We start from the raw sequence: 144,179 nt of genomic DNA, 5'->3' as shown, positions 1-144,179 counted from the left end.
TTTTAATTAATACTTTGTATTTTTAGGGGATTTTATGGAACTAAATTATATTTATACAGTAGTTATATTCCATTTATTAAATGTTAACCACTTTGAGCATAGACCTGAAAATTTAATTTCCAACTTAAACTGTTATACATTTTGAATGATTATTGCTGAGGTGAAAAAAAAAGAAAAAAAAGTGGTTATAGAAGTTTAAGCACAAAACTATCAGTTTTTTTTAATGAAATATATATTTTCCAAAACTCTTTTACTTTAAAACTGTGAGAAAATTAAACCCACACATCTAGAAAGGTTGTGTTCCAAATTTTAGGCTATCGTCTCAAAAAAATTAGCTTTCGGTAAGATTTTGTATGGGTGAAGTACCAAACTTTGAAATTAGTTTCCCATTCTTTTCCAATGCCGTAATTTTGACCACAAGGAGTACAAGTGTGATTTTTTTTCGTTTTGTTTACATTTTCGAATCAAATCCATGATTTTTTTTTTTTTTTTTGCATTTACATAGCAAGTGCCAAAACATTTACCAAGTTTCGTAGCATTCCGATGAAGTAAAAAAAACCTCTAAAAAATAAAATGTACAAATTTTCAGTCAAAAATGAGCAAAGGAGAGGAGTGTATCGAACATTTTAGACTCTAGCATCTTCAATGTTAGCCTTTTCGCATTAATGCATCACATATTGAAGAATTAAGAGAGAAAATGAAGCTGTACAAAGACGAACAGATGTTGTGGAAAGCCAATATTGTTGGAGGCTTGCGCAGACCTCAGTTCACTCTCTTAATCTGGTTAGCTTATTTATTGGAAGTGCCGAGAGCTCAGAGCCACACAAAGCATCCATATGGGAGAAAATACATTTGTGTGTATGTGCATGTGTGTGAGCCAAATGCAAATTAGGAATTTTAGAGATTCATTATTTTCAACCCAATAAATATTTGTTACTGTAAGTTACTATAAAATTCATGTCACACTGAGGGACCATTTATGTGCACTGTAAAATGCTATTAGGTTATTCCAAATGGTGGAAACGTGGTGGCCATAGACTTTCCATTTTACATACAGTTTGGGATCAGTTTTAATTTATTTATTTTAACACATTTTTATTCAGCAAGGACGCATTCAATTGATCAAAAGTGACAGTAAAATACATTTATAATGTTACAAAATATTTTTTTTTAAATAAATGCTGTTCTTTAGAACTTTCTATTCATCAAAGAATTCTGAACAAATTTTTTTTTTTTTAAATCACTGTTTCCACAAATATATTGCGCAGCACATCTGTTCTTAACATTGATAAAAATAAATGTTTCTTGCTAGGCAAATCAGCATATCAGAATGATTTCTGAAGGATCATGTGACTGAAGAATGATGTAATGATGCTGAAAATTCAGCTTTGCATCACAGGAAATAAATGACATTTTAAAATATATTCAAATAGAAAACAGCTCTTTTAAACTGTAATAATATTTCAAAATTTTCTTTGGTATATTTTTGATTAAATAAATGCAGCCTTGATGAGTATAATAGACTTTTCAAAGACAATCTCAAAACTGTAGTGTACATAAATAATCTTACAAACTTTTATTAAAAATGACGACATAGTATTTGAGAAAGGAGGGGCAAAGTGACTCTTACTTTAGGAAGCCGGTATTTTTCTCGTAGACAAACTCTCAGAGTCGCCCTCTCTGCTTTCTTGTGTAAGAAATCTGCATCTCGTTCCATTCTGTGGAAATGTTTTAAAAACACATCATCACGTGCTAAGAACAAAACAGAATAATAATAAAAAAGAGATGATTACACTATGTAATACAGTGGATACTAATCTTGTGATTTTCATGTTAAAAAAAACATACCACCGGTAAACATGTATAATTCACTGGAAAACATGCATTGCACAAACAGTTTGTTTAAAAATCCGTGCGTGACGGAACAGTAGCGCTAGAATGAAATGACCCCTGGGGTTTAGCTCTACAGCTTAACTCTAGATAAAGAGCTTCAGGATGCTTATGGCATTGTTCAGGCAGTGCGACGACTACACTTGAAGCAAAGCTAGTTTACCAGCAACAACTAGATAATAAAATCCTTTGGATATTTGATCTGAAGCTACACAAATATCTTCAGATGTTTAGATGTAATCTCACACAAGACATGTATGTTTATTGTATAAATCATCTGTTTATAACCTGGTCATATTTCTACTTAAGTGAGCCGGCTGATGCTAGTTGTTATCTCATCTCACTTGAACATGAATAATATCAAATCTTAGGATTAAACTGGCAATAGCTTTTTTTTTTTTTTTGCTGTACAATTTGATCCGTATGATTTGAAAATCTCCTTATTGTCCCAATACGAAAGGCAACAGCCTTAATAAACTTAAAAATAAATATTTTAAACACAGAACCACAGACAGTGTATATAATGTAGTGTTAAATGAGTAAAAATAAGTTGTTTTCTTCGAAATGTATTTGGTTTGCATATATACTCATGTATAAAAATTCAATCATGATTGGTACCAAAAAGCAAATGTTTTTCATAACCAGAATGTGCAGCATTATTCCATGTATTAATTTGGTTATTTAACCACATTCCCATAAGAGCAGCACTGAATGATAAACACTGTGAATTTCAGTATCAAAGATTTTTTTTTAAGATAACTCCGACTTGTTACACTTCAACAGTGAAATGGCCATAAATAAATATCAGCTGTCTCTTTAACAAAAAGCAAAAAATTAAGTAAGGAAGATTTGAAATATGCAGAGGTTCATAATTCTCCAATACTTTCAATACTCCCTTGATACCATGATTGTTTCTAAAAATAGCATTATCCAGCTCAACAAGGCCAGGATAACCCACGCTAAGCTCTGCTCTCAGGACTGATTAGCAGCTAGCATCTGACGCTTACTCTCTGATACCATCATGGAGTCTGTTCGTCTTTAATCGTTGACGTTCTCATCTTCACACCCAGAGATAGTTCAGGTGCAGATCTTAGCATGATACATCACTATGGAGAATGACAGATTTATGAGCTTGCATCACTGCTCATGTTGCTCCATGCATGTTAAGCTGCACTTTGCAATAGAAATCACTGCAGTGTTTAATTTAAACAGCCTAAAAGTGTTTCTGTAATGCATCAACACCTTTAAGGATGGAAGAAGGATCCAAAACTGACTGGCTAAACAGTTGTCATTAGGATAAATAATACATTAATCTTACTAAGAACCAAACAATCTCCAAAAAAGATTTCAACCTTAAAGATGCCATATGCATGTTTTTCCCCCACTTACTTTGTCAAGGTCATTAAAGGATAAATAAGCACAAAACTTGACTTACTTTTCCTCCACTACTTGTTTCTGGTACTCCTCATATTCTTCTCTAGTCATGCCGGCGGCCGCTGCGGGGTCCTTGGGGGTCTCCTCCTCAGCCTTTGCCTCTCCTCCTCCAAGTCCCATTCCCTTCAGTGGGTTCCCAACCATACTTTTGATTAAAAACGCCATTATTTACCCCGTTGGAGTCTCTAGCTTGACGTCAAATTGTGATTCCTTGAACTCTTTTGGTTAAACTCCTTATAGTTTCCAGTAGAGACGTCCCTCAGATGGATTGTTGGTGGTCTAATTGGAGCTAGGCTAACCGACCTGCCTGTCTGTTATCAAGGACACACTGTTCACTAGAAATGGCGGCCAGGGGGACCAAAAAAAAAAAAAAAAAAACGTTTATGGTGCAGCCATAATCTGGATTAAGATACGGCCGTCTACTCTGAGAGGCAGATGGCTGTGTGCTTTCTCTTTTCCACACAATAAAAGTGAAAGAACCCAGTGCATTTATCAATCATAAGCTATAACTAGAGAAAAAAATATCAGTAGTAGTCATCGATCAGAGAGAAAACTATGAATTTTGTGTTTTAGAGATTAGGTTGGCGTCCGCCATTGACGTCACATTTGTTGTATCCACCCACTGACTGCTAATCACATTACTTAATGAGGGACGGACCAATGCAGCTAGTTCCCAGATTTTCCATTTATACCCCTTCTGAGCCCAAAGAAGCACAGCTACAGGATTACAAACCTGTTTATCTGTTTCACAGGATGTGGATGAAGACGAGGAGCTGCAAATTTACACACCATATTTACTAGCAAACATCCAGGAAGTGGTTAATCCGTTCTTCAATACTTGTCTGTTGAGATGTTTCAAGAAAAACAGATAATGGTTATTAAACATGACATAAAATACCATAAAAAAAAGAAGAAAAAAAAAAGACTTGCCATGGATTTCTGGTGGTTTAGTTTGTCTCCCAATGTGACCAAACTGGTCTTCAGTGTTCTAGCTGGTCTTGCAGACTGGCCAAGATGGTCTTCAGGTGGTCTAGTTCTTCGAAGATGGTGTTCAGCTAATTTAGCTGAGCTGATCTTCCAGACTGACTAGCGAACAAACTTTTTTTAAAATCCTTTAAACTTGCCCAACCTGGTGGCAGGTAAGATAAGCACACAACTTTAAACTGTTCAGCTGTTAAATTGTGCACGGTTTAAACAAAGAACAGCTACTTTCAGGCATTAAATTAGCCAAGTAGCAATTAGCATGTAGCATTCACACATGGAGCAGCATAAACTGAAAGGAACTAACGAAAGGTCTCGTTTAATTTGATCATTTGCAGTTGCAGTTTGACTATTGTCTTACAAAACAACTCTTGAATGTTGTGCTCTCATTTTGTGAGTTAAATATCTCTTAAAGCTCTGACACATTGATTGTCTTGTGTAAAAACAGCTTAACGGTCTAAGGTGGTGTACCTCAGACTGATTTAAGCCGTTTTTACCACAAGACAAGCATAACTTGTTAGATTTTGCATGGTTTAAACAAGAAATAGCTCAGTTATCAGCTATTGAGACAATACACAGTAAGCATCTTCGATTCTTTGAACTCCCATGACCTTTGTAAATTAACTCAGACGTTTTTTTAGGACGTTTTTTAATCTCACATCCAAGCTTTGACACAATGATTGTCCTGTGGTAAAGGTGGGATACCTACGAACTTATTTTATTATTCACAGTTGATAAAATTCAAAGAATCAGGTCAATTCATGTTGCATTTCGATTATTGTCCCTTTCGTGGAACAATAGTCAAACTGCAACATGAATTGACCTGATACACAAAACAACTCATGTTTTGTGAGGCGATTATCTCCTATTAAAGCTCTGACACAGTCACAACTGAAGCTGAGATTGCCTGTCCAAGGTGAAGACACTTAAAGCAATAAGGACACCATTGTGTCCCCACAGTCCAATAACTGTTCCATTATGAGTCTATTGGAAGCATAAACACGGTGAAAACAAATTATTCCTGAAGGAAAGGTCATTTAAAGAGTGGATTGTTGTGCACAAAGGTCTTAACATTTTCATTTCCATGAGGTGACAATACGGTTGCCTTGGAAGACAACTACTATTCATATAGGAAGTATGAAGGTAAAATGCAAATATAACCTGAACATCACTTAGCACTAATAATAAGTTAATCCAAAGTGTCCTAAACTAACTAGGTGAAGTTAAAACGTATTGGAGACCATTTGAATTTGTTGGCAACTGAGACCGCTTGTGCTCCTATAGGTCCAGTGAGCTTGTGCCGGATTGACTGCACAGCACGGTGGGATGGAGTGACAGATGTGCTAAACGTACACGCCATCTCTCCATGTAATCCCCTGAAAAGAGAGAGGTGGGGGTGGGGAAGAGAGCGAGAGTACGTGATCAAGCTGAAGCATAGAGCAGTGATTGAGAGCGAAGAGAGACAGAGGGAACGGCTGTTGGATTATCAGCACTAAGAATCATTGGCATATCCCCATGCAATACTCAAATGTCACAAAAGGACGCTAGTAAAGAGGACGCTGAAAGCCTGTATCATCCACACAGTGATTCCGTAACTTCCTGTGCATAATTATTTATTAATATTGCATAACATTTTAAAAAGCAATTACGCAAACACTAACTTTATGTATGCTGTATTTAACATCAGTGATTATCTGCTGGCTAGGCAGGATGCTAAAAAACAAAACAATGATTTGATAGCACCACAAAAAATAAATAAATTAAACTAAAAAAAAAATAAAATAATAATATAATATAAAAATAATTATAATAATATAATATAAATAAAATATAATAAAAGCAAACTATAATATAACAAACATAAAATAATATATAAAATATAAATAACATTATAAAAAATAAAAACAACAAGGAAAATATAATATACTATAAAATAAAATAATGTAATATGAAAAATTAAATATAATAATAAAAAAAGATATATATATATATATATATATAAAAAATATAATAATAATATAATATAATGTATAATATATATATATAATATAATAACATAATATAATAAAATATAGCCTAATAAACTAGTAAGCTACATTTCTAATATTTCCCATAACAAAATACTTATCTGCCTGTTTTTTCAAAACATTCTGGATTGTAATCGCTCCCGTTCCTTTTCCTCACTATTGATTGAAAGCCTTTAAACCAACATGCAATCAGTTTGTGATGATTGGAGCTGAATGAAGGTGGAGAAAGTGTGTTAAAGCCCTCTGTCTCTGATCTAATCCCTAACGATGGCCCGGGTCACAGAAGCTTCTATAGAGCAGCACTATGGCTCACGGCTGGGTTCCTTACATAATCCCCGGCATGAGGCCGTCCCTGTCAGGCAGAGTTACATCTGCATCCAGGAGCTCTAAGCTTCCGCACTTCTGTACTCATTTAGACACTATGAGCTGTAAATTATATTACAATATATTCTTGTAACAGGCATAAATTACCTATGAAAACTTTTAAGAACGTATAATCTTTGGCAAGACTAAATGCTTATGAATTTTATTAGCTTTTAAAGTAGCAAACATAATGTGTGTGCTATGTATGACTTACTACTGATAGAATTAACTTTGTTCTTATTATTTTATAGAAATAACTAGTGCTGTCAAATCAATTAATCGCAATTTAATAAATCTAACATAAAAGTTTCTATATATTTTTTTCTCTTTCCGATATGCATAAATATAATTTCTACAAAAAAACACAAAAAAAAAACACTCATGTATGTTAAGTTGACAAAATGTGACAACACCAAGGTCATTTGATTTGTTTTATGTAAATTGTTTGAGAAGAAAAACATTTTTTTTGTTTTTTAAAGATTCAAAGAACACATTCGCAACCTTTGGATTCTTGCTTTCGCCAGTACAATAAAGCTTTAACACTTGTGGAGGAAAAATATGCCTTATTGTAAAGGTAATGCCAAAGTGAATGTGTTAAAATACTCAATCTTATTATAATTACTTCAGTTACCACAGTTCAGAACGTTTCTGGGACAGCGATTGAGATCTTGAAATGATTCCTGGACCAGTATTGAATAGGAAATACAATGTCAGACCTCTAAAGAATATATTACATCATATTCAGGAATCTTTCATTGAAAACGCCACACACACTTGGAAAAGAGCAGTCATTCAAACCCTGTACAAATCTGATCAAATTAAAAGTTAAGAATTAAAAAAAAAATCTCAAACAAAATACTTCAGTTTTCAAGTACAATAATTTACAGTTTGCAAACTGGAAATTAACAAAAATGGACAATATACATGTTGTGTTGTGTTTACCAAGAGCTATGAATCATCAAAAAAACTTCTTCGCTGCTGCTTCCTGTTGACTCCTGGAAGTAGATGAGAGAAACAAAAACAGAGAGAAAAGCATTAAAGGCAGTGTAGGCGATTTGTTTCAGATTTTTTTTTTTTTTATGCTGGTTGAAAGTCTCTTTACATCCTGTTAGCAATCAATAAGTTAAGTGGTCTAAATGTATATATATATTTATATATTGTCTGTGGAAGACATAGGACCATAAAATGTTTGTCCAATCATTGCATTCGGTGTGCAATGGTAGGATGTCCTACCTGCCTGTCAACATATGTATTTTAATACCTCCGCACACCTTCTCGCGCAAACATCACACATCATCAGCGCATTTCATGCTATTGCAGAGTTAGACAGACGTCAGTCACTGAGCGGGACAAATTAAACAGCAGCCGCCTTTTACAGTTCCTCCTGAACCGAAACAACAAGCTTATGCCATAACTACTGTAATTTGGAAGAGATGGAAACCCGTGACTTTTACTTGGAGTGGGTTGTAACTCAAATGTATGCGTTTCAATGTCATACCCATCAACGCCAAAATGAATCTGCAGCAGTCAGGTAGTACACATCAGAGCTCTTCAAGTTTTATTGTAATGTTATGTGCTTTCAGACACGAGGTAGTTTAAAGGTACAATATGTAGGATTTTTGCAGTAAAATATCCAAAAACCACTAGGCCAATGTTATATATTTTGTTTAGTTGATTACTTACAATATCCCCAATGTTTCCAACTATTTGTAAATCGTGAGAAAATTGCGATTTTAACCAAGGAAACGGGACGTGTCAGCAGGGGTGAGGAGTCGCCAGTCAATGGTGTCATATCCGCGTTACCCTCGGTTTCCGCTCGTACTGCCATAGTAACCATGGCGACAGACGTGGACAACTGGGTTATGCTTAGCAGGACGCTCACGCTGTTGTTGTTTTGTTCAAACATTATGGACCATGGCAAGCAGACTTTGAGACAAAAAGAGGACTAGAACGAAGACGAGGACTTTCGAGACGCCGAGAGCTCCACGACCACGTCCGCGACTAACTTCGACTTGACAGAGACGCGATTGTTCCATGTACTTTATTAGACAGGTGAGCAAATGTACATAAAACGAATCAATGTTATTTAGTTCAATATGATGAAATGTTAGAATATGATTATTCTAATGTTGATCTAGCTCACTGCTAGTCTCATACAGCCAACAAACAACCTAAATAACAACATTCAACACACTCAAATGCCGTTTAGTGTGATAGTGTAACTGTTAGAGCAAGTGAAACAGCGCTGCGTTACCTCAAGTTTAATTCGTCTAATAATCTGACCTGTGCGAGTATTAATTCAGTACTCGCGTGTAGTTCGGTAGAATGAAATGTCCTTATTCCTTTATATCCGCGGGACTCACGTTGCGCCACGCTGGTATAAGTCTCTCATTAGCAATCGCGCCCTGCTTCATACCACAGTCATGTTAAAAACATCACTGTATTCACTCATCCATAAAAGATCCATCAGCTTGACGACAAGATCCATAATTCCGCTTAATGCTTTGCGTCATCGATATACGCCTTTGTTATTGTATTTGTTATTATTGGTGGCGAAAAATCCTACATATCGTTAGCCTCATAGCATAATTGTCTAATTATAAGTCATTTTGTGTTTTTTTCTTGTTTTCCAAAGACATTGAAATATGACTATGCTATGAGGCTAATGATATTGTACCTTTAACGCCGTCTCTCGTGACGCTTTGCAGAATCTGCTGTATGTGTTCATGTGTTTTGAAGAGAGCAGTGGCTTTGGAGACACTCTAAAAGAGCATATTGCAGGTAAAAAAAAAAAAAATCTAAATTAATATATAACCTTGTATGAAAATACCATATGAAAAGTTAATGCAGGATTTAAAATGTTTTAAAACGACATAAGGGCACTAATTTAGTAGATAAAGTGAGTGTTTCTTGGACTGCTCGTAATTTTTTTTTTTTCAAAATCGCGTCATTTTACGTCACACTAGGGAGCCTCAGCCTCGGCTCAGTGCAGAGTAGGCTGGCATTCAGTGAGAGCGGCCGTGAGTCAGTGTGTTTTCGGTAGTTTTTGTATTTTAATTTATCATCGTCATGGTAAATTATTGTTTGTGGAGGTTGCGAAAACTCCGGCCTGTCAGGACATCGAGTCCACAGGTTTCCATAACAAGAAAAGGGACGGTGTTGTTGTATATCTTTCGTGCCTGGTGCGGTTTGTGCAGGTGAAGAGACGGGATTTCTCTTCCGCATCGGCTTCGAGAAACACGGCCGTGTGAGCGTTCACTTCAGATCGGAGGATTATCATCCCGGCGATATGATTGAGTTCAACATGGGATGCCGAAGCAAAAATATTGATCGTCTAATACTGTACCAATGGCATGAAATAGTGTGATATAGGTAGTCACGCCCTAAATAGAGGCAACTTGTAAATGAAAAACAAAATTACTCAGGTTGTTTAAATATTCAAATCTTTAATTTTCTGTTTATGTTATAACCCAGGTGAAAAATATGTATTAAAAATGTACTTGGGTATGTTTTTAGTACAATAGAAATATACTCAAGTATAGTTTTTATACATTTAATAGTATAAATCTACCCTAAAAATACTAATGTCTGCTGGCCTGATATACGATGGTAATAATCTGTACAATATTGTGAGCACAGTGTATATCGTTAGCGAACGTGTATATCTATAAGCACGTCTCTCACCAAGACACCTGTCCTGTTCTCCACTGGTTCTCACACCACAACTCAATTTGTCTCTGACCATTCTGTCTGACATTAGTCCTGGCCTGTCCTGCTCTCTCGGCAGCATAGCAGGCTCATAATTGTATGGCTGTGGTCCGTCATACGAGTAAGTACTTCCTCAGCGTCCGAAATGTCATTGCGATCCATTGTTTTCCTGTTGTTTGAATCGACCGCTCTCCCGCCCGCTATGTCACGCCCGCCACGCCCATTTTCAGACGCGGAAGTAAAATTTTCTCACAAAAACGACTCCAGAAGCTTCTGTAGCGTATTTATAAGTATATTTTAAAGAAAATCTAGTTCCTACATTATTTTTCTATACATTGACTCGTTGGGTCCTCTAACCTGCAATATGCCCTTTAAGGGAGGATGGGATCTTACGCTTTCAAAGCTAACTTGCTATTGCTAGCCGCTCTGAAAATTACCTAGCCTACCTTTAAATGCACAAAATGGTCCAAATTTTTGTTCCTTGCATTCAAAATCTGTCTTTATTCATTTCTGTCTTGCTTTTTTATTATGTGAACAAGAGACCATTTAATTCGAAGACACTGAGAGAGATTTCAGAGATTGAACTACCAAAACATCCGAGGAAGCCATTGTAAGAAGCACCCAGATCGTAACAGAACTCTTTTACACACCTCTTGAAGAGCTTTGTATAGACACTGCAACATAAAGATTCACTCACTTGTACATAACGTAGCCGAAGAAGAGGAGGGACTGAATGACGATGAAGACCAGGAAGTGTGTGGTAGAGAGGCAGGAGGGTAAGGAAGGAAGTTCAGGACATTGTGCCTTTTCTGCAGGATTCTAAGGAATATGTCCAAAATTTTTTTTAATAAATTTGAATTTTAACTAAGCCAATTTAAGAGGAGACAAAAACCACATCACAACAGTTTTCATTTACATTTTAGTTAAAGTTAAAAAAATATGTATGTCTATGTAGTTTTCATTTTTTTCCAGTTGCAGTTATTTTAGTACAAGTTAAATCATCAGGTTATACTTAATAAAAATGAGAATGTTGCCTTGCAATTAGTTGAAATAAAATAAATAAGTTAACATTGTTTTTATTTTATATTTTATTTCAGGTAAACTTTTTTTATTCAAGTAACATACTTTATGGCTTAGTTGGTTTTTAACCCTGACGAGTATACCAATAAATCGTACCATGTCATCAAAAATGACAACTAGTTGGTCAAAACCTTTCCATTCAGCAGACATTTTTCTTTCAAACTCCTAAAAGAAATCCAACTGTGCGCTATTTGTCAGCTAAGCCACACATATGCCATGCTATAAGATATATTGTCCATATCAGAAATGCTGCTTTATTGGGAACTCACCACATTTTTCTGAATGATGTGTTCGATGTTCCTCTTGACGACATGCAAATGCTCCTTGATGTCATTGAAGTGCTGGATTGTCTCGTATGATCCGAGTCCGCCTGCGTTACCCTGCTGTTGACCCACTGCCAACTGCTTCAGTGAGCCTGACAACGAGTCCCTACAAACCACAACATTAGTGCAATGCTTCATTTGCCCTCATGTTTCGAAAAACATTCATGAATCTGATCAGGATCGAGTCAGACACAATATAAAATACTTAATTATTCAAAAAAAAAAAGAAAAAAAAGTTGGAACATTTTCAAAGATTTTTCATGCCAGATGGTTCAACATTAAGGCTTTAAAAGGAAGGCTAACTGATTTTCTGCCCGTTTACGTACAAGAAAACAGTATGTCATACAAGAGGATCGTATCAAACAATCAATTCCTCTGAGACACAGTGTCACAAGACTAAATCTGTTTTTTAAATGCATAAAACAGCTTTAAGCTTTGAATATCTGATCTGATTCTTAAGACAAAGCTCATGTTTTCTGGATTTCATGACATTATTGCTCTATTGTAGACATGAGGATGCAAAAAGATGATTTGCACTTCCTGTCTTCACTCAAAGTACTACAACAAATTTGCAGCATTTCACACACCAATCATTAAAGCTAATAGACTTAAATGGTTATACTTATTGGTATGTAAAAGACAAACAACATTCTGAGATTTGAATGCGTTTCAATAGAGGATTCTTTTTTCTGAGCGCACATGTAGAGAAACATTATATATTCAATTATTTCCATATGACTTTTAAGATTGATCACATTTCAATATCTTTTCCAGGCATAGAAAATACGATTTGAATACATTTTTCAAAGTTTTACATGACCATAGGACAAATATTCACCAACAAAATGGTTATAAAATAACCTTTGAAATAAAACAAAAATACAAATTATTTATATTTCCAAATTTAAAACTGTAGACATGCAAGAAAGGACAGTCAAATACGGATATCCTGAACTCCCTCATGTCTCAACGAGCAACAAATCAAACTCTTCAGCTCTGGCTGGTATAAAAGTGGAGCCGTTCTCTCACCTCTAGTGGTATCTTCAGAGCACTGCATGCAAAACACACTGGTGAAAAATCCCTGATTACACTGGCTAATGACTTCTGCGACCAAGGTCTTCGGCCAAGAAAATCTTAATATTACTGTGAATTGTCCCAATCTAATCTTTTAAGCCTCATCTTAACTCTCCCAAAAGGCCATTTATCCTTCAGCCTCATGGAAAAAATGAAATTACCATGCAGCGCAAGCAGGAATGATTGCTAAATTAATCTTCCTAAAAAACATGGCCCCTTTCTTAAACATATTTCAGATGATTAAGAAATACCCATTTGGGCCATGCCACAGCTTTCCTCAGGGGGACACTTTCATTTTAGCTATAAATAGTCATTAAAGATGTAGTACTATATATATAAAATGAATATATAAAAAAAGATGATACATTGGATGATAAACAAATAAACAATGTAAAAATACTTCAGTACTGTATGATTGAAGAGAAAACCCTAAGGAAATTAAAGAAATGTTTTGTTGCTTATAATGTTCTGGGGGAAAAAAGGGAATTAAATTACGTTTAAAATGATTTCTTTTAATATATAGTGAAATGTTTAATCAAAACAAGGTCAAACCTGAGGTCTGCACATATAAAAAAAAAAAAAAAAGAGCAGCGTACGGTTTAACCTTTTAATCAGGAACACATCTTCTAGTTTAACATAATTTCTCTGCTTAACTTGCATTTTTGACTGATCACGTATTATCCTGTGCCTGAACCCCATTTCTTCGGATATCGTCTTCAAAAATTCTAAGATGATTACTAGGATAAAATAAATAAATAAATATATGAGGGGATGGACAAAATGAAAACGTTTGGTAAGTCATAAGTACAGACTCCTTGGGGAATTACAAAGACAAGAAAGCAATCAGAAGCAGACCATGTATTCGCTGGTGTATGATGGACATATTTAAAGATTCGCATATAATCCATCAAACAGAGGCCCATAAGGAGCCTAAACAAAATCAAATTTGTTTCTTAAGGGGGGGGAAAGACATAAATCTCCCTTGAGGCAAAAGTGAACATTTAGAATCTCCCAGTAATCTTTATCCACTTCAAATGACCTATATGCCGGAGGAAGCCGGTTTTTTTTGAGTAATTTCGTTGGGCTAAGATGAGTAAAATGAAATTATGATATAAAAAAAAGAAAAGGTCAAGATCTTAATATGTGCATAATCTATAAAATGAATTCGATCAACTGAGCATTTGTTTGTTGCGGACCAAATGCTGTTTAAATGCGCGCCAATAGGATTAGCCTAAATGAACAATCGACACAGATTACTGATCTTTTCGACGTCTTTCCGACAACAGGATGACAATGTGACCTCAATGCTGCCCTTTTGATCAAGACTGCTATATTATGTCTTTGCTAATAGCAAAAATAAAAGAAGCAATATGTGCATATGCACTAAATAGCCTTGAAAATCGTTCAATCTTGTTGACAGAAAAGATGGTGTAAAATATTCACGATTGTGTAGATAAGGAAAAGATAATAAAGTAACTTTGCTGTAGTCAAATCCTGTTTGAATAAAAGTACATGATGTAATTGGGTTGTTAAGAAAATCTTAATCTAAGTGCATCTGTTACAAACAAATCTCTTGGTTAAATCCCAAACAACAAAACCATCGGTAAGTGTTGTGCTGAAAGTCGGTTTAACAATCATTATAGTTTGGTCACATCCGAGTTAAAGAGTTGTAAAAACAGTCTTTTGTGGGCTAATCCTCCACTTGCACGGCTAAAGAGTTTTAAATGCTGTATTTTGGCATCTAATCCTAAAGCCTTATTGTTCGATTTTGTCTTTGTGCTTTAATCCTTGTTCGTCCACACCTCGCTTAAAAAAAACACCTGGAAGAAAACAAACAACTGTCCGCTAACAAAACAAAAAAACAATGCTGACATTACAGAGACCAACACAGAATAACAAACAAATGTATTTAATCTGGATTAAACAACGAACATCTTTAGATCTTCACGTAAAGACACAACAAACAAATGTTAATAGATAAAACCTAATTTGTTGCGTTGTTCAGTTTTTTGCAAAGGCATGTAATGCGCTAAGGCCTCTAAGTAGTTGTTTTACTCAGAGATTGTACGCGATTTAACACTTTATTGGCTAGGGATTGTCTGGAGTGTACCGTATTTTCCAGACTATAAATCACATCTTTTTTTAAATCTGAAACGTGCTGCAACTTGTATTTCCAGAAGAGGTTTACCTCAATTAACATCAAGCAAACAAAACAAAACTTGCATTTGTGTTTGCAAGTTTCACTTTAAATCCATTCATTTAAGTTTATAATATTTGTAAATGTTTGATTTTATTACATTATTTCTGAAACCTATCTTTTTTTCTCTCTCTCTCTCAAAATGCAATTTCGACCCAGTGCAACTTATAGTCAAGTGTGACTTATTTTACCAAAAATACAGTCATATACCGACTGGAGAACAATATTTTTCTTGGCGACTTACCTTACTTCATTAAGGTTTCTCAAAACCTCTTGTTGTGTATTAATAATGGTGTCCATTTCATGAGTGGGAGCCTAAATAAAGCAAGTAAACTATTAGTCAGGCTCAAAGACAGGTTAGAGCATAAATTCGATTAATCAATGTAAGAATGTAAATCAACCATATAATTTTGGTGTTTACAAACTGAACAATTTAAAGTCATTACATCTCATGAAGGATTTTGACTGGATCCGAGATGACACCATGGCATTCAATATAAAAATCTGGTCAACGTAAGAGTGTCCAGTGCTGTTAAATGCCATATATCAAATGCATTTGTCATGTCCTACCTGTCCTGACTGTGCTTGTGGTGCGCGTTTGGAGATCTCCTCTGTGATGACTGACACATAACGGCGTTGTTCATCCAGAATCATGGCCAGCTGCCTGTTCAACTGCTTGATTTCCAGGTGGATTCGATTCTGCCCCTCAAACACCTGACGGATTTCCCGGTCGTTAACGCTTTCAAACAGGTCCTCAACTGCCAGAAGAGAAACACTGAACAGATGTTTTTCTACAAATATGGATTTTCATTTTTCAACAAGGCATTTCAAATGAATCAGAAACAGAATCTGTTGTAAATACATCTGTGAATAAACACAGAGACTGCATGGGTTAGGGAAAAATGTTCCGCCTAAAAATGCCCTTAAACACGGTTCAAATAAAATAAAAATCTATATATATATATATATAATTATAAAAAATAATTTTATATAAAATATATTTTTTAAATAAATGAGTTTAACAACCAAATCGGACTTGTCCAACTAGATCTATATGGAAGCTTGTTTCCGCAATGTAATAAAAATAAATAAGGTAATTGCGACTTCCTCAAAATTCTGACTTTTTTTCTCACCATTGCGGGTTTATACCTCACAATTGAGACTTTAGAATTCGCAATTGAGAGTACATATGTCAACATTCTGAAAAAAAGTCTGAATTTGCCAGATTAATTCGCAATTCTTGCTTTTTCCTCACAATTCTGACTTTTTTCCTCAGAATTGAATTATAAACTCGCAATAGCGAGTTAATAGTCAGAGAGAATTGACAATTGAGAATTTACATCTCAAAATTCTAGGGGTGTAACATATACCGTGTCACAATATATCGCAATATAAAAATGCAACAATATGTATCTTGGATAGTGACAATATGTATCGTGTATAGTTCACCCAAAATAAAAATTACTGTGTATGAAAAAATTTAAGTTTTCAGAGTTTTAGTGTCAGAACTACATTAAACTATTATATATGTATAATAATGCAATGTGGAAATATTTGTGGGTCCTGTTAATGCCAAATATCTTATGTTACCAGTAAAAAGTGGCCTACATTATTTTAAACACATCTAGTCAGTGAAAGAGTGCAAGCACATTCATCTAAAATAATTTTGTATTTTCAGCTTCAGAATCATGAATATGTTTATTCGGGTGTCACTACTGTCCTGTGCATTGGGTTACCAGCACCAATATATTCTGAATATTTTCTTAGAATTGAGAGATACAAACTCAAATTGTGATAAAAAAAAGCACAGATACATTTTATATTTTTTTTACTCCATGACGGAAACAAGCTTCCACAGATCTAAGATCAGAACAGGATTCATAAAAAGTAAATTGGGAATGGATCGATGCATTTTACCATTCAAGATTAGTGTTTTTATGCGAGTTTCTCTTAATGTTTCCAGGCCATTTCTATTGACTATAAACATGATGAAAACTCAAAGCTGAATGTGAATCGGAGGTCAAAACTTCAGACAGAATGAGAGCAACTCACTGGGCTGCCCCTGGACATCAGGGTGCTCTTTCTGAAACTCCTCTTTCCTTTTGTCCAGCGCTTGTTGGAAATTCTCAAATTCCTCCTGGTACTTGTCCTTCTCCTCTTTGGGAATCTCTTTTTCTGGGGGAGGCTTTATAGAAAGACAAAACACACATTCAAACACAATCACGCACATAGACACACTTACGCATACTCCAATTATAATGAACAAGAGGAATGGAGTAAGAGGTAGACACTTATGAAATAAGTATGGCCGATTCTTCGTACTTATTCATACTTAAATGCGTGTATGCGAATGTGTGGGGAGGAAAATGCGTACCAGATTCTGCCCAGGCTCTGTAAGTCTGAACAGCAAAAATGACAGCACATCATGGTCATCTGTTGAAAGAAATTTAGACATATTTTTAAAGCTAAAGAGTGTAATTTCAGTGCCACTAACAACACTAAACACGTTTTCGAGGTTTTAAACCTCTTCTTCCACAGAACCTGCAATAGAAATGGACATAAACCATATATTAGACTACTTTTAGATAACTTAATGTTTGAATGCCAACCATTTTTCTTTGTTGGTTCACTTTTGATCCAGTTGAAGGGTAACAAAGACAACATTAGACCTTCAACCGGAAGAGAGAAAACTTTACATATTTAAAAAATGTACATATTTGGATATGTAAAAATACCTGCAAGTCCTCCGGTGGCTGCAGAGATGCCAAAATAACCAGACTCGGGAATGACCATGTTTTCAACTTTCGTGCAGAACTCATAATCGTCTTTATCAGGAGTGAAGCCGTTATTGATGAAAACCTGAAACAATTGAGAATATATTCAGATGTTATTATAGCTGGAAAACTTAATATTTTTTATTTCAATTTAGGTAAGTTGCTCCTTTTTTTTAAACGAGATCATATTGAGATGAATAGGTTAAACAGTCAAACAATTTACCTGAACACATCCAACTAAATACTATAGTACTGCCAGTTGTATAATACATGGATATATTGTTTTGATGTACATTTGCAATGCAAGATTCACCGAAAGACACATTTAATCACAAAAGCTATTGTTAAATGATCAGGGTCAAAAGGTTTCATTATAGTCGGTTCTTTAGTATTAATCTTGAAACTTTTTATTGGTTATATGATGATATAAACTTGACCTACCGATAAAGTTTGCTTGTAGTAGATGATTTTGGCACGTACAGGGTAAGGTTTGTTTCTGAAGTCTCTAAGACATGTACCCAGAGCCTGCGTTGAGCCATCACTGGAGGAAAAATATTATTTATTAAATGCATACATACATAACCACAACAACAACAAGTTTCCTCTCCACGTCAACAAGTTTGGCCAAGGTTTCTCTTGAAAACTTTCATGAAATATTGAACTGATAATGTGAAGGCTTATGTGTTAGCACAGTCTAGCTAGTACATATGCTACTGACAACTCTCCCCCGCTGGCTCACAGATCTAATTTAATGCTTTCACTGTTACTGCACTCAGATTAAGACAGACAGAGGATTAGACTCTCTCTCTCTCTCTCTCTCATAAATAATCATATTTCCTAATCTCCTTTGAGTTGTAAAAATGAGAGCGCTGATGTCAGCAAGGAGGATATGTTTACTTACTTTTGATGGTCATAAACAAGTTTTCCATTGTTACCCACCACCAGGACAGCAGGGTTGTTTTTCTACAATAGCAAGGTCACAGAAGACAGGGAGACATAATCCTTATTTAGTTCAGAGGAGACACAAAACAAGTCTACTGAGGTGCTTTAGTGTTTGTTGCTGAGGCAAAAGCTAAGCACATTACCATAATCCTTTGATAATATATATATTTACCTCTACCTTAAGATGTTTTGACTGAAAAATGCACATCGGTAAAAAAAATCAAAAACATTGTTGGTGCATTTTACTGACACAAACAAGTGTTAAAATAGTCATTTTTCAATAAACTACTAATTATAATAAATTACAGTGCTTCCAAATAATTAAACAATGAAATTTATTACACAATATGCTGATTTAGCAAATATTAATATTTGCTAAGAAAAACCCTAATATTAAGATTTTAAAAGCTTTACACACACACACACACATATATATATATATATATATATATATACAGTAAATACATATACATATATATACACACATACATAATATATATATATATATATATACACATACACATATATATACACATACATAATATGTGTTACATAAAAATATATTTTAAATAACTTCACAAACACATTTAAAAATAAAATTAGAATTAAAATAAAATTATTTAAATTATACTCATGTGCAATCACCTTCCCATCATTATCAAAAGAGTCAAAGAATATTCCCACGCCGTTCCACTGATCAGCAGCCCCGTACACAGGACCATCCAGACCTTGACCAGCCGTGAACCATAAGGCCTACAGAGAACACACACACACACACACGGGTAATTTGGTAAGTGGTGCTTGAGATCAGTGTGGTCTGCTCCACTGGACTGTGGGACAATTCAATGAAAGCACATGTTACTCGTACAACACTACATTTTAATTACTCTCCATACTGCGAATGTTGAACAAAGTTCATGAATTATCAAGGATGACCTATGGATGCCTTTTCTGATAAAATGATTTATTCTGTGCAAAAAGAAGTACCTGCGATAAGACGAAAACACGGAACCTCATGACTGCTAACAAATAAAGTAAATTATATTTCGTTTAAGTCAAGTCTGTAGCACCAGTAATGCAGATGCACAAAATGAGCTCATATGACCAGGGTGAAGAGCAAGTGAAATGTGTGACATGAAAAAAACTAAACAAAAAGTGACTAAGTATAAAAAGCACAAAATACTGAACATAGTGAAACTTACAATTTTATGGTTTGTTAAAAGCAATAATAGTATCATAAAACTAGATTTTTACATTTTATGAAGAAAATGTGACTATTGTTTGCCCATGCAAACCTGCCACCACAATGCTAGGGTGTTCTGGGTGGTTGGCCGGGCGTGACTGTGTGCAGGTGTTTCTATACGGTTGCAGGGCCAAAGTAAAAAGATCCTGCCACCAAGTCTCTAAGATCTTCTGATCTCTAGATATGACTTCACAGGAAGTACCCACACTGCCCTTCTGTTTTAGTGACTCTGATGACGGTGCATACAGCGTCTTTTACACATCGTTAATAAAGTGTTATTTATGTAAACGCCTTTGTGTCCACTACAGTAATGTAGTCCACCACAAGTTTTAAATGACATTGTTTAAATGATCAAAAAGCAGGATTGATTTTAAAAAAGATTAGCAAGGGCAGTCAACATATAATTTGATAAGTTAACATCTCGCAATTCTGACTATTTCTCACAACTGCGAAAATTCTGAATTGCAAGACAAACTTGCAACTTTGAGAAAAAAGTCAGAATTACGTCTTTCTCAGAAATGCGATGTTATTTTTCCCAATTGCGAGAAATTGCAAGTTTATAAGTCTGAATTGTGAGAAATAAACGTACAATTCTCAGAAAGAAATTCCAAATTGCGAGACAAACTTGCAATTGCAAGAAAAGTCAGAATTACAACTATTTCTCACAACTGCGATTTTATTTGGCGATTTTTTTTCTCTCACAATTGCGACTATTTCACAATTTATTTTCTCACAATTACAACTATCTCACAACTGCGATTTTATTTCGCGATTTTTTTTCTCACAATTGCGACTATTTCACAATTTCTTTTCTCACAATTACAACCATTTCTCACAACTGCGATTTTATTTCGCAATTTCTTTTCTCTCACAATTACAACTATTTCGCACAACTGCAACTTTATTTCGCGATTTTTTTGTGACTGTTTCTCACAATTGTGACTTTCTTACAGTTGCGAGTCTAAATTGTGAGATATAAACTTATATCAATTCTCAGAAAAAAAATCTGAATTGCAAGACACTTGCAATTGCGAGAAAAAAGTCTGCAACTTAATTTCTCACAATTGTGAGAAATTGGACGTTTATAAGTCAGAACTGCGAGATATAAACTTGAGTCTTACTGACTCAACACTTTTGAATAGTAATGTACATCCAAAGCAATTTCTAGTACACTACACCACAAGGTTCACCCAGATCTGGAATTCAACCTGTGACACAAGCTCAAGGCTTTCATGTCCCTAAAATGGGTCAAAATGACCCTCCACAGTCAAAACGATAACAATGTGAGTTTGTGCTTCTGTACGTTTACAAATGCCCATAGCCAAAAATGTAGAAATGAGGCTCACATACACAACATAATAATGATTACCCCCCCCCCCCCCCCCCCCCCCCCCTTACCAATCCATCTGCTCCCATTCGCCCCCGTCCGGACACACGGAATGCCACCTCAGCTTCCCAATGTTCAAAACTTACAGGGGATTTTGTCCATACCCCACCCTTCTGGCTCCTCAGAGAGGGAGTGATTCGAATCTGATCCGCACCAGGAATGGCATCTGGAAAGAAGATGGACATTTGAAAATGAATGAACTTATAGTTAGTTCTACTAAGCAACTTTACTCTCATAGTAGACTGTTAGGTTAGAGTTAGGGTTCAGGTAAGTAGAATAAGCTGACATGTAGTTGCAAAGATACTTATACTCAGTAGAATGTCTGTGGGGAGCATCAAAATAAAGTGTTAACAGATATTAAGCAGACAGTCTACTAATACTCTACTAATAACGTTGACATGTAGGTTAGTAGTTAGTAGAATGTCTAAAGAGGACCATAGGAATAAAGTGTAACCATAAAACTATAATAATCATTGCGCAGTTAGCCCAAACCCATCATAATATCTTGTATAAGAGAATATCGAAAGTTTTATTAGGCAGTCTGAGACAACAAAAGATTTTTGTTACATAATTTCATCATTATCACACGCCCACGTGTAATATCGGGCACACTACCAAGTATACGAGTACGAACTTCCCTGACTGCATACTTCTCTGTTGACATAAATCTATTTAAACAGAATGACAAAATGACAGAAACATCAATATTAAATTTGAGGACCAAGTAAATAGCCCTGATTGCTCCTGCCGGCTAATATGTGGCGGTGTATTTGAAAGATTTGGGAAATGTTGTAACACAGAACTTTGCTCTTCCCACATGCCGAGACAGATTTGTTTAACCCTTTAGGAAAACTAGTGCCATGTCAGCTGTTAAACAGCACGCATATATTTATTAATCATAGTTTTTTTTTTTTTACAATGTCACCACGATTATGCATCAAAAATTATTAGGCTATGTGAATCTGATAACTAATTATAAATCACACTTTTATTAACACATGAAGTACCTGATTTAATCATAGGACAAAAGCAACTAACAATGCACCAAACATATCAGAACAGAAGTAGAGCATTGTCTTTAAAATGCAGCCATATTTTAACTTTAAGATGTGTTACAAATATCATAATATGCATTATTACAAGAAACCCCTCATGCACAAGCAGTGTAAACCAAAATCATTCATTCAAAAATGCAATACTTGCACCACTCAGGTTCAGTTCACTTTAATGCAACCTCGCATACACTTCTCGGGGCATTTAAACTACATGTCCGTACATGGACTAAACATGCTGACAGATGACAGACAGAGATACAGATGGATGAGAGAGATCACACAGACACCCATCTATAAACTTACTCCCAGTATGAATCCAGAATGGGATTCTTCCATCACTCTGTGTCAGATGTGGCCCTTTGAAACTGTATTTATACTCAAAACGCCGGTGCGGCAAGTCCCCGGCAGCGTTGTCGGCGAAAACGTGCGGAAATATTAAAGAAATTAGTAATAAATAGGCATAAGCTGCCAGGAACTTAGCTATGGGCACCGCCATGTTTGAGTCTGAATGCTGACGTAGCACAGAGAGGGGCGGGAGGACTGGAAATGCTGAAGGGCCAACAGGGCGCTCTCTCATTGGCTGAAGCGCCAGATTGACACACGGGGAATTAGGCGAACCGCCTTGAGCTTCGTTTTCAGGCACTGATGCACTGATGACTCCGTAGGGTACTAAACGTGTCATAGCATAGCATAGCATACAAAAACGTTACCACGGTAACAAAAATCTTCGCCAAAAAGATTTGAAGAGTTTATTTTGCCACTGTAAATTTATAATGAATTAACATGAGAGCTTTTTCAGACCTTTTATTAAATGATAACAGATTTACACACAGCCGTATGTGTGTAGGCTACTTATTGTAAAACATATAATAGCCTGTTGTATGCTGTATACTTACACATACACACACTGTAGAATTTTATATAAATGTATAGATATTGTATAATACTGCTTATATTTAATTAGTCAATAGTAGGCTACAGACATATACAAAGCTTTTTCTCACACGCATTATAATTTTACGTAGGCTATATAGATATATAGATTTAGTCACCAGTATAGTATATATTATATGCATGATATAGGCTACACATGATATACATAGGCCTATGAAAGCTTTTTCTCACAGACACAGACACAGACACAGACACAGACACAGACACAGACACACACAAACTTTATTGGCACCCCTGGTAAATATGATCAAAAATGGCTGTAAAAATAAATCGGCATTGTTTATCCTTTTGATTTTTCATTCAAAAAATGTGTTGAAGTAAAAAAATAATTTTTTGGCACCAAACCCACCAGATTGGTTTGGTGCCAACAGGAATAAAATGTACCCCATGCCCACCGTTAAATATACTGCTGGATCTTATATGCTAGGGGCCTATTTTTTTGCTGAAGGTCCTGGACTTCAGATACATGGTATCATGGATAGCGAATACCAAAACTTGACTGCCTCTGCTAAATCTCATAATGGGCCGTGGTTGGATCTTTCATCAGAACAACGATCCAAAACAAACATAAAAATCAGCACAAAAATGTGTCACTGAGCATAAAATGAAGCTTCTGCCATGACCGTCCCAGTCCCCTAACCTGAACCCTATATAGAAAACGAGTGGGGTGAATCAAAGAGAAGCAGCACAAGGACTGGTCTCTGATCTCCTGTCAGGTGTTCTCCAAACTTATCAGGCATTTTGGGAGAAGACTCAGAGCTGTTATCTTGGCAAAAGTATAGGTTGAAAAAGTATTTAATAAAATGGTGCAAATAATTAGAAAAACATTTATTTCAGAATGTGATTCAAAGCATTCAACAGGAACATGAAGTTATGTGTTCAAGCTTGTGATAAGAACATTCTCCCTCCCTCTCACACACACCTTGACTGACAGAGCAAACGTGTCTCAGCACAACCTCTTATCCTGCTAGTGAACCTGTAATTAGGGTCTTAATGAGTGCTATCTTTATGAGATTGTGAGGTTGGCATGCCCTTTCCCAGTGGGCGGCAGCAGGTAGATGGTCATTCTGACCAATGATCAACCCCCTGCTCTCAGGTCAGCGCTAATACAGCGCTAGCCCCGCGTGGAAGGGATCAGCGCCCAATGGAGAGCAGGGGCTCCTGAGGTGTCTTTTTCATGGGGGAGTCCCATTCCCTCAGCAGGGGATGGTCTGTTATAATCCCCTGCCATTCACTTTCTATGCTAATAGCTCAGGGCTAATGATGGGATGGATGACCTCACTATAAGGTTAACATCAGCTGACCCCGACACAGCTAAAAGAAACCGAGGGGTCTGCAATGGATGACATGCAATGTCATTTGTGATCTGTTATACAAGCGAGTACAAAAATAATTTTTATGGTGATCAAAAGTGGATATTTATTTGAAATAATGTCACCGCAATGAAAATATGATATACTAAACTTATTTTAAACTGCATTTTTTTTTAAATAATTTGTTGTACTTTTCTTCATTATTGTGCATACTTAAGGATTAGACATTTAAATAAATCCCAAAGTGTTCAACCATGTATGTAACTTGATGGAGTTCCTCAAATCGCTTTGGGCTATTGATTTTATATGAGATCTGATGTACAATTTTAACAGGCAGACAATTAAAAATAAAATAAACTCCTTACATTGAAAGAGGGAGATGACAGAATCAACGTGGATGAGAATAGAACATAGAATTGACCAAGCAACCTCATGTCAACATGCAAAAAAATTGCACAGTGTACGGTTTCAGTATACGTACATTGTATAGTATTCTTTTATCTCCAATATAATTTTTCTGTTTAATTTACATCCTCTTGAAAGTTTATTATATATATATATATATATATATATATATATATATATATATTATGTGTGTGAATGTCCTTAAATCCTTGCTGGTTCTGTTTGTTGTTGCACTACGTGGGAAAATGAACTATAAGGAAACATATTTTACATCATATTTAATATGTATGTGACAAATATAACCTTGAAATCAGAGTACCTTAGGAACCAGCAACTCCCAAGCACCCATCCACAACACCTCAACATCTTTATTATTTATTGAATATTTATTATTATAAATGCAGTTTTAATAACCCTACAATTGAGAAACATAATATTTGAATGGAATTTTTTTTTTAAATGGACACATTGCAGGACTAATAAATGAACTTCAAAAAAGCTAATAAAATGTAAAAATGTTATTATAATAATAACAACATACATTGCCCTTATATATTTATAGACATTTTAACCTTTAAATGCACTTTGCAGGACTATTAAATGAACATCAAAAAAGCTGATAGGTGATTAAAAATAGGGTAAAATATTTGTTTCTAACAATGTACATTTGGCTAATACATGATTAAAATAGTGTAAAATATTCTTATTATTGTTAATAATATCAAGGCTAAACAGCATATCCCTATATATTCACAGAAATTTGAACCTTCAAAGGCACTTTGCAGGACTATTAAATGAACACCAAAAAAGCTGATTAAAAATATTAAAATATTGAGAATCATAACGGTAAATAGCATCTCACAATATACATTTTCCCTTATACATTCAGCTAATAGGCGATTAAATATTGGTAAAATATTGGTAAATATTATCTAACAATGTACATTTGGCTAATACGTGATTAAAATAGTGTAAAATATTCGTATTATTGTTAATAATATCAATGCTAAACAGTATCTAATATGCATTCTCCTTATATATTCAAATAAATTGGAACTTTACAGGCCGACTATTAAATGAACAACAAAAAAGCTGATAGGTGATTAAAAATAAGGTACAAATATTTAAGAATAGAATCTAACAATATACATTTTCCCTTATACATTCATATAATTATTGATGGAAAAAAAAAGAGAGATCATGTTGTCAACTCCCGTAAACATGTCAAAATCCTGTTCTCTTGCCATGTCATGTCGCATTTCCCCAAAAAACTATCCTTAGACATCCCTAAATGTCATGCCTTGTTCCGCTCTGGCTGTTGGAACCCATCCCGAGTTGAATAGTGAGTAATCCATCAGCATCACTCGGGCTGATCTCTTCCTGTGGCCTATTCTCCGGCTCACGATACTCCCCTAATCATGACAAGTGTCTCTCTTGTTCGCATCATTAGTTTAGCCCGAGGAGAGAGCTTGTAATTGAGGTCCCTTCTCTTTTGTGTGAAGTTCATTAGGAAGTTAATTCTCACAGTTTGGAGGAAATGCACGATTTAAATAACAAAAGAAATGCAAATGTCTCATTTGGATTGGAGACAAAGAAGCCTGATGGGAGCTAATGGATTACGCATCAGGAGAATACCTCTACAAATTAGTCAGCGCAAATATTTGGCCAGCTAATTATGCAAGGCACGGAATTGTTATTTTTGGATAGGCCACGGTTTTAACATGTCAAATAAGGCGCCCACGGGGAAAACGGGTCACATGAACGGCTGATATAGAAGAAAAAGTGAATTATGGCAGAGAGTGTCTCCTAACAGGGCTCATTGTGTGTGTTCTTTGTGCAGTATAAAAAGGTCTTTTCAGGTCATAAGGGACACAGGGCAGCTGAGCATGGCTTCTCACCTCTCAGCTGGGGTCCCTTTTCTGCATTCAGTGTGTTTTCCCGCATTGAATTCACGAACGAATGCAAACACACAAAAAACAACACGTATTTCCACAACAAAACCCTAAGTAAATAACAGCGGCGTGGAAGAAAAGCAGCGTGTAGCATGTTATTATCTTTCACCTGCAGGGAGTTTACATCACTATGGTAAGCACTTCAGCCCTCGACGGCCTATTCATGACGTCACACACCCGACATTAAGATTTCACCTCTTTTGGACCACAAGCTTATGGTGAAGATCAAGCAATGAATGGATTGATAATGTCTGCCAGTGACTTATTTCAGTGTTAACCTGTTGAATGAACATAATAAACGAAATAGTTTTGTACAGTTTTTAATTTATACTATACTTATATAACAATTGTCATATATATTTGACAATAAGTAAATAGTATATTTTATGGTATAATATAATTTATGTTAAATGTATATGTATATAAATAATCAGACGATTATAAAATAAAAATAACAACCAAAGAATTTTAAAATAAGTGTGCAATTAAATGAATGAATATATATACAATTGTTATATATATATATATATATTTATATGTGTGTGTGTATGTATAACAATAATATTATATTTAATGTATATATATATATATATATTTATATGTGTGTGTGTATGTATAACAATAACATTATATTTAATGTATAATATAATTTTATTATAGTATATTTATATTTTATATTAAATATATATTACATTTAACACACACACACACACACACACACACACACACACACACACACATACAGGTTAGCATGACTTATAAGGACAGTTTCTTTGAACCAGAAAAAAAGGTGGTTTAGGGGGTCTATGACTTCCTTTTATGCTAGAGCTTTCAAATAAAAATGGAAATGCTTTTAAAAATCATGGCTTCTAAACTCAAACTCTATTATTAATTTACACCTTATAAAACAAGTTACATGACACCCTGATTTTTGGCTGACTTACAAGGACATGTGTCCTAGAGGACAAAAAACAGGATTATGAGGACAAATGGATTACAAGGACTATGTGATGTCACAATGACATCACAGTTCATTAACATACACAAAGAAACATGACTACACACTGCACTGCAAAGACAGATGGGTTTACTGGGACTATGACGTGTCTTTGACATGAAAGTTAACAATCACTACACAAACACAAAGCCAGAAAGGTTTGTTTGTAGCTTTAAGGTTATTTATATGATACATGTTAAAATTGTTTGGGTTTATATATATATATTCTGGGTTCAGTCCTTTTTGTTGGGTTGTTTTCACTATGCTGACTAGGTTTTGGGTCACGCACTGCCAGCTAGCAGCTGGGTTACTTTCACTGATAGTAGTAACAGAAGAAACACAAGTAAGATAATGCACCCATATCAATATCACCAAGTGTAGTGTCATAATGAATGCCTTTAATCAGCTGCCACTGCACTTGCTGTGTGGGAATCTTTGTTGATTACACTGGAATTGATGTAGTGATCATTCCATGTTTGACTGAAAGTGAAGCCATATAATGTCAGAATGAGGAGATGACCAGGTACAGCTTCTTTTTCTGACACTTTGCAAACACAAATATTATCACAGGCTTATTTTCTGTATTAGCAATTTACCTTTCGGCACATCCATTACTCATGACCTTCACCTTAATTTAAAGAGGTTCATTCCTGTGCATCAAGCAGGTACAGTTGAACTTTATTTATGTTCACTGATCAATGTTTGTACTCCATTCATATGGATTTGTTTTACCATTTCATAAATGTTTTGAAGCATCAAGAGTTTTGGTTGAACAGACTTTCATTGGAGGGACAGAAATCTCACAGATTTAAATAAAAATAGCTTCATTTGTGTTCTGAAGATGAATGAAAGTCTTACGGGTTTGGAATGACATAAGGGAGAGTAAATGACAATTTACATTTTTGAACTATTCCTTAACTATCCCTGTTGTAGTGCTACAGTATTAATTGGATTAGGGCTGGTGTCAGAAGCATGTGACTGCCTTCAGATCTTCTTTGCAGGTTTTCAATAACTTAGTACCGTAAGATTTCAATGAAACATCTTCGCTGGTAATAGAGAAACAATACCTGCCCTTCATTAAAGAGGCCTCTGAGGGGTGGCAACTAAGCAGTTGAGCAAGAAAAAAAAAAAAAAAAGTAACCATGTTAATATCTTGTATTTAATATTCTGAAGTGCATTAAAACAATGTGAACAGCAATACACTTATCTTGCCAACAATGCAGATACTACAATTGAAGGGATAGTTCACCCAAAAATGAAAATTCTGTCATAATTTACTCACTCTCAAGTTGTTCCAAACCTGTATGAGTTTCTTTCTTCTGCTGAACACAAAGGAAGATTGAAGAATGTTGGAAACTAGACAGTCGACGATAGCCATTAACTTCCATAGTAGGAAAACAAATATTAATCTGGAAGTTAATGGCTACCGTCGGCTGTTTGACTACCAACACTCTTCACTCTTCTTTTGTGTTCAGCAGAAGAAAGAAACTCATACAGGTTTGGAACACCTTGAGAGTGAGTAAATTATGACAGAATTTTCATTTTTGGGTGAACTATCCCTTTGAAACTAATAATAATAATAACAATTGATTGTCAACGAGATTACATCACAGCATCAATCGACAGTGCAAGAGATCAACAATACCATATTTTGTAAACAGGGCACAGCGATAAATAATAAACAAGAAAAAAAAAACCTATATGAGAGGAAAAGAATCATTAGTTACCAGGAAGAATTTGTATAAAGGTGTGTGCTGCAACGATGCAAAGTCCAGTTCACAGTTATTGCATTGGTGGAAAATGACAACAAACAACAAATTGGTGGTAAAAACAACAACAACAACAACAAATGAGAAATCAGCTACATTGATAACAGAAACTGGAACATCTCATTGGAAACCAGTCACATCAACAAAGAAGTTAAGGGTAAATAACCCAGAAGACAGCAAGGAGTTTCAAAGGGATAGTTCACCCAAAAATGAAAATTCTGTCATAATTTACTCACTCTCAAGTTGTTCCAAACCTGTATGAGTTTCTTTCTTCTGCTGAACACAAAGGAAGATTGAAGAATGTTGGAAACTAGACAGTCGACGATAGCCATTGACTTCCATAGTAGGAAAACAAATATTAATCTGGAAGTTAATGGCTACCGTCGGCTGTTTGACTACCAACACTCTTCACTCTTCTTTTGTGTTCAGCAGAAGAAAGAAACTCATACAGGTTTGGAACACCTTGAGAGTGAGTAAATTATGACAGAATTTTCATTTTTGGGTGAACTATCCCTTTGAAACTAATAATAATAATAACAATTGATTGTCAACGAGATTACATCACAGCATCGATCGACAGTGCAAGAGATCAACAATACCATATTTTGTAAACGGCACAGCGATAAATAATAAACAAGAAAAAAAAATGTATATGAGAGGAAAAGAATCATTAGTTAGCAGGAACAATTTGTGTAATGGTGTGTGCTGCAACGATGCAAAGTCCAGTTCACAGTTATTGCATTGGTGGAAAATGACAAAAAAACAAAAACAAATTGGTGGTAAAACCAACAACAAATGAGAAATCAGCTACATTGATAACAGAAACTGGAACATCTCATTGGAAACCAGTCACATCAACAAAGAAGTGAAGGGTAAATAACCCAGAAGACAGCAAGGAGACAACATTTAAAAATAATAAAATAAGCTAAAACAGTGTTACAAAATGTAAAAGCTTATGGCTGCATTTCATGAACAGCACTCATGCACTTTCATACTGACTTCTCCTTTTGGCTGTTATACCTCTGTTTCTCACAAAATCCCTAATGTTTTGTACTGACCGGTTTTGTAGCACATGCTCTTCAGCAGATTTGCATTGAAGACACTCAGATTTTGTCGCCAAATGACCTTTGGCTATGTGGATTTTAAAATGCCGCATCACAGCAGCAACTTCTGCTTTTGACCATATTCTTTTCTTCCCCCGATGTTCAACACTTTCAGTCACTAAAAACAAGAAAGATAAAAACAAGAAAACATTGCAATGTGAAATGTTTAATTTTAAAAAATCAGTTACAAGCTACAAACATTTACAATTTAGTTCACAAAATATTACAAAATGCATGTAATTTTGATAATACATGCATTTCTATGACATTTTATGAACAAAAATAGACTAGAATCAACATGAATTGTTTTTGCCTCAACAGAGCCAAGTCTGAAAGTTTAAAGATTGTTAATTGACATGATGCCATAGACAGTAAAAGAAATGGACACAGTGGATTCAACAGAGAAAAGTGAAGCCCATTAGAAGTACTCCTTTCCTGATCGCTGAGTGTACTGCACAGACTCAAACTGAGCTTGATGATGTAGATGTGACGTGAGCAACTTTTCGGTCTTTTAGTAGCTGTGCCAAGAGAAATCTGAATCATTCCCCTCCGAAACTTGCAGAGATGCAGAGCGTTAGTAGGAGGTGTCCATGAGCTAGCAGCAACTTTCGTGATTCGAACCGAATCATGGGTTTGGCGTAACAGCCAAAATGCCTCCACGTTGTGCATTAAAATGGTTAAATCCACAGCTAGCCGTGGATTATCCCTTGCTTATTTTAATTTATTGAAATATGCTGTTGCTTGTGGTTTGATTATTTTTTCTTATTTTCTTTGTTTTTACTTGACAGTAGTCCTTTTTCCCCCTGAACATATCAAACCATGCCGAAACCATGCCCCTAAAACTGACAAAGCCAAACCGTGAGTAATTTTAACTGTTACACCCCAATTTTACGGTAGCCCAGTAAGAAATCATAAAAAAATGAAACAAGTCACAACACATGCAAGTTACTTTACTTCCTAAATGAATACGGACCCAAGTCAAAGTTGCTTTCACATTCTATAGTACTACACAACTATAGTGATCATACTGCCAGCTCCTACAGGCAGTCTTGGGTACAGTACCTTGGCATACACTCACCTAAAGGATTATTAGGAACACCATACTAATACTGTGTTTGACCCCCTTTCGCCTTAATTCTACGTGGCATTGATTCAACAAGGTGCTGAAAGCATTCTTTAGAAATGTTGGCCCATATTGATAGGATAGCATCTTGCAGTTGATGGAGATTTGTGGGATGCACATCCAGGGCACGAAGCTCCCGTTCCGCCACATCCCAAAGATGCTCTATTGGGTTGAGATCTGGTGACTGTGGGGGCCATTTTAGTAAAGTGAACTCATTGTCATGTTCAAGAAACCAATTTGAAATGATTCGAGCTTTGTGACATGGTGCATTATCCTGCTGGAAGTAGCCATCAGAGGATGGGTACATGGTGGCCATAAAGGGATGGACATGGTCAGAAACAATGCTCAGGTAGGCCGTGGCATTTAAACGATGCCCAATTGGCACTAAGGGGCCTAAAGTGTGCCAAGAAAACATTCCCCACACCATTACACCACCACCACCACCCTGCACAGTGGTAACAAGGCATGATGGATCCATGTTCTCATTCTGTTTACGCCAAATTCTGACACTACCATCTGAATGTCTCTACAGAAATCGAGACTCATCAGACCAGGCAACATTTTTCCAGTCTTCAACTGTCCAACTTTGGTGAGCTCTTGCTAATTGTAGCCACTTTTTCCTATTTGTAGTGGAGATGAGTGGTACCCGGTGGGGTCTTCTGCTGTTGTAGCCCATCCACCTCAAGGTTGTGTGTGTTGTGGCTTCACAAATGCTTTGCTGCATACCTCGGTTGTAACGAGTGGTTATTTCAGTCAAAGTTGCTCTTCTATCAGCTTGAATCAGTCGGCCCATTCTCCTCTGACCTCTAGCATCAACAAGGCATTTTCGCCCACAGGACTGCCGCATACTGGATGTTTTTCCCTTTTCATACCATTCTTTGTAAACCCTAGAAATGGTTGTGCGTGAAAATCCCAGTAACTGAGCAGATTGTGAAATACTCAGACCGGCCCGTCTGGCACCAACAACCATGCCACGCTCAAAATTGCTTAAATCACCTTTCTTTCCCATTCTGACATTCAGTTTGGAGTTCAGGAGATTGTCTTGACCAGGACCACACTCCTAAATGCATTGAAGCAACTGCCATGTGATTGGTTGATTAGATAATTGCATTGAGAAATTGAACAGGTGTTCCTAATAATCCTTTAGGTGAGTGTACTTCTCAGTCCAAACACCACTACCTTATAATGTATCATTTTTCTTTATACCATTAAAATAATTACCTCCATTCTGGCAGGCTTCTTGTATTGATGACATTTCATTTTGTCTGCCAAATGAACTGGTGCCATCAGGTTCATCATCTGCATCATCTTCAGTATCGGTCAACTGGATCTGATCTGAAATCATAACGTTAATTAAGTGTAATACTCTTGTATGGAAATGTTGAGATTGGTATTGGAATAACACCTATGCAATAGATATATAAAATACCTTCAATTTGAATCTCATCGAGTGACTTTCCCTGGATGTTTCCAAGACAACCTTTGTCCATTGCTAAAAGTAGCTTCGAGATTTTCGCAAGCTGAATTGTTGCCTCAGGCAGTCTGTAGTGATCACGGTGGACACGTATATCATGCCCGAGAAAGTCAGCCACCTGATCCAACTCGTTGTCTTTGAGGTTTAAAATTTGCGAAAGGGTTGCAACATGTTTCCTAAGCTGGGTTGAGCGTAGATATTCAGGTTTTTTGGCTCCACACTTTTCTGCATGAAGTCTCAAGCTGTCTTGACCTCTGTAATAACTTGAACATTTTGGTCTAGCAAAGAGAAAGATATTGGCATCCTGTACACCACATTCCATTCTTCTGCTGACTAATAGATTCAGCGATTTCACCATTTGTGGTGTAAGGAGGACAGCCACCTTTCGTCCACGTTTGCCCCGGATTTCTACCCGAGTGAAGTGCTCACAAAGTTTCTTTTCAAACTTAGTTAATCCCAAGGACACATCAACATGGAGTACGCTTTTGTCTCTAGCAATGAAGTTCTTCAAGTGCATTTTTGACACCTCCCCTGCACGCCTTCGATTAAAAACTATAGTCTGAACAAGAGTGGCTTTTGCAAGGTCAGCGTAACTTTGGGGAGATGCTTCTTTCTTCAGTTTGTCAAAGGCAGCATTTGCAGACTGTTCGAGGTGAGTATGAAGAAGTTGCACATCCTGGGTAAAAGGCAAGGTCGATGGTTTGTTGAATTTCTTCTCACTAAGTGTGTTCAGGGCAGAGTGTGATACAAGCTCACACCATTTTGTGGAGTACAGTGACTTGAAAGCTTCAGTTGATTTGATCAAGCCCTCATTTTCTGTCATCAAAGCCCTACAGTGAATTATGTCAGCTATTTTCTGTAGAGAATGCCCTATTTTTAGAGCAAGACTTGGTGCTGTGTAAGAGTTGTTTTCTTCATCAAAACCAGACACTTTTTTCACAGCTTTGACAACTTTGTGAAAATTTCCAGGCTTAACAGCATCTTCAATGGTGTATAACGAATCACCACGCAAAACCAACAACACACGTGCAAGTTCCCTTAACTTCTGACGAATATACTCATATTTTGTAGTATCAGATCCATGCTTGTTGTACAGAGATTGTGCCAGCTGCAAAATGCTGAAGTCATTACGAACAACTGTTGTTATATCATCCAGTCTCATTGGGTCAAGAAGCTTCCAAACCCCTTGAGAAATACTTTCAGAGAACACAGACTGAGCAGTTGAGGCCAAGCCCAAGACTTTGGGCTTTGCAAACCCACCGGAAGCCTGTTCTGGCATGAAGTGGCATCTGCGAGAGTGCCGCCACAATTCTTTGCGGGAAAACATTCCTTTACAATAGACACAGTGAATAAATTTAGACTGCTTAGAAGTTCTTTTTAATTTGATTTGCCCGGTTCCTGTTTTGAGAACAACTACATTGTGTTGAAAGTTACCACGATTACGTAATTTCTCCAGAAGTCGTCGTCTTTTTACTGAACGTTTTGGAAAACTGAGAGCCTCCATCACTTCTGCTTCTGTCTTGTGTGTCTCTAGATGTCTGGCAAGTTTAGACTGAGGCTTTTGACAAACGTAACAGTAGTTTATACCTTTAACACCTGCTTTGTCATCTGTTGTTTCATCTGGGTTTTTTTTTCTAGTATCAAATGTTTCAATATTCCCTGAGAGGGGACCCTGGGACAGAGTAGAGACCTCCAGAGACCTTGCATCCGAATCAGATTCGGAACTATCAGAGTTGCTGTCTGGTAAATAATCCTTATCTTCATGCATGTCCTCATCTGATTCACTATCATCCTCTGAGCTGAAATCATGTTTATCCTAAAAATAGAATACATGTTAAACTAACAGTATTTTTTTTTAAATAACAAATGTAATGGTACCTACAAAAGTAAATCTGACATACCTCAGGAAATGCTTGCTTGAGACAACCCTTGTGCCACACACCAGAACAAACTGAAAGACAACAGTCAGTTAATATAAATTAATATATCTACACTAAAACACATTTAGCTATTTTTCAGTATTAGAATCATAAAAATGCATTTTTAAAATAAATCATTATTCACTAAATAATCTTCATTAAACAATTTCATTCATTTTAAAAAGTGAGACAAAATTAATTTAAAGGGAATGCACGTAAAGTTCCTGATTAATATTGAGCATGATTGGTATTCAAAATTCTAAGCAAAAGCTCCAGTCTCCTAGCCTGACTACGTCAGACTTCGTACTTCCGCTCAATTTCAGTTCGCTTCTGTACTCAGTCTGAGATAGCGACCTATCTCTCAGTTTTCCTCCCGACTGAATACAGTCGGCCAATCAACGAACAGAGGGCGGGCTGAGAGCCGTGATGTAGACGCTAAGCGCCGAGTTTAAGATAGGTTAGTGAAATTGAAAACGACCGTGGATATGGAGACACGGGATGCAATTCGCTCTGTTGTGGAGAATATTCCTGGCAGGGGCGTAGGAATGAGTTTAACATTGGGGGGGGACACATAACGGAAACCTGACAGATCCGTTAATGTTTTGAACAGAAATGTGTCATAAATTTACTACACTGCAAAACATTCACCAACATACTTTATTCTACTAAAAAGATACATTTGTAAAGATAAAGGAAAACACATTTTGAATGGCAGTAATTAGGCTAACTGATAAATATCAAATCAATTCTTTAATTGCAGGCCTAATCAGGGGTTAAATTGGGATTTAAAAAAATAAATAAACCATTAAATGGCACTTTCTGGAGACTTTTGTGCAAAGAAATATATATATATAAAAAAGGTAGGTCTAGCAAGTCTTATATTTCTGTAACTCACACAGATCAAATACAAATATGCTGACTGAATAGATTGCTAGTTTATTTTGAGTAGCCAGCTAGCAGTTCTATTGGCAGTTTGCAGTTTGCTGATAATCCGGTGTCTGAAGTAAAATGCTCAAAACATCTCCTGAGAAAAATCACATGGTCAAACTAGTCTTGGTTATTTAATTTTGATTTAGTCTTATTTTCCTTACCTTGTCATTCAAGGCCAGGGCACTTTTTGTACATTTCTGGAACTTTTGCGCGCTTCCACATCCCGCGCAACTACGGATCTCCCAGATCTATGATCTATATTCATTATATATTGCTGTGTACATTTATCCGTGTCACCTAGATGCGCGTGCGCGAGGGAAGCGCGATCATGGTCGACTGACAACGAGATGAAGCAGCTGAACAAGAATACGGCTTTCTGAACAATATTCTGAACAAGAATATTGTTCTCATCTCAGCTCAGCCGAGACAAAATAGACACCATTTCAAATAGCTTTCATTTATTGTCAGAAATATGTTTTCAAAGCATCACTTTCATCAAATTTTATGTGACATAATTTCCAGTAGGCAACTGACTGCAAACAGGCACATGACAAGCATGCGAGTTAAAGATTTCAAATCAAATATTTTTCTCCGCGGTATAATTTTTGGGTGGGACAAATGCGACTGTCTCCAATTTTGGGGGGGGGACACGTCCCCCCCGGTTCCTATGCCCATGATTCCTGGCATTTGCAAACTGAAGCCCGAACAAGAAGAGTGTTTGTTAAACATTTTGAATGGAGGTGATGTTGTGGCCCTGTCGAGCTCGAACTGGCACCCTTTTGACAGTTCAGTGTCTCCTTTCTTTTCCAGTTCTTAAATATTTCCATGTCATGCTGTAATCTTGCAATTAAGTTGCAGCATTTCCGACAGACTCAAGATGAACAAAGAGCTGTGTTTAACAGAACTAATCCTAACTTTGACAGTTGGCTGCAAATATTTTCTTATTTCTCTCTACTGTTAAATATTAGAGGCACTAATTGTACCGTGGATGCATAGATTTACTTTACAAAGTCTGAAAAAGTCGTTCACAGCCATGTTCACTCCGGTGTTTCGCTCGGTGGTTTCGTTTTCGCATTATATATGTGTTTACAGCAGAGCATGTGAGCGGAGCGGTAATACTTCCTCCTGAGCGGAGAGCGCCTTTCTGAAGATTCTGCTCCGCTCGCTCCGTCCGCTCAGCGCCGCTCGCTCAACCCAGAATGCCCTATTGTGATTTGCTAGTTCGAGAATCGGTGAATTAGCTAAAGCAATAATGGGTTGGTTATGGAGTTCAAACATTGTTTTAAGGAAGTTGCGAGCCTTATGCATAAATGCCCAGTAAAAATCACAGTTAAGAACGAGCAGGGAGAAGAAATTGAAAGGGAGTGTGGAGAGACTGTGAGAGTTAGCAAAGATTCATATTGGAATCTAAAGCGTCACATTGCCAGAAAGCACGAGGATGTGCTACGCAAACATGGTAGTGCAGCAAAAGGTGAGCTATAGCCTATACCATTCGAAAATAAATTAATAGATAAATGGGTAAGGTAGGCTGTTGTACTGAGCCCCTCTCATGACATGAAGACAAAAATATATTGTAATATACAAATTACCCATGTCCCATGAATTAAGAATTCGTTCTTTCATTTAGGGTGGCCACGAATTAAATTCGTTTCCACAAATTCTTAAATCGTTCCCTGGTTTAGTAAATCGTGGCCATGTTGAACTAATTCGTAGGCTACTCTCGTTTTATTAAAACAAGGAAACAAATTATTACAACGTGGTCACGATTTACTAAACCATGGATCGAAATATTATATTGTTAATTTTGTATGATTTAAATAAAATGAGGAAATTAATTATTAAAACATGCTGACGTCAGGTTGGAACGAATTGTTAATTTGTTATGCAATCATCATATCAGTGCAACTAAAAATAACCTATAGCCAACACACAATATGAATTAGCCTACATAATTGTAGTTGATGTAGCCTATTTTTAAGTTGAAATTAGACAGCAGTTATTGAACCTAGGGCTGCACGATTAATCTAATTTTAATCACGATAACGATTTTGGCTTCCCACGATCAAATTCGCGTGATCGAGCGATATTTAAAATGCGTCAATCCGTTCTCAGAACGCTCCGTATCAAAGTTTTTTTTTTTTTTTTTTTGCAAAGCCAATCTAGCGCTCCCTAAACCACTGTCTGATCACGTGCCTCCATGAGCCACAGTGCACGAGAGAGACGTGTGTCTGCGCGCGAGTGACAGAGCACGAGAGACCGTTGCTGTGTCTGAAATCTCCCACTACTCACTATATAGTGGACTATATAGTGAGCTCACCATTTTGTAGTGCTGTCTGAATGTAAAGTGATGATTATTATACCCTATATAGTCCACTCAATGTATCCCAGAATGCATTTTGAAAAGTAGTGTACAACTGATGGTCACTAACCCAAGCCCTACATACCATCATGCATTGCACCAGCTGACAGATGATAGCACGTTTAAATAGTGCGACAGTAATGACGTAATAAACGGCGCCGAGAGACGATCGAGTAGTGTCCGAAAGTGGTGTTTCTACTATGCTTGGTGAGCTCACTATATAGTGCTCTACTCCCTACCCCCTACATAGGGGTTAGGGAGTAGTGGTTTGAGTGGAGATTTCGGACACAGCCCGTGTGTCCAAGAGCGCACTCGACAGTGTGCGAGCGTGCGACAGCGCGCGAGAGATACCGAGTGTGTCTGCGCGCGGGAGAGACCGAGTATCTGCGTGCGGGAGAGACCGAGTGTGAGCATTAGTAAATTGGTACTACATAGTAATATATAATTACTATATAAGAGGCATGGAAGTTCGATTAATGGACTCCAATAATCAGTACTACAAACGTCTTGTTTTGAACTATAGTTTAATACATAGAAATAATTCGAGCACATAAACTTTCATGTGGAAGATTAAATAAGATTCAATTCATGCAGTATGATTTCACAACCAATCACTGACACTGTACCACAACCAGGTTTTCAGATTCTTAAGCGTCAAACAACAATGACTCTGAATTTTATCCATTAATTGAACTTCCATAGTTCTGCCTTGAAATGTTCTCATTTGGTTACATTCTGTTATGGAATATTTGTTTTTTTATTGATTGTATATTTTGAGTTTTATTCACACCCATTATGCAGGTACAATGCAAGTTTATATTTTGCTTCCTAAAATATATTTACACAATGTAAAATAGTGCCTTGTTGAAGTTTTGCTACATTTTCTTTATTGTTTTATTTATTTTTATTTATTCTTTAAGGAGATGCACTGAATTTTGGTGAATAAGAGGACCTGTTTTATTTTGATGCACATACTTGTACATTAGCAGGAATGTAGCACAATATGGATGTGAAAGCAGTTATAATTAGCCTATGTGACAATAACATTTGTTTTGGTTAAAATCAACAAATAATCGTGATAATTAATCGTGATCTCAATATTGTTAAAAATAATCGTGATTATCATTTTGGCCATAATCGTGCAGCCCTAATTGAACCACTTGTTAAATTTAAATAAAACAAAAAAAACTGACCCGAATAATTAGGTAGGCCTATAATTTAGATGTAGGCAACAGAAAATGTACTGAATGCTATTATAATGTACACAAATTAGTTTTTACAGAAAAAACTGCTACCAATCAAAGGGAGATAAAGAATTTTTTTCCTCTCCTGCGTCCCCAGACTCCCCAGTTCTCTGTGTCTAATGCACGGAAGAAAGAATTAGATGACGCATTTTTTAAGATAGTTTACGTGGATTATGAACCTCTCACAAAAGGTGAACGTGAGGGTATGCGCCATTTTGTCAGCGTTGCCCAGCCCGGCTATACCACACCGTGCTACAGTACAGTACGTGACACTCTGATGCCAAATGCTCTTAGCGAGATGGAAGGCAGACTTAGAGAGCTGTTGCAGTTAGGAGATGGCTTTGTGCTTACTTTAGACATTTGGACAAACAGAAGAGGACACAGCTTTCTGGGTGTTGTGGCAAGTTTCATTGATGAAATGTTTAACAGTCACACTGTGCTGCTGTCCTGTGAACATCTTAAAGGACACCACACCGCTGAGAATATTTTTCATAAATATGAAAGTATTTTGCAACACTGGAATTTACAACGGCGAGTTGTCAGGGTGGTGACTGACAGCGCAAGTAACATGGTAAAGGCTTTCGACCTCCCAGGGTTTGATGAAAGCTCAACTGAAGAGGAGGGTGAGGAAGAGGTCCTTGAGGAAGATGGCAGTGGCACAGAGGAAGGTCCACTTTCACCATTCCAGACAGATTTTGCGCAGATCATAGAAAACATGAGCGCCACATACATCACTGAATCTAATCTGCATATGCGATGCCCCATCCATTTACTGCAACTCGCCATAAAGGATGCAATAAACGGTCATGCTGATGTAGACAAAATGATCACACGAACGGCAAAACTTGTAAAGAGTATTAGAAAAAGCACCTTAAACACTGAGGAGGCTGATAAACTTAAAATTCCCGAGCACAGTAAGCTGACCATGAATGACGTACTTCATCTCCAAGCCCTGACTGAGGTGCTATTGCCTCTGGCAGAGCTTACAACTGCTATGCAAAAAGAGCTCGGAAACCTTGGCATGATTCTTCCAGCTGTAATGGAAATCAAACAGCTTTTGTCCAGTGTCCCTGACAACCGCTCCGTCAACATTCGTGCATTTGTGGAGACACTGTCAGATAATGTCTCTACTCGTTTTAACAGATTTTACTCTGACAAGCACCTTGTGTTGGCGGCTGTATTGGATCCACGTTTTAAAACTGAATGGATCATTAGAGATGGTACAGTGAGCAATCAACTCGTAGAGATTCGTGAAATGTTGGTAAAAGAGGCAGAATGCAGTGGTGTGGAGACTGCGGTGGACAGTGACTGAGGCTAGAAGCGCTCCCAAGAAGGCCCTCATTTTCGGCTCATATGAGAGCAACTCGAGTGTAGCTGACAGTGCCAGAGGTGAGATGGAGGAGTACCTGGGCTCAATGAGAAAAGGTCCACATGAAGATGTCCTAGGATTTTGGAAAACCAATGCTGGATCAATCCAGTGGTTCTTCCAGTGCTGAGCGCGTGTTTTCCGCCGCTGGATTACTGTCCCGGGCACACCGCATGAGCCTGAAACCTAATACTTTGTCCAAGCTAATGTTTCTAAAAGTAAATTCTAAAGTGATGTAAAGATTGAGACGTTTTTAAATAGACCGCAATTACCCGCAGTTTTGGTCTATTTAAACTTTAGAACGCGCGTTTCTTTTACTAATGCCAGTAAATCATCCAGGTGTGCTTTGATAAGATGTTGTTAAGTGCATTTCACCTGTGTGTGCTTTTATGAGCATGATAGTCCAGATGTGTTTTGTGAAGTTCTACATGCATTTCATCTTGTTTGTGTGTGTGTGTGTGTGTGTGTGTGTGTGTGTGCGTGCGTGCGCGTTTTAATATGCCTGTTTTGCAACTGCAGTTATGTTCACGGAAATAAAATAACGAAAATCAAATATACCTTTTCAGTTATTGCATTTAATAGGCAAGTTTGCCAAAGGGCTAGACATGTTTTTTAATTAAGTTAATTTAATGCATTTAAATGAATAAAAAGAACAGACTTTTATTCAGAATCACCAGTAAATAACTTCTATTTACAATCCTAGCTACTGTAATTTATACATTTATTTCAGATATTCATTACAAAGTACAAACAGAAGGCAAGTAACCTACAGAAACATTTATGTCTGAGCGGGATTTGTTTTACCGGTGAGTGTGAGCGATTCATCAGTGGAGCGTTCGCTTGGGACGCGAGCGACTGAGTGGAGCATACGCGCATAGAGCGGAATATTGAGCTGAGCGTTACACCGCTCTGCTTCGCTCACATGCTCTGGTTTACAGAGGAAGTTAGATGCGGCTGAGCTGGCGCGTCATAACCAAACGATATGTGATTGGCTTATGGGTAACCAATGATTTTATACTTTTTATTCATTGCGTTATGGAGTCTGTGATGTCTTTATATCTCATCGTTTTTATAGGTTTTAGTTTATATATTTTATAATGTAATAATTACACAGCTAATCTCCGAATTAATGTAGAGACAAAGTTGTATAGTTTACTGTACATTTTTAAATACTTGGTTCATTGGCATCTTTTTATGAATAAAGGTCAGTTTCACTGATACTAATACAGCTATTGATGTCTGGATAAAAAATTATAGATGCAAAGGGTTAACTCCATATTAAACCCTACGGATCAGGAATGGGATGTAATTTAAGTTTATGTACATGTATAGGCAAACGTCCCAAAACGTTTGGCAATATAGTGTATGCAAGTATGCATGTATTTACTCACCTTTACATTTGAAACCAATCCACTTAAGAGCAGACATCCCAGATCCCAGGCATACTGTGCATTTGTCCAGGCATGACACAGTTGCATGGACCAAGTCATGTTTGTGACACTATTTAGTAGGAAGGAAGAGGAGTGGGATAGACCGTAATTTAGCTTCTACTTTTTTTTTAAACAAAAGTATATACAAATAATTTATATACTTATTTACTATTATTTATTTTCTATTTTGCAGATTTAAAATTAACACACTTGAATTTTCACAAACCAAAAGCATAGTGCTTGCCAAACTGTGGGGCACAGAGGTATTGACAGCAATTGTAGCTGCTCCTGTGTTGACAGTTCTCTTACAAAACTACACAATACCTGTTCTGCACTTGCTTCTGCCAAACAGGGAGTTTTGTCTGCAACATCTGTATTCATCTGTAAAGGAGAGAATGAAAATAAATACCGTTGTAGACATTTGCTGGAGATAAAGAAGCTGCTACTGTGTCGTCAGTTTAACAATCTCATGCCTATTGTTTCCTACATAACTAACACTACAGTGTCCTAGTAAACCGTTCTGTCCTCACAATGCAGTGTGTTTTCAGTTTAACACAATCTCATGCCTATTGTTTCCTACATAACTAACACACTACAGTGTCCTAGTAAACCGTTCTGTCCTCACAATGCAGTGTTTTCAGTTTAACACAATCTCATGCCTATTGTTTCCTACATAACTAACACTACAGTGTCCTAGTAAACCGTTCTGTCCTCACAATGCAGTGTTTTCAGTTTAACACAATCTCATGCCTATTGTTTCCTACATAACTAACACTACAGTGTCCTAGTAAACCGTTCTGTCCTCACAATGCAGTGTTTTCAGTTTAACACAATCTCATGCCTATTGTTTCCTACATAACTAACACTACAGTGTCCTAGTAAACCGTTCCGTCCTCACAATGCAGTGTGTTTTCAGTTTAACACAATCTCATGCCTATTGTTTCCTACATAACTAACACTACAGTGTCCTAGTAAACCGTTCTGTCCTCACAATGCAGTGTTTTCAGTTTAACACAATCTCATGCCTATTGTTTCCTACATAACTAACACTACAGTGTCCTAGTAAACCGTTCTGTCCTCACAATGCAGTGTGTTTTCAGTTTAACACAATCTCATGCCTATTGTTTCCTACATAACTAACACTACAGTGTCCTAGTAAACCGTTCTGTCCTCACAATGCAGTGTTTTCAGTTTAACACAATCTCATGCCTATTGTTTCCTACATAACTAACACTACAGTGTCCTAGTAAACCGTTCTGTCCTCACAATGCAGTGTTTTCAGTTTAACACAATCTCATGCCTATTGTTTCCTACATAACTAACACTACAGTGTCCTAGTAAACCGTTCTGTCCTCACAATGCAGTGTTTTCAGTTTAACACAATCTCATGCCTATTGTTTCCTACATAACTAACACTACAGTGTCCTAGTAAACCGTTCTGTCCTCACAATGCAGTGTTTTCAGTTTAACACAATCTCATGCCTATTGTTTCCTACATAACTAACACTACAGTGTCCTAGTAAACCGTTCTGTCCTCACAATGTAGTGTGTTTTCAGTTTAACACAATCTCATGCCTATTGTTTCCTACATAACTAACACTACAGTGTCCTAGTAAACCGTTCCGTCCTCACAATGCAGTGTGTTTTCAGTTTAACACAATCTCATGCCTATTGTTTCCTACATAACTAACACACTACAGTGTCCTAGTAAACCGTTCTGTCCTCACAATGCAGTGTTTTCAGTTTAACACAATCTCATGCCTATTGTTTCCTACATAACTAACACTACAGTGTCCTAGTAAACCGTTCTGTCCTCACAATGCAGTGTGTTTTCAGTTTAACACAATCTCATGCCTATTGTTTCCTACATAACTAACACTACAGTGTCCTAGTAAACCGTTCCATCCTCACAATGCAGTGTGTTTTCAGTTTAACACAATCTCATGCCTATTGTTTCCTACATAACTAACACACTACAGTGTCCTAGTAAACCGTTCTGTCCTCACAATGTAGTGTGTTTTCAGTTTAACACAATCTCATGCCTATTGTTTCCTACATAACTAACACTACAGTGTCCTAGTAAACCGTTCTGTCCTCACAATGTAGTGTGTTTTCAGTTTAACACAATCTCATGCCTATTGTTTCCTACATAACTAACACTACAGTGTCCTAGTAAACCGTTCCGTCCTCACAATGCAGTGTGTTTTCAGTTTAACACAATCTCATGCCTATTGTTTCCTACATAACTAACACACTACAGTGTCCTAGTAAACCGTACCGTCCTCACAATGCAGTGTGTTTTCAGTTTAACACAATCTCATGCCTATTGTTTCCTACATAACTAACACACTACAGTGTCCTAGTAAACCGTTCCGTCCTCACAATGCAGTGTGTTTTCAGGTTCACACAGTGCTTGGCTCTACATCAAGTCTCTATATCAACTTTCCACTTTGTAGATGTATAATAAGCACACTTGACTATAATGAACATACATTAATCAAAAAAATACACCTAGAATAAATGTTAATGTCTCTTACAAAACTACACAATACCTGTTCTGCACTTGCTTCTGCCAAACAGGGAGTTTTGTCTGCAACATCTGTATTCATCTGTAAAGGAGAGAATGAAAATAAATACCGTTGTAGACATTTGCTGGAGATAAAGAAGCTGCTACTGTGTCGTCAGTTTAACAATCTCATGCCTATTGTTTCCTACATAACTAACACTACAGTGTCCTAGTAAACCGTTCTGTCCTCACAATGCAGTGTGTTTTCAGTTTAACACAATCTCATGCCTATTGTTTCCTACATAACTAACACTACAGTGTCCTAGTAAACCGTTCTGTCCTCACAATGCAGTGTGTTTTCAGTTTAACACAATCTCATGCCTATTGTTTCCTACATAACTAACACTACAGTGTCCTAGTAAACCGTTCCGTCCTCACAATGCAGTGTGTTTTCAGTTTAACACAATCTCATGCCTATTGTTTCCTACATAACTAACACTACAGTGTCCTAGTAAACCGTTCTGTCCTCACAATGCAGTGTTTTCAGTTTAACACAATCTCATGCCTATTGTTTCCTACATAACTAACACTACAGTGTCCTAGTAAACCGTTCCGTCCTCACAATGCAGTGTGTTTTCAGTTTAACACAATCTCATGCCTATTGTTTCCTACATAACTAACACTACAGTGTCCTAGTAAACCGTTCTGTCCTCACAATGCAGTGTGTTTTCAGTTTAACACAATCTCATGCCTATTGTTTCCTACATAACTAACACTACAGTGTCCTAGTAAACCGTTCTGTCCTCACAATGCAGTGTTTTCAGTTTAACACAATCTCATGCCTATTGTTTCCTACATAACTAACACTACAGTGTCCTAGTAAACCGTTCCTTCCTCACAATGCAGTGTTTTCAGTTTAACACAATCTCATGCCTATTGTTTCCTACATAACTAACACACTACAGTGTCCTAGTAAACCGTTCTGTCCTCACAATGCAGTGTTTTCAGTTTAACACAATCTCATGCCTATTGTTTCCTACATAACTAACACTACAGTGTCCTAGTAAACCGTTCCTTCCTCACAATGCAGTGTTTTCAGTTTAACACAATCTCATGCCTATTGTTTCCTACATAACTAACACTACAGTGTCCTAGTAAACCGTTCTGTCCTCACAATGCAGTGTTTTCAGTTTAACACAATCTCATGCCTATTGTTTCCTACATAACTAACACTACAGTGTCCTAGTAAACCTTTCCTTCCTCACAATGCAGTGTTTTCAGTTTAACACAATCTCATGCCTATTGTTTCCTACATAACTAACACTACAGTGTCCTAGTAAACCGTTCTGTCCTCACAATGCAGTGTGTTTTCAGTTTAACACAATCTCATGCCTATTGTTTCCTACATAACTAACACTACAGTGTCCTAGTAAACCGTTCTGTCCTCACAATGCAGTGTTTTCAGTTTAACACAATCTCATGCCTATTGTTTCCTACATAACTAACACTACAGTGTCCTAGTAAACCGTTCTGTCCTCACAATGCAGTGTTTTCAGTTTAACACAATCTCATGCCTATTGTTTCCTACATAACTAACACTACAGTGTCCTAGTAAACCGTACCGTCCTCACAATGTAGTGTGTTTTCAGTTTAACACAATCTCATGCCTATTGTTTCCTACATAACTAACACTACAGTGTCCTAGTAAACCGTTCTGTCCTCACAATGCAGTGTGTTTTCAGTTTAACACAATCTCATGCCTATTGTTTCCTACATAACTAACACTACAGTGTCCTAGTAAACCGTTCTGTCCTCACAATGCAGTGTTTTCAGTTTAACACAATCTCATGCCTATTGTTTCCTACATAACTAACACTACAGTGTCCTAGTAAACCGTTCCGTCCTCACAATGTAGTGTGTTTTCAGTTTAACACAATCTCATGCCTATTGTTTCCTACATAACTAACACTACAGTGTCCTAGTAAACCGTTCTGTCCTCACAATGCAGTGTGTTTTCAGTTTAACACAATCTCATGCCTATTGTTTCCTACATAACTAACACTACAGTGTCCTAGTAAACCGTTCCGTCCTCACAATGCAGTGTGTTTTCAGTTTAACACAATCTCATGCCTATTGTTTCCTACATAACTAACACTACAGTGTCCTAGTAAACCGTTCCGTCCTCACAATGCAGTGTGTTTTCAGTTTAACACAATCTCATGCCTATTGTTTCCTACATAACTAACACTACAGTGTCCTAGTAAACCGTTCCTTCCTCACAATGCAGTGTGTTTTCAGTTTAACACAATCTCATGCCTATTGTTTCCTACATAACTAACACTACAGTGTCCTAGTAAACCGTTCTGTCCTCACAATGCAGTGTGTTTTCAGTTTAACACAATCTCATGCCTATTGTTTCCTACATAACTAACACTACAGTGTCCTAGTAAACCGTTCTGTCCTCACAATGTAGTGTGTTTTCAGTTTAACACAATCTCATGCCTATTGTTTCCTACATAACTAACACTACAGTGTCCTAGTAAACCGTTCTGTCCTCACAATGCAGTGTTTTCAGTTTAACACAATCTCATGCCTATTGTTTCCTACATAACTAACACTACAGTGTCCTAGTAAACCGTTCTGTCCTCACAATGCAGTGTGTTTTCAGTTTAACACAATCTCATGCCTATTGTTTCCTACATAACTAACACTACAGTGTCCTAGTAAACCGTTCTGTCCTCACAATGCAGTGTTTTCAGTTTAACACAATCTCATGCCTATTGTTTCCTACATAACTAACACTACAGTGTCCTAGTAAACCGTTCTGTCCTCACAATGCAGTGTTTTCAGTTTAACACAATCTCATGCCTATTGTTTCCTACATAACTAACACTACAGTGTCCTAGTAAACCGTTCTGTCCTCACAATGCAGTGTGTTTTCAGTTTAACACAATCTCATGCCTATTGTTTCCTACATAACTAACACTACAGTGTCCTAGTAAACCGTTCCGTCCTCACAATGCAGTGTTTTCAGTTTAACACAATCTCATGCCTATTGTTTCCTACATAACTAACACTACAGTGTCCTAGTAAACCGTTCTGTCCTCACAATGCAGTGTGTTTTCAGTTTAACACAATCTCATGCCTATTGTTTCCTACATAACTAACACTACAGTGTCCTAGTAAACCGTTCCATCCTCACAATGTAGTGTGTTTTCAGTTTAACACAATCTCATGCCTATTGTTTCCTACATAACTAACACTACAGTGTCCTAGTAAACCGTTCCATCCTCACAATGTAGTGTGTTTTCAGTTTAACACAATCTCATGCCTATTGTTTCCTACATAACTAACACTACAGTGTCCTAGTAAACCGTTCTGTCCTCACAATGCAGTGTGTTTTCAGTTTAACACAATCTCATGCCTATTGTTTCCTACATAACTAACACTACAGTGTCCTAGTAAACCGTTCCATCCTCACAATGTAGTGTGTTTTCAGTTTAACACAATCTCATGCCTATTGTTTCCTACATAACTAACACTACAGTGTCCTAGTAAACCGTTCCATCCTCACAATGTAGTGTGTTTTCAGTTTAACACAATCTCATGCCTATTGTTTCCTACATAACTAACACTACAGTGTCCTAGTAAACCGTTCTGTCCTCACAATGCAGTGTGTTTTCAGTTTAACACAATCTCATGCCTATTGTTTCCTACATAACTAACACTACAGTGTCCTAGTAAACCGTTCCGTCCTCACAATGTAGTGTGTTTTCAGTTTAACACAATCTCATGCCTATTGTTTCCTACATAACTAACACTACAGTGTCCTAGTAAACCGTTCTGTCCTCACAATGCAGTGTGTTTTCAGTTTAACACAATCTCATGCCTATTGTTTCCTACATAACTAACACTACAGTGTCCTAGTAAACCGTTCCGTCCTCACAATGCAGTGTGTTTTCAGTTTAACACAATCTCATGCCTATTGTTTCCTACATAACTAACACTACAGTGTCCTAGTAAACCGTTCTGTCCTCACAATGCAGTGTGTTTTCAGTTTAACACAATCTCATGCCTATTGTTTCCTACATAACTAACACTACAGTGTCCTAGTAAACCGTTCTGTCCTCACAATGCAGTGTTTTCAGTTTAACACAATCTCATGCCTATTGTTTCCTACATAACTAACACTACAGTGTCCTAGTAAACCGTTCTGTCCTCACAATGCAGTGTGTTTTCAGTTTAACACAATCTCATGCCTATTGTTTCCTACATAACTAACACACTACAGTGTCCTAGTAAACCGTTCCGTCCTCACAATGCAGTGTTTTCAGTTTAACACAATCTCATGCCTATTGTTTCCTACATAACTAACACTACAGTGTCCTAGTAAACCGTTCTGTCCTCACAATGCAGTGTGTTTTCAGTTTAACACAATCTCATGCCTATTGTTTCCTACATAACTAACACTACAGTGTCCTAGTAAACCGTTCCGTCCTCACAATGCAGTGTGTTTTCAGTTTAACACAATCTCATGCCTATTGTTTCCTACATAACTAACACTACAGTGTCCTAGTAAACCGTTCTGTCCTCACAATGCAGTGTGTTTTCAGTTTAACACAATCTCATGCCTATTGTTTCCTACATAACTAACACTACAGTGTCCTAGTAAACCGTTCTGTCCTCACAATGCAGTGTTTTCAGTTTAACACAATCTCATGCCTATTGTTTCCTACATAACTAACACTACAGTGTCCTAGTAAACCGTTCTGTCCTCACAATGCAGTGTTTTCAGTTTAACACAATCTCATGCCTATTGTTTCCTACATAACTAACACTACAGTGTCCTAGTAAACCGTTCTGTCCTCACAATGCAGTGTGTTTTCAGTTTAACACAATCTCATGCCTATTGTTTCCTACATAACTAACACTACAGTGTCCTAGTAAACCGTTCTGTCCTCACAATGCAGTGTTTTCAGTTTAACACAATCTCATGCCTATTGTTTCCTACATAACTAACACTACAGTGTCCTAGTAAACCGTTCCGTCCTCACAATGCAGTGTGTTTTCAGTTTAACACAATCTCATGCCTATTGTTTCCTACATAACTAACACTACAGTGTCCTAGTAAACCGTTCCGTCCTCACAATGCAGTGTGTTTTCAGTTTAACACAATCTCATGCCTATTGTTTCCTACATAACTAACACTACAGTGTCCTAGTAAACCGTTCTGTCCTCACAATGTAGTGTGTTTTCAGTTTAACACAATCTCATGCCTATTGTTTCCTACATAACTAACACACTACAGTGTCCTAGTAAACCGTTCCGTCCTCACAATGCAGTGTTTTCAGTTTAACACAATCTCATGCCTATTGTTTCCTACATAACTAACACTACAGTGTCCTAGTAAACCGTTCCGTCCTCACAATGCAGTGTTTTCAGTTTAACACAATCTCATGCCTATTGTTTCCTACATAACTAACACTACAGTGTCCTAGTAAACCGTTCCTTCCTCACAATGCAGTGTGTTTTCAGTTTAACACAATCTCATGCCTATTGTTTCCTACATAACTAACACACTACAGTGTCCTAGTAAACCGTTCCTTCCTCACAATGCAGTGTGTTTTCAGTTTAACACAATCTCATGCCTATTGTTTCCTACATAACTAACACTACAGTGTCCTAGTAAACCGTTCTGTCCTCACAATGCAGTGTGTTTTCAGGTTCACACAATCTCATGCCTATTGTTTCCTACATAACTAACACTACAGTGTCCTAGTAAACCGTTCTGTCCTCACAATGCAGTGTGTTTTCAGTTTAACACAATCTCATGCCTATTGTTTCCTACATAACTAACACTACAGTGTCCTAGTAAACCGTTCCGTCCTCACAATGCAGTGTGTTTTCAGGTTCACACAGTGCTTGGCTCTACATCAAGTCTCTATATCAACTTTCCACTTTGTAGATGTATAATAAGCACACTTGACTATAATGAACATACATTAATCAAAAAAATACACCTAGAATAAATGTTAATGTCTCTTACAAAACTACACAATACCTGTTCTGCACTTGCTTCTGCCAAACAGGGAGTTTTGTCTGCAACATCTGTATTCATCTGTAAAGGAGAGAATGAAAATAAATACCGTTGTAGACATTTGCTGGAGATAAAGAAGCTGCAGGATAAAAACAATAACAAATGTAGATGTTGTAAGTCTGATTGTGGCAAAAAACTGAAACTACGTCTTGAACATCTTTGCCTACAATACAAAACTTTACTGTTTCTATTCTATTTTTTATATGGTCATAATGTAAAATGAACACCTGCATATAAAAATACTCACATAAGCACAAACACTACAGTTGAATAGTTTTGTAACCTCAATTTTGTACTGTTTACATTTATTGTTGAAGTTATTCATTTAAAACATGAATTAAATAAACCTTATTTTTATTTAACTGGGTTGAAGCAACCTTATTTAAAAAAATATGAACAATTCTTGTTTTAGGGATATAGCAAATAAGGAAAACTGAACAAGAACACTACAAGGTCCGCTAAAAATCAATATCAACAAATTTTCAGACCACTGAAGCAAAGTTTGATGTAAAGGAAATCTTTCTTCATGTAAATGTTATTCAGACATCCAAGCTGTGACAGTAATGTTACTCTGTAAAATAATTAATATAAAGACAAATGTGTACACAACAACAATCCTACATTGTCTAGATTCTTTGAAAATACTTCTAGAAAATGCTCTATTGCATATTGGGGGAGAACATTCTTTACCTGGGATCTCCACGGCCATTCTGATGGTCCGTAGTTGTAGGTGACTTCTTCCCCAGGAAAAATATCCAAAATAGCAAAAAGGCACAAGTGTGGGCTGTTATTGAATGTTACAACCTTCATTTTGCAGTTAGGTTTGTTACTGTCATTTACAAGCCTTCCCAGACTGCCATCCTCCTCCGATGCATCCATGCTGCATAAAAAAGGTCCATATCATTATAAATAAAATGACAAATAGTAGAACATGACAATGGTGTTTGAAAATTAACATGTACGAACTTCATCTACTGGATAAAGAAACAAAAAAATTAGAGATGCACCAATTACAATTTTCTAGGCCGATTCCGATTTCTCATTGAGTTTGACCTGCCGATACCGATTTTAGCCGATTCCCTTTTTGTTTTGTTTTTATAAAACAATATACTTTACACAAACCGAATAATAAAAAAAGGTCAAACACACTAGACATACAAATTCTGTTCATGTTTGAGCACTTTTTGTGTGAAATCATATTTATTTTGTCCATCAAAAGTGTGCTTTCACTTTAACTGAGCGTGAGAAGCGCAACACAAATAGACTCGGCGCCGAAACCCCACTTCAATGCTGCTCATGCGACACTCCTGCTTGACACTCACGCGCTGCTCCTGCTCCCGGTGTGAACATACTCATTGATTAACATGCATGCCGAAAATGTCAGACTGATAACGTGAAAATCGGCCAAATCCGGTCACCAACCGATCAATCGGTGCATCTCTAAAAAAATTTACTCTAAACATGTTGAACATTGGCCCTGTCCCAAATGGCACCCTAAACCCTTGCGGTCATCCTCAGAGTCCACACTTTCATGATGTAATTCCGCTTTGACTGTGGGGTAGAATTCTGCAGTGGAGCTCACAGCTTCAACAGAAGTGCAAATCGAGGACGCATAGCAGCCGCAAAGAGGGCACTCGCGAGCAAATGAAGAATGGGACACCCTACGGTCTTGTGGACTTAACGGACACGCGGCAGCCATTGTAAGCCCTCAAGATACATGTGAGCATGAAGTGTGCCATTTGGGACAGGGCCTATATTGCAAGTTTTTGCCATTATGTTATGCATATATTACAATGCATTATCAAAGTATTACTCAAGGATAAAAATTAATTACCAACACATTTGTCCTTTCCATGGAAAGTCAAAAAGAAACACTCCAGAGGATTCTTGTTCCTGTGTGAATAGGCCTTTATACTCAACCACAAAATCCCCTTTTAAAATGAATTGCTTGGTGAACACTCCTCGTCCTGAAAGATGAAAAAACATATTTAATATAAGAGCCTCATTGTCTTACCATATTAACACTTGCACTGTAACATGTTCTACAACTACCAACAAAATGAACACATTGTATATAGTGTGTACCTGAGCTGTTATATGTATATATATGTATATATATATAAATAGATAGATAGGATGAACAACCCAGTGATCTAATATACTGACACGTAACTGTTTGCATTCAATTAAGATAAAAACTATGGTGTTTATGGAAACCCTGTGTATTTGACACTTTAAGCGCATGTTAGATCAGTGTGTGAATAAAGTGTTTAACTGGCAAGGCTTTAAAACACATGCAAACAATAAGCTGGAGAACTGAGATAATTTGCACTTTAGCATAATATTATGATCTCTCTACAAATGCAGAATATTATAATAGTTCACAATCTTAAAGCGTGATATCGCACAGCCCTCCTTTGGCAGTTGATCATGTGACGCACTGAATGCTCTCATCACTCCAGTGTGACTGTACATGTCTTCAAATGTACTGTTGTACTGTACTCTGACATTACAAAACAGGACAGATACTTAGAGTATTTGGTGTACCTTTAAATCTGTTGATGTATCGCTGCTCAAGATTTGGCTTGTCAATTCTTGACTTAATGTGGTCTTCTGCATCTTGCATAGGCTTTAGCCTTTGTCGCCTCGAGCCACTCTCCATTTCTTGTATCTGCAGAGTTGAAGGTATAGTATTTTAAAAACAGAATGAAAAAACACTACATAAAAATATTTAATAATACATAAATCTAATAAGTTGCACATCCATACAGTCCCTTTCCATCTTATTTTACAATACCAGTTCCTATTTTTTTTTAATAATTTGCAAGACTTCTGATTCACCAATACCATTACAAGTAAAACAATACTATTTTATGTATTGCTGTTTTTTATAGTAAGGCAGCCATATACAATTCAACTAATATATTTATTTTTATTAAACACGTTTAAATGTATACTTCCCAAAGATTTTTTTGGGTGAATATATGCATTACAATAATTATACTATGTCAATTTCATCAAAAGATGTCAAATTAACATTTTCAGAAACTTTGAATACTTTCCCTGCTGAGATATAACGTTATTCCTGTCGAAACTTCTCGAAACTACTTATTTTAAATGCATTTGAATCGTGAAAAGGGCCTGTAAATCTAGTAGCAGCTAACGTTAGTCACCACAAAGTCGTCGAATGTACCTCATCGGATTAACTATTGTATGTTTGTTATGCTTTTTTTTTACAAAAAGGTAATACATTTTATGATAAAATGTCGATCTTTGACTTTTTATTTGACGCCATAGATTTCATTCCACCCGTCAACGAACGAGTTCAGACAGACACTTTAATTTAATCCTGTCACAACGCACATTTAAGGCAAATTGAGGCATTATAAAAAGCAGATTTCCTCAATGATGTGAACATTCTTCTGAAACTCGTAGTTGTTCATAATTATTCTTAATTAACTTTTCATTAACAATAAATGCATTATTCAGTTTCCAGGGTGCCATGACGAGCCTCGTGCTCGACTGCGTGAATATTTTTAAAGACTGCCAACAGAACACTAAGATATGTTTAATTTAAATATAAACATAGATATGAGTAATTTATATTAATCAATATATAAAATGTAATAATATTTAATGTACTTACCAATTAGGCTGCTGTCACATAGCCGCAGTGAGCACGCTTCCACCTTCAGCCAGCATATAAATCTCTCTACTGCGCGTGCGCGTCATTAACCAATAAGAGAATCGCCCGCCGTTTCCACTCGGCCACGCCCATTAGTGTGTAAATGTGTGTAAAGCGGGAGCGTCTGATCCGGCCGATAGGCGGCAGTCACGAGATACACACCCACACACCAGAACACTGGTATACCCACTTAAAGGGACATCCAATAAAAAAGCAGGAGGTTGTTCTTCAGACTCAGACTGATGATTTGACGGTTTTGAATTACAAGGACATGTCCTTTGTCCTTATAATCCCAAATGTCCTTATAATGCTGGTATGTAAACTGGTGGAAAGACCTTGTAATCCACCAAAACCAACACACACACACACACACACACACACACACACACACACACACACACACACACACACACACACACACACACACACACACACACACACACACACACACACACACACACACACACACACACACACACACACACACACACACACACACACACACACACATGTTGGTGCAACAGCATTATGAGGACTCTCCATAGGCGTAATGGTTTTTATACCGTAAAAACTATATATTCTATCCCCCTACACTGCCCCTATCCCTAAACCTACCCATCACAGGAGACATGCAGCATTTTTAATTTTTAAATAAAACATTGTTTTTTATGTTTTTTAAGCCATTTGATTTATGAGGACTTTTGAAATGTCCTCATAAACCACCCATAAGTTGTAATACCAGTGTAATACACATGTCATTATACAAATTTGTGTCCTCATAAATCACATAAACCAACTCACACACACACACATTTTTATATATGATATTTGTCATATATATATATATATATAACAATACATAGTTTAAATTAGTATATATCTATATTATATATATATATTAATTTAAACTATGTATTGTTGACATATATAAATATATGTGTATGTGTGTGTTAAATGTAATATTTATATACATTTAACTTTATACATAAATCAGATGAAATATAAAATAAAAAATATATAGGCCTATATGAATAAAAAATACAAAAGTATTTTAAAATAGGCCCTAAGTGAAAATTAAGTTTCAAAAAGTTACATCAATATATACATACAAATAATCAGGATAAAAATACATATACTGTATATATATAAACAATGAACATAAAATATATGTATTTTTCAAAAGTATTTTAAAATATGTGTCAATTTAATGAAGTGTTAGTACTTCTTCGATGTCTTATGGCACCTATTTTATCGCGAGTGTGTTTGAGAGTGTGTGTCTACATAAAGCAATAGTGCCCTTTGTGTGTGGTGTTTTGAGCACTCAAACATTACCTTAAAGTGGCTCAACATGGTCCTGTGTGTGTGTGTGTGTGTGTGTGTGTGTGTGGAGTGCTCTCTCATTATCTGTCCAAACTAAAGAGCATTCACCGGAGAGGCCGTGCCCTGCTCTTATTTACCGACACACGAAAAACGAAAGGTTCCAAACAATATGGAAAGGATTCCTTTATCCTCACAAGTGCTCGCCATCTCCTCCACCTCTGAATGTCCCCCCTTTTCAGATACCTGCACGGAAGAAGAAGAAGAAAAAAAGAAGAATAAGAAGAGAAATTCACGACAAAAGGATATCCTCAACTTTCCTCAGCGGCCCCCTCGCAGAGATGGAGGGCCTAGTTTAAGACCTTTATTTGTGTAAAACCTCTCATTAACTCCGCTCATGCTGTCTCCCTCGGCCTGCTGTGGTTTAAGTAGTGCGCTTTGCAAAAAAAAAAAAAAAAAGCTACCAATTAGTCACCCATCAGCTCCAATTAGAAGAGACAAAACCTGTATAAAGATAACTCAACGAGAGCGGCCCGACGCCGAGCTCTCCTTCCCCAGTGTACCCTCCTCTCCCTCTGTAAGAGCCCAGTGTTGTCGAGATGGGAAGCCAGGCCTCCCAGGAGTCTCAGAAGGAGGGCTATTCAGCCCCTATACCTGTTTACGGCTTCTAAAGCGTTCGGCTTGCACACAATCGGCCTTTGTCCTCCCGGTGCTTCCTTTAACTTAGGCCTCAACAAGAGCAAGCTTTCACTAGCACTCTCTTTCTTTTCCGTGGAGTGAAGAGAGAGAGGGGGAGAGAAAAAAAAAATGAGCTGAAGGAGTGGCTTTCGCCTCATTAAAATTGAATTTGCACTGTCCTGTAATTACATGGGAGGGCAACAATGTATTTCTTCCCCTCAATGAAGGTTTTTTGGGGCAGTTAATTTGGTGCTTGCGTTTAATCTCTTGAAGGCATTAATTAGCGCGGAGTGAAACCCTAATTTCCTCCGTCGTCGTCGGTGCTGTTCGCCTGCAAGTTTTCCCTCCCGTTCTTCCCCAAACCGAGGCCAGGCAAGCAAGCGCCGTTAATAAAATTACCTCATTAATGACTTTTATTCTAGCACAGTGACTCATTCAGGATCTGCCATTAAGCATTAGCTTGATGCTGTTTGAACGGGGCCCGGGATGGGGGGCCCCGGGGAGGGGCCGCATTCACTTTCACTTGTGTGTTTTCCTTCATAGTGGGCAGTTCTAAATAATGAGGAAGGCAGCCAGTGAGATATAATTAGGAACAAGGGGGCACTTCAGCAAATATTTGAAATCTTTTAAGACTGGCTCTTGTACACTGTCCATTAATTACTTCCAGATGGGATTTCGGGGAATATTTCTGGGCAGAATAATGTCCTGTTCACCTCCTCCCTTGCCCAGCCACTCTTTCTAGAATTTGAAGACATTGTTTGTTACACGCAGCTTTTCTTTTTTTGGTTAACAATGCTGGTGTGTTAAATGTGACTGCCCCAAAATGAACTTTTTGGGCAAGAGGAAAAATTTCATTAATAACTTTATTAACACAACATTTCCGATTCTTAAAGGGACAGTCCAACCAAAAATTACATTTCTGTCATCATTTTTTCAACTTCATGTCATTTCAAACCTGTATGACTTACTTCTGTAGAATTAAATAGTTTTTGTGTCTCTGTGTGTGTGTATAATGAAATTCATCAACACGTCGGTAATTAAAGGTTAATTCTTACGTGAACTATCCCTTTAAGTTGGGATTTATAGTTTAAAATGGAAAAAGATCCTTTGACATGTTTCAGTGATATTATTAATAAAATGGTATTTTAATATAAGAGGTTAGTTGTCACACAGGAAGCTGTCACAAAGGTTCAAAAGTTTTGGGTCAAATGTTTAGGTTTTATGTTTTTGAAAGAAGTCTCTTATGTTCATAGGCTGCATTTATTTGATAAAGATTACAGTAAAAATGGTAATATTGAGAAAAATGATTACAATTTAAAATAGCTGTTTTCTATTTTAACATATTTTAAATTGTAATTTTATTCTTATGATGTCAAAACTGAATTTTCAGCATCATTAGGCCTACTCCTTTTTATTTTGCTGGTCAAGAAACATTTCTTAATATTATGTTGAAAACAGTTGTGCTGCTTAACATTTTGGTGGAAATTGTGATTCCCCCCCCCAGGGGACTCTTTGATAAATAGAAAGTTTAAAATAACATAATTTATTTGAAATAGAAATAATTTCTATCAATGTAAAAGTCTTTACTGTCACATTGATTTAATGCATCCTTGCTGAATAAAATGATTAATTTCCTTAAATAAATAAATACAATTACTGAATTCAAACTTTTGAACAGTAGGCTATAGCATGACTCTGCTAAGTGAGCTAAACACAGTTGGACCAGTTTAAACCAGCTATATAGGACCAGCAAACCACCGTAGTCTGGATCAGCATTTTTAGCAGGTTAAACCTACATTACTGGGATAATTATTAGTATAAACATATCTAAATGGACTTTAAAAATATAACTTTAATGGGATGGACTTTAATTACAGTCTGGGGAACTGGGGCGCAAAACCTTTCAAAAGAGAGACATGGAAAGGGTGTTAGCCTAACACTGTTAGGCTTTTGAGAGGAGATAATTGGGACCAGATATGAACACGGATTGATTTTGGGAGATTGTGCCACCCGGAATACAAGCCAACGCAGTCCTGAATGAGCTTCGTTGTGCCAATAACAATCGCGAACAGGTTGAGATGGAAAGGGGGAGTTACGTCAGCTAGCCTACATCTCCATCCAAAGTAACCACAACCAGCTCTAAAATATCGAAATAAGAGCAGTTAAAAAAAAAAAAAAAAATAGTTCTTAAGCAATTGCTTCTTGTCTGTGGCTTATTTTGTATTTTTTTTTTTTTTTTTTTTTTGATCTATAGCATGTAACGCAAATTAAGGGAAAACAAACAGTTCTGAATGTGTTTGGAAAAGTGGCATGAAAGGCAATAAACACTCATTTAAGCTATTGTCTATTTACAATACATACATTTATTACAGGACATTTATTATTAGATTTAATTGCTTGAGTGAAGTGCTTGCAAGGCATTTTGTGAGCACGCGCTCCACCTGATTATCTCATTAGGACGCGGGAAATGAAGACACAAAGAATAATGGTATTCAAAAGAGCTGTTCAGTCTTACAATGAAGTGATAATTGTACTCAGTGTCAGTGTAACAAATTAGAATCATAACTTTTCACCAACTTTCATTTTAAGGTTTGTCATAATCATTTGCTGAACCCTAACAAATTCTGGAGATTGTGTGTTGTTGCTGCCATCTTGTGGAGAACAGCCACCTCACAGCATTCAGCGGTAGAGCATTGAAATACACCGCTGCTGCCATCTAGTGAAAATAAAATAAAATAAAATAAAATAAAATAAAATAAAATACATCCAGGCTGAGAATACATTGATGATTATATGAGAGTGGTTATAATTAAATGAAATTTAGGATTCAAATCTTGCAATCTTGTGGAGAACAGCCACCTCACAGCATTCAGCGGTAGAGCATTGAAATACACCGCTGCTGCCATCTAGTGAAAATAAAATAAAATAAAATACATCCAGGCTGAGAATACATTGATGATTATATGAGAGTGGTTATAATTAAATGAAATTTAGGATTCAAATTTCAAAAACAGAAACAAAGTCAGAGTGCAGTTTAAACTTATTTCTCTTCTTCTGTTTAGGTTAAATCCAGTCTGACTTATTCACTTTCTAACGGCTATTTCAGCAAAATTCTTGGCTGTCCTTTCTCTTTGAACCTTTTGTATTATATTATCATTTTTCCTCATATAATGTATAATTGATTAACGTTATATATATTGAAAATATTCCAAATAAATGTGTGTAAAATGTCTCAAAGGAAATAAAAGGCCCTTGTTACATCCATACATGCATCATAAATTATGAAAACTGTAAATATATGGTAAAATAAAATGGCATACAACTCTCAGTGTTAAATTTACACAGTGTTTGCCAGAGTGTATATAATCTGGTGTGGATTATATAAACATTGACAGTGTTCATTTAACACATGGGGTTTTCACAATTAAACTGTGTAATGTGGATTTATTTTTCATTCACAATTTGCAAAAGAGATCAAGTACCATAAAAACACACATCTAATTCTTGTGATACGTCATTCTTTAATAAAAGGTAATGTTAACTTAAACTGGCCAACTCCAAACTTTCATATTAATCTTTTAACTTGGTCAAATCAAAATATTGTCTTTGTCCTTCACATAGTACTCACAGCAAGTTATTCTTTTCTCATTGGAAACGATGTTTTGATGAAGTTTGTATAACTGGCCTACAGGGTGAACTGGCCGCAGTTGTTGGCTGGTTCCTTCAGACAGCTTCCCTTCACGGGCCATTACTGAGCAGCTCTCACAGGGATCAGTACAATTTAACCATGAAATGTGGAGAGGAAAAAAAAGTGTTAGAATCAGACGAGTGCCCGACTGTGGGAATGTGGGTAAGAGGTCAGTCAAGCATGTTTGGAGCCGATTTACAAGCTTCAACTGGCAGAATTGACCACTGAATTAGTACCGCTACCTTAACTAGGAAACAGATTTTCTTTAAGAGACAGGTTATCTTTGTGGCATGTATGCTGTACATTTTGATTGGATGATATTTCAGATCACACTGCATTGAATACTGTATCCCACAATGCAATGCGCTTGACTTGACCTTCCATTTCCAGTGTGATGGATGGCTTAACAGCATTATTTTCAACACCAATAATAATAATAAATGTTTTTTGAGCAGCAAATCAACTGATTTAAAATGATTTCTGAAGAAAGGGATTGTGTGACTCTGAAGACTGGAGTATATATGGCATTTTAAAACATTAAAACAGAAAAGTTATTTTATATTGTAATATTTCACAATACAATTTTTAATCAAATAAATGCAACATTGGTGAGCATAAGATACTTTTTATGGGACCCAAACTTTAGAGTGGTAATGTATATTGTTATACCGGTATTTATTTAATTATATTAAGTGTAATTAATTATATAATATCATTTACAATATCATTTAATCTAGTATAAAAGAAGTGGCAGATATTACCTCCGATTCATTTGTCACACTGGAAACGGAAGGCCAAGGTGACAGGCACCAACTACTCACTGGTATTCCACAGGGATCGGTATTCGGACCACTTTTATTTTACCTCGTGTTCCAGTTTTACAAGGCCCTCAGAGTGTTTACAGACAGCCTGTCCCAGGGTTCCTCAGTCATGTCAACACCTATGGAAAATAGAACCTACAGAAGATGCAGAAGCAGTTATGCGTGATCTTGTTTTCCTCAGAGATAAATGAGTGTACAGGAAGGTCAAATGCCAATGGCGTTCCATAGCTGTGATCCGCTTCATGAACTGTGAGGGGGAATACAAAGAGAGAGTTCAAAGACGTCAGAGTGTTTTTATATGCGAGGATGACAGAGAAAAACAGCTGTTGGTCCCACTGCAAAATCTCAAAATGAAAACTCACACTAAATGGCCTCCATTACTGCTGAATAATGGGTGTGAACTAAGCGTCTGTTTTCATAATGCTGATATGTTGGCCTGGATTTGAAGTGTGACTAATAAAGAGTAAACTCGAAGAAACATCTAAATTGGACTCAGTTTTGTGTGTAGACAGAGTTTGTTTTCATCGTCTATTTTCATAAAAGCTAAACAAATTTCCACAATGTGTGTGGTACTGCTATTATCATGATATCAAGGGTTAATGATGCAAATTTAGTCAAGTAAGCTAAATTATATAAGTAAAATATTATAGTTATATGCATTGTATACACATACCATCCAAAGTTTGGGCTCAGTAAGAATTTTTTTTATGTTTTTGAAAGAATGCTCACCAAGACTGGATTTATTTGATGAAAAATACATGAAAAACAGTATTGTGGGGAATATTACAGCAATTTATAACTATTTTCAATTTTCCTGTGATGGCAAAGCTGAATTTTCAGCATCATTACTCCAGTCTTCAGTGTCACATAATCCTTCAGAAATCATTCTAATAGGCTGATTATTATTATGATTATCATCAATGTTGAAAACAGTTGTGCTGTTTTTGTTAAAACAGTAATATATATTTTTTCACGATTCTTTAATGAATATGTTCTTTAATGAATATGTTGAATGTGTTCTTGCTGAATAAAAGTTTTTTTTTTTCAAACAATACTGGCCCAAAACATACTTGCCCCAAACTTTTGAACAGTTGTGCACTGCATGTTTTATAGTTTTAAAATGCGTAATATTTGAAACAATCCAATAAATTAAACTTCATACCTTTTTGGACTTAAGTTGGAAATGATCCTAACTTCAACTTACAATGATTAATGTATAAATATATCTTCATAAAAACTATAATAATTTTTTTTTAGAGAAATATTTTTTGACCTACAAAGAAATTAGCGGTTAAGAAGAACACCTATTAGTTATTTTGGTAGACAAATGACACATTCAAAATGCCCAAATTACAAAAATGTACATCCTTTATGTTATAAAAATAGAGATTTCATACAATGAAATACATTCAGCCTTTTTTCAGCGAGTATACAGTTAAATAGCAGTCATTCTGTGATATTTACAATACTCATTCTCTCTTTAATCAGTTCTTTCTTTCAGTTCTGACTCTGAGGACAGTCTCAAATTGGCCAACCAGGATTGTTTAAGGTCCGGGGCAATTTCCTCTTTCTGGTGCTCTTGGGGGGGCTCTGGGGTTTGTAGTCTTCTCCGGAGCCGAAGTCCAGACTTTCCTGGGTATCCCTCCAGTTGTCTGGGGCAGACGGGAAGTCCTCTCCCGAGGAGTGCAACGGTCTGCTGAACACTTTGTTCTGCAACTCTGCGATGTCGTTACGAATGTCAGCCATCATGAGTAACAGGAAGTCAAAGGATCCTGGCGGGCCCTGAAAACGCAAACACATCATCATCACATGAACGTCGCTGGAGTAAGAATTGTCCCAAATCCTCAGGATTAATAGAAATGGGCATAAAGCACTCATGTAAAAATACAGATGAGTCACATTTTCAACACACTGGCTCTCTTTCTGTATGTCTAAATTACTGAGTTGTTCCTCTCTTACTGTGGAGCTTGGGCAGATATAATGACAGAACAAATGGTTGATAGATAGAAATACAGAACAAACGACAGACAGATAGAATGATAGAACAAACGATAGATAGAACGACAGAACAAACAATAGATTGATATAACATCAGAACAAACGATTGATAGACATAACAATTGAACAAATGATTGATGGATAGAAATACAGAGCAAACTATAGATAGATATAATGACAGAACAAACGGTTGATAGATAGAAATACAGAACAAACGACAGATAGATAGAACGACAAACGATAGATAGAACGGCAAACGAAAAATAGATCGAACAACATAAACGGTAGAACGATATAATGACAGAACAAACGGTTGATAGAATGACAAACGATTGATAGATAAATCGGGAGAACAAACGATAGATAGAAATACAGAACAAACGTTAGTTAGAACGACAGAACAAACGATAGATAGAAATACAGAACAAACGTTAGTTAGAACGACAGAACAAACGATAGTTAGAACGACAGAACAAACGATAGATAGAAATACAGAACAAACGTTAGTTAGAACGACAGAACAAACGATAGATAGAAATACAGAACAAACGTTAGTTAGAACGACAGAACAAACGATAGATAGAACGACAGAACAAACGATAGATAGAACGACAGAACAAACGATAGATAGAAATACAGAACAAACGTTAGTTAGAACGACAGAACAAACGATAGTTAGAACGACAGAACAAACGATAGATAGAAATACAGAACAAACGTTAGTTAGAACGACAGAACAAACGATAGATAGAACGACAGAACAAACGATAGATAGAACGACAGAACAAACGATAGATAGAAATACAGAACAAACGATAGTTAGAACGACAGAACAAACGATAGTTAGAACGACAGAACAAACGATAGATAGAAATACAGAACAAACGTTAGTTAGAACGACAGAACAAACAACAGATAGAAATACAGAACAAACGATAGTTAGAACGACAGAACAAACGATAGATAGAACGACAGAACAAACGATAGATAGAACGACAGAACAAACGATAGATAGAAATACAGAACAAACGATAGTTAGAACGACAGAACAAACGATAGTTAGAACGACAGAACAAACGATAGATAGAAATACAGAACAAACGTTAGTTAGAACGACAGAACAAACAACAGATAGAAATACAGAACAAACGATAGTTAGAACGACAGAACAAACAATAGATAGAAATACAGAACAAACGATAGTTAGAACGACAGAACAAACAATAGATAGAAATACAGAACAAACGATAGTTAGAACGACAGAACAAACAATAGATAGAAATACAGAACAAACGATAGTTAGAACGACAGAACAAACGATAGATAGAAATACAGAACAAACGTTAGTTAGAACGACAGAACAAACAACAGATAGAAATACAGAACAAACGATAGTTAGAACGACAGAACAAACAATAGATAGAAATACAGAACAAACGTTAGTTAGAACGACAGAACAAACAATAGATAGAAATACAGAACAAACGTTAGTTAGAACGACAGAACAAACGTTAGTTAGAACGACAGAACAAACGATAGATAGAACGACAGAACAAACGATAGATAGAAATACAGAACAAACGATAGTTAGAACGACAGAACAAACAATAGATAGAAATACAGAACAAACGTTAGTTAGAACGACAGAACAAACGATAGATAGAAATACAGAACAAACGATAGTTAGAACGACAGAACAAACAATAGATAGAAATACAGAACAAACGTTAGTTAGAACGACAGAACAAACGATAGATAGAAATACAGAACAAACGTTAGTTAGAACGACAGAACAAACAATAGATAGAAATACAGAACAAACGATAGTTAGAACGACAGAACAAACGATAGATAGAAATACAGAACAAACGATAGTTAGAACGACAGAACAAACAATAGATAGAAATACAGAACAAACGTTAGTTAGAACGACAGAACAAACGATAGATAGAAATACAGAACAAACGATAGATAGAATGACAGAACAAACGATAGAAATACAAAACAAACGATAGATATAACAACAGAACAAACGATTGATAGATATATATATAACAACGGAACAAATGATAGATAGATAGAATAACAGAACAAACGACAGATAGAATGAGAAACAAAAGATAAATAGAACAACATAAACAATAAATAGATAGATAGATCTATTTTCAGTGATTTTGCAGGCATTATTTTAGAATAGCAAAATATTTACGTACAGAATTAATTTTAAACGTAACAATATTAAACAAATAAATATTGTTAGGAAAAAAAAGATTATTTAAATGACAAGGGTAGAGACCAAAAACACGAGTTGGCTTTGATATAAATGCCACAGATAATTTAAATATATAATCAAAAATATAATACTTTTTTAATACATTTATAATAATAATTGTTTTGCTATTACTGATGCTAAGCTGCATGGCACAGTTTGCAAGGGTTAGAGATTTTGGGTCTTTTTCAAGAAAAACAAATCTTCTAGACTTGATTTTGTGAATAATCACACTAAGATGTCCGCTTTAGTCCTTTGAGAGAGAGACATGCAGATGAAAGCTGATCAAAGGTGAGAGTGAGAGAGGCTAACACAGACAAATATATTCCAGACATAAGAACCATGAGAGAAAGTGCCATGATAAGAAGTTCTTACTGGAGGTCCGGAAGGGCCGGGAACCCCTTTCTCTCCCTGGAGAAACCAAACAAATATTTGGGTTAGCAGGATTACAGTAAAGAAGCCATGAGAAGTCCAACAGGACAGTTATTGCCCGCTATCTCTCAGTAACATGATCGCACGTGAGAAAACAAGCCATCGCTAGTCAAAATCAAACGTCTCTACTCCATCGTTCAGCATCTCAAACGCCAGCGAATGAATCACTACACAATACAGTTTAACTGGTACATAAAACCAAAAGACAGCGATGGGTTTATTCAGCATCACGAATGCTATCTGAGCACTCTTTCTGCGCCCCATTTGACGCTGGTCTATAGCTCATTTGGGGTGAGGTATGGCAGTGGGTACCACAAAGACAGACGTTGTGAGATTTTGACCCCTCTGTGGGGATTATGTAGGGTCAGAGTTCACGTAGAGGTAGTAAGCGGCCCAGATGTTTTTAATTTGTAGATACAAAACCAGAAAAACACACTATACACACATACTACACGCGGATCAACCTTGAACCTCTCCGTGCACATACATGTTGAAAAACAAACACAATGGAAAAGCATGCTTGTATAGCAGTTCACCTAAGGCCTGAGACATACTTGACACACTAGCGGTCAAAAGTTTGGAATAATTATGATTTTTAAAAAATGTTTTTGAAAGAAGTCCCTTATGCTCACCAATTAAGGCAAAAACTTCAATATGGTGAAATATTATTATTATTATAGGTTTATATTATATGCTAATTTGCTGCTCAAGAAACATTTTTTATTATGATCAGTGTTGGAACAGCTGCTTAAAATTTTGTGGAAACCTTGATAAATATTTTAGTATGCTTTGATAAATTGATTTAGGTGAACATTTATTTAAAATAATAGAAATCTTTTGTAACATCATAAATGTCTTTACTGTCACTTTTGATCAACTTAATGCATCCTTGCTGAATAAAATGATTAATTTCTTTCTTTTTTTTTATATTACTTACCCGAAACTTTTGAATGATGGTGTTTTACAGTTTCAATAAACATTTAAATTGTAATAATATTAAACAATATTACTTTTTTTTTTTAAAGTAGATTTTTACTATAAATGCAGCCTTAAATAATATTCTTCTTTCAAAAACATAAGCTCCCCCTTCCCCCCTTCGCAACTTTAAAGGCTGCAACAGTGAAGTGTTTACTTCTGAAATCAGTTTTCTCTTTTAGATCAATTACAGTCACGGTGGGACAATCAATCTGGTTAAAGTTACTTAAACTGACGACATATTTATAGCTAGCTACCTGAATAATAGCATCCGGTTTAATGGCACAGGATTTGAAGGCCACCTTTTACATCCACAGTAATGCAAAAATAAACTTTGTGTACTTGCAATGTTTTGAACAAGCATTTGCTCATGTATTTGTTTGCCTGTAGATAATTAAACCATTTCTGATTTAATTTCTCAGTTATTTTTAGTGGATTTTAATGTCTGTGAACCAGTCTCCAAGTCTAGCATTGATGGCTTTAAGTGATACAATTACTCAATTATAATGTAACATGAACAACCTTGTAATTTAGTTCCATAATTTGATATAATAGTTGGCAAAACAGACAATTTTTACCATTGTGCTTGTTTTTAATATTGTTTGTAGACTGAGCTAGCAGATCACATGTAACGGCAGTATACTTGATTTACATGTGATGACATAGACCTTTAATATATCTGTAGTTCACAAACTTTGACAGTTATATAATAGTATACAATATGATAAATACGATAATATAAATATGATATCAAAGCTTTTATATACCATGATTATCTGTGGTGTATTGTGAAATCCCTCAGTGTAATTACTCAATAAAAACTCAATATTTTGACTAATCATATTTGCCATTTCAAGACCGTAATAATCGTGTTTTGACATTCTGAAATATCTGTAATTCGTCACGCCATCTATGATGTCATACTTGAACATTTTGGCCTTTGGTCATCGACACAAGAGTTTATTTCATTAGTGATTGGTCACCACTGATCTTAAACATCTTTATCCTGTTTTTCCAAATATTTGCATTCTGCACATGGAAAATAGCCCTTGGCCATGGCTTTGAAAAGTGGTGGATAGAGATAAAGATAGATAGAAAACATACCGTACCTTCATGCCATCTCTCCCTGGAGCCCCGGGAGGACCCTAAACACACAACACATTTTGATTAAACACAAAACCACACATATCTATAAATTTTTTTTTTCCATAAATAGCATATAGTTTACATTTTTTTCTTTAAATGTATATGGGCATATAGCAGAGCAAGTCTGCCAAGACCAAATACATTAACATTCAATAACACGCTACAACTATTCAGAGAGTTGTCATGATTGAAATATCTAGTTCAGTCTGATGGGCTGATAGGTCCTTTACATGGAATCTGCAAGCAATCACACCATTTCCACATGGCACAAGCTGATTGGCCTCTGCTGATCCAGCAGCCAATGAGATTGCTTGCTCAACATTTAAATAATCTGGTTCATTGTTTGCTGTAAACTTGTAATTTTTAGAGTTCCTCTGAAACCCTCCACCTCCCTTATTGTTTCTAATGTAATTACAAACATTATTATAACGTTTCAAATCAAATAAATAAATGTTTTTGTTTAATGCTTGATTAGTTTGATTCTCATCTGTGTTATCCAGGATGTTTCAGGCATTTTGTGCCGGTGAGTTTGTGCAGTTGCAGTTGTGTGTTAGAAAATAACCCGTCCATTAGCCCGCAGGTTAACGGCGACACTTTTTAAATCCAAGCCCAGGAGTCTCCGGCTCATTCTGTAACAGGTCAGCCGTTTTGTTTTTGAAAATCAGTTATTTTGTATATGGATGGGTTGTAGTTATTCTGTGCTGTTTTTTGTCAATGTTGTATTATTTAAAGCTGCAGTCTGCAGTTTTTCCTCTTTGTCGCCATCTCAGTTCGAAATCTGCAATTGCAGTCATTCATGGAATTATCAACTTTACGTGGGTTGTACCTCGGCACGGCACAGCGTGGATGAATCCAATGTTTTGAGGAGAATGTGCGGCTGTCAGTCACCGAGCCGGTGTGGAAACTGTCATTCGGAATCACAGATTCTACTTTTTGGAAGTATGGCCAAGATAAGATTTTTCACTGGAAAATGTCATCTGAACAAGTAAGTAACATCCACTTTTGTTCTTCTGACCAACTAACAAAAAAAAAGCATTGCAGTAAATGGCGCTGATTAAATCTAACGATCGCGTATCATATCACGTCAAACCGTGAAAATTATACTTTGTTCTCAAATTGTTAATGTTAACAACATCAGCATTGCGTGACTACATTTAAAGCCCTTCAGATATTTATCCTTGTTTTCGCATGGGCCGGTTGCAGTCTCTTTTTCCAAACTCTCAGTCAAAAGTCTTTTGCATTTTACAACGGGTGAATCTCCAGTTGTCACGGTGATTGTCGTTTGAACCTTTCTGGATCCGCCATCAAATTAATAAGTTTAAGTATATCAAGTGCTGTGAGAAAAGGCTATAAATCTCCACCTCCAGCATCCTCACAGGCAATATAGCCTACTAGCCGAGACTTCTTCTTTGTGTACAGATGTGACGTAATGACGCAAAGACATGCTTAAATTTCTCGCAGAAATCCACCAGTACCACTGGAATTAAAAACATTATTACAAGCTTACCGCTTTGAATCGAGCTAAGGCAAGATAGTTTTGAACACTGGCTGGTTATGTACTTGCTCAAAAATTTATTTTGGATATTTTTTTAACCCAAAAAAGTTACGGACTGGAGCTTTAAAGGGGATGTCTAATGCTATTTCATGCATTATGACTTATTTACACTGTTACAAAGTTGGATTATCATGCTAAACATGGCCAAAGTAAAAAAAAAAAAAAAAAAAAACCTGTTGGACGTATGACGGAGTCTTTCTGTTCCAAATACACTCCCTCAAGGTTCGTATAAGTTTTGGAAAGTTTTTTCCGAGTATGGCCCTGTATGACGCCATGAAGGGTGGAATTCCTTGAATGGGCACTTCTCCAGGAAGAGAACGCGCACACATCTACCAGAGCGAGAGCGAGAGCTCCCACATCAACATGCTTCGTTCGGGTTACGGAAGTCATCCACAGCGCTGCACGGGCTCGACTGTTTTCGGAAAGAAGCGGTAAAGCTGTATCTGTCTTTTATAAATCTGATAAAACTAAAAGATTCTTCGGAGATATGAAGGAAGCAATACTACTCTAAAGGTACTCAAGATTAACATGAGATTGGTGTTACGCCCCTTTAATTCACAATTGATAAATGTTCACGTCTTTGTTTTGTATTCGTAATTGAAACATTGCCATAATTCAATAACATGCTAAAACTATTCCAAGATTTGTCATCATTGAAATTCATAATTTTTTTTTTTTTAAATTCATTAAAAATGGACGCACGCAAGAATAGTTGTCCGGAGGATTCTTTTAGGATTTGTGAAATTTGTCTCAGACGGCCAAATCATGGCAAAATCGCACAGTGTGCACCCGGCTTAAATTAGGTTCCAGAAATGTAGAAATATAATAATGTTATTGTTAATAAAAAGTCTTTATCATGCTGTAAAAAAACTACTATTAGAATTGTCCTTTAAATAAAAACCAACAAACAAACAATCAAGAGTTCATGTTTAAAAGTTCATCAGTCTTCATAAAATAGCTTTTGATCCGAACAAACCCATTTGAAAGCTAAAGGCCAAAGTAAGGACTTTCAGCAATCCAGGAAATACTAGATTCATCAAATTATAGATTTGATGGTCCTGTTCCAAAACTTCCAAATATTTTCACACATCAAATCATGCTTGTCCAGATCTCTAGGGCAGATCTGAGACGCATTTGTACCAGAATGGAAAACATGATTCATTGATCTAAAAATACTGCATTGAATTCTGTTTTTATGCGGGTGATTAGAGAGAGCTGTTTCTGGGCCAGCGGCAACGTTAACAGTCCTTTAGTAAAGACACAGAATACGTGTGTTCATGGATTGAGCGCTTGTGACAGACAGGGGAGTCTCATGACTACACACGTAGGGTCTCGGACTTGTATTCATGCACATGCAACACACAACACGATCCCACAGACGCAACTGGCGGCAGCTCCTTAAACAGCCTTTTCCAAGTATACTGTTCCAAACGGCATTGCTCCTCATTTATCAAATTTAAAAAAAGAAACTTTGAACACTCTCAAAATAAATTTATATTATGAGCTACGACTCCAGAGCATTGAAGGGCTCATGTTTCTACATCCAGGATTCATAAATTATTACACAACTTCAGAAGTATTTTTCTTCATTGACGACTCACGCTTTAGTGATGTGGTCCAATGCATTAAAAGCAAAAGGTCGACTCTATCAGACGGGGTAACAGTCGGCCTTGAGAAGCACACGGGCCAAAGAAAGCAACCCATGTGCAGTAACGCAGTCAGCCTTTTCTCTGTTATTGCCATTATCATTTGTCAACATCCAGAGGTAGGATGTATGTTGTGTTTTGGCATATTGAAAAATGTACTACAAAAGGCTTGGCACACAACCAGCTTTTTTGGTCAGAAATATAGCCTATCAATCGTCGGCTGAAAGGATGGGTGATCAAATATGAAAAAGGAGGACAGACAAGAACAAAAAAGGAATAAAAAAAAAGGATGAAAGTGATTCCTGTTACCCGTCCTAGTTTCCACCCCACCTGCAAAGACGCCCCCCTTCAGAGAGTCAGAGGTCATCCAGCTGAAGGTCAGGGGGTTTAGGGGACACGTGTTCAAACGCTAGCTCAGGCGGAGGTGACCCAGCTAGGCATGATCTGGAGAGCTGAAAATCTGTTGTTTTATTGGAGCTAGAAATTTGCAAACTTAAAGCTATATCCCTATTTTATTTCAATTAAAAATTAAATATAGTTTTTTTAAATAAATATATTAATATTTAATTTAAATAATATACATTATACATTATATATAACAGTAATATTATACATTATATAACAAATATATTAATTAAAATTAATATTAATTAGTTGAATAAAAATGCATGTATTATTATTAAATTATTTTAATATTAATTTTAATTATATTAATGTTATAAATTACTGTCAAAGCGACGCTTTGAAAAAAGTATGAATGTGGTTTTAATTTATTTAAATTATGTTAAATTACAATTAATATAAACAATATAAATGATCTATTAAAATATAGTTATTATATTTTATTATATATATTAAAATATTTATTAATAACATATTACTTAATTAAATTACTTCAAGAAATATTAAAATAATTAAATAAGAATAAATGTATCATTTAAGAATATATTTATACTGTCAATAAATTCAGTTTATTTTCCTTTTGATATCTGGGACAGATATTGTTGCATACATGTGAAAAACAAAAACAAACTGCATATTAAACATCAAATATGCACAACGCAGAATCTGCATAGCAACACCCTGGCAACCACTCACACTACCACAGCATCATGGGGGCAACTGTATGCATGAGCAATAATATTTTTAAAGAATATACAATGTCTTTGATTTGTACTAATATTTGACTGAAGGCAATGTTTTGAAATTGGGACTGTGTGTATATAATATTTTGTTGTGGGTTGTGGGTTTGATATGACACAGTGATTAACAAGAAAAAAAATGAAATGGTACTTCATGTCAAAGAAAAGTATGTCTTGGCGCAGTATTAAATGTAAACACAGTCGATAATGCCTTAAATGAATGTAAACAGTCGGGACATAAAAACTGGTAAGTGTCAAAATACTGGATCTGGCCATTAGGACTTGCAGTGTAATAGTGTGATAAAGTCACACACAATCTCTTCCATGTAAATTTAAATTAGTCTCAAGCAGGTTCAACAGTGAGAAGCAGGATATTCTGTTGCAATCTAAATGGTCCAAAATCCAACACCGCATACGCTGGTAGCCCAAAGCCTTTTTAAATGATTTTAGTGCAAACAAAACAGATCCTGCACCTGCTGATCCAGTTTCAGTCTTACAAGGCTGTTGAAACTATTAAGAGCCTCCCGTAAAAGCAAACACGAAATGGAACTGCATCCAAAAAACAAAGAATTCCATGGCTACAAGAGCTCAAAACTGATTATGTCCCAAATGAGAGCAGACATTACAGATTTACTCAGTGTTCATGACCTTAGAGTACAAATATTTCAACTACAAATGCATCTTAAGTGTATAAAGAAAACATTCAGTGATATTTCCATGTCAACAACATACCTAATTTCTCAGTAGATCTACAAATATTCGCGGTCATGAACTTAAGACATTGTCTCCAGAGGCTAGATACACACATGCCGCAAAGTGATGATTTTGCTGAAAAGGTTAACATTAGAAAGTCTGCTGTGATTCACAGCACTTGTAATTTAAGTGTGAAAAAGTGTGTGTGTGTCTGTGTGAGACCGTCAGTCTGGGGAAGAATGTGTGAAAGAGTAATGAGGGTTAACAGTCTGTAACAGGAAGTGTAAAGCGTGTCACCGTCGATGGCAATCGCAGGTCAGCGAGCTATATCACTATCATGCTGTGTCTAAAATGAAGCTTGGCTCAATAAATCTGCAAATGCTAAAAGTGTAAAATGAAGAGTTTAAGATCAAGTACAACTAACAATTGTAAGTGTATAATGATGTTTCAAATCTTTCCACCAGGGGTGTTCAATCCTACTCCTGGAGGCCTAACTTCCAGCAGAGGTTATGTTTAAATGCCTGATCGCACCAAGTCCAGAGTTCAAATTTTGAATGTTGACCGCCTTGGCAACTAACAATTACTAAAAGTACTAAAATTGCTTAAACTAACACTGAAATATAAAAATAAACAAATACTATAATAGTTTATAAATAATTCGGTCACACTTTAGATTAGGGTCCAATTCTCACTATTAATTAACTATTAACTTTGACTTTTGCCTCAATCTCCTAATTGCTGCTTATTAATAGTTAGTAAGGTAGGTAAGTTTAGGTATTGGGTAGGATTAAGGGATGTAGAATATGATCATGCAGAATAAGGCATTAATATGTGCTTTATAAGTACTAATAAATAGTAATAAGCATGCTAATAAGGTTAGCATGCACTAGTTAATAGTGAGAATTGGACCCTAAACTAAAGTGTAACAAATAATTCTAAAATAACACTGACTGATTATATTATATTTCTATATAATATTAATTAATATAACACAGAAATTACAAATACTACTATTACTACGAATACTACTACTAGTACTAGTACTACTATTATTATTATTATATTGTAGATTATTTCACAAATTTAGAAAAAATAAACTATTTATTTAATGTTATAGTAGGGCTAGAACTAAACCTCAGTGGGAAAATATATGTCCAAGAGAAGGATCGAGCACCACTGATTAAAAAACCTTGAACCTGCTTAAGTACATCCTTTAGCTAGTCATAATAAATGTGGACACCCAACTAGACTTATGTTCAAGAATGTAACCCACAGGCCACCCGGATGTCACAAAATGGATGCTGAGCCAAAGCGAGTTATCTTCACAGAGCTTAATGGTGAGGAACAGACAAATGGCAATGGAAAACAGCACCACTGCCCTGTGTCCGAAGCATTAACATACATCAGGATTAAATGGAGCAGTGCAAGACTAGGCTAATTACAATGATTAATATAGATGCAGTAAAATGAACTAGTGCACATTAGTCCTCAAATCAGACACTTTAGGATACTGATTATAGCTGATAGTACATGGTTTGTGAGCTCTCTAGGGCTACGTTCAGACCGTATAGGCAAAAGTGGCCCGAATGTTTTTGCAGAACACCGTGTGAACAGAACAAACCACATGGAATCTGATCTTTTCGATTCTGATTTGAGCCACTTCCATACGTGGTCCTAAACCAGATACAAGTCTGATGTTTTGAGTGCGACCTCAGTCTGAACAGTCACATCTGAATTCATGCAACTTTTACGTCACTCTAGATCAACATTTGTCACAATTCTGCACTGCTGATTTTTCATACCGGTGGTTGTTTATAATAATAATAATAATTCGTTACATTTATATAGCGCTTTTCTAGGTAGTCAAAGTGCTTTACATGTGGACGGGGAAATCTCCTCAACCACCACCAATGTGCAGCATCCACCTGGATGATGCGACAGCAGCCATATTGCGCCAGAACGCCCACCACACACCAGCTTATTGGTGGAGAGGACACTCCACCAATAAGCCAATGAGACTTAGTCAGTGGAAGGACAAAGAGCTGTTATACTCTTGTATTACGGTGACAGCTCTATACAATCAAAACATGAGGAAAAACTGTACGAGAAAAACTTTGTTTTCTTTCTTCTCATCCTTCTTCAGCGGCACATCACTTTATAAATGCAGTGTGAACATAGCCAGGTTACTTAGGAGGATTGATACGTACCATTGGGCCACGTCGTCCCTGTTTAATATGAGACAGGTCCGGTGAGGGCCCAATGGGCCCCATGTCTCCTCTGGGACCAGGCAAACCTGGTGGCCCCATCTGTCCTGGGGGGCCAGGGAAACCTTTGGGTCCTGGGCTCCCTGAGAGAAACATAAGAAGTGACAGGTTTAAAGAAGAAAGGCATTATGCAAAAAAAAGAAAAAAAGAAGAAAAAAAAGGATGACATGAATGGAGAAAATAAACACTAAAGCCCTGTCCCAAATGGCACACTCCGGACTTGTGGACTTCCTCAGAGTCCACACTTCGGTGACGTCATGTAGTGCAGACCTATAGGGCCCTTAGGTATTTTTGGGACAGACTTGATCGTCACGCCGGAAACAGGAAGACGGTCTGATTGTTGTTATGGACAGGAGCTACAGGTGTTTACATATGACTCAGTAAAGCCCTGACATTCTGTACTATTTATTTAATGAATCATAATGCGATCGTATTATTCAGCTTGCTATTATTAGCCTATGTTTGAGACATCAACCACTGGTCGATGATCATAATGTTTGTATAAACTTGTCATAAAAACCGTAATGATAATTACACTTAAATATTTTCTTCTCAGCCATGTTAACAATTGTCCGTGAGCGAAATCTCCTCCCATCCGTTGTCTGATTGGCCTTTCGCAAGGATTCCTGGTAGTTAAAGTGCGTGGAGCCTGCATCTATGCGGGCTTCGCGGAAGACCGCTTCAAGGGTACAAAGGGGGCGCTGCTGAGCACACTTCAGAGCGTTAAAATGCTAAATGGGACGGCCTACGGACTCGTAGACTCGGCGAGCACGCGCAATTTAAGTCCACGAGACCGAAAGTCCGCATGAAGTGCGCCATTTGGGACAGGGCCTATATAACTGTCACCCTCCTTTTTGAGCATAGACACAGAAATGCCATTTCTAAACTTAAATGTTTGTAATAAGTGAATGCTTTGGAATAAAGACCTGAGGTTGGTCTATTTTTAAAAAAAGACACGCAGCAGATTATTAAAAAATTAAAGAGCAAAAATGTTATAGAAGTTAAAATTTATTGTAAAGCAAATGTACTGTAATAAACATTTTTATTTTATACAAAATATTTGTTACAGGACAAGTTTTACTCTAAAACTGCTATAAAATCAAAGCCATATGTCTAACTAAGTTGTGTTCCAAATTTGAAGTAGATTCCACAAAAATTTGATTTTGTTTATACCAAAACTAGCCACCAGGTGACACCTATATGCCACTGAATTTTTTTTATGCATTCTCCTGTAACATATTAATACATTTCTGTCACAATATCACTTCTATCACAAAACAGTCACCAAATATGGAACATTTAGTCTCAGACCTTTCCAATGATATGTGTTTAGTCAAGATTAGAAAAGGTTGATGATAAAATAGTTAAAATACATTTTGTAATATGAAACATGACACCGCCTAGAGGGAGGAGCCCGCTAAAAGAGTGTAAAGTACCGTTTTCATGCTAACGCAATGTCCAATTTAAAAATGGTTTTCACAGGATGCATTCTGAGTGTATACGCTTTCGTTTTATGACTAAAATATGTTATAGGAAAAAAGGCGATAAAATAGAGCGGCAAGCGTCCCGCAAGCAAGACGGTTACAGTTAAGGACAGTTAACAAAGCTCACCTGAAGGCCCAGGTGTCCCAGGAGGTCCAGGTAAAAACGAGTGTGTCATCATCATCTTTTCATTGGTCATCTGCTTATTGACCTCTGTGTTGCTTGGCAACAAGGAAATCTGAGGAAAGGAGAGTTAAACAAAACGTTAAAGGGTTAGTTCGCCCATTTAAGACATGAAGTTGTATGCAATCCTTACCAGCACTATAGTGCATACACACTGACCCACTCTGTTGTCACCTCCCTGGTCAGAGTTCTGGCCGCTGGAAGTTTTTCAATGAAGTACTCCCGGTTATTTTCCGGGGTCACAAAACTGTGCGTTTTTACGTGAAAAAATTATTTGCGTTTCAAAGCTTGATTAATTTACCACACAAAAAACACGCCGGTCAAAATTCATACCTCAGTTTTAATCGGCACTATTTTCTATCCATTTCTATCAATCCGCGCTGCTGTCAACGTCAACAGTGCGCACGTTCCGATCAGCTGTTCCATAGTGTTTACACAATCGATTGACAACGACGTAAAAAGTATTAAATTAACAATGGTGCGAACTTGTAAATTCCTAGGCTGTGACCACAACGATGTGCCGGGATCAAAGTTCAGATTCCATCGTTTTCCTGTTTCGAATATAACTATGAGACAGCTTACCGAGCATAATCCATCTGCTGTTAGTCGTCCTCACCAGCAGGGGGTGCAAGCGCGTGTTGTTGATTTGGCTGGTTGCCATCGGCTACCCTGCGGGAGCTAAAATATCCAGAATAAAGGATTTTCGTGTGTGTAGTGTTCACTTCAGCGAAGACGATTACATCCCCAACCAAGGAGGAAAAGGAAAATTAAAGAGTTTTGCTGTACCAGTACCACGGGTAAGCTCTATTTACTAACTTTATGATCCTATGTCTAAACTGTACGGTAAACAAGCTGATGTTTAGACTCCATTATAAAACACGTGAAAAGATGTCTAATATAAAAACAGTATAGCCCAGTGGCGGCTCCTGCTAAATCTCTCAGGGGGGGCAAATGTTTGGATTATTGATAAGGATAAGGTCCACCCATGCAATGGATGAATTAACAGCTTAAGCATGTAAAGGCAACTTCTCTACTTTAAGATTGTGTTGCAGACCTGACAAAATAAATAAATTTATTTTAGTTATAAAATAAATTATTTATTATAATATAAATATAGAGATACAAGGTTTCCATCCCGACAGCAACAATGTATCAGGCAGAATCCATATTGTATATTTCCCTATTTTTTCAAAAATTAATGCTATTGGTCACCCTTTACATCTGTCAATGTGTTTTACAAATATTTTACGAATGGAAAGAATTAAAAGAGCTTGGGAATTATTTTGGGGGAAAAACAGGTTTTCTTTCGTTTCCTGAAAAGTAACAGTTTTGGACAAGGCTTCCGTCCGACAGCGCTGATGATGTGTGTGTGTATGTGTGTGTTATTACGTTAATTAACATTTTACCAAAATTCAAGCTCAAATGGAGTTTGACAAGGGTTTTTGACCAGTAAATGTATTTTCAATCCACTCAGATAGTTTAAGTTATTTTATTAAAGATTCCACTAGGTGGCGACAAATAATATTGTTGACTGAATCGTTGACATGTAGGATAAAGATTGTGTTGGTGTTCGAATGGAAATGTACAAATTTCAAAGTACAATGCTAGGAGTAAAAAAGACTGCTACCATCCTTTCCTAAACTGATTGTAAAAACAAAGTGAGATTTTCCAACACTCGAGTATTAAAATGTTCAGCAATAAATACCTCTTTAGACAGCCTCTGCTTGTCTTCTTCTCCCAAGGCCCTCCTAGATCTTGTTGTTCCTGTTGCTACTTGCTCCTGCTCAATGTATGCTGATTACTACGACGGGCTGAATGGTATTTATTTTAATGACACGATAAATGACTGTGTTATGACTGCGTTCGCCATGACGTTGTTCAAGTTCAACTGGTCCCAACAGTCTCTCTCGCTCTCGTTCTTTTTTATTTTTATTTTTTTAATCACATTTGATAAAGATATTATAGTAGTGTTTCATTTTTTCTTGTTATTCAAATTCAAAATTGTTTTCAAATATTATTTGTCACTTAATCTTAAAGATTTTTAATAGTGTGTGTTTGTTCCCACCAATCGCTGCACAAGTTAAGGATACGTATGATGACGTAAGCACGTTAGTGCGAGCCCTCCCGGAACCCATAGAGAATGCATTGCAGTGCCTGCAGTTAGAAAAAAAAACATCTTTGAATGCAAGTCTATGGGAACACTCTGGGCGATTCTCAGCCATAGTGAAATCGCCCAAAAAGAGGCGGTACTCTACAGAACGTGACATGACGCTGATTGGACTATAGTGACGGCTAGCGTAACTCTGTGGTTGAATGAGATTGTGAATGTGATTGAAAAAGTCACTTTTACACTTTGGTGGTGCGTCGCCCAATCGCCCTAATGAAGAAACCGCCCCTGGTATAGCCTATAGGGATATTGGTACAATTTGCTGAGAAAACTATTTGATTGAACACACACAATTGAGGTTTGGTGTTGCAATCAATAACATTGTTGTTCTGCTAAAATTACTTTCATCATCTGATTCGTCTGACATTGTGCTAAAATTGGTTTCATCATCAGAAGTTTCGCAGTCAGACATGTTGTCAGCGAGTCGCGCTATCAACAGCTGATCGGAACGTGCGCACTGTTGACGTTGACAGCAGCGCGGATTGATAGAAATGGATAGAAAATAGTGCCGATTAAAACTGAGGTATGAATTTTGACCGGCGTGTTTTTTGTGTGGTAAATTAATCAAGCTTTGAAACGCAAATCATTTTTTCACGTAAAAACGCACAGTTTTGTGACCCCGGAAAATAACCGGGAGTACTTCATTGAAAAACTTCCAGCGGCCAGAACTCTGACCAGGGAGGTGACAACAGAGTGGGTCAGTGTGTATGCACTATAGTGCTGGTAAGGATTGCATACAACTTCATGTCTTAAATAGGGGAACTAACCCGATTATTCAACAATATGACGTTGAGTAAATTTGTTAGAACTATTTCTTCCAGCATATGTTTAAGGATGTTACGGTCACCTGATAGCAATTACAGTACAACAATTTGGAAACTACAATTTTTCATGTTTTTGAAAGTAGTCTCTTATGCTCACCAAGGCTGCATTTATTTGATAAAAAAATTAAGTAAAAACAGTAATATTGTGAAATATTATTACAATTTAAAAGAATTGTTTTCTATTTGAATATTTTAAATGTAATTTATTCCTTTTATGCAAATCTGAATATTCAGCATCATTAGTCTTCAGTGTCACATGATCCTTCAGAAATCATTCTAATGTACTGATTTACTGCTCAAGAAACATTTCTTATTATTATAATCTGCTTAAATTTTTGCGGAAACAATGATACCATTCAAACATTTGTGGTAAGATAAAAAAAAAGAGAGAGAAATTAATACTTTTAATCAAAATTTTATTCATTCAAGGATGCAGTAAATTGACCAAAAGTGTCAGTGAAGACAATTATTATGTTACAAAAGGTTTTTATTTGATAAAAGCTTTAATAAATTGAATAAATGCAATTAAATGCTGTTCATTGAAATTTCTATTCATAAAAGTATCACCATTTCCACAAAAATGTTTATTACAATATTACTGTTTTTACAGTATTTTGAATGAAATAAATGCAGCCTCGGTGAGCATAAGAGACTTCTTTCAAAAACTGTAACGTTTCCAAGCCTTTGACAGGTACTGTACATCATCTGACAGGAGGGAGTGGCTAAAATATGCGATATTACAAGGAAGATATGAGAATTATAATTGAAACCAAAGTAACATGAGCATGTAATCTGATCTATAAACTGTAACATATGCCATTTACAAAAACAGGAAATCCCTGAATTATTCAGGTTGGTGCATGGACTGAGATCAGTGCCTGTCTTTTACAAGCGTTCTTTGTGAAGTATTTCACTTCAAAGAACTGGAAGTATCCATTACCTGCTAACCTCTGAGCTCTGGACATCAGTACATTCACACACACGCACAGACCTTTGAGGTCTCGCCACACACAGCAGATACAGCCCTAGGCCAAGCGCATAAATCTGCGCAAGTGTCTATGTCCAGCCCTTTGCAAGCAATTTAAATCTCATTTGTCATTGTTTCTGGTTTTGATTTGTGTCGGGTTCCTCGGACTGCACATATTTAAATTCTGAGTGCCAATGTCAACCACTTATGTGCCGTGAAGAACAGTCAATTTTGCAAAAAAAGATCTGTAGTTGAACTAAAACACTACTATTCTGATTCAAAACCTAGTGAATATTGCAGACTGCTGCCTAAATAGTAAGCTATACCTTCTAAGGCACCATCCTAATCCTAACCGTCATGTAACCTCATAAATTTGGTAATCACAAAATATTCTGAACATTTTGAATTTGACTTCAAATATATTTTAATGAAACTGTTCAGTATTGAATTACACATACAGAATGGTAGTGTAAGATTTTTCTAATGTTTAATCTTGAAAGAAGTCTTTTTTGCTCACCAAGGCTGCATTTATTTAATCAAAAATACAATATTAGCAGTAATATTCTGAAATATTTTTCAATTTCAAATAACTGTTTTCTTTTTTTATATACTTTAAAATATAATTTATTACTGTGATGCAAAGCCGAGTTTTCAGCATTACTGAAAGTCTTCAGTGTCACATGATCCTTCAGAAATCATACTTATATGCTGATTTGCTGCTCAAGAGACATTTCTTATAATTATCAATGTTGATAACAGTTATTTTTAAAAAAAAAAAGTAGTTTTTATATCACCTTCTCATAGAACCAAACCTTTTGCCTCACTCTTACAAGTTCACCAAGTTTTTTACTCTCTCAGTCTTTTCCCTCACAGTCTGTTGGACCACACACACAAGAGCTATATATCAAGCCGTGACCATGAGGGTGCTGAGTAGATTTGTTGACAGTCTCGCTCTGACTGCAGAACACTGACTCTGCGCCCTCAGCCCGTCTAAACCGCATCACTGCGTTCAACATGATTTACTAGCCTGCAGCAAGGACAGACATAAGTCACACTACCAGATCGCTCAGCCATTTGGGCCATGTTTTAGCGCTTTTTATTTCGCCTATAAAGTCGCCAACACATCCCTGAAGACCTGTATAACCTGACTCTGACTTGCTTGTGAAATGTTGGCAGGTAGGCTCTCGTTGGGTCGGCTTAAGTCTACGGATTAGGACATGCATATAAAAAGAAATCTGCTGCTTGTTTTAATGAATAAGCCCTGCAGGTGAAACTGGAATAGTGTACCTTCTGTTTGAGTTGGAGAACAGTCATCTTCATCTGATGGAAGTCTTCACATGTGGCCGAACATGTTCCCTCTTTCATGACGTTGTCTGACTTCTCAAACAGCGAAGCTGTAAAGAGACAACATGCATGTGGAATTTAAGGAAGGTTGTTGGACAAAAGAAATTGCAACAAGCTCAGTGAAAAGATTCCATCCATGATGGCAGACGAGTTGAGGGAACTGTTGATTATCAATACACATATTTCATGAAATAAAAAAGTTCTCAATGAAAGCAATTCAAACTCGTAAAAAAATTACTATTTTACCCATTTTTATGCTTAGAGCATTGCACCATTAGCTTAGCAACTTGCTAACATCAAATTTGAACGAAATCAACTGTCAAGCCTTGTGAAAAAGAAGTAGACTTAAGCATCCTTTTGAAAAAAAGAGTACTTATGTAAATAATCTACTTTAAAAGAATATACTAGTGCAAACTGAATGTAACTGTTTTTTAAATGTTAAAAATTAAGCTAAAATGTATTATAGTTTACATTTACTGTATATTAAATGCAATTAGTTATCTTAAGAGTGCTTTTTTGATCCACTTAAGCAGGCCTTTATATGTAAATTCATAATTACTTCTATTGTCTGTGGAATATGGTAAAAGTGTACTGCCGATTGTGCTGAAAAGCTTGTATGGTAAACTAAAATATACTTTAATGTAATTTCTAATGAAACTTGTCTATTTGCAATTATTATATTTGTATAGTATTATTATATTTGTATATTATATTTATATAAGTTACAATTTAAATTTAAAATGTATGTATAGTATAATGAAGTACTTTACATGTGCTTTTGTATGTTAGTCAACACATTAAAATAAATGCACTTTAAAGCATGGCAACAGATTATTAAAGCAATGATTTAAAATGTACTTTAAAGTAAAACTATTAATTTTACATTATAAAAGTGCTTACTGTAAGTGTGTTGTGAAACAGTCAGGAAACACTACTCTAAGTAAGTATACTTAAGTGGCCTTTTATTTTTTTCTATTATATATATATATATATATATATTTTTTGTTTTTACAGTTACAGCGCGTACAGCTGTTGTCTATGTAGAGTGTTCTAAATCAATAACTTATGAGATTCCATTTCAATCAGTAAGATCTTATGAAGGCAGTAGACAACAAGGTAGCTCACTCGCTTTTGGGACACATCTAATGTTGCCATCAAACTGTGCCATAAACAACAGAGATCCTAAAGTCCCCCTGTGGTGAAAATCAAGCTTTTAATGTTGTTTTATGTCTATGTGGTGTTTTTAATATGCTTTAAGACAAACCATGTGCAAATTCATCCGTCAACACCATTGCTGAGTATTTTCTCCTTAAAACTGCAGTGAACCAAAGGAAGCCTCAAAAACGCGGTTCGAAATCGCTGACGTCACAAACTACCTTGTAACCAATCCCGTCAGCGAGTGGATCTCTGAGCAGGTGTGAGTGAGTGGAGGCGGAGCTAATTTGTATATTCTTAGAACCACGTATACTAAATGAGGCAAGGGTGTCGAGGTACAATCAAGCTATTTTAAGGCATGAAGAATTTTTTTCAAGGACAAAACATTTAAATATGTCAGTTTGGTGATCAAAGATGAGTTTTAAGGGATACAAATATTGACTACAGGGGAACTTTAAGTCTTATTCAAGGTCATAATTGGGGCTCACTCTGTACAGGCATCATCAGAATTGTACTAGCTCAGGCCATTCCTGCCAAAAGTCCTCTGAGTTATATCACAATCTCCAACAGCTTAGTTTGACTCAACTGATAACCTCATCTGATCCACACACTGTAATCTCAGAGTTCTGGAATTCTCAGAATTCTTTTTTGTACATCTGGGTTGTTGCATCCCTGAATGCCCCAAAAGGTCATCCCGTTTGGCACTCAAACTGACCCAAAAGAGAGGAAACAGCACACAGGAAACTCTGACAGACTGACACGCTCCACAAGAAAGCCAAAAAGATAGATGGACAGAGGAGAGGAGAAGAGGAAGTGATTGATGCTAATGCTAACCGCTAGCTGGTGTCCAAAGTCATTAACCGCAATGGGTCAGTGGACTTCCTGCAGGGAGGCAGGAAGCAATGTCTTATAAACATGTCAAACCAGAAGAGGCTTCAGAATGGATTTTATGTAAATAGTGAGGTGATTAAGAGTTAAGCCATATCTGACATGAACTTATGATGTTCTTGGTATGCAACCAAAGCCAGGAACAAGGAACATGTTGCACACATGCAAAGCTCCAAGTTAAACATGTCCCTGTGCCATTATTCAGATACAAAGGAAACATAAAAATTTAGCATCCACCCTTTCCACTTGGCTTATTTTCTTCAAACCTCTGCTTGCATTTGCATTGCAACAATCAGACCTTAAAGTTTAATGATGCATCAATGACCAGTCGGAGCATTTTACAGACCGCACTCTCTCCTTTCCACACCTGTCTGATAGAGAGATCTGTGCATGGATAGTCAGGCACAGACAGGAAAACGAATATCTCTGGTTCTTCGTGTTCTATATAAAACCTCATACAGCAGCGATTCGCCTTTTCCGTGCTCCATTAGTTTTGTTTGTTGGAAATGCATTGGCGAATCAGAGCAGAACTGTGAGGTTTGCAAAAGCAGCTTCCAACGGGAAAGTGGCTCTCAAACTGAACAAAAATCTCACAGAAAAACTTTGGAAATGAACTACAATCCCACAAAGCATGGCAAATCCGGCAATCAAATTAACCAAGATGATTCAACATAAAACTACTGACAATACAAATAACTTAAAAAATAAGCATACAAATATGCTAAATTCAAAGGTTATTAGAAAATTATTTGACTGCCAAGTTGATTTATCTATACAAGCGAACAACAACTTCTCTGGACCTTGCTTCAGGATTACAGGTCGTAAGGTACTTAATTTGGGCAATTAATCATTTTTATTAAGGCCGACAGGAGGGGGTCAGTGAACAGTGTGGGGCCATTAATGAATTTAACAAATGGGTCCGAAAAAAGTGTGACAAACACTAAAGTACAGAAGAAAAGTAGAAAAACAAATTCCAAAAGAAAGAGCAAGGAAACTAATAGAATAAAGATCTTTGCTGAGAAAGGGATCCAGAGCATACACTCACCTCTCTCGCCCTTGGTGCATGTTTTCCCATCATCCTCTAAGTAGAAGCCTCTCTCGCACTCACACTGGTAGCTGCCGGGGGTGTTCACACAGATCTGTGAGCACACCGTCTCGTTATTGTTGGCACATTCATCAATGTCTGACGCAAGAACAAAGAGTGAAAGTGTGAGGGACGGAAAGTTGGCAAAGCGCAAAAGACGTGATATTCGCTCCTCAGGCACTATACGGAGCGCTTCTGTGATATCAGCCGGAGAAACAAAATCTGACTCCCATTAAATTAACACTTCAGCAGTCTTGGAGGTCAGACCCTTTAAGAAACACTCACGCTGATATTAAAGAAACATAGAGAAATCAAGCCCCATGAACTAAAAACAACCTATAGAGGTTGCTAACATCTTCATACGGTTAAATATACTCCAGATCAAACAAGTCAAATTTCAAAACATCTTAATCAAATTACAAGTTTAAAGTCTTCTTTTGAAAAACAAATTGCAGCACAGAAAAGGTTCTATATAAAACTTGAAATGGATCATTCATATCATAGGATCACAAGTTTGTTATAAAATGTTATGAATGAAACAGCAAGTAAACATACTTTATCAAGAAAAAAATTAAATAACCCTAGGTTTCTATCTATATCTTTTTTTTCTAAGAGAGTGATATTAGAGTTCATGGGTGTCAAAATAAATTAAAATGACAAACCTTTTGAATAAAAAAAAAAAGATGCCCTATTATTATTATTTATTTATTACAATTTTACAGTTTAAGAATATATAAAAATAAAATAAAAATGAAATGGGCACATGTACATTAGAGTCTCAAAAACATATAAAATGATGTTAATGCAAAGTTTAATGAGAAATGTTAATGGTAGAAATGGTAAAAATATAATAAAAATAAAACTAAGGGCCAGATTTATAAACAGCTTGCGGCAGCGCAAACCATCTTTTGGCGTTAAAAAACTACTGTCAGGATTAGCTAAAGACACGCAGTGAAAAATCTGCGCTGAAAAGGTGTGAACAGGGTTATTTTTGCATCTGACGTTATTGCATATGCATTTGTAGGAGTTTCCCTTTCAGATGCAAAATTTATGGGAGGAGAATATTTAAATGAATCATGCAAGGTGATTTACAAGGCTTGCTCTACTCAATAAACTGGTATTTGCGCCATTATTTACAGCCCCCCAAAAAAGCATATCTTAAACCAGACTTTAATTCGCGTTGCTCTTGGTAGATTGCGTTGGTCAAATGGAAATGCTCCGGCTGCATTTGTGTTCTTTAATTTGCTCGTCGTCAGTAGATCACGCGCTGAACTTTCCACTAACATCGGCACTTTTTTGGAATTGCGCTCTCACGCTAATTTGCCCTGTTTAGTATATCTGGCCCTAAAATGGGTATATGTAAAAAAATTTCTTGCTTATGATTGATGCATTCACAACTTTGCAGCATTTGCAGTGTAAAAACTGTGAATTCTGGAACATTTCAGTTATTGCCCAACTCTACCACTCTCTGCATTTGAATATACTCCAAGTATACACTTTTATCAATATATTCATATAAATATGAGCAAAATCTTACCCAGGCAGTACGGTTTCTCACGGTTTCTATGTCGTTCCCGGTCATAGCGGTACCCAGAGTAACAGGTGCACACCACACGGCCAAAATGATCGGTACACTGCTGTTCACATGGAGCGCCGGCACACACATCATAGTCTGCAAATACAAACACACCCACAAACAAACAGATATAAACACAACAAGAGAGGATTACAAACATAAATCCTAGCTATAAAACAAAAACCACAATATCGTTGTAATTTCCGGAAATCGTATGCAAATGTGCTACTTCAAATCTTTTCCCTTCAGAATTTTAATTTAATAGTACAAACAAAACACTGTGGTCTAGGAAGCCAGTACTGCAAGTCCGAGTCCAAGAATTCTCGCATCTTTTCCTTATTCCACGATTTATCCTGGAAGAGCCAAATCCATCTCAGTCACAGCATGAAGTGCCGTGTGAGTCAGGGAAATGTGTGTCCATTCTCGACTGGTACTTTATGTGTTTCTCATCAGTGGAGAGGGGGCAGGTGAGGACACCCAAGAACATAAACAGCATAAAAAAAGCAAAAAGACAAAAACAAGCTCTAGACTGTCTCAAAGGGCTGTTTCAGAGACCAATATACACCCTCTCAATGTGGCAGGGCGAACCGCAGAACGCAGACAATTTAATTGCATGCTTTTATTTGACAGTTACGAGTAAAAACTTGTTAGTGGTTTGAACCCCTCAACCAAAGATCGAGAAGTATATTACTGTATTCATAAGCTAATATACAGACCTGTTCCCACTATAAAAATACACACGAGGTAATCAAGATATCGTTACTGGTTGGGAAACTCTGCCAAGCTCTTTAAGGTGTGCTGGAAATGTTAAAACAACATTAAAAGCACCCGCTGAGTTATTTCCAAAAGGAATGATTTTGTTTAGAACCCTAATGGGAGACGAGGGAAAACCCGTCCAGAAATATCAGAGCAAATTCAACCCAGAGGAGTCTAGTGTGGGTAGAGAGAGAGAGAGAGAGAGAGAGAGAGAGAGAGAGAGAGAGAGAGAGAGAGAGAGAGAGAGAGAGAGAGAGAGAGAGAGAGAGAGAGAGAGAGAGAGAGAGAGAGAGAGAGAGAGAGAGAGAGAGGTCTTACCTTCTGGAATACACTGTCCCAGTACAAACTTAAAACCTTCACAGCACTTCTTTCTGAAAGAGAGAAGAAATGACTTTAAAAGTATGATTATGGCTTACCCTTGACGCTAGGGTAAGGATGTTGCTACACTACTGTTCAAAAGTTTGGGGTTAGTAAGATTGATTTTTCGCAATTCCAAAAAAGCACCGATGTTAGTGGAAAGTTCAGCGCGCGATCTACTGACGACATGTAAATTAAAGAACACAAATGCAGCCGGAGCATTTCCATTTGACAAACGCAATCTACCAAGAGCAGCGCAAATTCGTGTCTGGTTTAAGACATGCTTTTTTTGGGCAGTAAATAATGGTGCAAATACCAGTAAATTGACAAGTGCAAACCTTAGTAAATCACCATGCATGATTCATTTAAATACTGTGTCTGAAAGGCAAACTCCTACAAATGCATATGCAATAAGGTCAGCCGCAACAATAACCCTGTCCACGCTACTGTATCGCCAAAATCAAGCTGGAGCAAGCTGTTAGTAAATCTGGCCCCAAGAATGTTACAAAAGATTTCTATTTCTGAAAAAGTACTGTTTCCACAACAACATTAAAGGATTAGTTCACTTTAAAAAAAACTTTTGCTGATAATTTACTCACCCCCATGTCATCCAAGATGTCCATGTCTTTCTTTCTTCAGTCGAAAAGAAATTAAGGTTTTTGATGAAAACATTCCAGGATTTTTCTCCATATAATGCACTTTGCTGGGCAGCAAACGGTTCAAGGTCCAAAAGACAGTTTCAGTGCAAACTGCAAACTGTTCAAAGGGCTTTAATCGATTCCAGACGATGAATAATGGTCTTATCAAGCGAAACGATCGCTCATTTAAAAAATAAATAACAAAGTTTAAGTTTAATAATGTCAAATGCTCGCCTTTCTCTGTTCTGTGATGCACGTTCGTGACTCTCCTGTTCGAACTCGTTCATCAAAATGAACAAATCTTTTTTCGAGTCATTTGGTTCATTTAACGAACGAAATGAACGAATTGACTCGGAAAAAGATTCGTTCATTTTGATGAACGAGTTCGAACAGGAGAGTCACACAGAACAGAGCAAGGCGAGGATTTCAGCTTATAAAACCTATACTTTGTTATTTCTTTTTTAAATGAGCGATCGTTTCGCTTGATAAGACCCTTATTCATCGTCTGGTATCGTTTAAAGCCATTTGAACAGTTTGCAGTTTGCACTGAAACTGTCTTTTGGACCTTGAACCGTTTGGTGCCCAGCAAAGTGCATTATATGGAGAAAAATCCTGGAATGTTTTCATCAAAAACCTTAATTTCTTTTCGACTGAAGAAAGAAAGACATGGACATCTTGGATGACATGGGGGTGAGTAAATTATCAGCAAAAGTTTTTTTAAAAGTGAACTAATCCTTTAAGCAGCAGAACTGTTTTCAACATTGATAAGGCCCTGTTTACACCTGGTATTGAGAATGTTTTGGTCGATGGGATCACAATTAGACGAGGCGGACAAATACCCGTTTACACCTGGTGTTTTAATCTCTTTTGTTCACTCTCAACCTTTCCTGAATTCTCACACATTTTGTTTCTAAATGCTCAAATTATGACAAAAAAAATAAAAAATTTCAGGCTGGACCATCCAATGCGCATGTGCAGTCATAAGTGCGCATCTCTGAACACTGACTGTTTCTGTAGAAAACGGAGCTTCTAACAGCAGCTGACGTAATGACTTTGCCAATTAACGATTGGCTATTTTATTTAGAAGGCGGGACTTATTCCTCCATATTTTTGAGTAGCACTTTCTCTTATTCATAATAATACTAGTGCACCGTCTTTGTAAATCCAAAGTTTGGCTGGGACGGGTCAAACACATAAGTTTAATACTCAGGGTTATGGTTTTATTCAAACCCCAAACTTAACAGATGAGGAATAACAATAACTTCAAGCCAGAACAGAGGTTCCAGTCTGAAACAAAAGTTTGCAAAAGTGACTGTTTTTATGATTTTCCCAATCTGATTTAATGTGATATCCATGCCCACAATACGAGACAGACAAACAGAAGATCCAAAGGAAAAATTGTGCTTTTTCTGGACAGTGATGGAAAACTCAAGACGATAAAATTCCCCCCAACCTTTTCCCTCTCTAAGTGGTTATTGTGGAGAAGTTCCATTTTCGGAATGACAAGGGAACAACTCATAAGCACTAACAGAAATGATTCAGTTTCAGACTATGCTGCAATAATTCCCAAACGTTTCAATGCTCAAAAAATGAAAAACAAAAAAAAATACAACAGGGGGAAATGGAATTTGGATATTAAGTAATGGCAATATCCTTACAGTATTACTCACAAATATTGTGGAACTGTTAAGTCTAGTCTGTAAGCTCTGTTGGTCTACGCTGGAAGCAAACTGATCAACAATGTTTAACATAAACAGCTAATATATTTCCACACAATCACTTTTACAGACACATACAGAGCACGAGGTCTGAGCTGGGCTACAAGCTAGTATGGTTTGAATCATGGGAGCTGTTCAGGTGGTCTGATTCACACAGAAAAAAACTTTATTGGTTTGTTTGATGTTCGAGATGAAAATATTGGGACCCCAATCTCTCTCTCACACACAAACCCAAACCCAGTGAACCCTCCCAATATTAAGGGGCACCATCTGCATCTTGATGTCCTGAAAAAATAAAAATACACATAATAACATACTTTAGCTACATGAAACTATATGATATTCCTTTACGGAAATGACATAACAAAATGTAATTATTTTATATTTTAAATGAGAAGTGGAGAAATAACAGATCATTATTAAACAATCATGACCCACAACTTGGCATTGAACTTAATAGACTTGAAACACTGACTACATTAGCTTGTTTTCAGACAAAACTTGCAGTCTTTTTCCACATCACACCATTTTTTCTCCAGCATGTTGCCCAGAACTAATGTGTGTCTTTGGAGTCCCCTCCAAGATAAAGAATTTTCCCACGCTAACAAGAAACTTTAGCATTCAGGCTGCGGATACGTTGACTGGAGTTTGTTCCCTTCTAGACTCTAAATGAAGGTTTCAAAAGTGATTTTAAAGTAAAAATCATGATGTCATAGGAGAACCTTTTAAAATCATGATGCGATAACCTTTAAAAGAACTTTGATGACATAATATAATCTTTTAATGTTCTTATGTCATAGAAGACCTTTTAAGGTATCATGATGCAATATGAGAACCTTTAACCTTTTAATGGATGTTTATCTAGCCTATGTGCAATTAAAAGAACTAAAAAAAAAAAAATTACATGGACCCTGCAAAAAAAAAAACCCCATTATGTCTTTCTTTGTAGTATATGTATTAAGGCGGCCCACACTAAAACGCAGAACTGTAAAATCAACTGTGCAGTGCCACACAAGTGCCATAACTCACATTTATGGTGAAAAACAGCAGAAATGGAGACGGTTCATGGGGAGGAAGCACTGAGAAGTGGAAGAGGAGGACAGAGCAGGCAAGTATCTCCTGCTTTGGGAGGTGATGAATGGTATGAGAGCTGAAAGAGGTGGAGGTGATTTTCACACTTCGACACACATGCATATGCACACCGCTGTAGAAACATAAACAACAAGGCATGCAAATGCGATATGTTTCATATATATACTGTTTATAGACACCAGCTTGAATGAAGTGCAATTGGAGATTTTAAGAAAAAAAGGTAAAAATCTCTACTAATATCATCTTACATGTATATCAGAAGATATCTCAACAATGTGATCAGATTTATAAGTATACTAAAGTATGTAATTGAAATTCCACGACCTTCCACAAGTACATACAGTAGAGTATAGTAAGGATGTAGGTTTAGGTACATAGAGATCCAAAAGAGAAAATCGTCTGGTATGCTGACACCAAAACCACCCTGATCCTCCACAAATACACAAACTCTAATATGTCCCCATCTTAACAAACACGCAACACTCAGAGAGGAGAACGCACAGAGAGAACAGCCAGAACTGACCCTGGACCTGTCTGCTAGGGTATAAGATTTCCAAAAATATTTTTTAAAGCTTTGTTTATTGACTCTCTGAGCTGTTTACTCTCAGGTTTCCATCCATCTGGTGTTCACAAATATTCATATTCACAACTTTAGGCTTTTTTAATCTCTTTATAAAAACTCATATAAAACACAAACTTTGAAACCCATCACGAGCAAAACATTTTTTGTAATTATGTATTTAGGTTATCATAATCATAGTATCATGATATCTTTAATTTACCCTTTATTTTAGTTATAAAATGTATTGGATGTTATAAGATATGAGGCATGCAAATATAGGATTTTTAGAAACAAAATCTGGACTGCATGAAAGTATTTATTAGTGCATGCGTCATTAATATGAATAATTATGCAGGCTTAATGGACAGGAGAGCATGAAATCCAGCTGGACCAAATCCCATAATGATCTAAACAGAGCCAGAAATGGTCAAACACAAAACCAAGCTATACTGTATACATCACACAATACAAAACCATGTAAATATACGAAACTTCACAAGGACTATAATATTTTGCCTTGAGCGAGCCCAGATGTTCTGTTCTGACGTCCTATGGCTACTTACACCGATTCATAATCTGTGTGACACAGTGCTGGTTTATTAATCTCGGAAGTTTGAAAAACACAAAACCAATCATGAGTCTGTGCAGTCTAAGTGTTCAGGGCTGTTTCTGAATAGCATCCACTGTATAGATGAACAGCAAATTACAAAATCATCGGGGGAAAAAACTAGACTTTTTTCCTAAAGATCAGGTCAATAGCACTAGCATTTAAAAACATGACACATATTAATGTAAATCCTTTGAATCACTCCCCATATTAGTGGTGTATCTGCCAGAGTGGTTAAAGCCTGACAGCCTGATGCAGGCCAGAATCTCTAGAATGACCATTTCTCATGACAGGACCTTTGAGAGACACTCCAGCCTACTGGAGTCTTCATGTACATTAAAGAAATACTACAAAAAAACTATGAAAAAATACTATAAATCTATAAAAGTCTGATTATATAATATGACGTTAAGGGAATTATTCGTCTTAACATTGGAATCCTTTCAAAAGGATACTCAGAATGGGAGGTGCTACACAAAGCAAAAAATTACACGATTTGAAAAGATTTATATTTCTAAACACAGCAGCACTGATGAAGCATTTTTCTGCCACGGAATAAAAATGTAAAATAAAGTAAATGCGACACTTCTCTCGCAATTCTGAATTTTCTTTCCCCCTCGCAATTGCTATTCGGACTTTTTTCCTTGCAATTGCGATGTTATATAATTCGCGAATCTGACTTTTTTCCCCTTGCAATTGTGCATTTATATCTTGCAATACGACTTCATAACTCGCAATTGCGAGTTTATATGAGAAAAAAGTCAGAATTGTGGGATATAAACTTGCAATTGCAACAACAAAAAAAGTTCCATAGATTTGAGATCCGTAGCTTTCATAGCTGTGAGATCTGTCCAATGTCAGAAAGTTGTGAAGGTTCAGAACAATTTTTACAGTTTAGTTTAGAAAAAAACCCCAGATTTTTTTGGACTGGAGAGGAAGTTTTGAGCTCTGAAAGTTACAATATGTTTTAATATTACATCAAACTATTATCTCAAAAGATCAAAGACAATTGAATTTGATATGACTCTTAACTCTCTTAACTCTTTCCATGCCAGCTTTTTTGAATTTTTCAAATTTTCACAAAAGCTTTGTGGCCCCCAGAGTATTTTGTTGTATGCATATCTGAACATGCAATATATCAAAAGAAAGAACAGACTCTCTGCTTATAGAAAACAACAGCCCTGTTTTATTCTAGCTTCATACATTCCTTTTTATCAACACTTGAATGTGGGTACGTTTAATAAAAAAGCAACATTTTGAGCAAAAAGCTGATAAAATAATTATTTTGTCAAAGACTATTCGGAACGGATTCAGAACGATAACCAAAACAGATGAAGTAGATCGAGTCCATCAACACCCCCAACTTTTTAAAGTCCTATAGTTTGTTCTGAGTCGACATTTCTTTTGGTAACATTGGGCTGTTTTGATTTATATGCGGTTTAATGTTGATGATCGCATTACTTTACATTTGCATCAGCTTACATATGATACCGCTTGTTTCTGCTTCTTCATCGCCTGTGTTTTGATCAGGATATTCAGTACTCTTTCAGAACATGTGTCACAGCGCCCCCTACCGTTTAACAGTGAAAACATGGAAATCCAGGGAAAGAGTTAAAGGAGAACTCCGGCGCAAAATGAACCTTTGGTGTAATTACACATTGTTACCTAGTCAACCGTTCTCTGAGATTTGTTTTCATGATTATCGAATGTAAACAGTTTTATCTCTAAAAACAGTTTAGCCTATAACGCTAGTATAACGCTAGTATATTGGGCATAGAGTAATGACAAATAAAAATCGCTTGTTAATACCACTAACAAGGCTCAAAATAGCCCCACACTAACACGGTAGCATAATGAGGGTCCCTACCTTCAAACCGAAGCATTGAGAACTTTGTCAGTGTCCAGAAGGTTTAATAAGAAGATTTTATACATACAGTCAACTTCACGTATACAGGCAGAAGCCATCTTTGAAAAACAGTCTCTACCAGTCGATCTACGAACGCCGATCCAAGTGAGATGTGAACGAGCTATAAGTTGTGATAAGGTGAGCGCGAACAGTAGGCTTGGATCGGCGTTTGTAGATCGACTGGTAGAGACTGTTTTTCAAAGATGGCTTCTGCCTGTATACGCGAAGTTGACTGTATGTATAAAATATCTTCTTATTAAACTGTCTGGACACTGACAAAGTTCTCAATGCTTCGGTTTGAAGGTAGGGACCCTCATTATGCTACCGTGTTAGTGTGGGGCTATTTTGAGCCTTGTTAGTGGTATTAACAAGCGATTTTTATTTGTCATTACTCTATGCCCAATATACTAGCGTTATACTAGCGTTATAGGCTAAACTGTTTTTAGAGATAAAACTATTTACATTCGATAATCATGAAAACAAATCTCAGATAACGGTTGACTAGGTAACAATGTGTAATTAGACCAAAGGTTCATTTTGCGCCGGAGTTCTCCTTTAATAAACTTAGTACAATAAAACACAATATATTTAAACTATGCATTCCTCTTTTTAAAAAGCTAATCAAAGCAATCCAAAATTTTATTTCATTTTTTTTCTGCATTGAACCTGATAAACTGTGAGTGAATCTATATTTCTATGGATTAGGATAAGCAACTACAATTGCTCTGATTTTTTTGTGGGACCTTCTGTCACACAGATGTTTTCATGCAGTAGATTATTATTCCAGAATGCCATGCCACTGCAGGCTGTTACATAATTTACTATTTAACATCCTCTAGGGGCCAGATTGTAAAGATAAGATCAGATTGAAGAGCAGAGGAGGATGTGGGGCACTGCAGTGTGGTCCGATCGCTCCAATGGTGTGCACGTCTCAGGAGGGGAGGATCCAAATGTGAACCCAACCTCAGGAGGTTTTAATATGGATGAAATGGATTTGTTCAGGTTGAGTCACAACCAGACTTCTAACCAAATCAATGTTATGTAAGAGAAAAAGAGAAAGAAAAAGAATTAGCATGCAGCGACACAAGGTTCAATACAGATCTATGTAAGTGAATGGAAGAGAAGAAGTCTTGTCACATTTATTCAATATCGCCTATTGATTAACACAAACGCTACTCCATTTAGAACATTCACCTTGAGCCCTGTTCACTCACTTAAGCACCTGATCTCGACTCCTGAGAGCATTTTAGTCCTCACAGAGCAGGTGCATTTACTCAGATGAAAAGGAAAGTTTAGTTATTCTGGCACGTTAAAAGGGCTTACAACAAGTCAGACAGCAAAAAAAATGAGCTGGGAGGGTTTTGTTTAGATACATTAGTGTGGAAAAGGAAACGTTTTGTATTTTTTCAGCCTCTGCTAAATGATAGATGAAAATTATGGGGAATTCATGAATGAGTGGTGAGATTCCAAGACCATGTCCAAATAAAAACAGGTGCATTAACAGTGAGTCACATTCGCTTTTAAACAGAGATTTTACTTGACTGTCAGATGTTATTAGTGGGTACGGTAGCACCTGTGCTTTCCTAATGTTGTGTTTATTTAATTTCCCACGCGGATGGGGATCCGGTTACCAGGAGAATATCAGGTCTGGATTAGCGTGACCTCAGCCCCACTTGCTGGGCTCGGAGAGATCTCTAATTACCTTATAAACAAACAGAGTAGAGACCTGGAATAAACACACACACAGACAGTTCACATGGAGGAAATAACATTACATTCTGGCTATACTGAGAAATGTACCATGGTACATGGAGTCTATAGCATCCGTTTAGTTCAAATCAAATTTATTTAAATTTTAAATAAAGGTGCCTATGAAGTTCATATGATGCCCTATAAAAACCATTTTAAGGTCCTATAATGTCATGAGAGAACTTTTTAAAGATCCCAAATATTTTTTTTAGTTCTCTGATACAGTTCAATATATTATATTCAAATTCAAACACATCAACATGAAGCATATTCTGCTAATTTTGCAACATTTCTTTTTAAAAAAAAAAAAATTTTCTTTCTTTTTTATTTAACATTCAGACATACATACATACAAACCAACATAGTGCAGTAGTGAGCAATCTTGTAAATCCATAATCCCAGAAGTGACATAAAAGTGATTTAAGTGTTTGATCTAAGTGTGTATGTGAGCGGGTGTGAGTGTGAGTATGTGTATGTGTGTGTATGCCTAAACAAAGTAACCATTTATTATTTATTACCATTGTCATTACCATCACCACCCTACTCCCCACTACCACCACACTGCCAATATTGTGTTGGTCGATTTTTATTTGCATCCTTCCTCCTATGTAACAATTGCCATTGTCAACCCTGTATAAAATAAAAGATGATATAATAAGATAATATAAGATAACCTTCCCCCACATCTCATCAGTCCCTATCTTTTCCTAATTTTTTTTTTTTTGCAACATTTCTAAGTAAAACAATATTTTTAAAATGTTGGGTGAGACTTTATGACAAGTGACAAGTGATGTCTAGTGTGTGAAAGTGCTCAGATTTGAATATTGTATTCCAGCTTTAAAGGGGTCATATAATGGTACATGCACTTTTACAAGTTGATTGCACTGAAATGTGTGTTGGCAGTGCCTGTACACAACCATCATATAATGATAAAAATCCATCCAGTTTTTTTTAATCTCCTTATTATGTTTTCCCGTCTCAAATTGAGCCGTCTGACCATGTGACGACGTCACACGGTCGGACGCCCCTCCCACGATTGTTAATTGACAGCAGCGTTTCAACACAGACCCGCACTGAGCGAGCTGTCATCATAGTCCGCTATTGTTGATACGCTGGAGCAGAATGGCGTCTAAGCGATTGTGGTGTTCTGCTCTTGGGTGTAATAACGAACATAGCAGTCATTTTGATGTTCCTAAATCCGAACCGCTGAAGGCGCAGTGGCTGAGTGTCGTTTTCGAAGGGAATATTACACACGATCAACGTCAATGCTTTTTGTTTGCGCGAATCATTTCTCGACTGCTTTATAAACGAGGGTCAGTATAAAGCTGATTTTGCTAAGAAGCTGCTCCTGAAAAAAGAATCGGTACCAACTATTCATGTTCCTGCTGCACCTCCAGAAGAAGTGAGTGTAACGTTTTATTAACCTTTATATTAATGACCATTAGCTGTAACATCAATCTGTCAATGAACTAACGTATACATCAGTAAACACATAGCGTTCGTATCTCACTACTCTACCCTGCCAGTACACAAAGATGGATCAAAGTGACATTACGTTAACCAACCATTCAGAAACGTCCTGTTCTAGACTTAATTGTCGAACTTCTTTGCGGCCATCATCTTGTTCCGGGCCCGACTCCGGTTCAAATTGATACGGTTGCACATGTGTCCTCAGAGACTCCCGCTGCCATTCTTTCTCCAAAATATACCCCCAACTGTTGTCAAGGCAACACTCCACGTGTGTTGTGTCAAAACGCCCCACAGAACAGAGGGGCGGGTTGAGAAAAGCTCATTATCATTTAAAGACACATGCACTTAAATGGCTTGCTGAAAACAGAGCTGTTTATGACCAGGTAAAATGAGTGTTTTCTTAAAATACTAATGAGAGTTTTTAATTAAAGTATATTACAAACTTTTTATTTAGACCCTAACGAATCATATTGACTTGTATAAAAATGGCATTAAATAACCCCTTTAAGAGGGAGGTAATTACAAAGGCGCTAATGAATCATGCACAATAAGACCAGGAATGTGAATCAACAAAATTAATTGGGGCCATTTCAAATCCATCCATGATGACTTCAAGGTTAGCATAGCACTTGAACTTGATACTTTCTATTTAATACTCACAAATACAGTTTCCAGACTATCCAGCCAAGTACAGCACGAAGAGTCATCAACGTTCACAGCTGGATATCACAGGCTAACAAACGCATAACAAAATCTCAATTTCCTTCATAATTAGCATCCACATAATTGGCCAGGAGCCTAGCCATTAGCAGCTGCATAAGGTCGTATTATTTCATGAATTCACGGCAGGCATCTCTCTCCCCTTTTCCTTAGCAAAATCCGCTACAGCTGGAAACTGTAAATTACACAGACCTCCATTAACGTTTGACGATATATAATGAGTGTGTAACTCAGCGCAGGCTTTGTGTAAGTGTGTGGGTGTTTGAAGTTTCAGTATTACGCGTGTAAGGGCCCTATTAGAGTCTAGATCCCATTGTATCTTATATTGTATGTCAGTAAACTCCCTTTGGTTGAGTTGGGCCTCTGAAAACTGATTTGATCTTAGTGCTTTTTTAATGCCAAGTGTGAGTATACATGTTCAGGGGGGTCTAATTGTTTTGATGGTGCTCTGACGCAGAGGGCCACTTCACTTTCTCTGCTTTAATGCTTAGAATAATCTTGATAATGTGGCACAGATCAAGAGCCTGGAACACACACACACACATAGACAAAAACTCACCCTACATTCCTCCACACTGGCCCCAGATGTGGTTCCTCGTTTTTCTTGTCTTCTCTCACTGTAACACCCCCCCACAGGTCTTTTATAAGGGTAGGGAGTCGGTGTGCCTCCGGTAACTCGCTGGACTGAAGTCTTTTTTCCCCCCTCATGCTTTAACGTTCACGTTTAATCACAGAAGTGCTGGTGCTTGTTTAGGTGTAACTGCTTGGAATCAGGCCTGACAGAACCAGCCAGCCAATGCAAAGATCTGCCTGTCAACATTTCAGACATGCTGAGGTGATGAGAAATAGAAATGAATTCAGATTGATGGTGTAATGGGCATTTAGCTTGTCTGGAAACCCCATACTGGCATGGGCACCATAGAATCCAGTTATAGTCAGAGACTTTTTCTTTTATTATGCTGATTAAAGTCATTCATATGTAAAGTAATTCATATGGCATGGTGTTTAACAGTTGAAGTCCACATTTAAGTGGAATTTAAACTGTGCTGGTCAATTACTTGAAGCTGATAAACAGTGTGCAATTATGACACTTTAAATGTATAGAGTAATATAAAAAAAAATGTCAAATTTAATTTATCAGATACAATTATAATTTTAAATTATATATTTATATAATTATAAAGAACAAAAATATTACAAAATAACAATATAACATTGATTAATAATATAATATATTTTTTTGTGTATTTTTTCCTAGTCCTCTTGTTTTCACTGTCACGGGTATTTGTACAGTGAGTTTTACATAACTGTGATGTAAATGTATACCAGGTCATAAATTTGCACGGGTTCACAGTTTTAAATGAATATCGGCCACATCTAGAATGCACATCAATGCTTTTAAAAAAATGAATTCCAAAAAAAATTCCATCAAGACTGGCAAGCTGGAGATGTTTTGTGAAACCTGAGATATTGGAGAAATATAATCTGTGTTGAGTTGTTGCTTTGGCAATCCTCCTTTCTTTTTTGCTCTGCCTCTCACTCTCCTCTATTGTTTTCATGCCACTCCTGTTCGCAATAAACAGCTCGGGCTGGAGCAGGCCAACTTTAGAACAGAAATCACTTACGGACGATTGAATGTCATTATGTCAAAGTATGCATTGACTGGACCTGTCTGCCATTTAAAAATAAAATACCTTGTTGGTTTTCCCTGTCAATGTTTACGATACGATATGTGATCAGATACTGCTTCGTTGTCGCTCACCGTAGACAAGCCAAAAACTGGAAGCAAACACATGGGATCAGCATGAGGAATTATTTGGAAGTTGTTCAACATACAGTCTAGAGCAAAGTATGAAACAGTGATCAAGCACTACTATTCCAACAATCATTCAAAGCTTTATTTATAACATTATACCTCACATTAAAGCCATTTTCTCGAAGAATTATGTTAAACCCCTGAGCATATGATGTTGCAATATTTAGGAATCCCCAAAATCTTCAATAACAGCAGTTTGACATCCATCACAGTCCTCCGCAGTTCTCAGTGTCCTTCAAAAATCAACACATGGGGTCCGCATACAATCTCAAGCCCCATGAGATAAAAATAAAACCGATGTTTGGGCGATCAGCTAACTTTATGTAACTCACTTTATATAATCTATGGCAACACCGCGGCAAGCTATCTGTCAAAACACATACTTATGAATAAACCGTTCATCGACGCAGAGGTGAACCAAATGTCTGTCATGGTGCGCTGGTTACTCGAGCGAGCAGTGAGAACGAAAGGCCTCGCCAGAAAGTTCAAGAGAGGAGAACGGCTGTCGGAAAATACTAGTGTTATGTCTCCAAAACACATTGCCTTGTGGGAATACTGTTACAGGAAGGCATAAATTACAAACAGTTACCTCTGAAAAGTGCTTGGATATCTTTTTGTTTTTTAATATTTCTTCTTCCAAACGTCATATTTGGAGGAACTTCCTACTACCACTGCTAAAAATATCTCTGTCAAACCACAGGATACTTTGCAGACCTGAGAAAAGTGCCTTTTATCACGAATTGCAGATAATCTTTAGAAGGATCTGCACTTTTTCATGAAAGGTATAATTCATCATGTCTTTTTTTTCCACTGGAGTAAAATGTTTTTCCTGTTACATTTACTTCTTTACTCCCCCTTCATAGTCCGATTTCAGCCGCTACAGTTGCCTTGAGACTCGAACATAAACCTAATAGACTGAATTGACTTACGCATTTATGATATAATTGTACTAGGTACAGAGGACAAGGCGATTTGTCTTGAAAAATGATATTACTCCAAATATGTGCTGTGCACAGGTCAGCGTCTGTGACACTCTGATTGGGCAGCTTTTGTGTAAGAGAATAAAGCTGGATCAAATCTTTAAGCTTTTGAACCGTCTAGTCATCTTAAATGCTTTTCAGACAAAGTTTCGTTGGTCTCCATAGTGCTCTTTACAGTGGTCACGCACAACACAAGCCACAAAAACAAATCACTTGTACAATTCTGTGTAAAAGAATACAAAAGTAAGTACACTTGAGGGGCTTCTTGTTTATGCTGTCTCAAAATCATCTTTAAAGGGGTCATGAACTGAGAAATCAAATTTTCTCCCTTTGACATATAAGAGGTCATCATACTATAAGAATATCCTGTAGGTTTCAGAACTGAAAACTTCCTTGTTAGTCCAAAAACAGCTTTTATTGTACCAAGCCCAAAGAACGACTCGTTGTCGAATGTGCCTTTCTATAGGTGAAAGACTGCCTCTGTAGAAGAAAATCAAAGCCTACTTCATCATTGCAACTTTGGCCCCGGCCACGGGCGTGTTATGGAGATGACAAGGATAGAAGAGCGATACAGAATCACTGGACTAAAAATAACATTACCTTCCCAAGGATCCTAATGCTAGAAATGTGGTTATTTGTATTCGGTACATTTCACTTTGGATTCTTGGGTAAATCAGTCACAATCTCGGCGCAGGATTTGCAAAAAGACTTTTTACGATATCGACAGTATTTCCACAACATGTAAGTAACTGTTAATTCTAATGGCTGATCTGTGACCAGTGATATGTCATGATTCATGTACAGTCTGATGTTCTTTGTCTATGTGTCAGTAAATCAAACCAGAGAATAAACGAGAGCATTCGTTAGTGTTCAAAAATTGAGTTAAAATGACGAGATCACAGCATTCATGCTCTCAACATGTCTGTGATCAGTTGCAATGCTCATCATTGTAAGCTTTCATGCAACAATCTAAATATAATGATATAATCAACCCTTTTCAAACAGGAGCCTAAAATCCGGGTAGGAAAAATGCCTTTTATTTCTACATTTTTGATTGAAATCTATCATACTAAGATTATAAGTGCACCCCAGGAAACATTATAAAACAATAAAACAATGCAGTTCATGACCCAATTAATACAAGGAATTTACACTCTTTAAAGTGTCTTCAAACTAAGCATTGCATTTGCATGTTTACAGCTGCTTGTGTAAGTTTCTGGTGTGAAAACGCTTTCTCCTCCAGCTTTTCAAAACCAGTAACCTGATTATTAAACTTAATTCATGCAGCACATGAGGAATAAATTAAACCTCAAATTAAAAATGGCTTATTGAGGAAAGATGTGCTATTAATTTTCTATACAATGAGTTGTATAATTTTCATCTGCCAGACAATAAAAAGGCACTAGACTAGAACATCATAGACAACCCCCCAACCAACAATTCAGAATACCCTAGCAACCACATAGCAACACACTAAAAAACACCCACAAAACCTCAACAAACCTTTTATATATAGTGTATATATTTTTTAGGGCTGTCAAATGATTAATCGTGATTAATCGCATCCAAAATAAAAGTTTGTGTTTACATAATATATGTGGGTGCACTGTGTATAATTATTATATATATATATAAATACACACACATGCTTGTATATTTTTAAGAAATATTTTCATGTATATACTGTATATAGATTTATATATAATTTTTATTATATATAAATATAAATAGTTTATATATAAATAATATTTTTTTCTTAAATAAACATGCATGTGTGTGTATTTATATATATACAAAATAATTATACACAGTGCACCCACATATATTATGTAAACACAAACTTTTATTTTGGATGCGATTAATCGCGATTAATAATTTGACAGCCCTAATATAATATATTTTAATATATTCTAAATATTTACATTTAAAATATATTAAAATATAGAAGAGTTGTTTTGACAATATAACACAACTTTACTGTATTTTTTGAAAGAATAAATACAGATTTTGTGAACATGAGAGAATTATTTCAATCTTACCAACCCCAAACTTTTGAACTGTAGTAGACAAAATTCCCTGTCAAGCCTGGTCTTATCCAAAACAAACAAAAACATACACATCAAACCTGCATGAATAGTTTGCTTAATTTAATAATGTTCACTTCACGCTTAGTTCCGCATTCCCAACTGAAGCATTGTCAGATGTTCAGAAAACAATAAATCAGTTGCCATGCAGTCAAATCACAACACTTCTCAGTGTAAATGTGCAGAATGATCTGCTACAATGGCCAACATCCTCCACAATATCACAATATTCACAAAATGTCGTTGAAAAGAAAAAAAGAAAACAGCTTTGATAATCACTTTTGGACGTGAATTACATGAAACGACCTGCTGCAGAATATTTATGTCATTATCGTGTGAGGTCTTGTTTTTCCCATCACATTCAAAATTCCCAACCTGAGACGCACATGTGAACGTCTCGGTTTTTTGTTGTTGCACATGCTCACTGACATCAGAAATGCCAAATTCTTTGTTGTCTTTACAACAGTCGTAGGGTTCTAGAAAAGACCCCCCAAAGCCCATGTGGTTGTGGTTAGATGCAGTTCTGTGTCTACTTTTGGCCAGTAATCACATGTGGAACAATCTCTCTCCTCATCTCCATCTCTCTTGACACTCAGTAACCAATTTCGTTATCTGAACCATCTAAATATCCCACGATATCTCTTTTGAGCCTGTAAACGATAAGGGTAATTAAAACAAACAAAGAAAAGATGTGCGTCGTCGTCTCAGATACACAAACCCTTGAAACCAACCGAGTGAACAACCAAGAAATCAGTCCGAAATCTGCAACGTCTGGCTTCAATATACAGCAGGCGGAGGAAGTAAAGGTATCTTTAGAAGCGTGTTAAGGAGGACTGGCACTGAATCTAACCTGTGTGATGTCTCTCACCCTGACAACCCCGGAAATTACAGAGAGCATGCCCATCCATAGGTTGTTATACAGAATCCACGTTTACGGACATCCTTTCTACACTTTATACTCTCTTAACTCGAACCATACTACACCCCTGGCCTTGGGCCAAATCAATGATGAAGAAAGGGCTTCGACTACTGGAACCCTCAATAGACTCACGATTTGCACAGTAACGGGAGGTTTTTCCAGGAAAATGTCAAGTGCTTAGCCTGACCATTTGGGCCGCTTTATAAAAAGTGACACCTTTACTGCCAAAGGACATGAATGAATGATGGGATGAATGAATGAACACGTCCCTGTTTTGTGAAAAATAAATCCTGGAGGCACTGACCTCTGGAAAGAGGTTTACAAAAACACCAAATCAGCACAAAAAGTTGTTGCGTGGAAACAAATGATTCAGTTAAGCGGAAAATACATGATATACTTCAACATGGCGATTTTAACGATAGCTGCAGTTAAAGCATTCTCAGACAAAGAAGTTTTTTCTTTCACATCCAATTTGTTGGAGAGTCAAAGGCTTATGGAGTATCAGATGACCAGGGTTTTCCCTGCGATTTAGCAAGAAAACCGAGCCTGTACAATTTGCATGTCCTGAACTGAAAGCAGTATGTCTAAGTGACTAAGATTTATGTATGACCTGGAAAGTCCATCTGACTGACAAAAATATTTAAATTCAGTAGCATACAAGATTATAATGCCGTGGTACAAAAACAAAATGCAGAAAAAAAAGACCGGCCTGGCATCCAAACGCTAGAATATCCAGCTGCTAGCAATAGAAAATTACTACTACTGTAGCACAGTGCAGAACATTTCCTTTAGCTTGTTAAAAATTATCGTCTATGGGAGAATAAATTAAGAGTGAAAATGACCACAAATTGTGTATAAAGCAAGACAGCAAAACAGAAACGAAAAGCTCTGCCAGTAAAATATACACAGTAAATCCCAAAACGTTAACCACCTAAAAGGAAGAAAAAACCCAGACTGTGGTTTTGCGGAACCCTGTACAATTTCCTATGCAAACCCACATAAACAGTTTCTTGACAATCCATGCTTGACTTCATTATCCACTGCACATAAATAATGCAATTTAACACATTTAATGTCTTTCCATAAGAATTAAAATAAACACAATTTAGCTGTGATGGGAATTTATAGCTTTGGTGGATCCTGTATGAAATATGAAAATCGTCCAGCACCAAAATGATCCAAAATCATTTATTCATAATTATTCAAATTCATTCAAATCATTTGTTTAGATTTCTTTAAAGCAATCTTGGTTTTTAGAAAGGTGTAAAATAAATAAAACTATGACTACTACTACTACTAGTAATAATAATACAAAAATACTTATTTGCAAACTTTCATTCTTTTTCAAACTTTCAAACAGCATTCAGAAAAGCCAATTGCACAACAATAATAGTTGAAAAAGCAACAAACTATCCATTCAGCATAATAATTCATAGAATTTTTTCAGCTTGAGTTTTAAAGTTTAATGCTTCTGATTCAAGAATGGAAACTATATTTTTACACCCTGTCCAGACTTTACACACAGGGGTCATGTAGATGCTAAATGTAGTGGCACTCTTGTTTTCACCTTGAATAATCATTAGATCCACGTTAGTAGTTCCATTAGAACACACTTAACAGGATAAACACACACACACACACACACACACACACACACACACACACACACACACACACACACACACACACACACACACACACACACACACACACACACACACACACACACACACACACACACACACACACACACACACACACACACACACACACACACACACACACACACACACACACGTTGACACAGTACAAAGCCCTATACATCATCAACCTGTGTCTCGACCATCCTGTTTTAATTCAGGCCAAAGCCAACATCTGTTTCTCCTTACGAAGCCAAATCCTCAGTAGTCTGCATTCAAACTATTGGCACCTATTCAACGCAAACCCCCCCAAAACCATGGCAGGGGCAAATGAATAATGTCAAAATTATGTTTAAAAAGGATAAGTGTGTGGCAAAGACAGAGTGACACTGCTATTTTTCTTGCAGCTTTTCATGAGCCAAGGGTTTGTCAGTACAGCAGGGGACTGAAACAGTCTTTTACTGGCTATTTTTGATGATGACTAGACTCATCCTCACAAGGGGGTCTGTTAAGGGATTTTCCTAACAAGGTAATTTGGGAGGGAGCCACGTTGAAAAGTTGAACAAGTGCTCAGATACACTGAACTGTGGAGATTAAAAGGATAACATAATTTCCAATTTCCAGATCCAGCTTGATTTAATTCGTTTTCAGATATTCGTATGTGACAATTGCATTTTTGTACGTTTGGATGTACAGTGAAATATGTAATATGGACATAATAACATTAAATTATACATTCAACATTCAAAAGTTTGGGATCAGTGCAATTTTTTTTTACTTGCTTGCTTATATACTTAAATTCAGCTAGAATGCATTAAATTGATATCAAATGTGACAGTAAAGAAATTTATAACGTGCTTCATAATGAGATTTTCATTTAAAATAAATGCTTTTGAACTTTTTTATTCAAAGTATTATAAAAAAAAAGTATCGTGGTTTCTGAAGCATCATGTGACACTGAAGACTGAAGTAATGATGCTGAAAATTCAGCTTTGCATCACAGGGCCCTATCTTGCACCCAGCGCAATTGACTTTGTACACCGACGCATGTATCATTCCTAATTTGCACTCGACGCACAGCCGACTTTTCCCTCCACAGACGCACGTCGGTAAATTAGGGAATGAACTTGCACTCCCGGGAGCGGTTCAGCGAAAAGAGGAGGCGTGTTCTGGAGCAAACGTTCCCTGGTGCCATTTTGCAGTTTCAAAAAACAATTCCACCACTGACCAGGAAAAACCTAGTCTAAAGTCGCATTATTCAGATGCTATTTTAAGGGCGCATGCTTGGCCATAATGTAGTGTGTGCACAACGCGCATACACTTTGCTTCTCTCATCTACACAGACGCAGCAGTTCCCATTTTTGCAAACCATACATAATTACAAGGACAAATATTACCACACGAGGGAAATCATTGTGGTGGCATAAATCTAGTTTACACATTTACTCAAATTATTATACGCCTGTTTAACCGAAGCTAATTTGGGTGGGTTTCTCCCATCCCCATACAATGTCACTTCTCTGTCTTTTACGGCCCTGGCGAGAACCTCGGTCTCTTCGCCTGTGAACCGCTCCTGGTGTGTGCCTGGCAAATCCGCCATTATAATAGCAATCCGCCATGGAACAAGCGCGCCTGCTTTTAAAGGGAATGTGAGATGACGCTCTGATTGGTTTATTGCACATTACGCCTAAACCACACCTATGAGTAATGTAGCTATTTCAGACCAACCCATTTTACATTTGCGTCGGGCAAGAGTCATTTATCACACCGGTATAATAGCAACAGCTCCCGAGATCCGCCCACAAAGTTACTTGCGTTTTGCATTTGATACTTGCGTTTCAGATCGTTAAAATAGGGCCCATAGGAATAAATTACAAATATATAAAAGTAGAACAGATTTATTTTAAAATTGTAATAATTTTTCACAACAGTAGTGTTTTACTGTGTTTTTGATCAAATAAATGCAGCCTTGGTAAGCAGAAGAGACTTCTTTCAAAAATATTAAAAAGATTTTTTGAACGGTACTTTATGCATTAAAAAAGAATTAATTCTTTATATTATAGATATATTTGTATAGTTACATTTTGCTATTTATATATAGATATATTTGAGGTAAATTTTTTTTAATTAATTACATTTAATGCCATCACATTTATGTTACTGATTAAATGCTATAAAATGAACCCTTTTAATTTCATGAAGTTAATATTCTATGAATCTACTGTAAAAAGGATTCGTAAACCCTTTTAAGGTCTCAAGTTAAAGTTGTTAATACATAAAATGCTAACTACATTTTATATACAAAACCAGTAACAAGTTCACATTGCACGGTCCCATTTTTGCCTTCTTCCCTCATTTCTGGACCTCTCGGTAATAAAACTTGCAAAAGTAAAAGACAAAATATACATAAATTAGACAGTTAAGATCTGTTTACAACTCACAAAAAAAGTGATTTTCAGGTAAATGGTCAATTAACGCACAAAGAAAGCTATGTGCAACATTCACAATAAATGTGCAGCAAAGTAATTAAATCAATATTTTTCCTAAGTTAGAAGTATAGCTTTTGCAAGCAGCGCACAAATATTTGGTAAAACAGGATGTTTCAGTCATGCTTTTACAAGTGAGCTAAACATGAACAAACAAACCTATCATAGCATTGTGCAAATTAGACTAGTTTATAGAACCACATGCCATACCCATAACAGCAAATAATGAGCAAGAAACGAATCATCTATGATTAACAGAAGCTTGTAATTTTGAGGTAAACATGTAGACAGGATGAGTGGACCTCTGCCAAGCCAAAACCTTGAGGCTAATCCACACCAAAGAGAGACACGGATCAAACTCATCATTTGTTGGCAAATATGTAAAAGTCTTTAGCTACCAACATGCTCGTTCACATTCTATTTGACCTGATCGCTGAAACACACGGATTACAAGACGTTTCAGTGCCCAGCTAACAGGTCTGGACAGCTAGTATTAAGTCTGGCACAAAATACTAAAATGATGCTGATGCCCAATTACACAATTGTTCTGTTTTTGAGCCAATTTACTTCATCTTTAATTATATACAGCTCATCATCTGCCATGTCTGCCATTCAAAAATAACATCTAAAACATAATTAATATAAATTATAGGTAATCATATTGAAAAAAAAAAAAATATATATATATATATATATAACTATATATATATATATATATATATATATATATATATTCACAGCCCCACACAAAGATGCAAGGAGAGATATTTATCCAAGCCTAAACAAGTTAAATCCCCTTTGGTTGAAGGTCTGTTTTTCTTTAAGCTCTTCTTTGTTGGTAGTTTTTGTAGTGCTGAAACCTGACCTCAGAAGTGAAAAAATCAATGGGAACTGAAGCACTTATAAAGGATCATGAAGGTCATTACTATCATTTGGATAAAACAATCCTGGCAAAGGAATGTAACAACCATGCCAGCCACATTCAATGTAATGAACAGTAAACGATGATTAAGTTATGAAAACAGACTCAAGCCAAGGCTATGAACATGCCCTGATAAAAAATAATAATAATAAAAGAAATATATATATATAAAAAGGTAAATTCCAAAAACAAAGAAAAGAAAAAAGTAATGGTCATTTGGTGTCAATTTTAGGAGAGAGCGTAAAGGCAATTTTGGAGCACTTTCAAATCCACCATTGTTTATGGACTAATTTGAACTCTGAACACACTTACAGTGCTGTTTTTGTGTCTAAATAAAATAGTTCATAATTTGAAAGGGGTGCCAGGCTTTAAGCACTGTAAACAGTATCAAGCCATCACAAGCTACATTTAAATTTAATAAATTATGTATTATGCCATATAACGGTGAGCTCAAAGAAGTAACGTGATTAAAGGCCCGTTCACACCTAGCGATAACCAAAAATATAACCATAAAGATATAGTTCTAAAAATTGCTCTAAATATAAAAGAACAGCAGAGTCCACAGCACAACTATAGCTAACGATAACGGCACCGAGAAATTATATCGTTGGAATCACTTTCAGAGCGATTTTTTCCAGCTGATGAATGATTGACAATGACATTGACAGCCAATCAGAATCTTTCCAACATTAAAGAGCTTGAGCCTTTAAAGCAGCAGACGTCAAAACTAGTTATCGTTCTTGGTGTGAACGGGCCATTAGAGTTTTAGATATTTCTGCAAAGTACAAAACCATGGTTATAGGGTTGACTATTGTTGGTGCTTTTACAAAAAAAAGGACCTATAATTCATTGTTAAAAGTGTATAGAGTATGTGTCATTTTTACACATCACTGAGGCACATAAAAGGCACCAGATTCATAGAATGACCAATGTGTCCTGAAGAGGGCACTTCACAGATGCATTTCAATCTAAGAGAATGACCTTTCTCTGTAATTCACTTCAACGGCCTTGTGTATTGCCCTGGTACATCCTGCCACAGATAAGAGAGATTCTTAAAGCTTGGCACACAAACATAGAGACCATCAGGAAGGAAGGACAATCCACAGACAACTTTGAAAGGAAAAAAAGGAATTCAAAAGCTCTCCAAATAGTGTGTTGATCCCTCTGTACTAATAAATAACAGCACTACATTTTAATGCATTATGTAACAGTAACATGCAAGTTAATTCGGCCTGGTGAGAGCAGAAAGACAGGAAAATGACTGGAAAACTACTTATATTTCTGTAGGAATTCATTATAAATACTGAAACCTTCCAATACACAGTATACCTATAAATAGGACATTTTCCCCTTCAGTAATCCACAAATATGAACTAGCGAAATGAACTGAATCAAATGATTTCATCTTGAACTCAATATTGCTTTATTGTAAAAAGTCACGCAATGGTATAATCCTGCAAATAAAATAAGACTGCCTACAGCTTTGGTTTATGGCTGCCTCGGAGAATGAGAATTCTTACCAAGCGTGTTCATGATGATATATGAGACTTAACAGATATATATGACATTTATAGCGCTTGTTTGCCAATACTCTGGCATATCACAAGATATCCTGCTGTGATACTCCAATACCAGCGTACTTCATTACATATCACGAGCCTAGGAAGAACGCCAGTGCTATCCACTGGGCGAGATTTAAGACTGCCATATAGATTGAATATTAAACCCATTAATTTGGGTTTGTTTAGAGCTACCCGTCAAATGTTATATTCATCCAAATTCTCTAAACGAATAACTGCTCGCATTGGCTTTGCCTCTGGCTCTTTCTGGGTGGAAAACATAAGCAATTAAATTTAGAGAACATCAATCAATGCCTCTATGTCTCAAATAACTACTGCTTGACATCATCTGAAATGAGTTGAACAACATGGCAAAGAATGTGTTATGCAGAAATGTCGTTTTTAATTAAAAAATGTGTCAATAAATCCAGTAGATATTTCTAGATAAAAGCAAATTATGTCTTCCTATCCTTCATAACTTGCTCCAACAACATGCTTTGTTAACTCAATAAAAATGGCTGGACAAATGGCTCTGGGGAGGGAAAGACTATATAATTTTTCTGTTTCTCTAAACAGTGGAGATAAATTACTGAAGGCCATCCAAAAGACACGACAAAGAAATTTTCACTTATTTACAGCTCCAAAAAAAGGCGCTTCAAATCTTTACAGCCTTGAAAGTGCGAGGAAAATGGGTTCATGCACAATTCAAGCAGCACTGTATGGTTTCACAATCAGCAGCTATGCAATGATTTTATCATAGCAGAAAACACTGGAATCGTATAAACAATTTCATTTACGGACAGCTGATGACATACATGTCGAGTTTCTCTGGTGACATCTACAAAGTGTTTTAGTTAAAACAGCCTCTGCTCTGCATTGTTCTCAAAAAGACTGACATGAGAACAATAAGAAACCTACATTAATGGCAGATATCAATCTACACCCATTGTAATTGCTTACAGGTGGATCAAAAATCTTGCCAGGTCGGAAATCAAATGGCTGACATGGGAATTTCACTTTTATAACACATTTATAAGACTGGTGCTTCATGTGTGTGTATGAATGGACAAAAGAGTGTTTTAAAATAGGGCACAGATGTGTTAGTTGTGATATTATGAAATGGCGTCACTCATAAATATTATCATTATATATTATAATTTAAATATGAAATATTTTACTGTTAAAAATGTGACATTGATCTATAGATAAGGTCTGCAGTACAGTATTTGCTCATTTTTGCTCAAGTCAAAACTAAAGTGTAAACAATAACGATTAAAGGGGTCATATAATGGTACATGCACTTTTACAAGTTGATTGCACTGAAATGTGTGTTGGCAGTGTCTTTACACAACCATCATATAATGATAAAAATCCATCCAGTGGTTTTGTTTTAATCTCCTTATATGTTTTCCCCTGCCTCAAATCGAGCCGTTCGAGCCTGTGACGTCACAGGCTCGAACGCCCCTCCCACGATTGTTGAATGACAGCCGGGTTTCAACACAGACCCGCCCTCGCTCGTGAGAGCTGTCAATCATAGTCTGCGCGGACCGGCTCGGTCATTGTTGATATGCTGGAGCACTGTCTATGAGCAGAATGGCGTCTAAGCGATTGTGGTGTTCTGTTCTTGGGTGTAATGACGAACACAGCAGTCATTTTAATGTTCCTAAATCCGAACCGCTGAAGACGCAGTGGCTGAGTTTGTTTTCGAAGGGAATATTCCCCACGAGCAACGTCAATGCTCTCATGTGCGAATCATTTCACACACCAGACTGCTTTATAAATGAGGATCAGTATAAAGCTGGATTTGCTAAGAAGCTGCTCCTGAAAAAAGATCGGTACCAGATATTCGTGTTCCTGCTGAACCTCTAGAACAACTGAAGTGAGTGTAAGGTTTTATTAAACTTTATATTAATATTTATATTAATCCTTGTAAATCGCTAGCTGCACGCTTCACAATGAATGCGTCTAAGTTTACACTCAGGGTACATTACGGCATGTTTTCTATGTATGACGTTCTCAATATAATGCATAATCCCACGTTTATACTGAACAACGTGTTATGGTTATTGTGTTACAAACGGTGTACGCCAGAGCCGGCTCTGGTGTACACAGAACAGAGGGGCGGAGTCAGCAAAGCTCATGATCATTTAAAGTCATATACACTGAAACGGCGTGCTGAAAACAGAGCTGTTTTTTACCAGGTAAAATAAGTGTTTTCATACAATACTAATGAGAATTTTTAATTAAAGTATATTACAAACTTTCAATTTAGACCCTAAAGAATCATATTAGCTTGTACAAAAATGGCATTATATGACCCCTTTAACTCAAATCATTAAAGCTGCCGTCGGCAACATTTTTTTGATCATATTCAGTGAAATCGACACTATAATCCGACAGAACAACATAAATAAAGTGGTTTTAGAAAAAACCCAGAGCTTCTAACTCCACCTGGACTGTTTTATTTGTTTTGCAAAAATCCACAGCTCCCGGATCATCGGGTCCAATCAGCGCAGGGGTGTGTGAGATCTGACGTTCAATCACAGATCGGGCACACGCCACCCCTCACGCACGTTACAATCACATGCACACGCCTGAACATGACAGCATACCTCCAAATAATCCATGATGGATGCTGATGAGACGGCGCATTCACTGAAAATCTGGTGCACACGCACTGACGAGCATGAACTCGGTGGGAGGGTATCCGTTGATAGTGGGGGAGGGGCATGAGAGTTGTAAACATTCAAAATTTTGCCTAAGTCCACTCAATCTGCCAGACTTGCCGACTGCAGCTTTAAAATAGCAATTTCAATAGCAGATTGAATTGCTATTTCTCAACATTTCCTTCCAGGAATGTACAGTACATCTGATTCTGTAGGTTATTTGATAAGTGCATGGATAGGAAATTGAATTGGATGGATGACATGGCAATGTTTTCGCTTAGAGTACTAAACATTCATGGTTCTAGCCCACTCTAATATGACTTTTGATTTTAATAAGCCAAAATTGCAGCTGCACAAAGATGTATATCAGCAGTGGGAACACAGTTGTTTGCATTTTGATTTGTGATTTCACTGGAACGGACAGTGAACCGCAGAAAAGCAAAAGGGAGGTAGAGCGCACAGCTGTGTGTGGTAGAAGACATGGACGCTCTACGCCGCTGTAGACAATTGCAACAATAACTCAGCAAACAAATTACAAAATTCTAGCAGATCGCCACTCATGTTAACACATACAAACAAAATACAAACTTATGCCTCAGAAATTGAGATGCTTCCACTATATTAGATACATGACTGTCGCAAGTACTGGGTACATGATGTCACTGTCCCCACTAATTATGCCTATGTATGACATTAAAGGAAGAAAAAAAGAGATGGGATGGATAGCAGGATATAATGATGCGTAATCAGCAAACGTGAACGAGAGCAAGACCAGAGTTCCAAAGCATTTCATACATCACTGAGGAATGCAACACAACAAAAACTACACGTCCTCTCCCCCGCATGCCTGCCAAGATATCCCAAACAGCACTGCAGACTCCCTGTTGCTCAACTGTGTTCTCAGATTGAGCCGAAAAGATCTCTGCTTTTTTCAGTCAACTACTGGAAAAAATGGGCTTTGAACAACGAGTTTCCAGGATCTCTCTAATGCCAGGATAGAGAGAACGCTACATTCACTTTAGCTGAGAGGTTTCTCAATGAGCTGAGGTACTGAGTTATTCATCCTAAACGACTGGCAGAAGTCGAGAAGAAAGGGTCCTGCCAACGATGTCTTTGAGGGTTGAGATTCACACGCAGCTAACCATAAAAAAAAACAACCTACACCAAGGCCATTTCAAGTGATGGAACAAACTGAATTTATTAAAGTGCCCCTATTAGGCTTTTTCGAATATTACCTTTCATGCAGAGTGTAATATAGCCGTTTGTGAATGTAAAAGGTCTGCAAAGTTTTAAAGATCAAAATGCACGACAAATAAAAGTTCCTGTCTCCTAAAAGAAAGAATAGATTTCGAACTGCCGAAATAAGTCATCAGCAATTTAGTCTCACTTCATGTGACATACCTACTTAAAGGGATACTCCACTTTTTTTGGAAATAGGCTCCTTTTCCAACTCCCCCAGAGTTAAACTGTTGAGTTTTACCGTTTTTGAATCCATTCAGGCCGATCTCCGGTTCTGGCGGTACCACTTTTAGCATAGCTTAGCAACACAACGGAACTATTTTCAGGCGCTGCGTCATATCATTACGCCTGCTGCACTCATGGTACGGCAGTAAAGCTTCTTGATTACTACGCAGGAATGAGAGTATAGTTCCTAGCCATATCAGCCTAGAAAATCGCAACTTTACATTTTCCGTCAGTCTTAGTGCACGATGTAACTACAGAAGAGTCAAGTTTTAAATAGGAAAAATATCGAAACTCTTTGGTCATTTTTTTTTAGAAATGCTAATGGTCTTGTCCACTTCAATGATGTATGCTAAGCTATGCTAAAAGTGGTACCGCCAGAACCGGAGATCAGCTGAATGGATTAAAAAATGGTAAAACTCAACAGTTTAACTCTGGGGGAGTTGTAAAATGAGCCTATTTCCAAAAAATAGTGGAGTATCCCTTTAATGTAGCAAAAATGCCAGCCCAAGGTCTTCATTGTCTACACTGTAGTTGTAGCTGAGGCCTGAAAGAGTTTGGTTCTTGTTGCCGTGAAGACGCTGTTTTCAGCACTGCGATTCCACTTTGCATGCACTTCATAAGGATGAGGACTCTCACTGGAACTGATACGGAAAAACCGACGCCATCGTTACGGTTCGTTTCACTGTGTATCAAGCATTGAGAAAGCCTCCGGAGCTGAAATTCAGATATGGTAAAGAGTGTTTCAATTCCGACAGGCGCTGTAAGTGGTAGGCCAATCACAACAGACTGAGTCGTCTGACCATTCAGAGCAGAGTAGGCTCTAGGAAAGGAGTTTAGAGAGACTGAATCTTCAAACTAACTATTTTCAGACTGAATCTTCAAATGAACTGTTTTTAGACTCTTTGAGAAGTCTTTTTTGACCTTTGATGGATGTAAATCTATTGTAGGAGACCTTTAAAATAGCACAATATAGGGGCACTTTAAAAAAAACAAGTCCTTGGAAATAGTGCAAAAGGTAGGGATTCAACTAGACAATTAGTTCTGAATCACATTATTTCAGTGGCGCTTATTGAATACGTTTTCCATTCACAAAGTACATAAGAATTGAACTGCAACATAGATGTGGCAAGATTGTCCACATTCATTTGGGGTGTGTAAGCTATGTCAAGTGTTTAATAAACTAACTTACTCCATAATCGAAAGCGTGTGGTAATTTGAGGGTTACCTAGATAGGGGGAGTTTAGGATTATTTGACAGGTCATGGGATCTCAAATTTGTGGGCAACACACTTATATAAACTAAAATTGTGTTTTTGTGACTGTACTCTTAACACTACGCAAGTGTGCATAGTGTAAAAAAAAAGTTATACATTTACATTACTGTTCAGAAGTTTTGGGTCAGTAAGTAAAAAAAAAAAAAGAATTTAATACTTTTATTCAGTAAGGATACATCAAATTCAACAACCAAAAAACAACAATAAAGCATTTATAATTTTACAAATGTTCAAATCAATGCTGTTCTTTTGAACATTCTAATAATCAAAGAATATTGGTAAAAACAAAATCACCGTTTCCACAAAAACGTTGAGTAGTCAATCAAGTCACATTTATTTATATAGCGCTTTTTATAATACAGATTGTTTCAAAGCAGGTTTACAGAGATAACAGGAAAATAATGCAAAAAAGTTTGTTTCCAGAAGAAAATAAAGTCACAGCTTAGGTTAGGTAAGAGTAGCAGATCTGTTTTCAACACTGATAATAATAAAAAATGTTTCTTAAGCAGCAAATCAGCATATTAGAATGATATCTGAAGGATCATGTGACACTAAAGACTGGAGTAATGATGTTGAAAATTCAGCTTTGCCATCATAGGATTAAATAACATTTTAAAACGTATTCAATTTGAAAACAGTTACTTATCAAATAAATGCAGCTCTGGTAAGCATAAGATAATTCTTTAAAAAGAAGCTTTTAAAAAATCTTTTGTGTATGGCAAACTTTAGGTGAAAATTTCTTAATTAATATCAACTTAAACATTAGTTACTTACAAGTGAAGAAATGAGGTAATGGGAACTGGTTAAAAGACAACATGACTTACTGGATTTACCACAGGAGGCCCCAATTATTCAGGTTGTTGCCCTTTGACCTTCTAAATTGCATGAGCAAACCATTACCGGCCTAACCATGAGTCTGTATCGTTTTGACTAGTGAGACAAAACAGACCACCATTGCTTCTAATTACTGCAAAAAGAGCCGCGATTATTAGCAAAAATATGTAAAACTGTGGTCAGGTAATTAACCTTTGTGAATGTAAGACATTGAGAGGGATGGCCATCATGTGTATGTGACACCATAATGTCATGTCACAATAACACGGTACAACTTTGATCATTTATGAAGCATTTCTCAAAATACAGTCCCAAATATATAAAAAAAAAGGATGCAAAAAGGATGCATCATTTTTATACCTTAGTACAGTAGTTTATTTAGCCTTTCAGTTTCCATCCTAGATAATTTCAGAGCCATTCATAGCATTTTATATGAGATATTTGCAGGAGAATTTTTATAAAACCCACAGCTAATGATCAAATTTGATAACGGTTTTATTATATTCATAACATCGCATGAGCAAATCTGTCTAAAGTTGACATCATTTGTTTAGATGTCAATGGGCCGTTACAATTTTCACCTCCGATAATTTCTTCAAGACTGATATTTCGAAGAAAGCTCACAAACACATCTGAATTCATAGGTTACAGCTGTGTACACACTCCAATGCAGCATCACCAACCAGACCAGCGTTGAAAGAAACAGCGTCATGACAAGATGTGGAAAGCAAAGAGAGAACATTTTTAAAGGAGACAAACACTTATTTTCATCAGAATTATCACAGAAGCCATCAGAGAATTGTGTAAATTCCAGAGGTTGTTGGGTAATGCATTCCGTTTCCTTCATGCTTTGACTAGCTTGGCTCAATTGATCCCAAACTAACTCTGGCCAAGTACCAACTAGAATCACTCGCTGAAAACGCTTTTCAGGGGACATTCATTAACTTTTGGGGTTTTTGGAGAAGAGAATGGAGGTCATCCCTGTCGTAAATACCGGCCAGTTGAAAAGCCTATAAATCAGCTTGAGTGGTGTTGACTCAGTGGTCAGTGGTCCATTTGATTTAAGCATCTACAGAACTCATGACTCATTTGTGCTTTAAAAAGATACATATTCAGTGTAACCCCTGCATGAAATCATTGTGGCTATAAAATCACCCCATAACACTATAACAGAGCTCTGTATGAACAAACAAGAAGGAATTCGTATGATATTCAAAAAAACAATACCACAAAGAAAAGACTGGTAACATTGACCATGGTTTGATCTGCTGCCATTAATTCCCACAGACATCGTAAAGAGACAACAGAGAACAATGCAAAGGATTTCCTGTTAAATCACCCTTTTCGTTTCATGGGTCAAAAACACCAATATCCTATTCCCCGGGATTTTACGAGCTGGTGGTCAAACGGTTTGTATGACAGCGTGTTTGACCTGATGAGCACTTTGAGCTGATTGATGAAGACTTTCACTGATATGAACCATCTGGTCAACTTAAACAAGAAGGGCATTAATCACTGTAAAATTGCATAATATTTCTGCCTAAGTCATAAAATGAAATGTACCAAAATCCCAAATGGCAGATGCTCTGAGAGTGATTCGCATCAATTACTTCCAGCTTGTGGCTTTTGAATATTAGAGGGGAGGACAAGACCTTCATAAAATGTTTGTTGGAAATAAATCATACTTAAATATTGTTGCAATTAAGCAGTAAAGGTATCTTACGGCTTCAGCCTGCTCATGTGCTGCCGCATGTGTTAATCTAGACGACAGAGTTCTTCATGCTCATAATAAATATATTTAGATGAACTGTTCCAGATGAAATATGAAAACTGGCAAAGTCTAAATCAATTAAAAGTGATGTATTTTAAAAATCAAATTACAATAACAAATTTCGCAAAACCTTGTTTGAGAACACATCAGCTTCTCTAACAACATTTTGATCTTAATCTGTGCCACATTTTTCTCTTCATCACTGTTCCAATCACAGCTTGTCTACATGTGAACTTACACAATTGATAAACAATAAAAGAAGAAAACTTAAATATCCCCAAATTAAGTGAACAAATAATAAATCTGTTGCAAATACAAAAGAAACAGGACACTGACAGATTCTCCAACTTCAATTGTCTTCTCCTCAATACAGTTCCCAGGCACACACACACACACACACACAAAGAGGAAATGTCCTTGCCTCATGGTACATTTGAAGGCAAACATTTCTAGGACATCACATTTTGCGAAAGGCAATAATGTCATCATAGCGTATTTATGTATTCATTTGGTGTGGGATGCGGGATAGGGCTATACGTGTTTTGTCCAAACAATGGAAGTTAAGGGGCAAAAGGGACAGTAGGAATGTTTTGGAAAACATTCGTCCTTCAGCTTAAAGTCCCAAATCTTAGTACCTGAACGATCAATCCTGAAGCTGTTCAGCGGTAGGTAACCAGTACCCTTGTGAAGCCATGTTGCAGGTTTTGGTTTACTGTGCATATGCCAGACACATCTGCATTTGCTCAAAGGAGCTTTTGGACATGTCTGGGTTGGAAAAAACAATATGATCTTGTTTCTTTTAATGGACACTTTTGGAAATAATCTCCCTAGACACCAGTGGATATTAAAGATGAACTAGAGGGGTGAGAAAAGACATGCGACTGGACTCTAGAGGGTTCCCAGTTTGTATAAAGGTTCAGCCGATAATTTAAAAGCTTACCGCTGGCGACGAACAAGTGCTTGTGGTCAGATGAACTTAATGTTTAAGTTCATGGCTGGTTTTCTGTCCTAGAGGGAATAGTGATAGGGTTTATATGATATGGCCTTTGTCTGTTTGGTTCACTTTGCCTTTTGCCCTGGAATGCTTCTACTTCAGAGCGCAGAAACAGGCCTAAAACCACCAGAAATATTTGGAAGAATTATCAACACCCAAGTTCTCCAGAAACATCTCCAGTATGTTCTGGAAAGGCCTATTCTAATCTGGCTTCACAATGTCGTCCCTGATCCCATTCCTGTGAAACAATACATCTTTTAATCCAAAACTATAGTACTAAATCACTTTGTACGCTGCACTTCATTTAAACCAAAGACCTATAAATTCTATGGCACTATATCAACAACTTCCCAGCAGCCTTTCAGAATACACAGCTTCCCCTGTAAAACTATATCCTCCAATAAAGCTTAACACTAAATAATGGAAGGATCCATGACGCCATTAAAAATAACTCATCCACTTGTTCCTGACGCTGGTATCCTTCTGAAGTCTCTACAAAAATGAGCAAATTAACCGTTTAAACAGGACGCGCCAAAGTGAACGTTCCTTTACGCTTCCATTTACTCTTCCATTTGTCCTGTTGTCGACAGACTCAAGTGCGTGGAGTAGAAGGCTGCATTGGGATTGAGATCCCGCAGGTCCCAAAGCCAATCTTGTGGGAGCGGGCGGTTTTACCCATTGACTGTAAAACATATATGGACGTAGAGTAGACTCCGTGACATCACCCGTAGGTTTCTGAAGAGCATTTTTGAAGCCCAGAGTGGGTGGAGCCAGCCGTCGCCACCTTGGCACGCGTCACCGCACGTCATTCCCGGATAACCGAAAATAGGCAAAGAGGCGGGATTTGCTGAGGTGACGTGACAGCTAACAGACAGTAGACAAACGAGCAGAGCAAACCACCTGTCACTCAAGTGGCCACGCCCTTAATTATGCAGAACTTTAAGGCTTAATATTATTTAAACGGATGAAGTTATAAAAAAATTCACCCCCCTCACAGTTGTCATGAAGGGCAAAATTAGCTATATAAACCAAAACCTCTTTTTGTACCAGGCTGTAAACATTTTTTTTCTGCTGTAAAGTTGGACATGTTAACATGGGGGGGTATATGGGACTGACTCTCTTTTGGAGCATGCCACTATATATTGGCCAGTTGATAAATTGCAGTTTAAGTCACTTCCGTGTTGGATTCAAGAGAGACCGGAAGGTTGCCGCTTGGTTTTACTTTTCTACGGGTGGGAGTGGGCAGTCAGAAAATACAGCCGCGTAACAAGGACTCTGTTGAAAATTAAGTTTCCCGCAGTCGATCATTAACATTCTCTTCTTCCACAGCAATCTGGAGTAAGCTAGGCCAAATGATTCATTATTTAATTAATTTGTTAAGTACGTTTAAACTAACGTTTTTTAGTATTATTTATTTTCTTTTTGCTACATGTTAATTAGCTACATAAACACCTGGGATATTTGTGAGGTTTTTATTTGCTATTTATAACTTGTTATTTATTGAATTTGTTTTATATTTAATTTGTTTAATATTTATTTATTTTGTAATTAATTCAATTAAATACCATGCCCTGTTAGGTTACAAGAGTTTAACTGTTATGGTTAGGTGTGTGTGTTGTTACGCATATGTTTAAATATGTTTTTAGGCCCCACTAGTTAAAACTCTATCAACAAAACAAGGCTAATAAAAAACTGGCCGGATGGGTTTGTCATGTGTGGTCCTAGCATTATTTTATCTTATGGTCAGTTTAATGTTTTATCCCTATTTTTCCTGAACGTTTAGCATAGCCCTAATGTTTGTGTAATTTTATCACAATTTCAACAAGCTGTAACAGAACATTTGTTGTGGACATGTGCAGGCGGGAGTGGAAGATACACGTTGCAGGAGCTGGTGGTAATTAGCGAGAACGGGATTAAGAAATCAGTCCCGCACAAGGCTCTAGTGTGGAGTAAAGGCCTGTTCACACCGGGACGAATTTCGTGCGTGATATTCGCCGACGTTTCACACCTTGTGACTAAACAAAGGGCGCCAATGTGAGTGTGCACACCGACGCGAAAAATGCCACGCGTAAAAGCGTCATTTAAAAAAAAAAACGCCTCGGGGTCGTTTTTTTGGTTTGACGCGCCGCGTCAAAAACTATCGGACCAATGAGATTGGCGCTTTTGCTCACGTGTCTGGAGCTTCTGAAGTTACAGTAAAACTGCACTCATGGTACGGCAGTAAAGTTTCTTGATTATTACGCAGGAATGAGAGTATAGTTCCTAGCCATATCAGCCTAGAAAATCGCAACTTTACATTTTCCGTCGGTCTTAGTGCATGATGTAACTACAGAAGAGTCAAGTTTTAAATAGGAAAAATATCGAAACTCTTTGGTCATTTTTTTTTTTAGAAATGCTAATGGTCTTGTCCACTTCAATGATGTATGCTAAGCTATGCTAAAAGTGGTACCGCTAGAACCGGAGATCGGCTGAATGGATTCAAAAACGGTAAAACTCAACAGTTTAACTCTGGGGGAGTTGTAAAATGAGCCTATTTCCAAAAAAAGTGGAGTATCCCTTTAATTCAGTGTGAATAATTATAATGTATAAATGTCAGTGGCGTCCAGTGGTGTCCTGAAATGAGACGGAAACTGTCCAGTTTTTTTAAATGTTTTTTCCAATGTAAATTCATGTTAGTTACACTTAATGTTTCCGGGTTAATTAAACATTACTTACACTATAAAAAAAAATACAATCAGGTTTCAGGTTTCATTTTGCCTTGACAAAGTGGTGACATCAAGTGGGTGAGTTGTTTACTTTTTAATTAGTCTTCCCATTAACACCGTTCATTTAGGCTAAACCGCGGATGTGGAACGCACAAAACAAGAGGCGGGATTTATCGCGTGAACAGAGCAATTGCCCAATAGTGCGAATTGCCCTCACGTGACTTTTCCCTGTTCATCCTTAACTACCGCCCACCAAACCCACGGCACACTTTAAGGGGACTGTTAAAACTCAATGGGCTGAAGTGAGGCTAAAGACATGCTGCTTCCCGAATGTAACTTTAACCGCTGGTGTCGCTGTTGGAAAGTGTCACTTTAGAAAAACATGTGATTTACACTTTTAAAGTCAAATTTTGTAATATTTGTGTTTTTATTTTTGTATTGTCGATTATTTTCTCATCCATTTTTTAGCAGAATTGTGTTTCTTTGTTTTTTTTATAAAACATTGATATGCATTTAATTTAATTTAATTTAATTAAATAATTAGTACTGCTGGTAGTTTGATTTATATATATAGGCCTATATGTAATCGTTAACAGCCCTTATTCAGATACAAAATGTTAACTATTACAGTCAGCCACAAGCAAATTGGCACAACATAGAACCAAAATAACTCAAAGCCAATAAGAGCTCAAAAACTAATCATTCATTGATGGACAGAAAGTTTTATCATCCCTTTACATCCCTGGCTAGTTTTCACTATTAAGCTCCAGGATGGATCACAACCAAAGACAATGTCAATGCATGAACATTCTCCTTAGTTAGACATTATAATCTATTCAAGAGACAAACCCTGGCTTGCAGGAATGTTTCTAACACAAGAACAGATGTGTAGAAGATCAAATCAAATCAGATCACATCAGATTAGAAGCATTAATTGAACAATAAATGACACACAAATATTTCCAAATATCGCATCACGAGTTTGAGAGCCGCCAAGCCACAACCGGAAAGAGGTGTGGTGACTTATACTAACTGCACCTGTTAATTTACGATGAGCTCATATCAAAACAGCGATTGAATCATTTTAGTGATCTGCATATGAGCAAATGATACTGACAAGTGTGCTCACTTGAGACCCAGTGTGTAAATACTCTCAAAGCACGCTTGAGAGAGTTAGGGACTCCACAGGTCACCAGCGCTGGCCCATACACCATACACCCCAGGAATTTACAAGGGCAAGCTTAACAGCGATTTTGGCAAGTGTTTCAAAGCATCACACATCAGCGCCTGTTGAAATAATAATAAAAAACTGTAGAAGTTTATGCTTTAACTTGCTACTTCCAGCTTCCAGCATGCAGGTGGATTGAAATGCACCACCACAGAGAAGAGTGCTAATAATGGAAAGGAGAATAAAATCATCTACAATTTTGATTGCTTGATTTCTATTCTAGATAAATATTTAAAGAAATACTTAATCCTAAAATGAAACCTGCCATTATTTATTAATGCATTTCCAAACCTGTGTGACTTTATGCCATCCATGGACCACAAAGAAGAGATTATGAAGAATAAAAGTAGGACCAGGTATCATTTGAACCACATTTATGGTGTTTTCTGTCTTTTGCGGCTCAGCAGCCCTTATCCATGCATGCTTTGATGTCAAGTACATTCAGAAAAACTTCTCCTTCAAACATATGGGTTTTAAAAGTTATGAGAGTGAGTTAATGCAAGTAGATTTTTTAAACGAACTATACCTTTAACTGAGGGTGTGTGCAGCAACACAATAAACCTTAATAATAATCTAACCATCCCTTGGCAAAGTAACAGACTGGAACGACAAGACCTGCTTTCAAAACTAGCTTAAGTTACTGCGCTAAGGCTGAGGAATCTTGGTCTGCATTGCATCCGGAGCCGGCTTAAACCTCCAGCATCATAATCCCCAACCTTCAAAGAATAATATCTCCTTGCTTTCTTTCACTAATTCTAAAAGGTCACAGGAATGAAAACAGGATTACTTAACATGTCCCACACAAAACACCAACACAGCTAACCAAGTGAAAGAAAACCCTGGGCACTATATGAGAACGAGAAACTGACTGGCTGATTAATCAGATTTTCAGAGTCATTTTCAATTTGAAAGGACACAATGTGGGTCTCATTTTTGAAATATAAACTCAGTATATGGTTCTTCCATCGGCACATAAGAACTGCATAAAACACAGCAGGAGTCTGTGTACTGTTGGTGATGTAGAATACAATGGCACATTAAAAACTGGCTGCTGTCAGACATGGAGCCAGTGGTTCTATTTTCAAACTTAACCATAAAACAACTAAAGATACTTGGCAGCCTTCCTGCAAATAGAATACATTTTTTTTTGAGAAAACCTTCAAGCAAAGCAGGTTTCATTGCATAAACATGTAAAATAACCATGATAGACAGACATATAGGGCACTTATTTATTCATATGAGAAGCTGTAATTCAGCCCTGCTTCAATACAAAACGTTAAATAAATCACAAAAGCGATTACAGACAATTTATACCCACAATCATACACAAGAACCTACAGAATGCTAAAATGTATAAGTAAACAGTTCCTTACCTGTAGCATGTGGTCACCTCTCCAGTGGATTTTACGCACGGGTATTTCGTGGTTGCGATTTTGCTCTCTGAACACACTTCTCTGTAAGACAAAGAAGACGTCAGCTGTTTCTTTTTACAGAAACAATTCTTCCTCACGCACAGGAAACAAACTTTCCATCCTCTGAGTTAGCGCAAACAGCGAGCTGACAGCACGCGCACTTTACCTGTCCACATCCTCCTTCTCCTCTCGGAAAGTCCACGGCGTTCCCAATGAGAAGAGTATTACCACCACAGCGAGACTGAGAGGAGTTCCTCTGGCCGTGGAGCTCATTTCAAACACTCTGAGATGATAAAAAAGATATTTGTCCGAATAAAGCCAGTGTCTTGAAGTTCAGCGCTTGTTTCTGAGGAATTGAGAGAGTATTGATTGGTTACCTCCTGCGAAGCCCCACGCGCAGATTCCCTCCGGCCCCTCCTACTGCAACACTTGATCAACTTCCATAGGTTCAGAAAAGCAAGTTTTAGATATAATATTTAATAATTGCCGCACGTAACAGTAAAGCCATTACTGAAAATAAGCTTGAAAAAAGTGAAAACCCAGGGGGTGTGAGGTTTGAGTTAAATAATAATTATTTTAGTTTATGTTATATAATACTACATGTTTAAATAGACATGAATGTGTGTATATATAATATATAAATATGTCATTTATAAATATACTACTGACCATGAAGATATATGTCTCTCAATTAATGAGATTTTTTAATTATAATCATAGAATAATTAGGGAAAAGGGTTAACAGTTTTAGATGGAAAATGTCAAAATGATTAGTGGATATGTCAGCATTTTTCTTTTTCTTAAAAAAAAAAAAAACGCTGCTAGGCCTATAACCTATGACAAGTGTTTAATGATGTACATAAGAATTTCAATTGCACAAATAATATTATGAAATAAATGTTTTATGAAATAATGAATATAGAAATGTGAAGTGAATTAAAAAAATTGAAATTATAAAAATAAAAATAGATTTAGGCTCCCATTGATTGCTCTCAAAGGTTAAACAAGGCAAACTGAATCCCCCACAACAGGAATTGTTTGCACCAAGTCTTCATCCTTGACCTCTGACTAATGCCATAAGCTGTTAAGGGACCCAAACGGCCCACAGGGCCAGGGTACTGTTGTCACAAAAATGATTTAGGCTAATAGTATAATTCTTGAATTGTAGTTATTTTTAAATTAGTGTTATTGATGCCCATGTAATTCATGTAACTATTTCAGTTGTGGCCACAGATGAACTGGGGGACTTTTTGAAAGTTTCGCCCCCTAGTGGCCGACAAAGCAGCAGCTGTTTCTTGTTTGTATGCAGAGGAGCCCTCATTAAAAATGATCTCCATTCCCAACCATCTGAAGAGCGATAAATGAAGATGCTCTCGCCAGAAAAAACTTCCCGATGAATAATCTTGCATCTCATGAGTTTCAGAACCGTCTCTCATGAGTAAGCAACTCTAAACATATCAGACGGGGTCGACCTCAAGTGGAAGCGCAAATAAATGATCTGCTTCCAAAGAAGTGTTTCCATGGAGCTGTTTGCACGATGCTGCTGATGAATCTTGGCTGAGATCACTTTTTCGTGCCGTGTTTTTTTGTAGTGATAAACCCTCCTTGTCTTTTTCTTTCAACACTTTCATTACAATCCAAGCAACAGATTTAAGATGCAAGGTTGATGTCATCAGGGCCAATGTCTAGACTTTACGGAGACTTTAAGCTAAGTATTACAAGTTCACTCATTGGTTTCAAGGCTCAAAATCTATAGGCAGAATGTAAATTCATCTTTCTTCAATCATTTTTAGAAAATTACTTGCAAGAGATGGTTCTTAACCTTTATTTCCCATCATAACACGAGGGTGCAGAGCTTGACACCAAATGCATGTGGATTTTAGCAGTGGCGTGTAACACAGTCACTAATAGCCAATTTGGCAGGTTGAATTTTATATATAATATATACATGTTCAACTGGAATCTTTTTAAAAGGCATCTGTGTTGAAATATCCGAAACGCTTCCAATACTCATTTACCGCAGAATAAATGGGCTACACGATACTGCGCTTTCTGGCTCTCTCATCTCTCCGACACACAAACTTGCCTCCCCTCGCTCACTCCTTTCATTTGCTCCGGATGAATATTGTTGGTGTTACAGGGTTTGAAGTTCAGCATGGGATTGCGCGTATTGCACATAATTATACTCTTTCCCGCTTATTTTGTGTTCACACCCAAAGTGCGCGCACATTAAGCCGCCTAAGTGCTAAATTGAGTTATTTGTCGCTGCTTATTGCGGGTAAACAGTGAAATACAAACAAAAATGTCAGAATGCCGGTCTTGGCGAGTATTCACATATGTACATGTTTTAAGCGAGCGTATAGTTAAGAACAGTTAAGAAAGAAAACGCATGTGACTTTATGAACCTCTAATGGGTCCGTGCGTCAGGTCTTAAAGTGACAACAGCCTAATATGCCTGCTGTCAAATTATATATAATATTAAAGTCCCCATGAAATCAAAATTGAAGGTTTTAAGCTTTTAGTATGAATATGTTAGCCGTACTGTTGTCTATAAGCTAGTGTGCTCCAAAACAATGACAAAATTCACATTTAGAAGATATAAGCATTCAAAACTTGATCAAAGATTTTGATGACATCACTCTGCACTTACTCTTCTCATCAGATTTTCTGTCCAATCAAATGCTCTCTAGGATCTAAAGTACCCGCCTACTACATTATAAATAGACGCTGAAGCTGCGGCTGAAATCGGTCACTTGTTCAACATTAACTATTTTCTACATGGTGAATGCCACACAGTGTACTATACAGGGGATGGGGAACGATTCAGACAGTGTAAATATGCTTTCCATTGGGGCGAATGAAGTCTAGTTTCACGTTAGTGTCACACGAACAGCCGCAGATTGCACACAGTCTGCTCCGGTCCAGAGATACGATAGCACAGAGCGGATCATATGCGAGTTGACGCAGACCAGAAAACATATCGGACCCATATGAATTCTGCACAGAATGCTATATTTCAAAGCAATATGGAGGAGAAACGGTTAGAGGAAACAGCGGTTTTACCGAGCTCAACGGCTCTGGTCGAGCTGTGATATAAATTAAATGCTATTAGCTATTTTTAAAAGGGGAGAGGAGAGGCTGTTCGATATTTCTTCCTGTTTCAGTGGAAATTACGTCAACAGATTAAATAATGCGCGTTTCAAGGAACTCCAGTGGGCCTTTAAAAATATCTACAGTATATGGCAGTTGTTCCCCATGGCATCGATGTCAAAATTGTGGCCAGTGAAAATTCTGAGTGGTTAGTAGCCTATCTTTGGAAAACCACAGTGGCTGGTGAGCAAAAAAGTTGATGTGAAGCTCTGTGTGAGTGGATGTAGCCTATGACATTTAAACATTTCAAATTCTTTACAGCTGTTTATATACGATTTTATTTTTATTTTATCTCAGGTGGTTTGCATAATTCATGCCATGCTGTTCAAACACCCACACAACAAGTAAACAGAACAAATGAGTTGTTTTCAGACAGAGAACACTTGCTCTATAAAGAATTGTACTCCTAATCAAACAGCAATGACCAATTTAAGTCTATTGTTTAACTAAGCATTTTGCCTGTAACAGCATAGTTATAACAAATTAGCATTTTCTTGTGCTTTGTAATTGATGGTATGATTTGTATAAAAGTTAGGAATTGTGTTATGAGTCAGCCGATTGCAATGATACAAATATGTGGTAGAATGAGTGTGCTTGCAAGTTTTGCTTGTAAGGCATAGGAAATAGGTCAAATTGAGCAGCGTAACAGCAGGAAAATATGCAGTCTTTAAAAGCCTTCCAAACATTTTAATGTCAAGATGCAAATATTTGCAGTTGGGTATGACTGAAGAAATAAGGTCTGTCTTCCCCCTTCAATTCTGTTGTATAATAGCTGCAAACACTCCAAGTTCCAAGGAACAATGATTTGTTTCAATGTAATGAAGTCTTGAGCCAAAAGTCAATTACACAAATGTGTTTTCTAAAGCAGTGGTTTTGTACACTTCCATTGACAATTTTGAGGTCAGTAAGATAAATGCGATTCTTTTGAACGTTCTATTCATCAAAGAAATCTGAAAAAATGTAGCACGGTTTTAATAACTATATTACACAGCACATCTGTTTTTAACTTTGATAATAATAAGAAATATTTCTTGAGCAGCAAATCAGCATATTAGCATGATTTCTGAAGGATCACACTGAAGACTGGAGTAATGAAAATTCAGCTTTATATCACAGAAATAAATGTATATTTTTTATATATTTTATCAAAAGCATTAAAATAGAAAACAGTTATTTTAATTTGTAATAATATTTCACAATATTGCTGATTTTACTGTATTTTTGATCAAATAAATGTAGCCTTGGTGAGCATATAAGAGACTTCTTTCAAAAACATGGAAAAACTACTCAAAACTTTTGAATAGTGTGTTTCAAACATCTACTGTTGTCCACCAAACCAAATATCATCATATTTTTCGCTTTAGCTGTTGTGTAAACAATAAAACCACACAAGCATAATAAGAGTCAACTAAATAAAGAAGGCAGATTTGAACTATTAAAGAATAGAATAAAAGAATAATTTAAATCCTCGTGTTAAGTGTGTTTTTTCTCTCTCTCATAGTACCAGTTTGAGACACGTTGTCAGATGTTTTAAATGTAATTTCATTAGGCTAATTACATGATCTGTTTGCCTAAAAATGTATTTATGCTTCATGAATCTTGTATTTTTCATAATTGTTTTAATTTGTTTTAAATTAAGCTTAAAAAATATATACCGTAAACAAATATATTAAAAATAATGATATGACATATAGATGGAATATGGAATATATAATATGGAATAATAATGGCAGTTTCTACTGTGACAAAGTGCCCCACTAATCTGTTTTCTTGTGCAAAAATAGTGGAAATGTTCAATATTTTTTGTAGCTGAGTCATAGTTATGCATCTATACTGACTTCTAAAATAAACTGCGTATTTTCATTTTACTTGAGAAGCAAAATGACTCAAGACAATCAATTGAATTTTCTTTATTGAAATTATGTTAAAAAAACAGAAAAAAATATTCAAAAGGATAATAAACACTTTATTTAAAACGAAAACAAGTTTGTTTCTAACCCCACTGACAGATTTAGTTGTTTTAAGTATGAATTCGCTTATTTTATATTTTATTTATTTTAGTAAACAAGACTTATTATCCTGTCTCATTTTGCCTCTCAAGTAAATGTATCATGATTTAAAAGTAATATTTTACTGAAAAACAAAACAAAAACAGAAATTTTGTATCTAATGCTTTGAAGTGTATCCAAATATACTTTTTGGTGCCAAATTTTAAATTAATCTATAGGCTAATGATATCTTTTTAAACATGTGAATGATTAGATTTGGGACCTGTGCCATTTTCCTTTACACAAAGTGAGAATCATATGTGTTTTGACATGAAGGTTCAACTCCTTGTGATAATGACATTTACATGTGTGTACTTTGGTGTGTAAGAACAGGAAGAATTTACCATGCTGACCTCTGGGTCGCCCGAATCAATGGTCCATAATCAAGGTCATCCGGGGGGCTCAGCACTGTTATTTTTTCTCCTTCCCTTTCTCTCTTCAGTTGATAGTTGACACATGAAGAATACAGCTCTGGATTTTAATCTATGTGAAAATGTCTGAGAACAGAAAATGAAGCTGTGGGATTTACTACCACTCTGCATCAACAACACAACCTCCAGTCAGGATGAGAGAGACCTACGATTTATTATATTTATCATGTACTGGAACACACACACACACACACACACACACACACACACACACACACCACAGAGAGAGAGAGGAAAATCTTGAAATTTGCCGTCCGTCAGATTTTCTACCTCACATGACCTGCCTGGACACTAAATCTGTGAACCGACTGGTCTGTGTCGCTACAGCAAATCATTATGGATTAAAATGTTCATCCTGTCATACATGTGCACTTTATCATGTGATATCGGTTTTATTATTACCTCTTGGCTCTTACTGTTGTCAATGCTGGCATGGGGCATAATAAGGCATCCCTTGACCAAGGAGAAAAAACGTCTGATCCACAAGAACACCTCAAACTGCAATTGTAGTACCGCTGTTGGCCGCTAGATGACTCTTCGACTCCAGTGTAGCGCTGCACACCTCCCTCATCGTAAACAAAATGGATGACCAGTGTTATAAATACCGGGGTGCGTCACGACTAGGGAGGGTGCCTGCTGTGCCATTTAAGTTTCTGCAGTTTTTGATGGCTCAGCAGAGAGGAGGAAAAAGGAAGATAGATAAATTAGAGAGAGCAGGGTCATTATATGTCTCCAGGTGCAAGCATCCCTCACAGCCAGTCTTAAAGAAGAGAGGCAGTGTATTTTCCTGCCTCTCTTCTTTATAGCCTATAGCCTAACGTTTTACACAAGGCATTTTTTTTTTTTTGCGTTGTTGTGCAATGTGTCTGTGTATAGCCTAAATGAACGTGAATACGAATAACTTGAAATAGCCTTGAAAGTCCCACCTTTGGGGTTTCTGTTGTCTCTAAACAAAACATGCAATCTTTTTTTCTTTTCTTTTTATTATTGCAATTGTTTAAAGAAGCAGTAGGCCTATAAAAAGATGACTGAAGGAAAAAATTGCAACGCTAAGTAGGCTATGTGGGGGCAAAGGAAGTTAAGCATGTCAATTTAAAGAAAGCTAGACCAACTTTTAAAAATAAAAATGGCAACTGTTAGTCTATAGGCTATTTTATAAAACTCGAAAAAAGAATGAAATGGTACCGCGGAGTTGAATGGAATTAAGTTCGGCTTTTCAATTAAAAGATCGCACTAGCTGGACCAACTTTAAAAAATAAAATTGTAATTTTTATGTTTTGTAAAAATATAAAGATTGATTTTGAGCTATAAGAAGATATGATTTAATTGCTGTCAGCAGTATTTATTTAAATACAGTATTTAATTGCTGTATTTATTATAGTGGTGACATAGCCTACAGGGGAGTCCAAAAGTCTGTGTCCAAATGGCAAAAAAAAATAAAAAAAAATTTGGAACCCACTGTACATTTTGGACAGCGTGACAAACAGTCACAGTCCCTATTCAAGAAGATAGTAGCAGATGTGCTTACGTGACTCGAAAATAGCTGCCAGGGGTTTTCGCCAAGATGTCTGCCAAGTGAGCAAACTTGCTCCAATGAGAATTTTGGTTTAGTGGATAGAAGACTGGAAAAGATGGGGAACGAGAGGGGAGAACCAGATCTGGAAATGCCACAAGTTGGAATCAAATTCACTTCGCCTTAATGAGCCCCACTGCTCAATACGTCAGAGCATGTGTACTAACTACTAGGCCACAGCTCCTTAGAAATGCATGCAATCTTCTATAAGCAAATTAATATTTTCATTTAAAGCATATAATCCAATACCAGTGCTATTGTTTAATTGTATCTGCAGTTTGCATGTGTATCTTTGAGTCAGTCCATGTTGCAGCATATGTCAGAGGATCCTGTGCACCACTTTACCCAGGGAAGTGTCACCATAATAAGCTCAAATGGCTTTTGTTTTCCCCCTTTTATTTTTCTCGGTCCATTCGGTTACATATTATTTGCCTGAGAATTGGGACTGTGGACAGGGAAGATTCTCTGTGGTGGGCATAAGGTGATTACACAACGCCTGGCACACCAACCACAGAGCGGCACCATGCTGACTCCTGGACACACACATGGCCAAACTAATGTCTCTTTCTCAATTCATCCTTCTGTTCCATTTTCCCACTCCTTGATTGCATCTTTCCCCTTATCAACCATTTTATTTTCCTCAATTCTTACCTTTTTTCTCTTTCAACACAGTATATTTTCTCCTCTCCCCAGGCTAACATATTCCTAGCTCCAAACTTTGTCATTTTAAATTACTTTTTGGCTCTGTAACCCTGCATTTTCAGAATTTGAAAGAACGAGAAGTACTAATTTATGTATATACACATTTATATAATCATTTACTTTATCATGTTAATATATGCTCCAGCATCCCCACAATTTCAAACATTTTGGAGAATGGATAGATGGATATAATTTAATTTATTATACCGTTCAAAAGTTTTGGGTCAGTAAAATTAGTTTTTAAATGTATCAATACTTTTATTCAGATAGGAAACTTTAAAAATGACAGAAAATACATTTATGTTACAAAAGATTTTTATGTAAAATAAATGCTGTTCGTTTCAACTTTCTATTCATCAAAGAGTGCTGAAAAAATATATTACAATTTACCTAACAATTTTAAATTGTTATACGATTTCATAATATTACTGTTATATTTTTAAAAAAACAAAAACGCACATGGCAAGACTTTCTGGGCAACGAGGCAGCCTTCGGTTTCAGATACAGCCTTGGAAAGCATTGCAGCTGAGAGAGGACGTTGCAAGGAATTCTGGGATAAGCAGAGAGCGAGAGCTGCAGTGCAGCCACCATAATCTGTTTACGGGTGTCTGTCTGTAGAGATGCCAGCTTCTCTTCTCCTCTCTCACAGTTCATATTCTGAGCTGCAGCACTACACAGTGCAGTCGTAGCAAATGGAGGCTGTCATAACATCAGCATCCATCACTGTCAGAAAGGCACCTGTCAGCTACAATACAGGAATGTCCCATAGTGCTATTGGTTCAGACGAACACTCAGTCCCTCAGGGCAACGCAAACCCACGCACACATTAACCTGTCTGTCTGACCACCTGAAAAGAGGAGGTACACCTACTTGTGTTTTTATATTTAACCCACTGTAAACCCTAATGCTCAAAATAATTAATTGGTTTGAGTAGGACAAACTTAAATTAAACAAATTAGTTCAGTCAAATTAACTTTTATGAGTATTTAGCACTTTCTTTTTCTTTCAAGTTTACTGAACTGATATATTTTAAGTAAACTGAACTGTTTCATTGTTTTGAGTTTTATGAAATTATTTATTTTAATTTAGACGAACTTAAGTTTAACTGAAACAGCTGGGATGTCTATTTCCCAGCATGCTTTGCCGATGGCACTCGAAAGGGAGAGTAAATGCTAAAATTAAGTGTAATATAATGTTTTTTGTGTGTAAGATTAATGTTATGTGTGAGATTTAGTAGTGATTCATGTTTTGTTATGCTAATTTAGAAGAATTTCTGTTAATGTTGGCTTTAGGATAGTTACCATCATGGTGACAAGTGGTGCATGCAGCTTGATTTGAGAGCAAATAATCCATTTATATTGCTGTGCTCATACAGTGTTTCTGTATGACATACGATTGCTAATATGTTAGCATTTACTATGTTAGCAGATTAGCTTTTTAAAGCTAACTAAGTTTATACTAATAAAAGTATTTTGAGTTCTGCCAACTTATTTGGGTTTACAGTGTACTTCATAGATTTAAGTTATATTAACTGAATGGAATTAATACTATTAACTTTATTTACCCAAGTTATCTTAACAATAAGTTATTGAGTTACTTGAACACAAATCAAATATTTTTTTAAGCTTAAATTGTTTGAGTTAATAAACTTAAATGATTTAAGGCAATCGGTTTCCTCAAACGGTTTGAGTTGAACTAACTCATCAGGTTTTACAGTGTAAAAACTGTCATGACCCACACTAATATGTTTGTTCACATTAATAAAGAGCCAAAAATAGACGTTTTTATATTCTAATTGCCCATGGAAATACGGTAGTTGCCGTAGCTCAAGTGTTCAGATTTACGATACTTTTAATTTTGAATTGTATGTAGTTTGCAGACAAAATTGAATTAAATATTTTTTCATGTGTTTATAAATTGTTATATTTTTTTCTGAAATAACACCACATGGAATGTTACAAGGTCACGTGACATCAATTTTGCAAACTTATTTGACATAGGCTATTTAAAAATAATTTTCAAATTAATTTGTTGCATGTGTTCATGTGTGTGTGCTGTTTATTTTTGCATACTATATCATATACTGTTATACAGTTAGTATGCAGTATGGATGTGCCCGAAGCCAAATACTATGTTCAGAAAAGAAACGACGCATTCTACGGAGCCCCTAGGGACATGGTGATGGAAAAAAAATACAAGATGCGAGAAATAAATATATTTCAATGCTTTCGCGTTCTCAAGCAGTTCTATAATTAAGTAATTATATTGTATGTATTTATATTGTATATTGTATTGTAGGCTATATTGTATTTGTACCGCTATATCAATATGTGGAGTATTGAAATCGTTTTTTGAATGTGCGCTTGTATTGCTATTCAACTTTCACTTCGAATTTGCATTCACGCGTACCTAGTGTATACGAAGTGCCGGTACTGACTGACCACACATTTTATAAGAAAACATATTTGTCAATGACGCTCAGGATCTGTTGCGCAGCAAATCCTCCGACATCGCCCTGTCAGTCATATCTCCCTACACTCTTCACATGATAAGTGAAATCTGATGTAGCCTATATGTATCCACCTCAGCAAGAGAACATGTTTTTGCTGTTGATAACAGCAGTGGAACGAGAGAAAAAAGCACAAGGTCTAGAGATGCGTTTTTTTAAACTTCTTTAACTTCTTTTAGGTGCTTCTTTTTTCTTTGAGAACCACATTTTTAGAATGCTGTGCCATGCTGCAAAAGACAAGAGCGCAACGGTTAGACATCCGTCTAGCACGTGTTTATACTGAAAAACAATGGAAAAAACGCGTTCTGTGAACGGCCTCTAACCATGTCGCTTTAGGGGCTCCGTAGAATGCGTTACTCATTTTCCATGCCTTTAGGCATCAGGCATCTCTAGTGTGCGGTAGGCAGTACGCTAATATTGAATTCCTAACATAGCCAAATAATGATTTCAGATGAGTTCTCTGCAGTGTAAAACCCAAGTGGTCATGGTCTGGCTGGTTAGCTTCAGTTAGTAGTCCCTGCTCATAAATACCATAACTCCAGCATTATGTGGTTAAAAAGGCATGACTGAGTGATGAGAGTATGCAGGTAAGATGACACCTCTTGTACAGTTCTTGTGTAACTCCAGACACTGTGTCTCCACCTGAGCACACCGGATGGCATCAGACCTGCTGTCCTCTGGCTGTTGTCCGCAGGGAGCTGCTGTCACTGTCTAGCCTGAGAGCCCAGATAAGACAAATGATTATGTAAATTGTAATATGAGCTATTTGAAGCTATAAAGATGTAAAGAGGTTACAATTATACTTTGTATAGTGTGTCCAAATAGTAATAATAATCAAATGATATCATTTACACCTATTTGAATAACAAAATGCCTTAGAGTTTACTGTAACTTGTTTACTGTAATTAAATAAACAGCTGCCGGACAAAGTAAACTTAATCAAAGAGTTAATGAAAAAAAAAAAACCCACAAACTTAAGCCTTCCGTGAAGCATGACAAAAGTTGTTAGCATGTTGAAACCGTTTAGCATTCAACAAACATACATCCAATTGATTCAAACACAACATTAGAGATCAGTAAATATCAATAAAGAGCTTTTGAACACATCTGAACAACTAATTTACATAATAATAGACAGCAGTGACCTCTCCACGTGACCCCAATCAATACACCTTATTGCATATCTGGAAGTGTCTACCTTTATAATTACACCTAAATGACTTTACCGATTTTTAGCAAACCATATTCACTGGCCTTTCTAAGTAGATGCTATTAAAATGCTATGATTATATAATGCCAGTGCAGTATGCAGCATTTATGTCAATAGCTTGAGTTACTGTTACATTCTCAGATTGGGTGCCATAGCAACCACCCTGATGCAGAATGGATGCACGTTTTTGAGCTTCAATCTGTTGGTTGCAATCCACTGCCATTATAAAACTTAGAAGAGCCAGGATATTTTTTAATATAACTCTGATTGCATTCGTCTGAAAGAACAAAGTCATATACTCCTAGGATGGCTTGAGGGTGAGTAACTCATGGGCTAATTTTCATTTAAAGGTGAACTACTCCTTTAAGAACCACATAGTAATGCCCTAGCAGCCAACCACCCCACTTTAAACCACCATGACCATAGCAAAAGCATAGTAACATCCTAACAACCATCTCAGAATACCTTCACAACCACACAGCAATGCTCTAGCAACCAACCTGAACACCATAAACCACTCATAATATTTTAGCATATGCATAGCAACACCTTAGCAACCACCTTGCTTTAAAAGCTTTTTTTCCTGAAGCTTTTTTGATCAGTGACCAAGCTGAGATTTATTAATCCAAAGCAGCTACAAGACCACACTCACTGTCAGATACTGTCAGTGTGTTTAGTACATCGATCAATTTATTTGGTTGTGGTCATTCCATGGATTTTTAAATGAATGTTATTCAAAGTCGTAATTGCAGGTTTCAAGTTTTCTCCTGTTGTGTTCCTATATTTCTATTTTCATTATAGCTATAGATTATATAGTTCAAAGCTCTGTTTAAGGGGTTAAGTGTTGCTGCTTCCCCGTGACAGCCGCCTGTCTCTCTGACTGAACATTTCTATCTTACGCAACACAAAATTGAAAGCCAGCCCTCCTGTGTTTTAGTCCTCTGGAAATTTAACAGCTCTCGGAGAGAAAATGAAACACCTTTGTAGTCACATCCTGACCAGAGTCGAGCGACAGAATAACTGGATGCTCTGCAGCCACGTCTTCAAGGTTCTCAGTACAATGGCTTCCTAAAGACATGCAGCTACGCTTCTGCTATTCTCCTCACATAAGAATGGCATGTGACAGCTCACCTGACAGACAAAGAATGTATACACTTGAGATATTCCATAATCCCCTTCAGACAAAGCTGTTGGCACATCGATGGCCTGAGGATTCAGTCCTCCCAACCTCTGGAGATCTTCTGAGTTTGTATTTCTGCACACACAGATCAGCCCTGGAGGGTCACCACATTAGCCACACACCAGCGGCACTTCAACGTGACATATGTTAGCAAGATGTGCGACTATGTGTTATATGTTTATCTTGGTTGTGGATATATTGTGAAATATTTTGTGCTGAAATATTATGACCTGAATTAAACATGTTACTGTGTTCAGTGCTCCAGCTGACCTCTGCGGTTGAATCCGACATCTGCAAAGAATCAAATGCCATTGTAACAATGCATTTTTTTTCCCATCAGGTTTACGCAAAACTGCTCTTCAGATGCTCAACTGCCGACCTCAGTGATGTGAAGACATCTTCTCTCTTCTCTCACATCTACATGTAGCATTCAATTCTTGATTCCATAACAAAAGGACAGACATGTGTTAGAATGCTGCAGTAAAACAATTAAATTGTAAACATTGAAAATAAACCTAATTGATAAATTTCATCATTGATTTGTTGGGTCAATAAAATAAAAAAAAAAAAAAAAAAAAAAAAAAAAAAAAAAAAAAAAAAAAAAAAAAAAAAAAAAAAAAAAAAAAAAAAAAAAAAAAAAAATAGTTGGGTCTATAATATAGTTTTAATATAATATAGTATAATATATTTTTTTGTAGAGGGGGTAAGTACTTGTATTATTTGTATTTTGTTTTTTTTAATAATAACAATAAAGTTATGATAGAATTAATAAATAAATAAACAGATACATAATAAATACATTTGAATACATAATAAATACAAAAAAATTAAATACAAAAATGGAAAAAAGATCAGACCTTTTTAAAAAATCTTAAGATGAATCAGTTAAATTATTTATCACAAAATCAGCATTCATAAAATAGTTATAAATTCATAAATTAATTAATAAAAAACATGCTTTTGAATACAAAACTGGAAAAAAGATTACCCTTTAAAAAAATATTGAAACTAATCAAATTCATCATTTATCACAAATCAACATTTATCAACATACTTATTTAATAATAGTTATTTAGAAATATTTATTAGCATTCATAGAGAATAAATTGAGTAAGTACTTATTTTATTAGTATGTTTATCTGTAATAATAACAGCAAATAATAACAATAAACTTATGAATGAATGAATAAATTCATAAATTAATTAATAAAAAACATGCTTTTGAATACAAAACTGGAAAAAAGATTACCCTTTAAAAAAATATTGAAACTAATCAAATTCATCATTTATCACAAATCAACATTTATCAACATACTTATTTAATAATAGTTATTTAAAATATTTATTAGCATTTATAGAGAATAAATTGAGTAAGTACTTATTTTATTAGTATGTTTATCTGTAATAATAACAACAAATAATAACAATAAACTTGTGAATGAATGAATAAAAAAAAAAAAAATGCTTTTCAATACAAAACTGGAAAAAAGATTACCCTTTAAAAAAAACATTTAGATTAATCAATTTCATCATTTAATTATCACAAATCAACATTTATCAAAATAGTTATTTAATAATAGTTATGTAAAAATATTTATTAGCAAGAATAAATTGGGAGAGTACTTATATTTTTTGTGTCTTTTGTTTGTAATAACAACAAACAAACAATCAAGTATAGAACAATTTCAATAAAATGCCAAAAGATTAGCCTTGAAATTTGTTTAGACTATTCAATTATTGATCACAAAATCATCAATTATTAAAATAGTTAGTAGATGCAGTTCTAGCATTAAAGAACACAATTTGAGCTTTATTAATAGTATGGAAAAAGTCCGAGGTGTTGGTTTCGTGCGGAGGAATAGCATGTCCTGGGTGTGTTTTTTTCTGATATGTCCTCTCACAGGCCCCATTACACTGGAATAAGTGAGTGCTCAGGCCATTCTGAATTTTTCATTGGCCCCTGGAGTTCAAGACTCACATAGTCTAGCAGGTGTCTGCTACAAGAATGTGTGTGTGAGAGAGAGACAGGTCACCTGATCTCTACCCAAATCAGTTAGACAGTCATTCTAGACTTTAATCGGACCAGGTCAAGAAGTTTTGACCGACAAGGGCAAGTGTGGGAACCAGAGACTGAGTATTTGAGTGTCTCGTCAGACTCTTATGTGTTTATCTTGTGGATTTCTTTCTTTCTTTCTTTCTTTCTTTCTTTCTTTCTTTCTTTCTTTCTTTCTTTCTTTCTTTCTTTCTTTCTTTCTTTCTTTCTTTCTATCTGAAAGTCATTTGTTTAAACAGCATGATGTCTTCTAGAGTTTCAGAGCCGGATGTTGTGGCTGTGACTGTCAATCATGTGTCTCTTTCACATCAATGTGACATCCCAGCCTGGAAGACCAGACAACATATATGGTTGTGAATGTGTATTTGTGTCTATGTTTTCTAGTGTTGTCAAACCGATCATAGGCCTACATATATTAGGGCTGTCAAAATGAATGCGTTAAAGCATGGGATTCTTTTTTTCAGTTTATCGCGTTTAAAATATTTAACGCAATTAACGCAGCATCCATTTTTTTTCGTCATCCTTTGACTAGCGTTACATTATATGATCACGCTCTTATTCATGCAAATGCTTTTAATGGATTCAAGCGCAAAACGACGCAAAAGAAAACGCAGTGGTGAACTGGTGCGTGTTTGTCAATCTCCTGTCTGTGTGACACGCACAGAAGACAGTGCTTGAATGGACAAAAACACAAAATTATGCCAAAATGCCAGTTTTGTCGAGTATCAGTCGCAAGCACAGTCTTAAATGAGTTAAATTACGTCTTGAATGTAAAGAGGTGTGAGAAAATGAAATGCTTGTCAGATCCGCGTCACGTGCGGCAGGTCTTAAAGTGACAGCAGGGATGAGACTGTGTTGAATAAACCCGCTATTATAAGGATAATCAAAGAAATCAATTACTGCTCTTGAGTGAATAACATATATTTTTATTTTATAATTTATGCAGTGAAGACTGTGAAGTGTTTGATAACTTTATTAAATTTCTGTATACTGTATATACCTGTTAGACCATAGCTAAAAATCTTAAAGCACTGTTTACAAGGTTACATGGGTCAAAAACAATTATTATTCAAAATAATGTGAAATTATTACAATATAAAAATATTTTTTTTTAAATTCAATGTTACACACACACACACACACACACTTACAAACTTTTGTGTTAGATGCGATTGATCGCGATTAATCGATTTGACAGCACTATTCTGTACATCAACACACTAACAATATCCTAGAAATCTTAAAAAAAAAAAAAACTACCTGCTAGGATGTTGGCAAAGCTATGAGCTGTCAATCAAATAATGGGAGGGGTGATCCGTGAATTGGAAAGTATGGTTCCCGTGTGTTATGCAGGCGAACAACAATTTCATGGGTTTAAAAAGGTGGTCATATAAGAAAAAAGTTTCAAAAGAAAAATCACTTATCAAAGCATGTTTCAGTTGAGAAACTATAGACATTAAGGGCTCAAGACCAGGTTTAGGCTCTTAGGATGAAGATCTTAAAGCTGCAGTAGGGAGTTTTGAGAAAACGTTGACTTAGCCTGAAAATTTGAACAAGCACAACTTACAGGTCCCACCCCCTTGCTCTCTGCTGCGCTACAGCCCTCCCTCCACAGCTCGTCTTCCACAGCGGAGCCTGTCGTGAACGCGCAGGCTAGTAAACAGGGCCACCGATGACGGCGGATAAAAAGTTATATGGCACATTCACTAATAGGGGCTAAACGTCAATAATATGCTTTACATTGACTATGGCCTGCCCATACTTTGACTACAAACTTGGTCCTCAAATCATTATGTATTTTGCAATAGCCTACATGTAACTTTATTTATTTATTATTTTATTTCAGGTTTATTTAACAGGGACAATGCAGACTAATGATACATAATTAAATGTACAGTGTGCCAGAATTAGCCAATAGGCTATTTTACATCTGCTGTCCCTGGACAGATCTTAATATGTCACACCTAAAAACAACAACAACAACAACAACAAAAAACAAACAATAGCTGGGACAATAACTAACAACAGAGGTTTCACCTATCTAAACACAAAAGAACACAATGAGCTAGCCAACCACATTGGCATAGCACAAGAGGCACAAACAAGCAAACAAACAAACAAAAAGGCAGGACAAGGAGGATAGTGCAGCAGCAAGATTTCATGTCAAGTGTAATGTAAACAGTCCTGACTATCTATTAACCATTTCTTTAAGTTATTTTTAAAAGAAGCGTACGATTTAAAATTCCTAATGTGAATTGGAATGAGATTCCATTCACGAGCAGCCCTTACTGAAAAAGCGGTTTGACCAAACGCACTCTTCCTAAACGGGACAATGCAGTCACCTCTTGCTGTACTCCTTGTAGATCTGAGAGCATTTGGTGCTGTGCTCACAAACTGGCACAATACAGGAGGAGCCAGTCCATGCTGAATTTTGTACACAAGACAGAGATCTGCATATATAATCAAGTTTTCGAAATTCAATAGATTATATTCTTTTAAAACATGACAATGATGATAATATATGGATTTCCTATCGAGTACTTTAAGAGTTTTCTTATATAGGGATAGTAATGGTTTAAGAGAAGTGTTGCTAGCTTGTGACCAGATTGTCAAACAATAGGTGATATGAGATAAAATCATGGAGTGCATTAACATCATAGCGGCCCTTTTTGACATGCAGCTACGGACATATCTAAAATTTGCCAGGTTGTACTTAATGTGATTACAAACCTTCTTAATGTGTAATTTAAAAGTAAGATTGTTATCTATGTAAACTCCAAGATATTTAAACTCTGAGACGACTTGTAGTCTCTCCCCTGCTACAACTATTTCAGGTTCTACACAGCGGCTTTTAGATTTACTTAAAAACATACATAAAGTTTTGGATACATTCAGTTGAAGACAATTGTGATTTAACTTTATAACGTTGCACTCTTTCTATAAGTTATAAATAGCTAGTAAGATAACGTTAATATAACGGTAACTAACGTTACAGTATGTAAGTAATTATTCTAGCGATATATAATGCTAGATAAGGTGTGCTAGTACATTATTTCAGCAACATGACAAGCCAGTGAATTAGCAGGTTTCAATTGTTGCTTAGCAGAGTGCGTGGCATTTTATCTACATGTTATGCGGCTAGAGTTTTGACGCCGAGTCAATGGGCTCTGTGTAATTCTTTCTTTTTCGCTTGTTTATCGTCATCGGTCTTTTTCCTTTTACCTCTTTGTTTTATGAGCAGGTGTCACTCGAGAATTGGCAGTTTAGGTTGTTTCTCCGTCATAAGCACAGCTGCAGCACGCCGGCAATCTTGAGTTTGAACGACGGCTCGCGCTGTGCAAGAGAGGGGTGTGATCAGCGCGTACACGAGCGTGATTGACACTGCTAAGACATTCCTCCTGGCTCTGATTGGTTGTTTCTGACCGGGAGCGAGTATTTCTTGCAAATGGCAATAGGACCACTGGGAGGAGCCAGAGGAGCTTGATTTTTACATATTATCTGTCTCATATTCTACTGCCAGGACTAAATGACAGTTTTAGCAAATAAATTTTTTCAAAAGTTACCTACAGCAGCTTTAACCTAATCACTCAGATCTGA

At 36.6% G+C, this 144,179-nt stretch overlaps 4 protein-coding genes across 5 annotated transcripts in view; all 4 read right to left on the bottom strand.

Moving 5' to 3' along the window:
- The window catches only part of cplx4a (complexin 4a), a 4,450-nt gene extending 563 nt beyond the window's left edge, over window positions 1-3,887 (bottom strand). Inside the window, exons 1-2 of the mRNA XM_056258217.1 lie at window positions 3,326-3,887; window positions 1,631-1,718 (exon numbers count right to left, since the gene is read on the bottom strand). Coding sequence (XP_056114192.1) covers window positions 1,631-1,718; window positions 3,326-3,489 — 252 coding nt within the window. The 5' untranslated portion in view covers window positions 3,490-3,887. The remainder of the gene's footprint in view (window positions 1-1,630; window positions 1,719-3,325) is intronic.
- A 3,225-nt stretch (window positions 3,888-7,112) lies between these two features.
- Window positions 7,113-23,011, bottom strand: lman1 (lectin, mannose-binding, 1). Its single transcript, XM_056258307.1, has 13 exons — window positions 22,782-23,011; window positions 21,435-21,589; window positions 19,439-19,546; window positions 18,753-18,814; window positions 18,293-18,392; window positions 17,813-17,936; window positions 17,452-17,510; window positions 17,130-17,262; window positions 15,648-15,835; window positions 15,322-15,392; window positions 11,753-11,912; window positions 11,101-11,222; window positions 7,113-7,690 (listed from the first exon to the last, which is right to left on the bottom strand). The coding sequence occupies exons 1-13, from the start codon at window positions 22,972-22,974 to the stop codon at window positions 7,654-7,656; spliced, it is 1,512 nt and encodes a 503-aa protein (XP_056114282.1). The 5' UTR covers window positions 22,975-23,011; the 3' UTR covers window positions 7,113-7,653.
- Window positions 23,012-30,854: 7,843 nt separating this feature from the next.
- On the bottom strand, window positions 30,855-54,108 carry LOC130090768 (N-lysine methyltransferase KMT5A-A-like). Of its 2 annotated transcripts, none has more exons than XM_056258306.1 (5): window positions 53,967-54,108; window positions 53,254-53,386; window positions 52,110-52,299; window positions 43,141-43,197; window positions 30,855-31,089 (listed from the first exon to the last, which is right to left on the bottom strand). In XM_056258306.1, the coding sequence occupies exons 1-5, from the start codon at window positions 54,079-54,081 to the stop codon at window positions 31,087-31,089; spliced, it is 498 nt and encodes a 165-aa protein (XP_056114281.1). In that variant the 5' UTR covers window positions 54,082-54,108; the 3' UTR covers window positions 30,855-31,086. The 2 variants fall into 2 exon arrangements, with proteins under 2 accessions (XP_056114281.1, XP_056114280.1); XM_056258305.1 differs by lacking the exon at window positions 43,141-43,197 and adding an exon at window positions 51,384-51,440 and having other exon boundaries at window positions 53,967-54,107.
- An 8,850-nt stretch (window positions 54,109-62,958) lies between these two features.
- On the bottom strand, window positions 62,959-131,436 carry ccbe1 (collagen and calcium binding EGF domains 1). Its single transcript, XM_056258303.1, has 12 exons — window positions 131,269-131,436; window positions 125,893-126,072; window positions 125,688-125,768; window positions 88,473-88,525; window positions 87,360-87,494; window positions 85,784-85,921; window positions 82,639-82,745; window positions 77,340-77,448; window positions 75,672-75,811; window positions 68,392-68,427; window positions 66,251-66,286; window positions 62,959-63,390 (listed from the first exon to the last, which is right to left on the bottom strand). The coding sequence occupies exons 2-12, from the start codon at window positions 125,997-125,999 to the stop codon at window positions 63,130-63,132; spliced, it is 1,203 nt and encodes a 400-aa protein (XP_056114278.1). The 5' UTR covers window positions 126,000-126,072; window positions 131,269-131,436; the 3' UTR covers window positions 62,959-63,129.
- Window positions 131,437-144,179: the final 12,743 nt, after the last annotated feature.

Source organism: Rhinichthys klamathensis, unplaced genomic scaffold (assembly GCF_029890125.1).
Source record: "Rhinichthys klamathensis goyatoka isolate OS25496 unplaced genomic scaffold, OSU_Roscu_1.1 h1tg000150l_1, whole genome shotgun sequence".
Lineage (NCBI taxonomy): Eukaryota > Metazoa > Chordata > Actinopteri > Cypriniformes > Leuciscidae > Rhinichthys > Rhinichthys klamathensis.
Note: the sequence above shows the minus strand (reverse complement) of the source record. Positions and strands in the feature narration are given on the sequence as shown.

What these genes read in the sequence shown, in the direction of transcription:
- ccbe1 (XM_056258303.1), bottom strand. Translation starts at nt 125,999, where the DNA reads ATGAGCTCCACGGCCAGAGGAACTCCTCTCAGTCTCGCTGTGGTGGTA. An exon ending in TGGGACACCTGGGCCTTCAG is followed by an intron (nt 75,812 to 77,339) that starts GTGAGCTTTGTT and finishes TGTTTCTCTCAG; the next exon opens with GGAGCCCAGGACCCAAAGGT. An exon ending in CCGGCCCTTCCGGACCTCCA is followed by an intron (nt 63,391 to 66,250) that starts GTAAGAACTTCT and finishes TTGCGTTTTCAG; the next exon opens with GGCCCGCCAGGATCCTTTGA.
- LOC130090768 (XM_056258306.1), bottom strand. Translation starts at nt 54,081, where the DNA reads ATGGAGAGTGGCTCGAGGCGACAAAGGCTAAAGCCTATGCAAGATGCA. An exon ending in TGGAAAGGACAAATGTGTTG is followed by an intron (nt 52,300 to 53,253) that starts GTAATTAATTTT and finishes TTTTTTATGCAG; the next exon opens with CATGGATGCATCGGAGGAGG. An exon ending in AATGGCCGTGGAGATCCCAG is followed by an intron (nt 43,198 to 52,109) that starts GTAAAGAATGTT and finishes TCTCCTTTACAG; the next exon opens with ATGAATACAGATGTTGCAGA.
- lman1 (XM_056258307.1), bottom strand. Translation starts at nt 22,974, where the DNA reads ATGGCGGTGCCCATAGCTAAGTTCCTGGCAGCTTATGCCTATTTATTA. An exon ending in AGCCACCGGAGGACTTGCAG is followed by an intron (nt 17,511 to 17,812) that starts GTATTTTTACAT and finishes TTCTTTCAACAG; the next exon opens with ATGACCATGATGTGCTGTCA. An exon ending in CAGAGCCTGGGCAGAATCTG is followed by an intron (nt 17,263 to 17,451) that starts GTACGCATTTTC and finishes CTTTCTATAAAG; the next exon opens with CCTCCCCCAGAAAAAGAGAT.